Below are 141,222 nucleotides of genomic sequence, written 5' to 3' on the forward strand. Positions count from 1 at the left end.
AAACATTCCTGAATTTTTTTTCCTCAAGAAACATAATTTCTTTACGACTGAAGAAAGAAAGAAATGAACGTCTTGGATGACAAGGGGGTGAGTAAATTATTTGTAAATTTTTGTTCTGGAAGTGAACCTCTCCTTAGGGTTAGGGTTAGGGGTAGTTGTGATGTATGGACTGTTTTTGGACAGGATTGATATTTCAGGATCAACAAAATAAGTTTCTAATTAAAGGGAGTATGTGAATATTAGGTGAAGTTAAATTCTCATTTCTTCACTATTTACACATTTTTAAATGACATTCCCTTTGCGGTGAGTGTGTTTACTTTGCCCAAGAATGACACACTCTTAAAAACTGAGGTTCTTTATTGGCATCAGTGGTTCTATGAAGAATTTTTAACGCCCATGGAAATAATTCTTTAAATTATTAAAATCTTCTTAGTTTTCACACTAAGAAAAAGTATTCATCTAAGAACTCAGTGAAAGGGTTAGGGTTATTTTTAAGAGTGTATAAGAGACACAATATGTATTTAGTCATAGGAAAGATCTGTACCACCACCAGTTTACTTGCCATTACCAGATTTAAAGTGCTACAGTATCATTATCATACATGACCCAACACCACCCTCCAGAGGTGACAGTAGTAGTTGTAGGTCTCTATTTTAAAATCAGGATTTACAGTGCCACTTTTTTATGTTTGGTTTAAGTTATTGTTGCCCTGTTTTTACCTGTTTGTTATATATTTGTTTCTACTTAAAATTGTTTTCTTGAAATAAAATGTTTCCCATATCTTTACGTTTTAGAATTATAATGAAATGGGGGTGTGTTGATAACAATTAACAAATGATTTAAAATAACCACAGTACATTTATGCACTTTTTTTTTTAAATCATACACACACACACACACACACACACACACACTGTACATTGTTATATAGCCATTATATGTCTTCATTTCTTCTTATTCTCACATTATATTGATGTCAGATATATTATTTAACAAATAATACAAATGATTTAATCAATAATAATAATTTACAATTTAATAAATATACAGTGGAGATCAAAATTAGAATTTTAGAGTTTTTTAAAGCATATTTCATAAATTAATTGTATTCTGACGCACAGTATAAAAAACTTAAATGAGGTATTTGCAAAATAATTCTAATCAAAATTAGAGAATACTTACAGATACCAAGTAATTGGTGTTAATCTGTCATCTGGTGCTAATTTCCTTGATTATATGACAAACCCTATTTAACTGGCAGCATTCCTCCAATTTTCACTGAGATTGTAAGATGACTGAACTCTGCGACAGGAGGTTGTCCTGATGAAGGCCCTTTTGGCCATTGCAAGAGAAGTTGGTCCTTCAAAATCTGTGATTTCTCGATTACTGCAGCTTTATAATGACACTATTTCATTGAAGTCCCCCAAAAAGCCTGGTCATCCATGTTAGACAAATGCACAGGAAGACAAGATAATGCAGAGACTCTCCGTGAAAAATCGGTTCAACACTGCAGCTGGAATTGCTTGCCAGTTCGGTGCTGTAAAGGGTAAGGATCTGTTGCATGTATAGGAGAAGTCAGACTGGAAGTGTACTCTGCAGTGATGAAGCCTCTCACAGCAGAAAGAATCAAAAGGCTAAGATCACCTTTGCTGAGGAGCATGTTGCGTGGAGAGAGGAGAACTGGTCCAAAGTTCACTTTAATGAAAAGCAAGTTTAATTTATTTGGGTCACATAGGAAACATTTTGTTTAGCATCATTGGTTTGTTAGGATAGGACAATATTTGGCCGAGATACAATTATTTGAAAATCTGAGGGTGCCAAAAACAAACAAACAAAAAAAATCTAAATATTGAGAAAATCTCTTTTGAAGATGTCCAAATGAAGTTCTAAGCAATACATATTACTAATCAAAAATTAAGTTTTGATATATTTATGGTAGAAAATTTACAAAATATCTTTATGGAACATGATCTTTACTTAATCTCCTTTACTTATCCTTTACTTAATGGTCTTTACTTGATGTTTGGCATAAAAGAAAAATTGGTAATTTTGACCCATTCAATGTATTTTTGGGTATTGCTACAAATGTGCTACTTAAGACTGGTTTTGTGGTCCAGGGTCACAAATAATCAAATGGCCTGCCCAGAGTCTTAAACCTGATTGAAGATTTTCAATTTTCCATTGATTAAAAATTGTTTGACGAAGTTAAGGCTAGGAAAACCACTACACCAGCGCAGTGTAAGAAACTAGTGATGTGATGTGTCATTCAAGTGTGTTTGACATCTGTAACCCTGCAAAATTTTAATTGTAATCATCTTTTGTGCTACAGTTGATTCTGTTTTCTAAATGTAATCACTGCATTTTCCACAAAAAGTTATTTGTTGAAATGCCTTGGAAATTTGGTCAAACATGTTAGCTAGAGTCAATATTTAATTTTTTCAAATTTAATTAAAATTTATTTATTGGTTGATTGTTGTTGGGGTTTTTTGGGCCATTTTTCTGGACATTTTTTGGCCATTTTCAGACAGATAACACCCATTCGTGCTGTGATTTTAACCAGAATGTGCTGAATAATTTTGCATTTTTTTGCCGTCTTCGGTTATTTATGTATCCCAACTAGTTCCCCTGCAAGTTCAGCTCATCTGTTTCATTGGTCCAGTATGTGGGAGGAGCTCAGAGAGCACTTTGCAGAGGATGCAGGATATGACACCCCATTCAGACATCATACAGGAAACTTGATCGATGCGAAAAATCCATCATACAACATACATAGAATAGGCAATATATGTTTATAAAGTTTGTTCTTTCTCTTTCTTGCGTTTTGTCTTCTGCCACAATTGCGCCATCAGAGATGTCGCCCGCCTCCGCTCCTCTGCCCAGCACTGACTGACGTTGCTGCAGACGCTTCCCGGAATGAACAGCAGAATCATCATTCCGTTCCCAAACACCTTCAAGTGGATCCTGAAGAAACTGTAGGCTAGAGCTGGCCTTCGTCATGGCCAGATCAGCGAACACAAGCGCTAAGGACGGAGACTCAAGGGTATCTGCTCCCGCGGAAAGAGGCGAGATCAGGGAACTGTCTCTGGAGGAGGTGCTGAAGTCGTACGAGCAGCCCATCAATGAGGAGCAGGCTTGGGCAGTGTGTTTTCAGTGCTGCAGAGAGCTGAGAGCGCCGCGCCCGCACACGCAGCCTGGCCAGGAGTTTCTGATCCGAGATCCGTCGTCAGTAATCCTGCACAGGGACGGGACGGTCACGGCACATCTGGACAGCAGCGGTAAGGACTTGACATTCGTTTAGAGAAACTTCCTCAACAGGATAAAGGAGAAATCAGGTTCGAGGGTTTTCTTTCGTCCCTGCATGTTTAATTTTTAATGCTTTTCATTTGTATACTACGAACAATTCGATGCTAGATGCGTCCTCCATTGAAAATGCTGCATTTAAAAAAATTAAAACAATACAATGCAGTTATTTGATATTAGTCCAGCACCGAGACAGCACTTGCACAAATGCATTGATGATGATAGTGTTTGTTTTAATCCCCATCTACTTCAGTGAACAGTGGCGTTTTGTGAAATATTATTATTTATATTATTGATTCCTGAACAATCTTCATCTTTGATGCATTATGACTTGCTCTGTGTTTATTGATTGCATGCGTGTGTCTTGTTGTTTTGCTGAAGCGTTGTCTTCTAAAGACTGTGTTATGATACAATGTGTTGTAAACAGCGGCAAAACTTGGCTACTGTTTTACTCTAGTATCCGTCTGCATTGGCCTGATAAAGTGTGGCAGCAGAGGGCGCTGCGGTGTGTATTTGTAGGGTTAATCCTCACACTACACTCGTTTCAAAACACGCTGGCACGTGTGTGGAGTCAGTTTTGGAAGAGAGGCAGAGGTTTACAGAGAAAGGATGCTCGGCAACACTTTTTAAAGGTGTCCTTGTTACACATGTTACAAGTACTTGCTATTTTAATAACAATTAATTATGTGTAATTACATGCAAGTAACGCTAATCCAAAGCCTACCAAGCCTAACAATAGAGTAAGCAAGATCGGGAAAGGTCCTAGAGTCGGGATTCGAACACGGGACGCCCATAGGGCAAGAGCGCACTGTCCACAAGGCTATAGAAATGTTTCTACAGGAAACATTATATAAAAACATAAGGTTTAGATATTTGAACAGTTGTTTCAGCCACCACATGCAAAATGATCCATTCATTGTCAAAATCTTTCAGAAATACATGTACATTCAATAAATGTCTATGACAGTCAGCCAGTCAAATCAGCCAGTCAAGTTTGTAATATATTTATGAAACTTCCCTGAAGGGCATTTAGACATTTTACAGTTTTATAAGTTTTATAAACTTAACTGTTAAAAGGCTCAGTATACACAATAACATTCAGTTTGACAAAACTGATATTATTATATTAGTGTAGTAAATAACTGAACTATTTGACCACAACATTTTTGACATAATAACAAAAATGAAAATATATTTTTTTCATTATTAAAAAAAAAAAAAAAAAAAAAAAAAAAAAATGTAATAGAAAAATAAAAATCCAAACAAAACTAAATTTGAACTTGTAAAATTACAAGTAGTTATTTGTTTCTTTGAAACAATAGGCTATTTCTTTCTTTCTCTCTTTCTTTCTTTCTTTTGAAGTTCTTGTTTTTTGATAGTTAAAGTCACTATGAGTCAAAGGAATATTGCACTCTAAAAAATACTGGGTTAAATACAACCCAGCGCTGGGTGAAACATGGACAAACTTAGCGACTGGGTTGTTTTGACCGAGCAGTTGAATTAAATGTTTGACCCAACCTTCAGTATTATTTAACTCAGCTATTGTTTGGAAATAATTATATGGCTGTCTTAAAATGAACCCAAAACAGGTTGTAAATTAAAAATCAGACACATAATTACTAGAGCCATCAGCAAAAATCTAAGGGTGAACATTCATTGAAAAGTTATTAAAACAAATATTAGTTCATTATTATTTATTTAACTTATTAATAATGGTTCATTTATTTAACTACTACTAATACTAATAAATGTTAGTTTGGGTTCATTTTAAGCCAGCCATATAGTCATTTTAAGCAATAGTTGAGTTAAAAAAAAAATTCCCAGAAGGCTGAGTATAATATTTAACCCAACTGCTCGGTCAAAACAACCCATTTGATGGGTTTGTCCATATTTCACTCAGCGTTGGGTTGTTTTTAACACAGCATATTTAGAGTGTGCAGTTTTTATTATAAAAAAATTATGTGCATATTATTAATATTATTATTTTTATAATCCGAAACATTAACTTTCCCTTCACAATGACATCTCTGATGGTGTGTGAAGGCTGGACAATAATTCCTCCCCTCCAGCAACCTGTCCATCACATGAGATCACAATTAGCAAAGGACAATAATTCACCAATCCCATGAAATCCTGCTGCCCTACATTTTTCTCATTTGAGAAGTCATTTCACTCAGATATACATCACAGTAGTGGAAAAAAAGACTATTCATGCCGACTTTAATTAGCTCCTTGTGCCCTTGTGTTTTCCCTGTGTTTGTCCTACATTGTTTGATGTAACAGACTTTAGTTCTCCTCTTGATCATTTTTGATCCCGTTTTTGCCTTGCACGTTTCTGGAAACTTGTTTAAAAACTAAAGCTATGCTTGGGTTCTTTGTCTCCACGTTTGAGTCACATTTGCTAGGGGAATAGATTGCAGACAGAAGAGAGCGTACGTGATCCTCAGCAGACATCCGTTATGCCGATCAAACAAACCTGAATTGCTGAGTCGTAATTGGAGAAAATGTACAGTCAGTTGCTTCACAGATGAGAACCTGAGTACTAACAGGCCTTATCATCAATGAAAATATCTTTCTCACACAAAGTTAAGGAGTTAAGGAGACACTTGGACCAAATATGCAAAATGTGCATGAAATTTGCCCTCTCTAATACTGTTGAACTAAATGTATGAAGCACGCTGTTTGCTGAAATATCCCCAACACTGCACTGAAGTAAGAGCTGACAATTGACAATTGACAATCTGTCAATAAATGCTTGTTAAAGTTGCATTTATTACTATAATAATAGGATCCTGCTGCATTTTTTCTTCTTTCAGAATTGGCTGGCAGAAAGACAAAGTAAAAAAGAGGAGCATTTATTCAAAATGATAATATTGTAAACACTCTTTTGTCATGCAGCATAATGGCATAAGTATTAAAAATGTCTTATGAATTCAATAGCAAATGAAGAACCCAATATCTGAACCCTGTCTCAAGAGAGACAACCCAGAAATATTGATAAACTGAAACAGATTTGAGGGGAGAGATGTTAAAAATTGATCAAAAGTCTTTTAAGTTTGGCTGAAGTTTTGCTGCTAAAGGAGGCTCTGCAATTTTTCAAGGTTTCATTCTTCTGCACTGCGAAAGATTATTCAATACGTTTAAAAAAAATACAGAGTTTGGTACAATTATTTATATGTAATTGTTTTAGTCAGATTGTGTTCGTCTATAATTGCGAGTTAAAGATCCTACCACTTTTTTTTAAGGTAAATAATGTAGAAATCTGGATATTTTCAAAACGTGTTCACTAACTTGTTCTTGCCACTGTCTTTTTTTTTTTTTGTTACTATAGCCCTCTCTTCTCAGTGTATATGTAAACATACTCAGTGACTTGAATCTTTAGAATTTGTTCACTGATTGGTTAAGTGACGCATCTGTAGATGACATCACTGCAGGATGGTGGTCAGTGACTTTTTGTCTGTTATGGGTGAGTCACTGAATTACTCACTCAACAGATTACAAATTATTACTAGGCATAATAAACAAAGCTCCACCCAGTCACCCTATACTTCAAACGCTTTAATTTTATACTTATTTACTATCCAGATTATAGGAAGTCAAAAGCAGCTGACTCTCTCATATAAATAAGTGAAACATGTAAAACATAAATTCCATACTGACTATTTTTATGCTGTTTGTTTCATTCTACTTTTCCAGAGTGTTCCATGTTTGGAGATGCAGTATTTAGTTTCATCTCCTACCTCAAAGGAGAGATTTTAGAAGACTTGATTTTAATGTTGATTTTGTATTGTCCTTCTAGTCAGGAACAGATACTGCTGCTTTACAATGACCCAGGCTGTCATATGACATTTAAATGGATAGTCCATCCGAAAAGATTCTGCCATCATTTACTCACCTTCATACCATCCTAGATAGTGCATCCTAGACAAGTAACACACATTATTGTAATGTAATCAGATTACTTTTTTAAGTAACTAAGTAATGCAGTACTTTTTCATTTATACAAAAATGTCTGAGATACTTTTTGAAAATTAAGTAAGGCGTTTCTTTGTTTAACATTTTTTATCTATAGGAATCATAAATAAGTTCAGAGGTGTTGTGTTCGAGGTGTAAACATGATGCTTACTGTAGTTCTAGACTAAATGTAAACATGCATTTACTCATCTCACTTGCACAAAACAGATTCAGTATTCCTCAAAATGAATACAAACTCAATGAATGCAAACTTAGAATATGACACAGACCTGTAATTATGAAATATGTAAAATAATACAAATCTCCTTTATGAATTTAATCCCATTTTATTAACCAGTGTCTTTGTTGCTCACCTTTAATAATCTAACTAGCCATGATAATAATCAAAAATGACTTTAGATAAACATAACATTAGTGATTATTATTATTTTTTTTTTTAACTGCTGAAGCGTGTTGAACTTTCTTCTCCTGCATCCTGAAGACCAATTTCGAGTAGACGTCACAGTTACATCACTTGCGGCTGTGCGCGCTTAGTGGTTGCAGAAAAATGAATAGGGCAATCTTTTTTTATTATATAATAAATAAAAAAGATATAAAATAATTTATTTAGAGAAGCTAGAGTTAATTTTTTTTATTTTTCAAGAAAACAAGCAGTTAGAAAACAAATACAGTGCAAGTCTTAAAGGGTCAAGTTTTTTAAATGAAATTAAATTGAAGTTTATCAAGTGAACAATACACTATTAGGCCTATTTTGCCATGACACTCCTGCATAAATAACTCCACATCATCCCTGAACACAAAATGAAATTTGAAGGACACTCTGGAAGATTCTGATATTTCCAGGAGATTGTTGAGGGCCTTTTCCTTGTCCTCTTCATCCATTATAAAGAAAAGAGGTTTTTCCACTGGCCCACTGAGCAGATGTCTGTTGGAATGGAGCCATTTCACAGCTTCTGTCATGTGTCAGATTACTGGGAGTTCCTTCATTGCAGAATATTAAAGAAAAATGTGTTTTTAATATTTCTCATAAATGTATTATGTTAAGATATATATATGTGTGTCTGTATTATTTAAGACATACCTCACTGCTGCTAAGCATAGCTTGTTCTCTACTTGGAAGGGCGTCTTGTGGGTTTCTGCACTGTAATATACATATCTTGGTTAATTTAAATGAGTAAATTCAATTAAATTTATGCAAATGTAGTGGTGCGCTAGAGGAAATGTCCAGTATCTACCTTTCAGAGAAAACCCCAAATTTCTCCAGAAGAATAAGGGTCCACTATCTCTGTATGTTTGGACTGTCACACTGGAAGAAAAAAAAACTGAGAAATCTTAAAAGAAACAGCTACAATATTTTTTTTTTTTGAATTATAGAAAACTTTCACCTTTGTTTTAAGAAATACTCAAGTACTTTGCTTTCATTATTTTTAAGTTGCCTTCCCAGTAAGAACCTCTGAGCGTTTTCTCTGCTGTTCTTTAAAGTTTAATGGTCTTGAAATATTTCTACACCTCGCTGACCCCCCTGAATATAATGCAACTGCGTATTGAGAGGCCTGCAGGGCAGCTACATTGACTGTAAAAGCCTTCCCAGTGTAATATCAAGCCTGAATATTCAGTATGTTCAACCCAGAGGAGCCTCAACTCAGCTACATTTTCAATAGACTGTCAAAATCCCTTTAACTATTATTTATGCAATTCATAAAACAAAGCAAAAAAAAAACAACAAAAAAAAAACAGTCTGCTAAGGGAGAATTACGTTACTATGCAGAACTTGCACAATATTTAGCTTACATAGTTCACTGAAAGCAATTTGATATGTAGGTAAAATTTTGTAAAGCAAAAACCTTTGAAATCTGTGGTATTTCTTCTACAGGATCTGACACTAGTACAGTGCATTTACATCAGTTGGGTTATAAAGAAAAGAAAAGAAAGAAAAGCCTAGAAATATAAGTATAATTTTCTGCTGCTTATTTTGTATTTTTTTTCCCTAGATGACTGTAATGCAAACCATGTTTCTGCTGCTGATGGAAAGGTGAGACTGTAATGAGACTAATTTGGTATTATGGTACATTTTTGCACTCTTTATCCTCAAACACTCCCCATTTCTTCATAACGTGCGTGCAGCTGATTCAGTCCATGGGTGTGGCGATCTACCGCGCTTTGGACTGGGGGCTGGATGACAGCGAGGAGCGGGAACTGAGTCCTCAGCTCGAGCAGCTCATTGAGTTTATGGTTGGTGGTCAGGACAGTAACGGAACCAAACACTGCGGCAGCAATGCCGCTAAAGACGAGGGCTACAGCGGCCAAGATGAGGATGAAGAAGAGGAGGATGAAGGCACAGTGCATGGCTTTCATACTGTTCACCAGGTCATGGGGCTTTGTGCCCGCAGACTGGCAAATCCAGCGCTGGCACCAGAGCACTACCAGGCCGTGTGTCGAGCTCTTTTTCTGGAGACCCTTGAGCTGCAGACCTTCCTCAGCAGGATAAGAGATGCTAAAGAGGTGAAGAACCAACTTTATCGTTAATGAATGGATATTTAATAAACCTTGAAACAATGAATTATTAAAAGCGATGTATGGTAAATGAAAATACAACCAAGGCTTAAATACAGGTTCACTGTAACATTTTGTTTTGTGTGCAGTGAAAACATCAAAATTCAAGAGTTGTGGAGAAACCAGTGGATCATTTTATTTCATGTTCACTTTTGCCAGCATCTCACTAGAACAGCTCTTGAAATATATAAACATATATATTTTATTTGAAACATTAATGTTTTTGAATGGTTATTTTCCATGTTTAATTAGGGGTTCAAGCGTGTAGCGCTGAAACCTTATTGTAATAGTTATAATGGTCACGGATCAGCGTTCTCTATTTAAAACTGATTGCGCAGACCAAACCGTAAGACATAAAGACTTGGAACTTGCAGGGATAGTAGTAATTACACTTCTTATAATGTCACCAATGCTCACCCCAATTGGACTGACATGGGCGTTAAATCGAACTCCTAAACCGTCACTTGCAGGCTTGGAATCCTTGGCTTACGCCGGACAAAACACATGCCTCAGATCTGATCATGAGCCTTGACTAAACTTTTGGGTATTTTTGAAAAACCTACATTTGCGAACTAGTAGCGTGGCTTCAGGTTGATTGGGACACTTTTTAATATTGAAATGGCTTGGAAAAAGTGTCCCAATCAACCTGAAGTCACCCTAAGTCACCTGAAATTTTTACTGTTGCAAGGGATGCCAAACGTTCAAAAGGGGCAGGGCCACTTTAAGTAAAATGCCTATAACTCCTGAACAGAATAAGATATCCTCATCAAACATACAAATGTATGATGAAAAATGTATGTAAGAGCTCAATCTGAGGTCACATGAAAAAAATCAGTGGGCCTGTTTGACCTACGGCCCCAAAGGTCTGAGAGAATTTTATGTCATGTAAAACACCATATGACATAGTTTGTGCGAGAATTTAAGATTCTGTTCTGATAAGTATCTGATGTTTTCCTGTAGATGCTCAAGAAGATCAGGACTGAGGAACCACAGGAGGACAATTCCACCGCAGAGCTTGATGCTCTTCAACATGCTGACTGGGTAAAAGTGTGCTTATTAAAGCTGTAATGGTAGTTTAATTGACTTATTTGTCTTTGTGATGTGCAGCTGTATAAGCTAATGTAATGATGGAGACTGTGTGTGTGTCTTTGGTGACTTAGGCTCGGCTGTGGGTGCAGCTGATGAAGGAGTTGAGGCAGGGCGTGAAGCTCAAGAAGGTGGAGGAGCAGCCGTTTAACCCACTACCCACAGAATTCAGCCTCACACCCTTTGAGATGCTCATGCAAGACATTCGCTCGCGCAAATATAAACTACGCAAAGTTGTGGTGAGTGCATTCTAACTACACCCACTCATGCTGAAGGCACTGAAGTGGCACTGAGGTTGCTGTGGTAAGCACATTTTGAGTGGTTTATCTCCCACTTAATCTCATCCTAACCCGGTAAGTCGACTATATGTGTGAGATTATGGCTTTGGAAAGACTTTTCAGCAGATGCAGCATAATAGTGATTAGACATTGTCTTTATATTTGATAATAACTATAATATCATGACTCTGTGCCTCTTTGTCTTCTGCAGGTAGATGGAAATATTTCAACATGTGTGAAACGAAACGCTCATGAGCTGATCTTGGACTTTATCAGATCAAGACCCCCCCTTAAACCAGTTAGTTGCTCACATAACTAATGTGCAATAACACCATGTCCTAAGCAGACAAAGCACTATACATAAAATAAATACAATCACTACAATGCAACCATGTAGTGATTGTATTTATTTTATGTATAGTTGGAACCAGACGTTTCATACACCTTGCAGAATCTGTAAAATGTTAATTATTTTACCAAAATAAGAGGGATCATACGAATACATGTTATTTTTTATTTAGTACTGACCTGAATAAGATATTTCACGTAAGACATTTACATGCATCCGCAAGAGAAAATAATTGAGTTTTTAAAAATGACCCCATTAAAGAGTTTACATATGCTTAATTCTTAATACTGCGTTGTTACCAAAATAATCCACAGCTGTTTTTTTGTTTAGTGATAGTTGTTCATGAGTCCCTTGCTTGTCCTAAACAGTTAAACCGCTGCTTTTTGTGTATTTGAACCCTTTCCAGCAATGACTATATGATTTTGAGATTCATCTTTTCACACTGAGGACAACTGAGAGACTCATATGCAACTATTACAGAAGGTTCAAACACTCACTGATGCTCCAGAAGGAAAAATGATGCATTAAGCACCAGGGGGTGAAAACTTTTGAACAGAATGAAGATGTGTACATTTTTCTTATTTTGCTTAAATATAATTTTTTTTTAGATTTTTCTAGAACATGCCTTCATGCTTGGTGGTTCGAAAAATGCATTATTTTTAACATAATTTACATTATTAAAATACATTTTTCCCAGCCCGGCACAAATGGCTCGATTAGTTCCGGGTTTAATGAAGGCCCGCCTTCCGAAAAACAAAATGTGTTGTGATTGGTTAGCTGTCCCACTGCGTTGCGATTGGCGAACAGCTTAGACGGTGCTCCACTACTGCCACGCCCCTTGTCAGAGAAGCAAGTCCCATGTACAACTGTTAGTGCAAGCTAGATTAAAGTGATTCTTATGTTTTAAATCTGGATATTTTTCTTACAAAAATGCATGGATTCGCTACAGGAGTCCTTTACTAACCCCCCGGAGCCGTGTCAGCCACCTTTTATTATGGATGGATGCATATTAATGGACTTGTTTTGGATATTATCATGCTAATTTATTTAATTATTTACATGCTTAGTTTCATTGCCCGAAACCAGCTCCAGCATAAGGCTAAAAGCAGCCTAACATTAACATTATCAAAGAACATCATCACTGATTAGTCTAGCCTATTCTAGTGCAAGTTTATACATTTTAAAAACACTTGCGTTATAAGTGAAGCTATCTACACTGTATGATGAATGCAGAATACTCTTACCACACACTGCACACGTCTGCGGCGCGTTATGGCTCCAACGTGGCAACTGAGGAAGATCATGGCTTCGGCATGTGTTTCGACCCCCTGTACTGCACACATCTGCAGCGCGTTACTGCTCTGAAGCTGCCACTCAAGTCAATGCTTGTGTTTATACCCCGCGGCTAATCCCCCACCTCGTCCCTACTCACCCCCCAACAATTCGAATTTTCGGAGGAGGGATTTAATTTAATGATATTCTAATGGGCCGCGTTGTGACATCATTGCATGCATAAAACAAACGTTGTAGTCCAAAGGAGCCGTTCGTTGTAGTTTTTGAAAAGAAATATCTCCTTTTGGAGTGGACTTTGAGATTTGTAACTTTGTAGATTATTTTAATGCCCAAAGATACACATCACGCACTGATTAAAATTCAAAAAAGCGAAAAAGTATAATAACACCCCTTTAAAAAGTTTTCACCCCCGACTCTTAATGCGTCATTTTTCCTTCTGGATCATCAATGAGCATTTGAACCTTCTGTAATAGTTGCATATGAGTCTCTCAGTTGTCCTCAGTGTGAAAAGATGGATCTCAAAATCATACAGTCATTGCTGGAAAGGGTTCAAATACACAAAAATGCTGAAAAACCAAAGAATTTGTGGGACGTAAGGGATTTTTCAAACAAGCAAAACACAGCTGTGGATCATTCAGGTAACAACAGGATTAAGTATATGTAAGCATAAGTATAACATAGTATAAGTGTATGTAAACTTTTGAACAGGGTCATTTTTATAAATTCACCTTTCTCTTGTGAACTATGTGTAAATGTCTTTTATGTGAAATATCTTATTGAGGTGGGTTCTAAGTAAAAAAATAACATGCATTTTGAATGATCTCTGATTTTGCAGATTCTGCAAGGTGTATGTTAACTTCTGGTTTCAACTGTAAATTTACCAGTCAGAACCACAACAAGCAGCAGGATAGTTTGTTTGTCACTGAGTTTCTGTTTTTGCGGTGTTGCACCAACATCGTTTATCGTGAAATCTCATCCATCATTTCACTCCACATAACAATGACCACCTACTTTTTCAGCAGCCTTTTTTTTTTTTTAGAAAAAATAAAATCCCATTCATTTTGTCTATGAGCATTTAAAATGGAATTCTATTAAAGAATTCTGTTCCATATACTAAACCAGCCAGATCTGAGATGATCATAAAATTACGAACTTTGATTTGAAGCAGAACAAAACAGATTAAATCAAAACATAGTAGTAACATAACATCAAAACAAGTACAATATGACTAAACTATTGACAAAATGTCAGTAATGATGTGTTTTTTTTTTTTAATTTTCCCATGTATAATGTAGAAGTAGTGAAGAAATCGTGTAAGGACGCTGATTTGATTGTTATTTGAGTTCTTGTGCCATGAATTCTGTTACAGCGACTTCTCTGATTGGTTAATCAAAGTTAGAATGCTTAATAAGCATGACATATTGTCGTACTTCTTGCCAAATCTCGATGAACTTACTGGTTAATGCTGCAAATGCTGTTTGTAACCTACAGTGTAACTACATAGTAGGCAAAGATGCATTGAAAGCATTTTTGATTTCAGTTATGACAGTGTTGCGGTTGAAGGAAACTTTTCTTCAGTGCAGTACTAACTGTAACACTGTAGCTGCTGCTTTGCTTTGGTAAAATGATCCTAGATTCTCTGAGGAAGAGAAAGAAAGAGAGGTAAACTATTAGTGAACACAGTGTCTTTCAGAATGCATACTGTTTTGGTTTTAAGACTGTCCTTACGTCTGCAGGTTTCCGAACGCAGTCTGCCTCCTCCCCCTCAGCGGCAGCAGTCGCTGCACGATCGAGTCCTGGCCGAGATCAGACAAGATCACAAACTTAAACCTGTGGAGCCGTCCAGTTCAACGAGATGTATGTTAACCACCTGCTACATCGAAACCCTGTCACTGTGTTAAAAAACATATCTGTCCTCCATAACTTCTGTAGCTCTCTAGATGTGTGTTAGATTATTCACAGCAATGTTTTGTTGCTCTCCAGCATTTGGCTCGTTACCATGTCTGGCACACACATGCCAATGTGACATCAAATCAACTTCCTGCATTGACCTGTCAGTCACAGGAGCAGGGTCCCGTCCACCGTCTCGCATACGTGTTCTTCTAAAAGCTCCGACGCTGGCAGAAATGGAGGAGATGAATATATTTGAGGTGAGAGATTTCAGTGCAGTCAGCATTACTTTCTGTGATTTTGCTCTTGCAACAGTCTTGAAGAACATTTCCCAAAATAAAGTTGACTAGCACACCTTTTATGTTGTTGGTGAAGGATGAGGACTCTCCAGACGGTATGGATATCAGGCGGGTGGAGAGCTCTCCTACACCTCTGAAGAGAGATCGCTCCTTCTCCGAACACGACCTGGATGAGCTCAGAGGGGAAGTGATGTCGGAATCACCGCAGCTCACAGGTGTCGGTCCCCTGAGAGGAGAGAGACCTCGATCACACACGCTGACAGGCGTCGGACCACCACACATCTATCAAGGTCAGACCTGGACAAACACCTGTATGATATAATTGACCTAAATGTTGCTCAGAAAGATTAGCAAGATGTGCTTAAAGAAGAGTTAAATTACATTCAAGCTATTCTTTTGAATAAAAAATCACTAGCAGAAAATGTCAAAAAACATTGATATATATCAAATTATATTTTTCCGGCAAAAAAGCAAGCTTGGACATACATTTACAATAAATACAACTAATAACACTTAAAAACAATAAATTAAAAACATAGTAATGAAACAAGCAGTATTTAACAAAATATTACTTCAGGGCCCGTATTCACAAAACATCTTAACTTTCCGATTTAGAAGAAAATCTTAAAAATAATGGGTGTGTCTCAATCCTAAATTTAGGACTTCTACATTTTGCTCTAAGATTATTTCTCATTGCAGTTTAGTGTTAAAACTAGCTCCTAAATCTGTGGAATGGTAGGAGTAGTGAAATGGACTCCTAAGTCACTAAGACCAAACCACAAACTAGGCCTATCCTTCCTGCTGAAGAAAACAATAGAAACCATCCACTTTTAACCATTAAAATCATTAAAAAATGATTTCCTGTACTGTGTTTTGGGACATGTTCCAATAATATTTAGTGCTTTTAAGAAGCTAACAATAGAAGGTGACCAATTACCAGTAGAGACCAACAGGGTCCATTACAGTTACCATAAAAACCAGTAAAACCATTTGAAAAATTCTGTAATGGCTTCTATTGTTTTTTTTCAGCAGGTCTAAAATGTCTGTTGCCGGCAATCTGCCTCGGAATGTAAACATTTTAGAAACACGCTGCATTTATTTGCACTCATATGTTTTCCCACTCATCTTTTTGGTTTTGGAGGTTATCCCAACTACACTTTTTCCTTTGATTAGATCCTTGTTTTCATTAAAGGGGTTATCGGATGCCCATTTTCCACAAGTTGATATGATTCTTTAGGGTCTTAATGAAAAGTCTATAACATGTCATTAACATTTAGTAAAAAAAATTCTCTATGGTAGTGTAAAAATCACCTTTTTTACCTTGCATCAGCTCTGTAAAAATCATCCTGTTGTGGTCAATGTTGCTTTAAATGCTAACAAGCTGCTCGCCCCGCCCCTCTCTTCTCTTTGTGGAGTGACGAGCCTGTTTACTTCAGTCGCATTTAGCCGTGTTTAGCCATGAAACTTGCTAACTAGCACATTATTAGGAAAGGCCATTGCAAAGATTCATTAAAAAAAAAACCTTATACTCACTTCTGTTGTAAGTGAAGCTTGATCACTAATGATTCGCGTGGACATAGACACATTTATGTAGATCGGAAGGCATATTCCCTTCACAAACAAATGTAATCCACTGCATCTTTAGCGGCTCAGATGTCGGGAGTAAATGACGACCACTATGTTCATTATTACATCCAGCAACACAGCACCTCAATCGCTTAGGAGCCATTCTTGTCTAGGTCCCTGTTCCGGCATCAAAACAGTGGTGAACGGACTGTTACTGCTCATCAGGGCGGGTCTAAGGTAAGAGGGCCGTGTCAGTCAACGGGGAGCAATGGGAGTGGCCTCTGTCGGTGTGTCATCACACAGACAAGATGCTGAGAATGGCTTGATTTGAAAAAGGGGAAATTATTTTTACAGATTAAATAAAAACCACTGGGTGGATTTATCATTATAGCGTATTTGTGTACACACACTGCCAACACACATTAATGTTCAAACAACATGAAAAAGTGAACTTTGCATCCGATGACCCCTTTAACAAGTTGAGCAAGAAGTAACAGCTGTTCTTGCATCCAGTTTGGTTTTCTTTTACATATGCATGTCTTACTATCAGCTATGATTATTCTACTCTGCTAATTAAAAGGCTGTTTATATGCCTATCCGCTGAATTGTTTACAAGAAGCACACATGTAAGACGTTTAATTAGTGACTCTTAACCTGCATTTTCAAATCTTTATTTGAATGTGGCAACATTTTTATTTTTAAACCTTTATTTGAGTGTGGCAACATAATATTACACTCTACAATATTTCTATGAATAAATCTCTGACAGAGCCAATCACTGTGTGCATAATTAGTAAGCATGCTGACGTCATCCATAGCAACGAGGTCAACCCCACCCTTACTCTTAGCTTAAGACATCTCTATATTCCTTAGTAAAAGTTCATCTCAGCAGCTTTGTGAATATATTTTAGGAGAAAACTCGCTTTTTACTGCTAGAACTCTTAGTGGTAAGATAAAACGTTGTGTAAATACGGGCCCAGGTCAATGACATGCTGGGACATTTGTGTACACTGTTGTGTAATGAAAGGAGAGCAATTCTGTTTTTGAACCAGTTAATTGAAATGAATAATTTGCACAAACCAATTTGCTAAAATGAACTGGTAGCTGCAAAGGTATTATCAGAGTGAAGTAACATTGCTATACTTTGTAGCTAGTTACTCCTGTAACACTTTATAATAAGGTTCATTAGTTAACATTAGTTACCTACTTTATTTAACATGAACAATACTTCTACAGTATTTATTAATCTTAGTTGATGTTAATTTCAGCATTTACTAATGCATTAATTAAAATCAAAAGTTAAAGGGTTGTTTGTTAAAGGGTTCATCGGATGCAAAGCTCACTTTTACATGTTGTTTGAACATAAATGCGTGTTGGAAGTGTGTGTACACATACACTCTATTATGATGAAATATTTATGTAATTGTATTTTTGTAATCTTTATAAGAAATAGCCCCTTTCCATTCTCAGCTTCTTGTCGGTGTGACATCACGCTGACAAAGGCCGCTTCCACGATAGTTGATTGACATGACCGTCTTTACCTTAGACCCGCCCTGAGTAAACTGTAACAGTCTGACTCCGACCGCCATTGTGTCAACTCCGGTGCCGGGGAAGACAACAATGTCTCCGATTGAGTGATTGAGGTGTTCTGTTGTTGAATGTAATAATGATCATAACAATCATCATTTACTCCCGACTGAGCCACTGAAGACGCAGAAGATTAATGTTACTTTCGTTTTAGAAGGAAATGTGCCTGCCGATCTACATAAATGCGTCTATGTTTGCGTGAATTACTTGTGATGCAGCTTCACCTACATCAGAATTGATTAAAAGGGTTTTCATGAATCTTTGCAAATAGCCTTTCTTAATAATGTTCTAGTTAGCAAGTTTTGCGGCTAAAAGAGGCTAAATGTGGCTAAATGTGGCTAAAGCAAACAGACCGGCTCGTCACCCCACAGTAGAGAGGGGCGGCGTGAGCAGAGCTCATTAGCATTTAAAGGAACATGCAATAGAATGGCTCGCTCTGAACAGGGCTGATTTTGACAAGGTAAAAAGGGTGTTTTTACACTACCATTGAGAAATTTTAACCAAAGTATGTTATAGACTTCTCATTAAGACCCTAAAGAATCATATCAGCTTGTGGAAAATGGGTATCCGATGACCCCCTTAAGTAAGAAATAATGTACAACCAGCCGGTTGTTATCGCAGAATAAGGCCCAACAGGCTTATCAGCAGCCCAAAGTGAAGTGGAGGGCAGTTGTACAGGGGTTGGACAATGAAACTGAAACACCTGGTTTTAGACCACAATTAGTATGGTGTTTGGCCTCCTTTTGCAGCCAATACAGCATCATTTCATCTTGGGAATGACAAATATAAGTCCTGCACAGTAGCCAGAGGGATTTTGAGCCATTCCTTTTGCAGAACAGTGGCCAGGTCACTATGTGATGTTGGTGTAGGAAAACGCTCCTCCAAAACACCCCAAAGTGGCTCAATAATACTCAGATCTAGTGACTGTGCAGGCCATGGGAGTTGTTTAACTTCACTTTCATGCTCATCAAATCACTCTTGTCACCAGTCTTGCTGTGTGTATTGGTGCATTATCATCCTAATACACGGCACCACCTTCAGGGTACAATGTTTGAGCTATTGGGTGCACTGTATAAGACTGAAGGGCTTTGTTTTGCGATAACAACCTGCTGGATGCCCTGCTGACACCATCACAAAATGTGTAATGGTTTTACTGGTTATAATGGGATTTGTATTGATTTTAATGGAAACTGTAATGGACACTGTTGGTCTCTACTGGTAATTGGTTACTTTCGATTGTGGCTTGTTAAAACCAATAAATCCTAATGGAATATGTCCCAAAACACACTACAGAAAACCATTTTTTAATGGTTTTAATGGTTAAAATTTGATGGTTTGTAATGTTTGTAATGGTATTTGTTGTGGAAACCATTAGAATTTTCTGTGATGGTTTTATTGTTTTATCCCGCTTATTACACAGCTGCTTGCCACAAAAGTAAATTAGACACGAAACATTGATCTTAGATTAAATATTTAAACAAAGCTTCTGTGCAGAAAGCCGTTGCTAGCAAGCGGCAAGTTCAAACTAGACCGACATTTAAGGGATATGCTGCAGTCTTATAACACAGCATTTCACCACTTAAATAATTATGGCGATAAAAGATATTATTTTAAGACAAAAATCTTTAATAATTTTACCAGTTTGTAAGTTACTCGTATAATCTATTACGGTGTACAAAACATTCGTCTCAAAATGGCAGCAGCTGCATTTGTATGAAATGAGAGATTGAGTCCAGGATGACATAATTAAATAATAGTACTCATAATATTGAATTGAGTTTTAATATTTTATTATCTAGCCAAAAGCAAAGCTTCCATGAAAAAATGTTCCCAGCAAGCGAACAGCGCCAACTGCAGGCAGTTACCCATTTGAGCCTGTGTTATTACTTTTTACTGGTGGTTATCGGGGAATAACATACCTTGGAATGTGGTGACTGACCAATCAGAATCGAGTATTCCACAGAGCCATGTAATAACATTAGTTAATGCACTGTGAATGCACTATTTTTGAAGGGGTGACACACCGACATTAGCATCTTCTTTTCAGTTTTTGCTCTCAGGTGAGCTACTGTCAAGGCAGAGCAACAGTCTGAATAGAAGTATGACTTTTAAAGACAAGCTTAATTTGTGTCTGTGCTTGCTTGAGATGCGAAAGAAAAACGCAAAAGAAAGCATGTATAAAAACTGACCTGTGGTATCTTGACTTGTTAACCAGATTATCTCTTGCATATCGGGTAGCAAATATTGTCCAGCGTTTTTGGTCTTTGTGGCCAGACAGTTGGAGGTCCTCTTTGGGCACCAGTGATGTGTGAGTTTGTACACACCACTCCTTCAAAGTACCTCTTTGTTAGTGATATGGTCGTAATGTAGGATTTTCAGGATTCAGCATAGCTATCTCTGCTGGAAAATGTCAAGCTTCATGTTTATAGTCGCTGATGCCTTACAGGTCTCATTGGCGTATATGGAATTAGAATCACGGAGAAGATGAACAGTGTTTGCAGTGTTTGATCTTGAAGGAGATGGATGGTGATGACTGATGCAAAACTGAATGAGATGAGATCCAGGCAGACGAAGTCTTTCAGTATATCATGTTTGTTTCTGGGAGAACAATGCCAGCAAATTTATCCATTTTGTCGCAACATACGCCAGATATTTTTCTGCACCTAAATAACCTGAAGTCAAAGCCAGGTCATGTTGACATGACAATACGCAATAGATAAGACTGAGTAAAAATAAAGATGAGGCTGTGGTTACACCTTTTGAGCAGAAACAGGAGATCTTTAAATAACACGTTGCCAGCTCGTAGCAGTTTTTGGAAAAGAACACTTAGTACCAAGAAAAACGAGAAGACAACTTTAGCAAAACATCCTTACATACATCCTACAGAAACATTACTTAAGCATAACATGACTTAGGGTTAAGGGAGTCACTTGAGAAAACCTGGTCAGAAAGTAGTTTTGAAGGCTTGAGGTTTGAAGGTATTAAGTGGTTTTATAACATTAAGGGCCAGATTTACTAACAGTTTGCGTTAGTGCAAACCCTGTTCTTGTCAGGATTTACTAAACTCAGAGTGAAAAATTAGCGATGAGAAGGTGTGGACAGAGTTATTTGTAGGAGTTTTTCTTTTAAGGCGCAAAATTTATGGGAGGAGAATATTTACATGAATCATACAACATGATTCAATGAGGTTTGCGCTAGCCAGTTTACTGGTAATTGAACCGTAATTTAAAAAGCATTTCTTAAGCCAGATGCTAATTTGCACTGCTCTTGGTAGATTGTTTTGGTCATTATGTAATAGATCTGACTATACGTCTGTGTTCTTTAATTTGCTCATTGTCACTAGATCAGCCGCAGAATTTTCCACTCCCATTGTGTTTAGATGGGATTTTATGGGATTCATTTGCCCTGTTTAGTAAATCTGGCCCTATGTCAAAATAAAGAAAATTCAGTTTTCCAGTGTCAACACTAGATGGACCTCTTAATCAGGTTGGTCAAAGTGAATAATAAAAAATTATACATCAGCGTGTTTTTCCTGAATTAATAAATTGAGATGCCTGACTGTCTTTCTCTCTTCTCCACTGTTCTCTTTGTGTCCAGCCTCGTTTCGGATGCCCCCGTCTACCTGTCACTCCCTGAGCTCCGCTGGCAAACACAGTGATGGTGCTGCGGCATCTGATGGACTCACCAAACGTCAGTGGATGGTCAGTGATGCTGATATTTTGCCCCAGTTACTACTAAAGGCTATATAGTGTCAGCATCTGTGAAATGCTGTAGATTACCACAGATTTCTTTCATTTCTTAAAATGAAAAGGAAGTGTTTAATAAATTGTCTTCATACATTATCGTAAACATGTTTCCTGTTTGTTTGTACCATCTGAATAATCTGAGTAGTTTTCTTTGTCTCCCTCACACACAGGAGGAATTCAGTCATCCGGTGGACAGTCTGGCATTAACAGTGGATGAAGTCATTAATGTACGCCGGATACTCGTCAAGGCCGAGATGGAGAAATACATGCAGAACAAAGACCTTTATAATAATCTGAAGAAAGGCAAGGTGTGAATGTCTGTGTGGATCATATGATCAACACCAGTCTGACATGCTAATGAAAACAGTGTTCATTTTTGTCTTCTTCCTCTTTGCTTTGTAGATATGCTGCTGTTGTCGGGTGAAGTTCCCACTGTTTTCATGGCCGTCCACGTGCCTCCTGTGTAAAAGGTCTCTGTTTCAGTATCATAAATATTAACTGGAACATGGAATATTAACATCGTCTGATTTGCTGTTCTGAACATTTCGTGAATGTGTTTTTTTTCTCTTTTAGGTCTGTCTGTAGCTCTTGTAGTGCAAAGGTACTAAACATATATTTTCTTTAAATTTATGCAGCACTTTAGTAGTCATTTTTTTCACACTATAGAACATTGGCAAAATATTTCAATGTTCAGTTTCACCCATGTTATAAAGATATTACTTTATGACCCTGGCCAGCCACATACAGTCATGGCCAAAAATATTGGCACCCTTATTATTCTGTCAGAAAATGCAACCCTTCTCTCAGAAAATTGTTACAGTTGCAAATGTTTTGGTACTCACATGTTAATTTTTTTTGTTTGCATTGGAACAACACAAAAAAACAGAGAAAAAAAGAATCCACACAGAACCTAAAAAAATGCACTGGACAAAATTATTGGCATCCTTAACTTAATATTTGGTAGCACCCCCTTTGGAAAAAATCACTTCCTGTAACCATGAATGAGTTTCTTACACCTCTCAGCTGGAATTTTGGACCACTCTTCTTTTGCAAACTGCTCCAGGTCATTCAGATTTGAAGGATGCCTTCTCCCAACTGCTGTTTTGAGATCTCTCCACAGGTGCTCTATGGGATTCAGATCTGGACTCATTGCTGGCCATTTCTGAACTCTCCAGCGCTTTGTGTGTAACCATTTCTGAGTGCTTTTTGAAGTGTGTCTCAGGTCATTGTCCTGCTGGAAGACCCATGACCTCTGGTGGAGACGCAGCTTTCTGACACTGGCCACTACGTAGTGCCCCAAAATTCTTTGATTTTCATCAGATTTTATGATACTGTTCACACAGTCAAGGCATCCAGTGCCATAAGCAGCAAAGCAACCCCAAAACATCTTTGAACCTCCACCATGTTTGACTGTAGGGACTGTGTTCTTTTCTTTGAAGGCCTCATTTCTTTTTCTGTAAACAGTGCCATGATGTCCTTTACCAAAAAGCTCTAACTTTTGTCTCATCTGTCCACAGTACGTTCTCCCAGAAGAATTGTGGTTTTGTCACATAAGTTTTGGCAAACTCCGGTCTTGCTTTTTTATGCCTTTGTGTCAGCAGTGGTGTCCTCCTGGGTCTCCCTTTTCATTTAGATGGCGACGGATAGTTCGAGCTGACACTGTTGTACCCTGTGTCTGCAGATTAGCTGGAATCTGATTGGAAGTTAATTGGGGTTCTTTATCCACCATTCAAACAATCCTTCATTGTCATTTTTCATTAATTTTGCTCCTCCGTCCACGTCCAGTGAGGTTAGCTACAGTGCCATGGGCTGTAAACCTCTTGATGATATTGCGCACAGTGGACACAGGAACATTAAGATCTCTGGAGATGGACTTGTAGCATTGAGATTGTCCATGTTTTTCCACAGTTTTTTTTCTCTCAAATCCACAGACAACTCTTTACACTTCTTTCTTTTCTCCAGGCTCAGTGTGACACAACACAAAGGTTGAGTCAACTTTTCTCCATTTTAACTGGTTGCAAGTGTGATTACTATATTGCCCACACCTGTTACTTGCCACAGATGTGTCTAAATACAAATTACAGGAGCATCACATGCTTGAAAAGCAATAATTTCTTACAAATTTGACAAGGTGCCAGTAAGAGTTCTGTGTGAAATTTTATCAAGTTTGACTTTTCTTCTCTGTTTTATTGTGTTGTTGCAGTGCAAACAAAAACAATAAGCATGTGAATACCAAAACATTTGCAATTGAAACACTTTTCTGAGAGAAGTGTTGCATTTTCTGACATAATTGCAAGGGTGTTGATATTTTTGGCCATGACTGTATTATGAGGTATTTCTTCAGAGAGAAAGCCTGAATTAAGAACAAATTTCAAAAACATTACAAGCTTTACTGCAGGGCTGAAACGGATGAAAAATGGCCCAAAATCAGTCATGATATGTATGGGGTATACTGTGAACAGTAGGAACACATTTTTCTTTTTACATTACCACACAAAAACTGATGATTAAAAACATACTCATACAGTTACTAATTGTGGTGTCAGATGCAGCTGTGGCCATGAGTCAGCTACACACAATTTATTTAATGTGTTTCAGCGGTCCCTCTGTTCCAACTGTACACGGTCCGTCCTGTATTTAGTTACAGCTATTTTTCAAAATATTATCACAATATATTATCACTGTATATATAAGCCTTGTCTGCTGCACCTATTGATGCTCCATTATAGCTACATAACCCATATTTAATTTGTATGGTTCATATTTTGTTTTAGCTTGTATATTTGGATCATGGTTTTCAAAGATGGGACATGTTGCACAACCTTTCCATCTGCATTTTGCTACTAGCATGTAACAGATGAGTACAGCAGATTAGGATTGGACTCTCAAATGATACAGGAAGCCCTTTCTCCTCCAAAAGTTAATACGTCTATTTATGTTGCTAACTATTCGTAATTATGTATTATTACCCATCTGCTCTCCCACCATTTAAAGGGGTCATGAACTGCCTTTGTTTTTTTTTTTTTATTATTTTGTACTGTTCTCTGAGGTCCATTAATAATGTTTTCAAGATTTTTTACATCAAAAACATAATTTAGAAGCAATAGGCTGTGTTTTGTCCTGCTTTTATCTCCCCCTCAACAGAACGCTGTGTTTATAGGTGTGGCGAATTGTAGGCTCGGAAGTAAACAACCACTCCTATGATTGGCTAACAGTGTACATTCAATCCTCATGGATGGATGCCACTGTGATTTAGGTTTGAAACACATAAATTACTCAGTACATTTCAAACAATCTGTAAGAAGAGACAAAGCAATAGTGACCACGTAATGAAAACAGTTACCCTTTTGTTGCTACATCACTGTCGGATCCGACAGAGGCGGCACAGCATTGTCTTTTAGTTTCAATCTTTTTGAAAATCCTGTCAAATTGTGTCGCTCTGGTTACTCATGTAACCTGGGTTCCCTGAGATAAGGGAAAGAGCATTGCGTCGCTGATGCTATAGGTAATTGTAAATGAATCCATGGTAAAACGAAGTAAACAAAGGACCAGGTTCTTACTGACGTGGTCTGTAACTTCCTTCAAAATAAAGTTCATCCACTCTTTCCTAATGTTGGGATCAGAAGGAAGGCAATGCAAAGACTGTTTTTTTTTCGACAATTTGGCACTGCAGAGTGTCCTGTTGTTTTCAGAGCATCTTTATCGTTTGGTTTTTGCGTAGACCTGCACGTTCGCCTCTCTGGCAAACACTATGTGCAAATCGGTGGGTGGGACTAAACAAGCAGCGATGTCAGTCTTCTTCTGCGGAGGCGGTGCTTATCTATGCATTACATCATAGAGTAGAACGTTCCAAAAGATTTTGTTCTGGCAAACTGCCTTTAATATAAGCTGTTTTTAGACTAACAACAATATTTTGAGTTCTGAAACTCACAGGATGTTTTTATAGTACAATGACCTCTGTCAAAGATGAAGGGAATTTTCGTTTCTCAGTTCATGACCCCTTTAAGAACCAGCGCTTTAAGGCTTCTTGTTTACACTTTTTTCTAAATGAATGTTTATTACACCTTGATATTTTAACAATAGAAACAAACTCCGCAAGTGATTTTGCTTTATTTTGTGCCTTTAACAGATGAAAATTCCATACAAAAAGATGGCACACATTCCCGTGTACACTGTGGGATTTCACAGCAGTGCGAAGAGTCACAAGAGTGAAGTCTATAAGTGAGTAAATATATGCTGTGTGTCTAAGTTTAACGACTACAGTCACATTCCACACCGTCTGTGTGGGCCAGTGCCAGAAATTAACTTTGAAATGACACTGAACTAAACTTTGCACTGTTATTAAACTGAACTGAATCAACTGACCTGAGCTGAACAATGGCACTATTGTCTTTACAGAGCTGAGTTGAACTGAGCCTGTTTCATAACTGAACTTTGCAACATTCACACGGTTACTGAACTAAACTGAATTACTAAATTGAACTAAATTGAGCTGAACAGTGCTACTGTTGTCTGTAGAGCTGCACGGCTGAAATTTAATAAATTTCATAGTTGAAGAATTTTGCAGTGCAGTTATTTTTCCTGTTTTTAATGATTTTGATACTATCTATATTGTATGAGGTGCAATGAACATTTTTATTGAACCCAGAGTTTATACAGCCATTTGATTTTGCATGAGTGCTGGAGTCATTATGCAAAAGTGAAAGCAGCTTTAGAAAATGATAACTGAAGAAAAAAATCTGCTGGAATGACTAAAATCTGATGTTTGTCTGCAGGTCTTTGTGCTCTCTCTCCAGACACTCGGTCGAGGAAGAGTTTCCCCACCTGTACGCCGCAGGCTGCAACCTGAGAGATGTGTGCTCTGACTGCACAAAGTTTGTGGCTGATGTCATTTCCTCCAGTCGCAGGAGCTTGGACATCATCAACAACACACCGAAACGGAATAAAAGGACAACCTTGACACACCCACATCCCACATCACAACCACACGCTCTCAGTAGGATGAGTAAATGAATGTATCCACTTTACCACTAACATACTCTACGCAAACTCTACACAAACTCTACAAGCTTCCAGCTGGCAGGCAGCGGTTCTCCCTCTGAAATATTTGCCGGTGTTAGAGAGTAGAGATGTGGATCACGTGTGAATTACATTTCTGCCTTATCACCCCCTCCTGCACTATGTACATCTAACCACGACATGTATAGAGATGAAGGGATGCAATGCTTGAAGGCTAATGAAGAAAGACAATCCTTTTGCATAATTTCTTTGATTGTAGCTTGAATATAATGCTATATAACTGAGCCAGGACTGTCCGTGCTTATACAGTACATCTGTAAATGCATATTTCTCATATCTAATAGCAAATGTATTTTTTAAGCTTTGGGATTCGCTGTATTAAGCACCAGAGGGTGATGTAATTACCCAGGGACTGAGTCAGGCTGGTTTGTGATAGTGAAGGTCAGAATGAAGCTGATAATAGTATTGTATTCTCAGTAGACTAATGAAGTGGCCTTCTGATCCACATGTTTAACTCACTCTTATTTTGTAAGGTCTGCAAGTCTGCAATAAAACCAATGCCACAAAATGACTGCTCTCTCTTATATGTGTTTTTTCCACACACGGGCCACATGCATGTACTGCATTGGGTGATTATCATATTGCATATGAATATATGAATATATCAAAACTGCCCTGCATCTTTGAGCCACATTTTACCCCAAAATTAAAAAAAAAAAAAAAAGAATATGTGCACACATACACAAGTGATGAAAAGCTTCTGCCAAATGGTGACTGTAAAAACATAGGCTTTATTTAAAAGCTAAGGTGACCCATTTAGAGTATGAATAACACTTTAAAGCAAATGAGAAGAGTCAACAATGTTCACTGTGAGTCAATATTATTCAGAGCTGACACATATGTGTTATATTGATTTAACAAACATTTGACTTTAATACAATAAAGCTTAATTACAGATAAAATTAGAGTGATCATGATTGGTTTTTGCCTTTAGTGTGACTAGGGAAACCTATTTTAATTTTTTGCTACTTAAATATGTAATTAGATACAAATATCTATCAATCAGTCTATCTATCTATCTATCTATCTATCTATCTATCTTCGTTTTTATTGAACACTAGTGTTTTTAGATCATTTCACTGTTGGTGTCGTTTAATGAAAGAGATTAGATTTGTATCTTATTAATTATTAATGAGAGAAGCAGGGAATTACAAATATTCTTCGCGCTAAATAGCAAAAGTAAAATACACAAAGTAAATAAAGCAGTAAGTCTGTCAATAAGGCTGTGATAATTAGTGATTTTACCAGGCTTCGGCTTCGTTAACTTTGGTGAAATCAGTGCACAGCACAACCTCGAGTGGCTTTTTTTTCTGGGGAGGGAAGAAAACTAGTTTTAAATCCCCGCCCCGCTTATGAATAATTAAGTGCATACAAATCTTATGGTTATCTCCGCGGTCCGAGCCAAGGATGTTTTTAATTTTTTTGTTTCTTCGCGGAGTGATCACAAGTTCAAGCCTCTGAAGAAAAATACCGATGTTTAAACTTATTTAACAAACATAAAATCTGTTCCTCTTCCTTCCTCAGGGGAAATGTGCGTGTAAGTGGGTGTGTCGAGTGAGTTTAAACTTTATGATGAGTTAAAGTTTGATCATGGCCGTGTGGACCCGCGCGGAAAAACAGGGTCATCTGGACCTGCTGCTGAGTGATCGCTGGGTTCGGGTCTCCGCGGAACTCACACGGGACACTCTCACACTGACAGCGGAGGGCGAACCGAGCGGGCCCGCGGGGTATTCGGAGCACAACTCTCATTTAAGAAATGGCGTTTCTAATGGCAACGAACAGAACCGAGATGTTTTTCAGAGCCGCGCACATTACGACAGTCCGGGTCGGGTCAACGGGTCCGACTCGGAGTCCAGCGGTTATTGTGACCCGGCGGGGCCGGAGGGGGTTCGGAGGGTTCGGATAGTCAAACAGGAGTCCGGCGGTCTGGGGATCAGTATTAAAGGGGGACGGGAGAACCGTATGCCCATCCTCATATCAAAGATCTTCCCGGGTTTAGCGGCGGATCAGAGTCGAGCCCTGCGGGTCGGCGACGCGATCCTGTCCGTCAACGGCAGCGACCTCCGCGATGCCACGCACGACGCGGCGGTGCAGGCGCTGAAGAAGGCTGGGAAGGAGGTGACGCTGGAGGGTAAGCCGATCACTCGAGCCGCGGGGATTCAACAGGCCCGCACAGAGATCTGAACTTAACACTTAAACTAAACCGTGTTTATATTATCGATAACGACACGAAGTTCAGAAAGTGCACGTCCAGCACTATAATGTAATTTAGTTATTGTTTTTGTTGAGTTTAGACGGTTTTCAAGTAGATAACATAAGACATTTGCACTTCACATGGGCTGATCATTTAAATTAAATTAACATTTGAAAATAACTTACAGAGATTATTAAACGTACTTAAATTTGGATGGAAGTTTGATAGTACATGAATCTAGGGCTTTATTGATAACAAGAAGAGCATCTGTTTTGCTCCAATAGCAGATGTTCATTAATGTTTCTCCAAACGTCAAAAGTGAATGTGGGATACAGGGAGAGGGACGATGGGAGAGACAGATATTACTGTACTTTCTTGGCTAACAAGCCAGTGTGGCCCACTTTCTATGATCTAATCAATTCCCATTTTACACAATCAAATCGCACTCACCTTTCTCTCTTTTTTGATTGATTGCTGGAAGCGTTTGTTTTTAGTAGGCCTGAGTATTGACACATCAATTCCAAAAGAGGGTTTGCATTTACATCACAGTTAATGTAGACAGAACACGTTCTTCTGTTAATTTTTGCCGTCTAAACCACAGAAAAAACATGTGGAAGCTGCTAAATCGTATAGAGAAGGATTTAGTAAGCAGGAAAGGGCGTAATATTTTGACAAACTAAAGTTAATAGGTGGTAAAGATATGTACAAGCAGAATTAATTAAAGATAATAGCCTAATATTTCACTTACTGGAGCAGAAATGATTAGAACAAACACAAATGTTGTTAAGATTCTTGAACTGGAAATCCTGATTCAGTTTGGCCAACCACAAACGCCTGCTTTCCTCAGACAGTCTTTTGCATTCTTCTCCTTGATTTATTACTTTAGGCAGTCTATAGTACTCCAGATGTTTTTCCCGAAACAGCCCAAAACATCACAATAATTTCCGTTTGGTTCAGTGGCGTTGTTTACGTTCAGTGCCACCAATATGGCCGATTGATGACGTGTTGTGAAAACGCTCCATTCACAAGCTCCAGACTTGATTTCAGTATCAGTTAATTTAAATGGTGGCTGTCAAATTCATCACTAACAGGTGAAGTAAAAATAGGAGTTCATATGTAACATTTTTATTTAGCCAGATGTTGATCTCAACAGCTATTTTTTTCTGAGCTCACTCTTGACAAATCTGTGCTCATTGAATGGCTGCCCTGAGGTAACTTGGAGCTGCACGATTATGAAACAAATCGTAATTGTCGATTATTCCCTTGAAATTGTAATTGTGATTATTAATTACAATTATCACAATTTACATTTAATGATGTTTTGAATAGCATTATTTGAAACACTGCATGCCACCTTTTTATATATAGGTTTTTCTTTAAATATAAAAAAGTAAAAATGTAAAAATTAAAACAATGAATAAAAAAAACCTTAAGATAACTGGTAGGAAAACACCCCCACCCCCACATCTTAAGCAAGCAGAATAATGTAAGTGGATTTAAAAATATTTTTTTGGTAATGGTGCTTTTGAACGATTACATAATTGTGGCATCTGTAATTGTAATCACGATTAGGAATTCGATTAATTGTGAAGCCCTAAAGTAACTAACATTTCATGATGTTTTACTGACCTTTTTCTGACTGATTGAACTATATGCCAGCTGTTTCTTTCAAACTTTTTTCTGATGTTCATTCATGTTTATTTTGTGCTAGTAGTAAAGAAAAAGATGATCAGTTCACGTGCCGCTTGAACTGAGCCGGCTACAGTGACCTGTTATGCCTCATTAAATATCTCTATCCATCTTTACTGTTTGGATTTGGTGGTAAAAAAATTACGAGAATTTGAAAGCTGAAAAGTAACAAAGCACAAAACCTACTGCAATTATTGAATGGGAGGCACTGGAAATTATGCTGCTGTAATGTCACACCCTATATTCATAACACAATTTTGGTGAACAATGACAAATGATGCTGATGCAGTAACTGTTTGCTATGTAGTTTTCATGCTAGTGAGTGTGGTACTTATAGGCCCCATTATATACTCGTATTACTTATTGTCTCTGTGACGCTGGCCCCATGTTGTCAGTGGTGGTACACATGTCTCCCACACAGCAGGCGCGTTGTTCTGCAGCACTGCTAAATCTCCTGCGTCATGATCAGATACCTGGAGACTGACGGTCAGATATGTGGAGCAGTGTCTCATGAGATGGGCTCTCCTCACACATACGTTATCCTCCGTGGCACTGGCCTAATTAAAATGAGAACTGAAGCTCTTTGATGGTCCTGGTGGATCTACTGAGATCTTTAAATGGCTCAGAAGTGATCCCATGATGTGGCACAATAACAGTCCAGCAAATTCTGAAGTATTCCACTAGAGAACTGCACTGAGATGTGCATTATAAATCAGTGTGGTTTCTGGTGAGTGATTTTAATCAGAGATGAGTGCAAGTTCTCATGATGTTGTGTAAAGCAGCAAAGCGTGATTAAATCAGCCATGAACGGTGAAGCTGATAAGAACAGGATGCTGGTACAGACCACAATTCTTGTGAGAGTGAAATGAAAAGCAATTCATCTAGCAATTAATAATTATCAGCCTGCAGTATAGAGATAACATTTATGACGTGTTCAGTCTCAATGGAGTACGCTGGTGTGTAAGCTGGCCATGCTTTGCTTCTTGGGGTGAAATATTGGTAGTTTGAGAATAATTTTTCTAGAGTTTGATCATGCAATCTTTGGGTTATTGGTCTACTGTTTAAACTTTAATGCACTGGGAATGAATGATTGTGCTGACAGTGATTTTATGGATAATGTTGCTGTACTGTTGTTCACAACTAGGCCTTGCTGCTTCTTGATTTTGTTGTTTAAATTCTGAGTGGCAAAATTTGAGTGTAGCTTTAGAAGTTATTTATTATGCTACATTCCATGGAAATGTAGACCACTCAAAAATCCTCTCATCCTCCTCCTCCAGATTTTAGTTGAATTATCCATCTAATGCAAATATGGTGGTTTATGGATTATGGGTTGTATGGATTATAGCCATGACTTTAAGATTCTTCAGCATTCTGTCGCCACTTCCACTTGCATTATATGAACTCACAGAGGTGGATCCAACAAAAAAAGTGTTTAGCTAATGAAAGAATGTCACTGGCGTAAATGATGAGATTTTTTTGAGATTCTGAAGGTTCCAGTAATATTCATACTATGGAGCACGTCATGCAGCTTTAAAGCCCTTTCGCACCAAACCTGGTGAGAAAAAGTGAAACCAAAATTTGAGCTAGTATTATTTTTTACTGTTATTTTAAACATCGGATCAGCTATACTATTAAATATAATGCTGTTATTTATAACTGTGAGAGTATGAGCAACTTGTGAATGCAGGTATTTATTTTTGTCTTGTTAGCATCCAAGCAACCACAATTTACATTCATTTCCCCAAACTGAATTCCTCAGTCAGACCAAGTTTTTTTTTTTCCCCAGAAGTATCGTATGAGTGAGAAACAGTATAGTTGTTGTTTGTAAGGCTGACATACTTGGCTAAATGTTTCAGGTTTTTGAACAGTTCATGACTATGAAGAAAGACCTCTAAATATGATGTAAGAATGCAAGTGTTTGGTTTAGGTCATATATTTCTATGTGGCTTTTTGGTCTTCCTGTTAAATGTAAAGCTTTGTGCAAACTCGCAGTCCTACTTCACATAATCAAAATATTTAACTGGATCTAAAGCTCCTAGGCTTTGCCTCTTTTGGCTAATAACACACAGACACATAGACATACATATAAGGACCATTCCACAGTCAGAGTTGGAAACATCTTGAAAAAATGTTTTTCCACAAATTTTGTATGTATGCAAATTGTATAATATCCAAGGTACACATTTCTAGTAATTGTGCAGGTATTTCTCATATTGTATTTTCAGAAAGTTTTGGAATATTTGTCCTCTCCACAAATTTGTCACTACTGAAACATTAATATAGAATTTTAGAAGGTTTATATTTACCTATTAAGATTTTGCGTACATCTTCTATGTAAATATATTTTTTGCTATTTTATTAATTTTTCTTCAGAGGTAAATCAATAACAATGACTTTTTTTTTTTTTTTTTTTAACCAATTTTTCAAGTGTGATTTATAGACTTGTTTTATTTTGAATCCAGTTTTTCTTTGAAAAATGCTAGAAGTTAATCATACTGATTTCAAAGTTAAGGATTAATTAGTTTGAATATATATTGAGAAAAAACTATTTTTGACAAAACACCCTATTGTTTCGGTAGTGACAGTAATGTTTTGGACTGTTTAAAATAAAAAATATATTTTTTTTGAACTTCATTTTTTAAAAGAATCAAAGAGATTCTTTAAAAACAACAATGGAATAAAATACAAAAAAAAAAATTCAGTATTATTTTCATAAGTTGAAAAGTATCCACTAAATGATGATTTTATACATATTAAGCTTTAATATTTTTCTAATATTTTAAATATTATTGTGGGTTTCAATCGATAGTGGAAGGATCTTAGTAAATGTCCAAGATTTGAATACTTAAATCCTTTTTAAATGTTTTTTTTTGGTCATACGACAGCAGTTTGCACCAATGCTGTAGACTGGGCATATACCATATACGCCACTGGATAAAAAATAAAAAAGGTAATTGCGACTTTTTATCTCATAATTCTGACTTGTTTTCTTGCAATTTTGAGTTTACATCTCGCAAGTCTGACTTTCTTCTCAGAACTGTGAGATATAAACGCACAGTTGCGAGTTATAAAGTTACAATTGCGAGAAATAAAGTCAGAATTGCGAGATATAAACTTGCAGTTCTGACTTTTCCTCAGAATTGTAAGATACAAACTCAAAATTGCGAGTTATACAGTCCAGTTCTGAGGAGAAAAAAATATGTTCACAGAATTGCGAGTTTATATCTCACAATTCTGACTTAACTCGCAATAGCAAGTTTATATCATGCAATTGTGACTTTATTTCTCAGAATTGCGAGTTTATATCACGTAATTCTGACTTTATAACTTGCAACTGTGAGTTTATATCTCACAATTCTGAGAAAAAAAGTTATATATCTCAGAATTGTGAGATAAGTTGCAGTAACCTCTTTTAATTATTTTTTTTTTTTTATCCAATGGTGGAAACGGGCTTCCATAGATACTCATCAGTTAATGCAGTTTTTTTTGATGTTTCTCCTATTGAATTCTCAGTTAAGGCTGTTTGTGTTATGTGCAGTGAAGTACATCAGGGAGGTGTCTCCACTCTTTAAGAAGTCCTCGATGGGCGCAGATCTGCCTTGGGATGGGCGTCTTCAGTCTCCAAACCTCAGCAGCAGCGACGAGTCGCCCAAGAGCAGTGTGACCCGTGACAGAAAGGTCATCCCGCTCAAAATGAGCTTCATCAGCCGAAACCTCACCATGCCTGACCTGGAAAACAGGTGCGTGTGTGTTTGTGTGAGATTTCAGAAGTATCCAGAAGCAACGTTTTGCTGCCGATGTCATTCAAAGACAGCAGCTACATTTAGATTTGAATGAATTTGAACATAATGAGATATGAGATAAATTCAGTTGACGAACATTAAAGCATTAAGTTGATGATCATGATTTTACAGTAATGACAGTGTCTACTGATTACAATATAAAATGTTTATATTGTAATCAGTACAATATTTATTTGAACTTATTTGAACATTCTCATTACTTTTAAGAAACACTGATTTTTGTAGTGTGCTGTTTGTAATCTTGTAATCAAAGCTCTGGGATGATGAATGTTTTCAGTGGTGTTGTGTGTTTGTTTCAGGTTGTTGGAGCTTCACTCTCCGGACGGCCAGCACACTGTGGTGTTGCGGTGTAAAGACGGGGCCTCTGCTCACTCTTGGTTCACGGCCATTCACACAAATGTCGCTGCCCTATTGCCACAGACAATGGACCACATCAACTCTTTCTTAAGCAACCCCAGCGTCAACACACACTGCACGCTCAAACACATCGGCTGGCTGGCTGAGCAGGTATCACACACAGAATGAGCTCAATCATCACATGCAGTTCTGAAAACATGTGAAGTAAAAGTCACACATATGTTTATGTGTGACTCACATTAACATATGCACAATAGCTGATGCAGACTGTGTTAAACTTTCCAGTCAAAACTATGAATTAGTGATGGGTCGTTCTTGGACGATTCGTTCATTTTGAACAAATCTTCAATGTGACTCGGGAAGAACAAGTCGTCTCTGGGAGTGATTTGTTCAGTCGCGCATGCGTAGCATCCTATTAGGTTCTGTACTGGAATTAGTTCACCTGTTTCGAGTCTTCGGGTTTTTCGAGTCGTTCGTTTATCTTATGGGGCTGTCACGTGACGAACGAACGACTCAAACCCGAAAACTTGTCAGATAAGAGGTGAAGTGAGCTAATCATAGACTAAAGACCCAGGTAAACAATGAATTCATCTTTTCTGTTTCTTATAGCATTACAGTTTTGTTTGTAGTGTGATCAACGTTTGTGTAAGCAGTAGATGTGTTAGGGAAGTAACGTAACATTTTTATTATATTTTTATTATATTTTGCTAAAATGAAAAAAAAAGATTCGCTCATTTTGCTGAACGATACTAAGGTACGAGTCGGTAAAATGATCTGAACTTCCCATCACTAATATAGAAAATATTGATTTCCCAATTTTAATCAGTCTTTATTTCAATGAACTGATATGAACTCTTAGAGTTCTGTTGATGCATGAATAAAATTTCATTTAATTTAATTAATTTATTTATTTATCCCAATCCAATTTTCACAAAAACCTTTGCGCTTTATGGAAACAAAGTCTTCAGAATTATGATGAAAACGAATGAAAATTAAAGTGTTTTAATGTATATGCGTATGTGCTATGATTATATTTTTACCTGTTAGTGATGTCTTACTTATGTAATTATAAACTCTTATGAAAACATGATTTTATGACAGCCACCGTTTAAATGTTTAGATTTCAATAACAAATTGGAGTAAAAAGTTAATTATATCATTAGAATTTTTTTCTTTACACCTTATGTGCAATTAAAATGTTTATATACAAAACTCAATTTTTGAGTGTTGGTTATTATATCTAAAAGAAATAGCTATTGAATTTAATAGTACACATTATTTTAAAGCAGCTTTACAGAAAATCTTGATGGTAATGAATATAATATTTTAATATCTCCATATTTGAGCACAAAACCAGTCATAAGGGTAAATTAAAAAAAAAAATGCATTGTCTGAAAGCTGAATAAATAAAAAAAGCCTTTCATTTGTTATGATCGGACAACATTTGGCAGAATGAAAATCTGGAATCTGATGGTGCAAAAAGTCTAAATACTGAGAAAATCACTTTTAAAGTTGTCCAAATGAAGTTCTTAGCAATGCATATTACTAATCAAAAATTAAGTTTTGATATATTTACAGTAGGAATTTTACTAAATATCTTCATGGAACATGATCTTTACTTAATATCCTAATGATTTTTGGCATAAAAGAAAAATTTATAATTTTGACCCATACAATGTATTGTTGGCTATTACTACAAATATACCCCAGCGACTTAAGACTTAAGGTTTTGTGGTCCAGGGTCACATATAGTCACATTTAGCAGATTAGATACTGATATATTGGATGTTTATGTATTGGTGAAGTAATGTTTCCTGTGTAGTTTACAGCATTAGTTAAGAGAGATTTTTTTTTTTTTTTTTTTTTTTCTTTCCTGTGCATATGTAAACGATATGGATTATACATTTAACATCTGGTTGTTGTGTTTGTGTGCAGCTGGAGTTGGATGGTGGGCGGCATCAGTACAGACGAGTCGTCATGGCACTCACAGAGAAAGACATCTTGCTGTTCCAGGCAGTGCCGTGGACGTATGAGAGCTGGACCTCTCCTGTCCTGACCCATCCATTGCTCGCTACACGGTCAGACTCTTACTTTAAGCTTAAAGGAGAGGTCCGGTGTGATATTGACCTAAAGTGTATTGAATCATGATACCGAGTGTGAACTAACCTTGCATATCTCATCTCGGCTTGTCCACTCCAGTCCGAAATCTGGGGTCAGTTAGCCGATGCTAACAACAGGTTGTCGATGAGAGTAAATGGGGCATCGGGCTAGCCATGTAAATAAATCACTGTTTTACACCATTTACGAGGCACAAAGTAGCTCCACACTTCATTGGTAGACTTCCAAGGGCCCTGGCATTTAAAACGAGACATTGAGAACTCAGAATAACCACCGGTAGTTTATTTACAAGAAGACTTATACAAACAGTACCTGCAAGAAAATGACGGGCCGCCGCCATCTTCAATGTAGTCACGATAAGTTGAGTGTCGAGCAGGAACGAAACTACAACCTGATAAGTCACGTGAGTCCTCGCGTTTGTTTTGGACTGGAGTTAGTGCAGACAGTTGGCAATTGCAAGGATGTCGGACGATGAAGCTACTGAGTTTTATGAAGACGAGGATGAAACATTTGAGTTATCAGGTTGTAGTTTCGTTCCTGCTCGACACTCAACTTATCGTGACTACATTGAAGATGGCGGCGGCCCGTCATTTTCTTGCAGGTACTGTTTGTATAAGTCTTCTTGTAAATAAACTACCGGTGGTTATTCTGAGTTCTCAATGTCTCGTTTTTAAATGCCAGGGCCCTTGGAAGTCTACCAATGAAGTGTGGAGCTACTTTGTGCCTCGTAAATGGTGTAAAACAGTGATTTATTTACATGGCTAGCCCGATGCCCCATTTACTCTCATCGACAACCTGTTGTTAGCATCGGCTAACTGACCCCAGATTTCGGACTGGAGTGGACAAGCCGAGATGAGATATGCAAGGTTAGTTCACACTCGGTATCATGATTCAATACACTTTAGGTCAATATCACACCGGACCTCTCCTTTAATGTAGTGTAAAAGCAGCCTATTTTTAAAATTGTTCAGCCTCTGAATAAAATCAAACTGTTCTGTTTGCAGACTCGTTCACTCAGGCAGCGTCCGTAGCTCTCCAGCTCTTGGTGGAGATTTGGTGTTCGCCACACGTACAGGCACAGGTCGAGGCATTGAGTCTCATGTGTTTCGTGTGGAGACGCATTGGGATCTGTCCACATGGACACGTGCGCTGGTGCAGGGTGGACATTTGGCTGCTGAGCTCATCAAAGAGGTTTCCATAGGTGTGTATGTGTGTGTGTGTGAATATGCAAAGAAGAATCTACCCTTTGCAATAATCCACCTGTGTTAAAATCTTCACTGACCAGTCCTATTCTAGCAAACATGGCCATCCCTGTATTATCATTAGACAACTTGTATTGCTTTTCTTGTAATGAAAGTCAATACAAGTATTGTGTGTTTGCATGAAATGAAAATTTGCCATATCTTTTTTCTAAATGCATGTTATAGATCTTATTGTAAACAAGGCGTCGGCTTAACCTCGTCATTTTTAACCAAAGTGTCAAAACTCATGTTCTGGTAAAAATGACTTCCTCTGGTGATGCATGCAGGACATCTGCAATCATTTTATTCTGCTTAAATTTCACCCCTGCAAGCTTTAAACAGGGTTCACACGATGTGCTTAAAGTGATTGAAATACTTGAATTTGACTTTTTGAAATTTAAGGCCTGGAAAAGCTTTGAAAATATTCATATTCCTTGTAAATCATCCCTTTTTTTTTAACTTAATGTCAGAAAACAATCAAGCCAAGCCAGTAGTGTCATGTAAACATGGCTAAAAATGTGAAAAGAGGAACAGACAAACTGAATCAATTGAGTCATTTACAAGCAATTCACTACTGAAAACCAGATCAAATTAAAATAGCAATTTGTTTTTGAATTTCGACATCACTTGTAACGATCTTAAAAAGCACATAGTGATGGGTGAAGCGGAGCTTTTCTAAACTCCTAATCAGTTAAACCATTTAGTTGCAAAATGATTCACTGTTTCAAAGCGCTCCAATCGGATCGTGTATCGTGAATCTTTTGATTCAGATGGGGACTTCAGATTGTGTATTGCGAATCACTTGATTTACATTGGAACGGGTTTGTGAATCATTTCAAGAATTGAATAATTCAAATCAAATGATTTGCGATGCCCAATTTGAAGTTCTGATCTAAATCAAATAATTTGCGCTAAGCAAAGTTAAAAGTCAAATGATTCGCGATCCGATTTAAACTGGAACTTCAGAACTTTGGAGTGCGGATCGTGAATCATTTGTTTTAGATCAGGAGTGATTTGGCAAATCTTTTTTTTTTTTTTCAGATTTTTTTTTTTTTAAACAGTAAAAAAAGATCAAACCATTAAGGCAGTGCAGTTTTAAAAACAAAACAAAGAAAAAAGAAAGTATACACAAAATTAAAAGGTTTCTTTATATTAGTATATTTTTATTTATCTGTTTCTCTTTTTTTAGAATTTGAAGACATTGTTCGATAAGTGATTTCTCTGATTGAAGTCCATGAAAATAAAAAGTAGTGCTTAAAGTTATTAAAAGTCCTAGCACTTCATTTTACAGTATCTGTACAAACCCTGTTTAATTGAGGGTTAATTTAATTTAAATTAAACTTTACAGAACCTGTTTATAAACATAGTAGTGGCACAAGCTACTCAGAAATTCTCCTAAAATCTTTTTGATCTCTTTTCTAAACTTTAAATGAATTTAAAGAAAAATGCTAGGTTTAGTATAGGTTAAGCATCCTCATCAGTTTTAAGTTGTTGCATTTGTTGTACAATTTGAAATGGTTAATATGCTTTTTTAACACAAAAAATCTTGTTAAGAAGCATATTTTCACAACTCGTGGCTACTATGGAAATGGCTAGATGAGGGACACCACAAAATAACTTTTTGTGGTAATCAACATTATGCCATAAGTGTAAGTTGAACTCATTGAACCTGGAATATTCCTTTAAGAAATGCAGTGGATTAAACTTAGATTCGTTATTCCAAGATGGTAGCTAGACTTCAAAGTACCATATCATAATAATTGCAACGAAACGATTCAGCTATTAATCTCGCTCCTGTGTAATTTACAGATTTCCTTAAAGATAAACACTAGCTATAATGCTCTGCAACGTCATACTTTATTCCAGTTCTTGTAAGATTAATATCTGTTCAATTTGTAAGCATATAAACATTGTAAGTAGCGAAGAATCACATTGTTAATGGAAACATCCAGATTCATTCCTGTTGGATGTTGTGTACTTCTGTTCTGTGGCCTGAGGGGGCTTAGCAACTGTGGAAAGAAAAAAAAAAAGCTGGATTGAAAAGCATTTTTTCCCCTCTCTGTGGTGTGTAACAATAGCTGGCCTGAGGAAATGTTGGAAATATTCAGTGCTTTCCTTCCTGAGTTCCAGCCAGCAAAGAAAACACAAAATCACATGAATTCACCTTCTCATGGTTCATGTCTGTCCGTTTGTCTGCGCTCTTCAGGCTGTGTGTTGAACAGACAGGACGTGCGTCTGATCCTGCATTATGACAGAGGTTTCACTGTGAAGCGGGAATCTGGCGAATCTGTGCTCTTTCACTTCCCCTATGAGCGGCTCAAGATGTCTGCAGACGATGGAGTCAGGAACCTCTACCTGGACTTTGGTGCTCCAGAGGGCGAGATGGTATGACCAGTCAGACATACAGTATGAGATTTACCTGTGATGAAATGGGCACAAAATTCTGGAGGCCTTAATAAATGGAAGTCTGTTGGTCCTGACATTATAAAACTTTATTAAAACAGACTCTCACTTATTAAAGGATTAGTTCACTTCCAAAACAAAAATCCTATTAATATATCCACCCCATTGTCATCCAAGATGTTCATGTCTTTCTTTCTTCAGTCGAAAAGAAATTAAGGTTTTTGAGGAAAACATTCCATGAATTTTCTCCATATAGTGGACTTAAAATTAAAATTGCAGTTTCAAAGGCCTCTACACGATTTATCTAGCAAAATGATCGATCATTTAAAAAAAAAAAAAAAAAAGTGCCATAGGTGGAAGTAGTGACCCAGTGATTACAAAGCAAATGTGCAAAGAAAGTCAAAAAAGGTAAAACAACGATGTCAGATGATTTCGAAATTGTAGGGGAAAATTAGATGCAGTTTTGCCTTACTCTGCCTTTTTGAACCGGAGTACACACCTTTCCAACGTGAGGATGCATTACAGATCAAGCATTTGTATAAATTCAAGACTTTTTTTTTGTTTGTTTGGGTTTTTTTTTTTGAAAATGACTTAACGTTTCAGTAGATTAGGGCTAGGATTGTGTAGAGACATTTGAAGCTGCTTTAAAACTGCAATTTTAACCTTTAACCCGCTGATCCCCATTGAAGTCCACTATATGGACTGGATTATCCTGGAATGTTTTCCTCAAATACCATAATTTCTTTTCGAATGAAGAAAAAAAGACATGGACATCTTGGATGACATGGGGGTGAGTAAATTATCAGGAAATTTTATTCTGAAAGTGAACCAATCCTTTAAGGACCCAAGAATTTATGCATTTTTTTTTTTATTTATAGCTTTTTTGTTTGTCTGTGTAATTTCTAAAAAATATTCCAGTAATCCAGAGTGACTAGAAATGTCATGTGATCGTTATTCAAAAGGTTTAGGTTCCCTGTATAGTTTTGATAATAATGTCTGTTTCTTTCTTTCTGTCTTGCAGGTGTTTGAGCTTCACTCGGGGCCGAAGCCTGTGGTTTTTGTGCTTCATTCGTTTCTCTCAGCTAAACTGGCTCGTTTGGGACTGCTCACGTAGAATCAACAGCAAATGATGGAGGTTCATTTATTTCTTTGATTTGTTGACAGCTAGTATTTTTCTCAAGCAGTGTTTTCATAGTTCTACTTCTCTTCTAGCCAACACATTTGTTTTGGTTTTGTGTGTGTGTGTGTGTGTGTGTGTGTGTGTGTGTGTGTGTGTGTGTGTGTGTGTGTGTACTGTATGTGTGAGCATGAGTGTGTGACTTTCTAAAGCAGAAAACAATCCCATATTCCTCTAAACAGGAACACCAGTCGTGCCTTCTCATCTAGAGCCAACAAGCTTTTACAGAACATTTTCAGGCTTAAGGTCACCGTAAAGCTTTGCAGAATAACCCAAACAAACATATTATTCTTGTATTATCTATGTTGTTTGTTTTTCATGTAACTCACCTGTATTTATATGTATCGCATGGCAAAGACTGTTATATCTGTGTTATAACCTTGAATATTTGTCATTCGAATGTGGCGGTAACAGACTGCCATTCATGCAAATATGGAGAAAATGAAGCTTTAAATGCATTCCCTCGCAACTGACCAAAAATAACCTCCTTAAAGTTAAAACTCTATAAGGTGTTGAATAGGATTGATTTCATATTTTGAAAAAAAATATTATATAAAGTATAGGAACGTTTCATTAGTTTATCTGTACTCTACATGTTATAAGAAATATATTTAACACATTTATGACCACACCAGCTCTAGGCCTTGATTTTCTTTTTTTTTTTTTTTTTTTTTCAGCATTAGATGAGTGTTTAGTCCTTATTACAGGCTTCCCACTGTAATAAAAACCTGGAAATATCAGAGAATTTTAAAATTCTGATGTCCAGGCTTGGAAATGTGAAGGAAATAAATAAAAACTTATTGTAATTAAATAAATCGGGGGGGGAGGGGAAGTCCTATTTCTATAGTCAATATGCATTTTGTAGTTATATTTAGCTCTGAAGAACTTTTTTTTTTTTTTTGAGTACAATCATTATACAACAGCTTTTATTAATCCTTATCCAGTCAGGCAAGACTAGAAAAGTCATGGGGAATCATTGGTCAAAATGTGTACGGACCATCATGTTTTTAGGACTGATATGTGGCGTGTACATTATATGCCTATCAATGTAATATCAGTATAACGTCAGTTATGTATTTTTTATTAACATTTTATCTTTTTTATGTAATGCATGTGATGCAAATGGAGTTTAAGCACATGATCTCCTATATTAACCTATCACTTGAGTCACAGACACCATAGTTTGAGTTTTTCAGTAATGAAGACATTCCTCATATGTATATTGCATTAGGCAACATGCACAGTAGAAGTAGTAAGTTCTTGTAGAATATGAATATTAAAAAAATATGGAGGTATTGATGACTGTATGAACGGCAGTTTTTCGTAGTTTTCCATTGCTCAAGCTTAACAGAAGCAATATTTCTAAAATATAAAATCACTTCACACGTGAAATGCAAAATACAAATGTATCTGCACAAGGACCACACGTACAACCTCTTTGACGCTTTAAGTGCCCTTAAACTTTTATAGTCTGTTGTACATACTAATATCATACACAGAGGGGGAAAAAGAGTTTTTACTTACGTGGAAACCTTCCTCGTTTCATCTGAAGTGTCCATTTAATGAAAGATGTGATAATTTTGGCTGCATTTATTCATTATTCTTTCACTCTGAGGTTGTTGATCATAGTTGTGCCGTCACATTATTTCCATGTATGTTTTCAGGCCGCTTACTGGGGACCCACTGCGTTGTGCTTTGTCTTAACTATGAAACTGTGTTAAACACGCCTGCCCAGGTTTACAAATTGCACTTGTGTAAGTGATTTGTTTGGAGCTGTCGTCAGCCTCAAATTTAGCATGACCAATGCTTCAGACTATGAATGTACTTTATAAACCCATAGATACATGCCTCAATGTCATTATTTGTTCAGCTTTATTAGTTAGTAGCTTGATTTTTCTGTATTTTGATAAGAAAAGGTTTGAACCAAAGTTCACTTGTGGCAGCTTGCAGCACACAATCAAATAATAATAATAATAATAATAAAGCTTATTTGTTTGTACATGTATTATAACTCTCAAAGCCTGTAACCTGAAGCTATGCATTATGTCTTTATGTAAATGACATATATAAATAAAAACGAAATTGAAATGAGTGTTTTGTGTTTTGTTGTGGAACTAATGCGTAGAGCTTTTATTTCCGGACGACAGTACAGGAGTGAACACTGGAGGGTAGCAACTTCCGTTTCAATGTTCACTTACCTATCATATTATATGAACCTTCATTAAATTAATTCTTTTGTTGTTCTCGTTATTTAACGAGCATAGTATAAGTACTATTAATAGGACACTGCAGTGAAACCGCTGGTGCGTGAGATGAAATGACAACGTCAACACTGCAGGTGAGTTTACATTAGCTTTAGCATTAGCTCATCATCATCCTCATTTAATCATATTAGAAACTGAACAATAATAACAAATCAACTGTAGTGACTGATCGTTGATAGTTCACACACGTCAATAGTGTTTAACGTTGTAAACGTGATGCCACAAATCAGCGGAGACTGTTCAAAGGGTAACTGTTTGACATGAGCAAACATGTAAACAAACCTCACTTCAGTTCATATTCTTTTATAAGGTATTATTGAATAAACGGCAATTTCGCAGAGGTGTCAGTCGAAATATGTGTTTGAATTTGTCATGCTTTCATGGATTTATTTTTATGAATGGTTGATGGGTATATTTATTATCTGTTAGGCCTGTTTATCTGTCGGTCTACAATTAAATGACTGTAAATCAAATGTACACACAGATGCTGAAATGTGTAAGTAGTTACACGATATTTACTTGTAATTCACTGTGGAAATAACAGTATAACCAGAAAATATAAGGGATAGACAGAGCTTTTGGCTCACAGTGTTGACACACAGTGACACAAATATTGTCCACTGTTATAATAATAATTTGAAAACCGCCCAATAATACAATTTAAGTTAGATTGCTGAATTTAGATGAACTTACATTTTACAAAAACATTTTGAGCGCCATTTGCACGGCTATATATTTTGGAGGTGTCACTTGGTGCATATTAACACTTGGCTGTTATAATCTATATATGTACTACCAGTCAAAAGTTTTTGAACAGTAAGATTTTTAATGTTTTTTTCTGCTCACCAAGCCTGCATTTATTTGATCCAAAGTACAGCAAAAGCTGTAATATTGTGAAATATTTTTTACTATTTAAAATAACTAATTTCTTTTTAAATATATATTTTAAAATGTAATTTATTCCTGTGATCAAAGGTAAATTTTCAGCATCATTACTCCAGTCTTCAGTGTCACATGATCCTTCAGAAATCATTCTAATATTCTGATTGGCTGTTCAAGAAACATTTATTATTATTATTATTATTATTATCATCATCATCAATATTTACAAACAGTTGAGTACATTGTTTTAGGATTATTTGAAGAATAGAAAGATCCAAAGCATTTATCAGAAATCAGTATAGTCAGTCAGTATACTTTCTTTTTTTTTTTCATTATTTTTTTTATAATGTTACAAAATTTATAATTTATCTGTTTCAGATAAATGCTGTTTTTATGAACTTTCTATTCATTTTTTTTTAGCAGCAAATCAGAATATTAGATTGATTTCTAAAGGATCATGTGACTGGAGTAATGATGCTAAAAATTCAGCTTTAATATCACAGGAATAAATTACATTTTAAAATATATTCAAATAGAAAACACTTATTTTACGTAGTAAAAATATTTCAAAAGTGCACTTTTTTTTTTGCTGTACTTCGGATCACATAAATGCTGGCTTGGTGAGCAGAAGAGAATTCTTTAAAAACATGAAAAATCGTACTGTTCAAAAACTTTTGACTGGTAATAATTCTATATCAAATCAGACACATTTCTGAAACATCACCAGGGGATAGTTTTTATTTTGTAATTATTATTTTAATTAAAAAATAATTTTAGGAAAAAAGATGTGCCTAAATGGTGATGTCATTGTAATGCATTATTTTCTACAGAGGGTTAAAAATACATTTTTTTACTTATTATATGGAGCAAAACTACAGGCCAGAAGACCTTCAGCAACCATTATATACCACTGGATTTAATCCAAAAATTAACACTAAAAGCTGGGTGGGTATTACTCATCATTAGAGTGTTTTGAAACTACATGAATATCCTTGTTTCCAAGTTTAAAATAGACTTTTTTTCAGAATACATATATTCTGAAGGCAATAAGTGATTTGCTCAAGGAGGTATGTAAGGATGCATGTACTCTAATGGCAGATAGGCCTGTCAGTGTAGCTTTCAGGAAAAAATGTTCAGTTGCACCATTTCAGTGTCCAAAACTCAATTTTGTGGGCATCCAAAGAGGAACGTCTAAAAAACAATCAATTGTAAAACTAGGAATTTGTCTTGTTCACACCTTTTTATTCTTAAAATTAATACACAGGCTTTGACATCTTTTTAAGGTCTCAACATTTAAGATTTGTACACTTTAGTTTACTGAATGTCTGTAATTTCAACAAAATTTGTACTGTGTTTTTGGGAAAGGTCAACACCGACACCCTCTGGCTTTCAGCCAGTGAATATTTAATGGCTTAAACAAGCAGCCAAACATCTTTACATCTCACAACTGTTCAGGCCATTCATTATGAATATACCAAAAGGATAGTTTGTTAATAAATAGCTCTGTCATTTGTCCTGTTCAGAAAGCGATTGAGCTGGTCACTAAAGCCACAGAGGAGGACAAGGCCAAGAACTATGAGGAGGCGCTGAGACTCTACCAGCATGCTGTGGAGTATTTCCTGCACGCCATCAAATGTGAGTGAACTACATCTGAATGTTATTCAAAATGAACTCTAAATAATCATATTTACCTTCTAAAAATCTTATTGTACACAGGTCATCAGTAAAAAAAGGTCTTGTCTTTAGAAATTTTCATCATGTTGCTGAGGCTCTGCCTCTGAAAAGACTTTCTTGTTTGGCCTCATTATTGGTTAATGTTAAATGGCAAATAACCAAAGAAGCATTAGCATTGGGAAAGTGGATGCTGGCTTTGTATTGAGAGGGTTGTGTCCGAAAGCCATAAACTACTTCCCTTTCTGTAATTTGTGGGGGTTTCATTCATTTTTTTTAAGAAAAGTAATTACATTTATAAATGTAATAAATGTGTAAATTTAACATTTCTTATGAAAGATTTCAAGACACAGCTTTGATCCTTTTGTTTCTCAGATGAAGCACACAGTGACAAGGCAAAGGAAAGCATCCGTGGGAAGTGTATGCAGTATCTGGACAGAGCCGAGAAACTCAAGGAATACTTGAAAAATAAGGACAAACAGGGCAAGAAACCAGTGAAGGAAACGCAGAGCAATGACAAGTACGCCTTCATTTGTTATTTGTTCTGCTGGATGCTGTTGATGATTCACGTCCATCACTCACAGTGAAAACTGTGTGTGTGTGTTTGCAGAAGTGACAGTGACAGTGAGGGAGAAAATCCTGAAAAAAAGAAACTCCAGGAGCATCTGATGGGTGAGTCTGTGTGTCTTAAATCAGGGTTCCCACAGGTCCTTGAAATCCTTGAAAGTTTATGAATCTGAAAAAAATGTCAAGGCCCTGGAAAGTTTTTGAAAAAAATACATACATAGATACAGGTCCTTGAAAGTGCTTGAATGTGTTATTTTGCCAACACTTTGTGGCCTATGCATACTAGCTTGCTTGCTTTACGTTAGTTATGCACATTTATGTGTTATATTAACTTAATGTTAGATGAGCCTAAGCTCTTTTCACTAAAATTCATGCAAAAGTTATTATCAGATCATTTTCGAATACACTATAGGATGTACAGAATATTCTTCAGTTTTGTGCAAAACAGAAATACAACAAATAGAATATCAGACCTCTGTCATATGTGACCGTGGACCACAAAACCAGTCATGAGGGTCAATTTGTTCATTATGCATTTTAAAGTTTAATAAATAAGCTTTCCATTGATGTATGGTTTGTTAGGAGAGGACAACATTTGGCTGAGTTGCAACTGTTTAAAAATCTGGAATCTGATGGTGCAAAAAAAGTCAAAATACTGAGAAAATCACTTTTAAATTTGTCCAAATGAAGCAGCAATGCAAAGCATATTACTAATCAAAAATTAAGTTTTTATATATTTATGGTAGGAAATTTACAAAATGTCTTCATGGAACATGATCTTCACTTAAAGGAGAAGTCCACTTCCAGAACAAAGATTTACAGATAATGTAGTCACCCCCTTGTCATCCAAGATGTTCATGTCTTTCTTTCTTCAGCTGTAAATAAATTGTTTGTTTGAGGAAAACATTTCAGCATTTTTCTCCATATAATGAACTGATATGGTGGCGCGAGTTTGAATTTCCAAACTGCAGTTTAAATGCAGCTTCAAATGATCACAAATGCGGTTGTAAACAGTCCCAGCCATTTTGGAAGTTCAAAATCGGGGCACCATTATATGGAGAAAAATCCTGAAATGTTTTCCTCAAAAAACATAATTTATTTATGGATGAAGTAAGAAAGACATGAACATCTTGGATGAAAAGGGGGTGAGTACATTATCTGTAAATTTTTGTTCTGGAAGTGGACTAATCCTTAAATATCCTAATGATTTTTGGCATAACAGAAAAATCTATAATTTTGACCCATACAATGTATTTTTGGCTTTTGCTACAAATAGTGCTACCTAATACTGGTTTTGTGGTCCATATGGCCAAAAATAAATGCAAAAAAAATTATTATTTTTTTTGCATAGTTGTGTTTGCCACATTAAAACTTTAACAATATATCTTAAGGTAACACGATGTAACCTTGCTCGCACTTGAAATGTGTCCCCGCATTAAGTCCTTGAATTTGAAGGAACTGGACCTGGAAAGTCTTCGAAAGATCCTTAAATTTGAAGTTAACCAGTGTAAATGTGAGACCCTGTTAAATGTTTCATCGTGTTAATCCAAAGGAAAACACACCTGCAGACTTGTTCAGGATTGTGCTGATGAGGTGTTTGCTGATGTTTTCAGGTGCGATTGTGATGGAGAAACCCAATGTGAGGTGGAGTGACGTGGCCGGACTGGAGGGGGCAAAAGAGGCCCTGAAGGAAGCTGTCATTCTGCCCATCAAATTTCCACACCTGTTCACAGGTCAGTCTGTGCCCTGGAAATCAATGATGTGTCCATGCCATTATTAAAGTTCACACTCGTTCACTTATGGTTTGAGATGTTGTTGTTTAAAAATGTGCTAGCTCATCAGAAATGCTTCTTGAGCAGCAAGTCAGCATTGCTCTTTTTACTGTGTTTTTGGACAAATTTATGCAGCCTTGGTGAGCACAAGACTTTTTCCTTTCAAAAAAATTCCTTTCATGAAAACCTTTTAGATAGGAGTGTATGTTCGTATACCAAATGATGGCAAAAAGATTTTAGTAATCTAGTTGTAAAGGAACTAAATTATCTGTGAGTTAAAAAATATTGCCATTGATGTCCCCATTTATTGTAATGGATCAAGTAGCTGTTTATGTGAGTTATGTGAATTGATTGTGATGCAGGCAAGCGCACTCCATGGAGGGGCATTCTTTTGTTCGGGCCCCCCGGCACAGGAAAGTCTTATCTGGCCAAAGCTGTCGCCACCGAGGCCAATAACTCCACCTTCTTCTCCGTATCTTCCTCTGACCTCATGTCAAAGTGGCTCGGCGAGAGTGAAAAGTGAGACTCAGTCTTTGCCCACTTTGCTGTCTGTCTGCATGAGCTGCAGGACTCACTGAATGATTTGTTTTTAATTTATTTTACAGACTGGTGAAGAATCTGTTCGATCTGGCTCGCCAGCATAAGCCGTCCATCATCTTCATAGACGAGGTGGATTCTCTCTGTGGATCCAGAAATGAGAATGAAAGCGAAGCCGCTCGGAGGATCAAGACGGAGTTCCTGGTGCAGATGCAGGGTGAGAGAAACAGTTTATGAGCTGTGAAAAACCACATCCTGCTGAATTAATTAAGGTGACAAGGTCGAGAAGCTCTGTTGACGGGTTACTTAGCTGTTGTCTTTTCATACATGGGTCTTTAATGTTACTTGTTTATGTCCGGATCTATTTTAGAATATTTAAAATATTTATTATATTTAATATTTATTTAACACCGTTTAATCAAAATTTTTTCCCAGACTTGAAAATATCCAAATGATGTCATTAGTAACCCTTTGAAATAATCAATAATTATTTTTTGAAAATTTTCTTTAAAAAAGTGTGTGAAAAATAGTTTTATGGTCGGTCACAATTGTGAGCAGTGGGATAGTGTGTATACTGAATTAACATATTGCTGCAGTCATAACAATGATCTGAGCCCAGATATTTTAAATTGTTTGATCACATTCAAGGGTTACTGTTATAAAAAAAAACCCTTATACAACACTGATAGGAACACTGAGATAACATACAAAAAATACAGCCATCAGTATATTTCAAAATTGTAACATGAAACATGACATTTTTATGTTAGTGCCACCAGTATTACAATATCAGTACTGTAACCTATTTGTAACACTTGAACTTTTAATTTAGTGCTCTATTTTGTAATTGCAACATTTTTGTTTTCACCAACAACTGCAATTAGATTTATGTTGTAAACCTAAATTCACTGTTATTCCACCATCAACATGTTTACTTATTTCATGACCACACTCAAGAAAACTGATTATATGTGAATTCATGTATTAATACTAGACACCTTAAAGATAGTGTGTACCAAAAATCTTTGTTAACATACTTTACTAGCCTTTCGTTTTGGAGCTTTGATGCAGTCATCATCTTCTCAAGGTGCAAACAGGAATTAAACTGCTCTGGTCATGTGACAATTTTTCTATACTGTATTTGCAGGAAATGCACTAAAACATCAGTCAGTAAAGTTTTTAGAGCTTTGAAACTTTTTTTAAATTGGTGGGATTAAATAAGTTAATATTTAAGATAATTCAGCTATTTAAAATAACATTAAAATTCAATTTGATGGTAAAAATGACAAGGTTAGTTAAGGTTGTCTAATGGTAAAACCCAAAGAAAACTTGATATTAATATTCATCCACAAAGTATTCAAGGCATTTGTCGAAAATACTCTCTACCTTGAAAAAATATGTTTGACAAATATATTTAAAAACTGTTGTTTACTTAATAACAGTGTGCACATGTGTAACACAAGGAAAATATGTTAATACATTTTACTTGACTTGGTTATGCCACTTGACATTTTTAGAGTCATGCAATTAAAATCTGAAAATGGTCTAAAGGTTTTTGCAAAAATGTTAAAAACACACAGACACACACACACAACACAAAACAGACAAAATTAAATTAAAGATTAAATTTCAGTATTTGCACATGCATTTTAAACTTTGTTTGAAAAAAAAAAAAAGAAAAGGTAATTGTGTCCTTGTTACACATTACATTTACTTACTGAATAACTTGCTGATAACAGTAAGTTAACTGGGTAATAACTAAGTACTAACCTTGAACCTGCCCCAAACTTAAAGTCCCATGAAATCAAAATTAAAGTTTTTTGGCTTTTAGTATAAATATGTTAACCTTATGGTTATCTGTAAGGTAGTGTGCTCCAAAACAATGACAAAATTCGAGTTTACAAGATATACGCATTCAAAACTTACAGTCTGTCCCTTCTGCCAATATGAATCAACAATTTTGATGACATCGTGCTGCACTTCAGCTGCTCATCAAACTTTCTGTCCAATCAAATGCTATCTAGAATCCGTAGCATCCCGCCCCCTACACTATAAATAGACGTTGAAGCTGCAGCTGAGATTGGTCACATGTTCACCATGTTACTATTTTCTGTACTGTGAATGGCATGTAGTGCTCAATGTAGGCGATAGGGAACGCAAGGTTCTGGTCGAGCAGATATAAATGAAACGCTGTTGGCTATTCTGAAAAGGGGGTGGGGCTTACCGCCCTGTTTTCCTGTTTCAGTTGAAATTACGTCACCACATAGGATAACGCTGCGTTTTTCAAAGCACTTCAGGGAACCTTTAACCTTAACCCATGTAGTTACCTTGTACTGCCCAGTACTTTCTTTAGTAATTACACGGACTGTAAAATAAAGTGTAACCCATGAACCCTATTCTTATTTCTAACCCTAATAGTAAGTACATGTTGTTAAGTAATGTTAGTCAGTACTGAAATGTATAATTACACTGTAAAAGGACACATTAAAAAAGAGTGTAAACAAAAATGAATGGACTCACCTACAGACGTAGGATTTCATTCTGTTTTCTCACAAACTCCTCTGTGTCATGGTATTGTCTAATGGTTTGTGGGCGTCTCTTTTTGGCAGGTGTTGGTAATAACAATGATGGGATATTAGTTCTCGGTGCTACTAACATTCCCTGGGTGCTTGATGCTGCTATCCGCAGAAGGTCAGTCTGATAAATGCTTTAGAATACAAAAGTGCTTATGTTTTAAACTTGTGTCTTTAATCTGAATCTGTTGGTGGCTCTGTGCAGGTTTGAGAAGCGTATCTACATCCCGCTCCCAGAGGAGCCGGCGAGAACGGCCATGTTTCGCTTGCATTTGGGTAACACGCCTCACAGTCTGACCGAGGCAGACCTGCGTCAACTGGCCCGCAAAACGGATGGATACTCCGGAGCCGATATCAGCATCATAGTACGAGACGCTCTCATGCAGCCTGTCAGGAAAGTGCAGTCCGCTACGCATTTCAAAAAGGTAACAACAGTACATTGTTTTGCAAATATGGACAGTAGCAGTGAACTGTTTGCTTGGATAGACAGAAACAAAGTTGCAAGTTTAATGAGTCAAATGAAATTTTTTAACGTAAAAATCTTTCTACTTTCTAAACATTGAATTTTGCTCTCTCTGCTCATCAGGTGCGAGGCCCGTCTCGCAGTAACAGTTCTCTGATGGTGGATGACCTCCTGACCCCGTGTTCCCCCGGTGACCCTGATGCCATAGAGATGACCTGGATGGATGTTCCCGGTGACAAACTGCTGGAGCCCATAGTGTGCATGGTGAGATCCTGAGATCGGGTACTGCCTTTCACATTTAGCATGGCTCTGACCTCACATATCACTATCAGTTTGACTATCACAATAAACATTAGTCTACTTGGCTGGTTAGTAGTTCTGCTTATGGATATTTAGTTTACTGAATATAAAGTTGGGCGATAAATTTTCCTCAATAAAACGATAACAAGTTCAATAATTGTTCAGTATGATGTTTAAAGGCGCAACAAAAGAGCGCTAGTCATTTGAAGCACGTCACTCTGACCGTTTTTCTGTTCGGCTCAAAGTTCATACGTCAACATGATGTGAGCTCACTAGAGCAGATGCGTTCACTCGCTGATGAGTCTCAGTTGCACAGCCACTAAACGGCTCTGTGAGATCCAGTGTGAATAACTCGGTTTATAGCCAGATGATAACAGTGCTGACAAACAGGAGAAACACTGTGGGCAATGAGACAGTCAGAGACTTTTCAATCTACAAATTGACATAATTTACCATAGATTAACTGTAGTAACACTAACCATGGTATTGTGCCTGACACAATGAAGTGGGTATTCGTATCAAATGTTATTATATTATTAATGTAGACGTACTGAGGGAGTAATGAAATATAATTGCAGCATTTTTTGTGATTAAGCTATAGCGTTTATGCATTTATATATTATATTTATATGTAAATATATATATTTATATGTATTTAGACTACTGTTTACAAATACCTAGAAACCATATTAAAGTTTTACCATGATATTGAAATGCTATATTTGTGGTGTATGCAACTATATGTATATGTTTATATGTATGCAACAAAAAAAAAAACAAAACAAAAAAAAAAACAGAATAATAAAATTTCACCATATAAAAATGAGGTTGCTACAATTTTTACAGGCATTACTGATTTAGATAATGGACATAAATTTACATCTGCACCCTAACTCAAGCTACTATCAAATGTGTGTTTCTAAGCAACAAAAAACTAATAAGAACATGCAGAACTAAGAAATATTTTTTTCTATTGAAGGAGATGTTCACGTCCAAAACAAAGATTCACATATAATGTAGTCACCCCCTTGTCATCAAAGATGTTCATGTCTTTCTTTCTTCAGTCGTAAAAAATTGTTTTTTGAAGAAAGCATTTCAGCATTTTTCTGCATATAATGGACTGATATGGTGCCCTGAGTTGGAACTTCCAAAATGGAGTTTAAATGCAGCTTCAAATGATCCCAAATGCGGTTGTAAATGATCCCAGCCGAGGAAGAAGGGTCTTCTCTAGTGAAACGATAGGTTATTTTCATAAAAATAATACCATTTATATACTTTTTAATGTCAAACGCTCGTCTTGTCTTACTCTGCCTGGACTGTTTTTGTTCTGGTTCATGACAGTTAGTGTATGTCGAAAAACTCCCATCTCATGTTCTCCCTCAACTTCAAAATCATCCTATATCGGCGTTTGATCTTCTTTGCATGTTCACTTTGCAAAGACTGTGTCGGTACTTCTGCAGCAATGTAGGATGATTTTGAATTGATTTTTGAAGTTGAGGAAGAAAATACGATTGAGTTTTTCGACATACACTAACTGTCTTGAGCCAGAATACACAGAGTTCAGGGAGAGAAAGAGCATTTGAGATTAAAAAGTATATAAATTGTGTTATTTTTATGAAAATAACCAATTGTTTGCTAGATAAGTCCCTTCTTTCTCGGCTGGGATCATTTACAACCACATTTGGGATCGTTTGAAGCTGCATTTAAGCTGCGTTTTTAAAGTTCAGAATCGGGGCACCATACCAGTCCATTATATGGAGAAAAATGCTGAAATGTTTTCCTCAAAAAACATAATGTCTTTATGACTGAATTCTTTGTCACAATATATGTGAACCTTTGTTTTAGAAGTGGACTTCTCCTTTAAGATATTTATTTACTGTAAAAGTGTAAAAATTTCAAAAACCTTGTCTTGTTCTTACCATGAAGACTTTAAAACCCATCTTAAAAGAGTTTAATTAACCGTCTGGTTTCTACAACTTTCACTTTGGAGCAAAAATCTGCCTTTAAACTCTGATGTGAAAAAACTGACACTTATTATGTTAACCATCAATATTGACTGACTTATCGCCCAGCCCTAACTGAATATGAACTGAATGTATTTTAGTTTCCCAGCCTACTGATAAAAACAGCTTGATAATATGCATCTGACAGTCAGTAAAGTCTGTGTTTGCTGCATGATGCCATGTGTGGTGATTTTGTTTTTTATGTTTATTTTTTTTGGAAGCTGAAGTATTCAGTTATTAGTAGTTCAGAGCTAATAATGATTATTACATATTCAAATGATTTCTGAAGGATTACATTTACATTTTACAATATTAAATAGATTATAGGTTGTAGTGTATGAAGATATAGAAACTAGTTATAGTTAAAGGAAAGTGTATGCACTATTGTTTAACTGTGTGTGTGTTTTGTGTGTGTTAGTCTGACATGCTGCGCTCTCTGGCGACCACACGCCCCACCGTAAACACAGAAGATCTGCTGAAGGTGAAGAAGTTCACAGAGGATTTTGGACAGGAGGGCTGAACCACGACACACCATTCAATCCAAACATCCATTCGTATGTAGCTGTCCCAACTCAACCAGGACTATCTACTCTAAACTAACCCGCAGCCTGACCGGCAGGAGCATGTGATCGAATCTAACATCTCTAATCGCCCAACACTACAGAACATCACATTCATCAGATTGGAAAGACGAAAGCGCAAGAGAGAGCACGAAGCTTGCTGTAAATTGTTTTCTGTTTACATAATCAGCTTGGTTGAAGTTTTCATTCATTTTCTGAAGTTTTTCTTGTCTCTCTGCCCTTGATTCTGAACTATCAACAGTACAGATCTCACACCAATGAGTATTTATGTTAATTTATTATTAGTTCTTTGGATTGTTTTGAGCGCAGATCACTTTGAGCTTTATCAGTATGTTTTTTTTTGTCCAGTTTAGTATTGCAGCACTTTACTGTATGAACATGGTCTGTGTGAATCTGTCAAAGACACGACTGGGTCATATTTAGCCTCAGAATTAAACGGGGAAAAATATCAATTGTATTTGGAAAGAAAATGAAGCCTATTTGATCAATTATTCACGCAGATGATTTTTTTTTCTCTACAGTAATTGAGATTTGCTTAATGTAATTTCACAACGCAATTAGGTATGTGGCTGAAGAAAAGTCTAGTTTACAACTATTCTGCTTTTTTTTGTAGTGTGACTGTGTTTTCAGTGTATTTTCCGTTTGACCCAAAGGCTGAAATCTGACCTGGCTGTTTGTTTGACAGACTCACCCATCAACATTTCACTTATTTAAAAAAAAAAAACTCCTGATAAAGCAGATGTGTTGTAATAATGAAGTGTGTTACAGACCATTAGCTGTCATTCATTCTGAAGAATAACATTGACCTGATCTGAAAATAATTACTTTTAAAAAAAAATTGTGCATTGTTTGTGCAACTGTTGTACTTCAGCCTGTCCAGTCGGCTTCAAATGGATAAACCTGCCTTCTGATAATTGTTCTGTAACATTAACAATTTAATCAAAGGATAATTTTCTCTGAACATGCTGTGTATGTTTCCAGGAAAAAAGCTGACTTTCTATTTGATTTGAGAAGGGGAAAACTCAGTGTTTCTTTACAATGGAGAATGTTGTGAAGAAAATGAAGAATTAAGCACAATGTACCTATCCAAATATTAATCTTATGTGCCAACCAATTCAAATATCTCACAAAATCAGCTCAATATCTTACTGATATTTTTTCTTTTTGACTTGGAAGCATAACTGAGGGATCATCAGTCGTTCCCTCATTACTTTCTTCTGAGGAGAACAACATTTCCCATTTAGATCCTCCTTAAAGGAGAAGTTCACTTCAAAACAAAGATTCACATACAATGTACTCACGCCCTTGTCATCCAAGATGTTCATGTCTTTCTTTCTTCAGTCGTTAAGAAATTATGTTTTTGAAAGTGGACTTCTCCTTTAAGCAACATCTTAACTAAAACAAACCTGACAAGAATCATAACAATTGTGCTATAACTATCAAATCCCTGCATATAACTGAAGATGACGTTCCGATTGCCTTCTGTTCATCATTTGGTCAAATAAACAAAAAACAATTGCCGACAACCCATTAATACTTCAAGTAATTTTGATGCTCTTAATTAATCAGCTACAGATACAATCTTACAACTAAGGCAGCATACTAAGCAGATCAAGCCCATAATCAACAGCAAAGGTGACGTTTTAATAAAAAAATAAATCACATTACATTACAATGTATTCAGATCAGAAAACATTTTTTAATCTTTATACAAAAAAGCAGCAGCACTGTTCAAGTATAACTAGTCTAACTATATTTATTTGCATTATTTACAATGTATCTCATGTCTTTAAGTCTAAACTTTAATGTAATTTATTCAGTATGTTACAGAATAAGAACAAAAATGTCCATTTGGAAAGCTCTCGGTGACGAGCGTCACTGATCAGTTTATCAGGCAGCATAATGTTATACTTTGCTTCTTTTGGACGGGTTTTCTGTCACAGAGCCGCCCCGTTTGTTTCTGTGATGTGGAAATGTGGGCATCAGCTCTGGTTCACATGCTGCAGAGTGAGACACCAGAGAAACGGTCAACAAATCTGCCAAAAACAGCATCTAATATAGAAAAACTAAGAAACTAAATAAGCCTGTACTTACGCAAAGGCTTTTCCTTGAAGTAGGAACTTTCTAAACAATCTTTAGCTGAGGCTCTGTAAGACACAAAACATGTAATAGCATTATTACGCTGCACCAGTGCACATTTTACAAAAGTTTTTTATCTTTGTGAATTTGTCATAAAAGGGTATTTCATCTCTTGACTTCATCTGTTTGTCAAGTAGATTTGAGCCATTTAACTTCACATTTACAATACATCAAAAACCAAATATATAATATGGCACGCCAAAATTATAGCCCATTTTCCTATACAGTTGAGGTCAAAAGTTTACATACATCGTTTACATGATTTTGAGATCCATCTTTTCACATTAAGGACAACTGGGGGACTCATATGCAACTATTACAGAAGGTTTAAACGCTCACTGATGCCACAGAAGAAACAATGCATTTGGGGTCGGAGAGTGAAAACTTTTTTAATTTGAAGATCAGAGTACATGTAACTTATTTTGCCTTCTGGGAAACATGTATCTTCTGTAGCTTCTGAAGGGCAGTACTAAAAAAATATGATATTTAGGCCAAATAAGAAAAATGCACATATCTTCATTCTCAAAAGTTTTCACTCCCCACAGTATTAAGAATCAAGTGTATGTAAACTTTTGAACAGGGTCATTTTTATAAATTCAACTATTACTTTCTCTTGTGGACTATATGTGAATGTTTTTTAAGTGAAATACCTTATTCAGGACAGTACTAAATAAAAAAAATGACATACATTTTGTATGATCCCTCCTATTTTGGTAACATAATTCACATTTTGCAGATTCTGCAAAGTGTATGTAAACTTTTGACCTCAACTGTACATACATGCTCTTTGTTTTACCTCCGCTGTGGGTTGTACATAAACAGCAGGTTGAGCAGTCTCAAACCAGCCTCTGATAACCAGGTAAACTTGTTCTTTAAGTTGTTGTAGGGCTGCTTCCTCAGACTGTACTGCCCGACCAACGGCAGGCGTGAGAAGCCCTAAAATTCAGAAGGAACTCCTTGAGTGGTTAATATTCATGGTGGTTTCAGACACTGTCTTAAATTTAAAGACAGAATACAAGAAAACACTCTTCACTCGGTACCGGCCAGATGCTCTCGTTAGGTGTTCCCAACAGCTGCACGATCAAATCCACCTGCTGGATCTCCGAAGATCCAGGCAGAAGAGGTTTATGGGCAAGAAGCTCAGCAAAGATGCAGCCAACGGCCCTGCAAGAGGAGAACATATACATTTGTTCAACAAGCATTGAGATGCATAATGAGATGCACAACGAACTGACGGATAGTAGACTATAAACAGAGTAGTATATATAAGCAGAGCTGGGTACATGAAATCCAAATTGCAATCTGTTACTGATTCCAAAATACATCGTAGTCAAAAAATTGTAGTCAGTAACGTAATTCATCACATTACACATTTTAATGTAATCAGATTACTTTTGGATTACTTTTGACTCGTTTATCACATTGACTTAAACAGGATAATACTGTACCATAATGCTGTAAAAATACAAAGAGTGAGAAAATACATTCCTTTCATTGTAATTAACAACATGAAGTGTGTTAATCATTATATTACATAAAGGTTTCCCAAACTGGGGTTTGTAAAAGAACTGCAAGGGGGTTTGTGAGTTTAAACAAGTAATTAAAGGGAAACAAGTAATTAAATCATAACAATGTAAAATAAATACCTTTAAAATAGCAATCAAAATAATACACTCACAAGAAAAGATTTCATATTATATATTAAGCTGAACTGTGAACATGCAAATGTGATAATTATTAAAATATTTATCTTAAAATCTCAGGGGTACTTAAAGGGGTCACTGATTATGATTTCACTTTTTTAACTTTAGTTAGTGTTTGTAATGTTGCTGTTTCAGCATAAGCAACATCTGCAAAGTTATGATGCTCAAAGTTCAATGCAAAGGGAGAAATGGTCTTTTACAGAATTGCTAATTGACCAACCCTTTAAAGTTATTATATTTTTATAATATATTATATTAGGTGGAAGAGGTTCAGATGACAAAAAGTTTAAAATTGTCTGCCAATAAGAAATAATGTGAATTTGTGCATTTTAATGAATTTAAAAGACAAAAGCCTTTTAATAATACATAATACATGTTTAAATAACCTACTGAGTGATAATTCAAATAAAAATGACTGTGTATCAGTAGTTAATGCAACGCTGAAACGTTGAAATGATTTTTGTAAATCCACTGATCAAATGCTGTGTCGCCACCTGAATAATGACTGCTCTTCGTGTGAATTTCCACAAAACTGGACTTTCTGAGTGTCTGTAAGTGGTTGACTATTTCAGAAAGGAAAATTTAAAAGATGGTCATCATGAAAAAGATGAATAAAAATCATGTAATCAATAAAAAAGTAACTGTAGTCTAATTATGAGTATTTTAAAATGTAACTTACTCTAATTACAAGTACTTAATTTTTGGAATCTGGTTACGTAATCCAGATTACATGTAATCAGTTACTACTCATCTCTCTATTATATAAATTGTAACATCTTAAATGCAGTTTCAAGCATAATTCCCAGTTGTACACTTAAGTCTTGTGAATCTTAACCTTACTGTTAATGTAAGAGCAAGTGCTGCCATTTGTAACTTGAATGTGCAAGGTGTCCAGTGTCAGCCGTATCAGTTATTTAGCTGTATACAGTATTGGGAAGGTTACTTTGGAAATGTAACAGGTTACAGATTACAAATTACTTGATTTAAAATGTAATAAGTAGTGTAACTTTTCAATTACTTTATAAAAGAACTTTTAATTACTTTTTGATTACTTTTCTAAATTTGTTTCACAATCCTTTATCACTTGAATTAAGATTATAATAAGTAAGGGATAACATACATCTTTATTTTCCGATAACAACTGGCTGGATGTACATTATCTCACTGATTACACAGCTGCTTGACAGATTATTTAGATGTTTCGTGGCAAAATAATTAGACACAAAACAATGATCTGAGTTGAAATATTTGAATGCAAAGCTTCCATGAAGAAATCAGCTGCTAGCAAACGGCAAGTTCAAACTAGACATTTTAGAGATACAGTGCAGTCATACCAGTTTTCTTACACAACATTTCACCACATAAACAATTAAGCAAGTAGTACTAGTTTGTTAGTTATCTTAAATCCATTACAGTGTACAAAAAAATAAATGGCTCCAGCTCTGAAACAACAGAGCAAGTCCACGATACCAGGATGACAGAATTAAGAAATTGTCCACATAATATTCAATTAAGCTCATAAGATCATAACATAAATAACATCATAACAAGAAATAGTTTAATAGCTATGATACTGGGTTTGAAATCAAATGTCTGCATAGTTATATCAGAAAACACTAGCATCTAACAATGCCTTGGAAAAAACAATCTTAAAATATAGCTGCAAGCAGCGATGACGGGCCCTCGCCGCCAGTGCATCCGCAACCCTGGTGCCATCAGAAAATTGGTGCCCACCGGGCACATGCATTAACAGTATCCCTGTACCAGTTTGGATTGAAGTGTCACAGCAATAAAACGTTAAAAGCAAAACGCTTTTAAATCATTCTGATAGACTGAGAATGAGCTGAAAAAGATTCCTTATCCTACAAGGTCTTCTTGTGTTCATCCTTGGTATTACAGTCTTCATCTGCTAGTTTACAAGTGTGATATTTTAAATGTTTCTGCAGTCTCTGAAAACATGATAAACATATTTCCTAAGAATGACTTGTTTTTCATATGTGAAAGGTTGTGAAGAGTTAGGATAATGCATTTTAAATGCTCTCTCTCTCTCTCTGTCACACACACACAGCCACTCAACTACCTCAGTCACACTTACACACACACATACACAGACTTAAGCCCATCCCCCACACAGAGTTAGAGTGAGAGAGTTAGAGTGAGAGCAGATGTTGAATAGTTTTTTAATTTTCTATTTTTTGTAGACTATATTATATCGATGGAAGTAAGCATTTATTTCTCAGACTGACTAGTTCTATGTATGTAAAAATTTTTGAAGTGTTTGGATGCTGCATTTTAAAATTACGGTCATGTTTTTTTTACTGCTACTTTAATAAATCACCATAAATCAACCGTTCAAGATATCCCAAATCCACTCACAATTTAACATCTTCACTATGTTGACTTCATGTTGACAAAGTTTGGTGTAAATTCATTGGTTTTTGTAGGAGTAGTATTCATTCATTCACAGCTATATTTTTCCAAAAATCCACATTCAAATCAAAATAGCAGACTTCCTGTTGGTCGCAGCTAATGGGTGTAAATTAGAAAGTTGTCCGGCTTGATGAGTACAATATACATACCGAGTTTGGTGTCTGTAGTTTAAAGTAACCCCCCCCCACTTTTGACAAAAGGTGGCGCTATAGAGCGCCTCCTCCACGCCCACTTATGAGCTTTTGCCAGTGTCTAACTATCATTAATACTGATGTGAGTCTTGAGTTTCATGAAAATCCAACCTTATTAAGTGCCCCAAAAACACAGGAAACAAATGTTAAAGTTTGACACGTTGCCATGACAACAGTATTTAATGTATCAACGACCCCTTTACAGATTCTCATCGGCCGTGTTTTGACATTATTCTGATGAAGTTTGAAGCAAATCGGGTAAAAATAACCATGTGATATCAAAGCATTTTTAAAAGAGACACACTTCCTGTTGCCAGTTGGTGGCGCTATAACTTTGACTCCTAATAGTCACATCTATCTGATCGGCATCATACAACAAACAAACTGCTGAAGTTTCATCAGAATCAGACAATGTGTGCAACAGTTATTAGCCATTTCCTGTTTCTCATTTCTCGCCATAATTTCAACGCCTCGCCACGGCCAAACCGTTCGAGATATCAAAAATCCCCTCACAATTTTTCATCCCCAATGTCTTCAGATCAGATTGACCAGGTTTGGTGGCAATTGGGTAAAAAACCTAGGACTAGTATATCAAATTCCAGAGCATGCGTTTTTGACAAAACCCAGAATAACCAACTTCCTGTTGGGATTAGCTAATGCCATAGAGAGCGAAAGTTGTTCAGATTGATGAGTTCTAAATGTGTACTCAGTTTCATTTGTGTAAGTGCAAGTTTGTGTGAGATATGACCCTTCAAATTCCAGGGGGCGCTGTAGAGTCCCCTTGCCACGCCCGTGTACCAGTCTCTGTCAGGCCCTAATGGCCGCAGATTCCAAGGTGTGTGCCAATTTTCAAGAGTTTTTGAGCATGTTAAGGGCCTCAAAACCTCCCAAAACCTTGACAAAAAATAATAATAAGAATAATAATAAAAAATCCTAAGGAAAACAATAGGGCCTTCGCCCTTTTAGGGCTCGGGCCCTAAAAATAAAGTTTATGCATAAACCCAAATAGGAAATAAAACAGTTATCGAATAAGCATGTGTCATATTCTGTGTCCTAAACTCCTGAAACATCGGTGTCTCATTTTAGAGCAGTCAATGCAATTTATGAAAGAAGTCAATTAAATCTGTAAGTGGGTGGGTGTGTGGAAAAATTCAGATGTAATTCCCTTTGTAATCACTGGCATTTTTCAAAAGTAACTAATTTAATCACACATTTTTTCTCAGTAACTGTAACTAATTGCAATTATATTTATTTTGTAATTAAATTACGTAATTCTGTTACATGTAACTAGTTACTCCCCAACACTGGCTGTATCTATAGCGACTTTTATTTTATTTATCTACAGCAGCAAATGAAAATCTTCCTTACATTTTGTAAAATAAGCTGCACTTCTTTTTTACTCAGTTATTTTCATAAAGCACAATATTTCACACAAATATTTAAGTTTTCTGACAGCATCAAGAGTAAAACAGTTTTTTCCTATGCTGCTTGATTGTTTCCATTTTGGTTTTAATACGTTTCTAGTCAAGCTTACGTCTTAAGTCTCTCCCTTTCCTTTCTGTTTTTCCACTCTGTCTTGAATAATATCTAAAAAGGTAATCTGATTACATAACAAATGTTCTCACCACATGTCCAGGGCAGTGGTCTGCGTCTTGGTCCCTAGGAGGAGCTCTGGGGCTCGATACCTGTGAAGAAAACATTGTCAGTGATGGAAAGAGGGATCTGAAGGATTAGCAGGATGATAGAGAGACCGATCAGCATGAAGTGCATCTGTTTACCATAGTGTGACTACTCGAGGAGTCATGGGCTGTAACGGGATACCGTAAACACGCGCCAGACCGAAGTCAGCTGTGGAAAAACCATGGGACATCCATCACTGACAGAACACATACAGCAGATCATTATGTTTCACAATGTGTGGGTGAATCTTGAAAAACTGTCAAGAACTTATTATAGGTATCAAGAAGAAACAAATAAGAAACTATACAAAAATACTACACATAATGACAATCAAGCCTGTTTCACACTGTGGCATTGTTTATTTAATTACATTTTCTCAGCAAATTCTCACCATTCTCATGATTTCATAATAATCGCCTATGTTTTCACTTATGAAAGGATAAATATTTGTATTCACTCACCTATCTTAACACAGCCCTTGTCTGTCATCAGTAGATTGGAAACCTTCAAATCCCTTTTGGAAACCAAAAATCGCCAGTATCAATATGACAATTAAGAAAACTCATTATTAGAAGTTCAATGTTATTTATGTTTAACCGTCGGTCTCAAAAACATGGGAAGGAAAATTATTTTGCAATTTTACTGTGCGGCTAAAGACATTAAAATATTTTAGTAAACAGAACAAGCCTGAATGAACACACTCTGACCTGTGAAGAATGAAGTTGTGATGTAAATACGCCAGTCCTTTAAGCAGCTGAAGAACTATACATTTCACCTGTACAAAACAAAGGGCAAAAAGTATTAATATATACATGTATTACAAGCATGGACAATTTGTTGGAGATCTGAAAAATGATGTAGTGTAGAGTTCAAGCAGGTTTTCAATTAAAAGATGGACAGGAAATGATGTGGACTGCAGTGCTGCTATCACTTTAAGTGCACAATGCATGGAATATAAAGACAGTAGGCCATATTTATCAAAAGTTACACTAGATACTTTTCTACACTGTATATGAGAATCTAGTCTTGTCAAAATATTCTGGGTAGCGGTTATGGGCATTTTAAGTTCCTGGTTTGGTTGCAAAATCTTTAAAGTAGAAGTCCACTTCCAGAACAAAGATTTACAGATAATGTACTCACCCCCTTGTCATCCAAGATGTTCATGTCTTTCTTTCCTCAGTTGTAAAGAAATTATGTTTTTAGAAATTGTATTTTTTAATTCAAATAAAAATCTTCCTCAGCTGGGATTGTTTACAAACGCATGTGGGATCGTTTGAAGCTGCATTTAAACTGCATTTTGGAAGTTCAAAATCGGGCACCATATCAGTCCATTATATGGAGAAAAATCCTGAAACGTTTTCCTCAAAAAATTTATTTACAACTGAAGAAAGAAAGACATGAACATCTTGGATGACAAGGGGGTGAGTATATTATCCGTAAATTTTTTGTTCTGGAAGCCAACTTCTTCTTTAATGTGTACTTTCTGTTATGGTAGGTATTACAACAACCAGTAGGATTATTTAAAACAGTGGAAGACTGTGAAAGCCCCACATCTGAATCTGAGGGAACAGATGCTAACGATAGGTGAGTCTATTCTGATTTATGGCACAGCATTTGAGACTGAAGATAAGGGCATTCATCAAACAGACCTGAGCTTCAGAGAAAGGTGACTGCATGTTTTCCAGCAGACTGGCCAGATCCTGCTCACAGTAACTCATCACCAGAAAGAGGCTGATGTTAAAACAACAAAAAAGGTGTTATGAAATAAGACACGTTACACAAATACACTGAATAGAAACCTGTGTTTATATCTGTAAATGTACAGTAGACGTTTTCTTTAGTCACCTCTCCAAATGGCTTCCAACCACCACTTCTTTCAGCTCCACAATGTTTGGGTGTCTCAATCTGAGCAGCAAGTTAATTTCCCTCAAACTACTGATGGGAATTCCTAAACACAGATACACAAAATAAACACCATTTAAGATTTCCGTTTCTACAGATGTGAAATGTAGTTCTGGTGTTTACAACAAATGTTGTCATTGTGATTATATTAACTGGGGCTGTCAAGCTCCAACAAGGAAAAAACACCATGAAAGAAATCCATTAGACTTGTATGCTATATTCCAAAGTCTTTAGTTATACGATAGTTTTGTGTATGGACACCCATTCAATATACTGAAGAACTTGCCTTTAGTCCTGACTATCAAACTTTTTATTCACACTTCCACATTAAACCCTCTTCTCAATGTTATTAACTCCTGATTTTTGTTAGGACAAAAAAGTTTAAAGCTGGCAGTGATCAAAACCTTTACCCATAAAGCTTGATCCTGGACAATTAGTTAATTATCTCAAAGCTGCATCTCCCTTCCATTACTGTTAGATCTTAGTACTGCCTTTAACACCACAGACCACAACATTTTGTCTTGAGAATTATATCGGCACAGATCCCACTTATCTGATCGATAAGCTATTTTCATTGTATTTTCATTGCGTGCGTTTCTCCTGAAAACATGAGATGCTAGAATATAACGTCATTTTATTTTCTCCACGCTGGCTATCTTTCAAATCAAGTGTCACCTTTAAGAAATTACTTACAAAGCCCTGAATGGCCTAGCTTCGTAGTACTTACACAATCTTGATATAATCCTTTGCATGATATAATCCATCGTAATCACTACAGGTGCAAAATACCAGCTTGCTGATAGCACGCTAAGTGCCGCCTTGGTCAGTTTCCCTTCCTTCACTAAATGTTGACGTCTACAATCAAAACCTGACCCACATGACTGTTGTAACTCAATGATTAATTTTCTACACCCCTCTTCTGACTTCCATGTCTAACCTTGTGAAAAACAAACTCCTGCCATTCCCAAACTGTCACTATTTCTTCCTAATGTGTAAATCTGGGACAAAATTCAAAGGGAGTTTAATTTGTACAGACTAAACAATATAGTGTATAGCCAGAGTTTTTCGTTTTTTGTCAGCGTCACCTCTGGCCTGCTCAGTGAGGGATTAAAAGACTGAAATACTATGTACCTCCCTGACAAAAATACTTCAACCTCTGATCTTATACCAAAAAAAAAAAAGTTATTTTCTTTCACAGTAAAGAGAGATATCATGTAGTAATCCACTCTGTAAAGCTGCTTTGAAACTTGTCAAAAGCGCAACACAAATAAACCTTTTAATAAATAAACAGAAACTTAAATGGTTCTTGTATAGTCTAAAGTCAAAACTTTAGTATATGCAAGAACCATTTAAGTTTCTGTGCAGCCTCTTCTTTTCCTTATTTGGACAAAATGACATTGAGATGGATGCAACTTTATGTTTAAAAAAGGAAAAAGTAAACTTTTCAATGAATGGCAATGGTTACTTGTGGTAAAGAGCAGTAAACCTTACACTATACATCTCCTTTTGTGTTCCCATGTTTGAAACAACATTAATGTGAATTTTTTTTAACCATTTCCATTTGAAGATCCAACTGACCATCTTTCTCTTTATCCATTCGCACTTTCTTCAGGGCAACAATTTCATTTGTCCTTGTATCACGTGCTCGGTCTGTAAAACCACAAATCATTGAATCAAGTAATCCATGTTAGACAGCACAAATGTTTGATTATAATGCTATTTATGGATGACATATTACAGATATAATGATCAGTGTTGGGGAAAGTTACTTTTAAAGGTAATTCATTATAATATTGAGTTACTCCCTAAAAAAGTGACTAATTACGTTATTTAGTAACTTTTTATGGAAAGTAATGTGCTCTGTGCTGGGCTTGCTTATTTATTTTTAATATAAAAAAGTTATACTTTTGGCAAGTGTAAAAGCCTTTTCACACCAAAGGTGAAAAGAAAGAAAGAAAGAAAAAAGAAAGAAAGAAAGAAAAAACAAGCCTTAGGCTAAAGGAAAAAAAAAAAAAAAAAAAAAAAAAAAAAAGTAACTAGCATTACTTGTAAATTAAAAAGTAATGTTACTTTACTTGTTACTTAAAAAGTAATCCGATTACGTAACTCGCGTTACTTGCCCCAACACTGATGATATTTTAATAAATATGTTTTAAATATTTTAATACATATATTCTAATCAATATAATTGACCGTAATTCAGTGAGACTCACACACGATGCCATATGTTCCCTCTCCAATCCGATTCATCTTCTCAAACTCCTTCACACTCCTGCATTTCCCTAACTAAGTTACACACATCATACACAAACATCATACACCGCCATAAATGCTCATATATCTCTTGTTTTATAATTAAAAAACGGTTTATAAGACAGCAGGTCTCACCCGTTCTCTGTGCGGTATTACAAACGTCTTGTCGGTTTTTAAAGATTTCAGCTTTAACGGCTCTAGATCTGTTTCTGCTGTGCTTTCCATCTCCAATCGCTCCACATTCGACCGCACTAATGATTAATGAAGCGCATAAAACACTTTAATCTTGCGTTACTGTACGTTTCATGTAAAGAGAGAATAAATCTAGAGACAAGAGGAAGATAAACTCCGTGAAAGCTTACAGTTGCTCCCTTGAGGTCCGTCCTATGGACAACAGTCGGCGTTCAATGAGTTTCTCTTCTCACACAAAATCAGGCGAAGCTATTATAATGGTAAATGCAAAACCGATAATTGACGCTAATATAGGAAATATATGGCAGTGCATTAACACTAAAAGAGACGGAATGAAAAAGTGACGAAGACTAAGTATTTTTAATTGATTTATTTGTGATTTAAAGTGATACATTCATTTGCTTTTTTATTTATGCTCTCCCATTGTGGTTTTATTATTAGAATAATAACGAGAAAAGAATGGTTATTTGGTTAAACTGTATAAAACGTGCAGAGCGTAGCAAACGGTTTGCACTTATGTCACGGTTTAGTCAGTTACCCGGATGCACAGCTACATTAGAGATACTCGGATGTAAACAACAGCATTAATTGCACGGTTAATGTACTACTGAATACATTTTCCTGATAATTTATGCTGTCTAAACTATGCACAAAACGTGGAAGCTGCTAAATCATATAGAGAAGGATTTAGTAAGCAGGAAAGGGCACAATATTTTGATAAACTAAAGCTAATAGGTGGTAAAGATATGCACAAGCAGCATTATTTAAGATATTATCCTTATAATTTAACCTACCTGCATGCAATATACAGGAAATTATGTCACTTTCTCTCACTAATAAAATCTGAAGCACTGAAAAGTCTATGTGGTCTCTCTGAGAAAATATTTTAATCTAAAAATTTCTTACACCAAGAGTTATTTTATAAAGTGTCAAAACATTTAACGCAATATCAAAAGGAAAACATAATTTTTCATTGATCAAACTTTGTGTTATTTATAGGTCTTTTAATCATGATTTCATTAGTGCCATGTGCTTTTAGCATTTATGCTAGCCAGTGGAGTTTTTGGCAAAAAATAAATGAAATGGTCAATTCTGTTACCATAAAACTCTGTTACCAGGGCAGAGTAACAATCCTGACAATGCAGTAACAGAACTGACAGTCCACAGAATTGACAGGACAGTTCTGTCAATTCTGTTACTGAAAATGTCGACTCTGTTTATGAAGTTTTTTTTTTTTTTTACAAAAAACAATAAAATTCTTGTTTAAAATCTCATAAACATTATTGATTTATTTTTGCACTCCTATAATATTTCAACAACATTTCGTTATTGTTTTTATTTACTGTATTATTATTACTGGATATTGTATATAATACATTTTTAGATGAACAACGTTTGCTCCAAGTGGACAGTTATGAGAAGACACGGGTATTCATTCATTTTTAAGGATTGCATAAGTGTTATATTATCTCAGTTTGGAGTGTTGAAATGTAAGGACTGTTTGTCTAATGAAACAAGAAGGATTTGTCCTGTTATGATTTACTGTTATTACTACACATTGCCTAATTTGTCCGTAACGGAGCTGACAAACAACACTATAAAAACATGCGTTTTTTCATTAAACGTAAAAAAAGGAATTAACTTGTGTTTGGCAAGCACTGAATTATTAAAATTAAATATAATTATGTTATTTCAAAATCTTCGCCATGTATTACTAGTTCATTCTCTGATAAAGATGGTCATTTTCATGATTCTGGTCTAGATATTATCCAGCCTTTAAAAAACACACTCAAACAACACTGTCACGTGGCACTTGTTACTTTTTACATTAGGGGATGCGCCAATGAATCGCTTGTCAGTGGAGGGTTCGGCTTTTTGAACCTCACAGCACACCTGACCGAAAGGTAACTTTATGGAGAAACAATCATTAACTCTGTAACATTTACCCCCATGACTTGATAAAGTAACATTTTCATTGCATACCTCAGTAAATCAGGCTGTGCCCGTGATAAAACGACCTCGACCGACAAACACCGGACCTCCCATGGGCCGCGGCTCTTTATTAGCATCCGCTATTTTCAGACACAGTGGCGTTTCTAAGAGGTTTTCTCGAGATGGAGCTGTGATGATGATCAGCGGCACAACAGAATTATTAACCGATAAAGGTCGTGGAGATTTTGAAGAAGAAGAAGAAGAAGATGATGATGATGAATCATTCCTGACAGACTGCTCCTCTACTGTGAAAGTAAAAAAGTAAACATGTAAACATTAAACGCCTGTCAAACGATTGATCACATCCAAAAGTTTTTGTTTACTCTGTATGTATATATATATAAACAAAAACTTTTATTTTGGTTACAATTAACTTTTATTAATTGTGATTAATCGCTTGACAGCACTTTATATAGGTTATATATGGTAACTGATTCAATGGCAATATTTTACATTACATTTCACCTTACATTATCATAATGTTAAACAAATGCACTGAAATTAAACTATAATAAGGTATTTTTACTTTCATCTGTTTTCATGTGTTGTTTATCTTTTCTCCAATCACAGTAAGTGCAGTCTCCTTTCAATTGGATTACCGGGAAGTTTACGTCAGAAGAAAAACACAATAGATTAACCTAATTAATCCGACACAGCACGACAGACAGACAGTCTGACAAACTTCCATAGGCTACAGTAGTTTAAATGAAGTTCATATTCATATTCGTCTGATATTAATATTTGAATGGAAGTGTTAAATGGTATTTACTGTTACCTCTGGTTTCTTAGAAACATAAAGCTGATAAAGTAATTATAATTTTACCTGGGAGAACCTGCTTTCTCGGTGCAGAGCCCATTCCCCATCACGCACTGAAATGAATCTCTCCGTAACGAATCTGTTGCTCCATGTGAATAATTCTCCTAATGAGCTGACGGTGGGCGAACGACCGCCCTGTTCTCAGTCTTGATCCAAAGTCAGTATCGCACACGCTGCAAATTCCCTGTCTAACCACGAGAAGTCACATCACCAAGTCTCTGACGTGAACTGTTTTTAGGCTTAGGAACAGAGAACAGGCTCTTATTCTTGCGCAGGCATTTGGCTCCGTTAAAGGTTATCTAATGTGCATTTTCCCCCGAAACATGGGCTAATTATTGGGTCTCCTGCAGTACGCAATACTTGTTCAACGGCACCACACAACAGTCTGACCAGTGTAGTCCGATTCCCGAAAGAGTGACTCTTATGAGCCGGTTCTTTTTAATGAATAACACTAACGCAACCAGTGACTCGGTTCTTTGTAGTGAATCAAACACAAATAGCTCACTGTTTATATGTACTATTTCACTATCACGTGCTGTTATAACTACTACTAATGAATTGTGATGCCTTAACTTAAGCGATGAATAACTTTATGCGAATGTGCCTGATGCATTTTCCATAGAAAGCATACAGTATATCCGCACAGCTTCACTGAGAAACAGAAATCAATAAACACACTGTTAGTTACATTTAGGCTACACAATACAACAAAAACAAGCTCATTAAATGCAGCTCTTTGACCACCAGGTGGCAGAAAAGATTTGACTACTGTCAAAAAAGATTAAGCCATACTGTCATGTGGATACCATCACTCACAACATGCACAAAAACACCCATTTTGGAGCAAACTGCTGTCTATATGTCTTTATATATTTGATTGTGCTCTTATTTTATTTTTTATAAAATTCTAGTGGATTATATACTTGAATTTCAGTTCAAATGCATCAAATTTGAAATCCGAGGTCACCTTAACCACCAGATCCAGTCCGTATCCAGATCAGATGGTCACTGCAGTCCCCCGGATCCAGTCCGTACCCAGCCCAGACGGTGGATCAGCAGCTAGAGACGACCTCTACAGCACTGAATGTCAGCGGAGACCACATCGATTAGATGAGCCCCAGAGACGGATCCCCAGTGAACACCTCGTCACCTAGACGGCTGTCGGCACAGGACCATGGGATCTGGTGAGTCCTCTGTGTCTGGCCAGAGGAGAACTGGCCCCCCGACTGAGCCTGGTTTCTCCCAAGGTTTTTTTCTCCATTTGTCACCAATGGAGTTTTGGTTCCTTGCCGCTGTCGCCTCTGGCTTGCTTAGTCGGGGACACTTTATCTTCACTTTATCTTCACACAATATTGTATTTTATTTTGTTGTATTTGATTACCTGAAAATTGAGTGTTTACTGTTGCCCTTTGCATTGTTGATGTACTATTTCCTATTTAATATTGTACAGCCGCCTTGTCACAATTCTGTATTGTTAAAGGCGGTATATAAATAAAGGTGATTTGATTTGATTTTGATCAAATGTAACAACCACAAGCAAATTCTTAAAGCACGCCTCTGGACTGGATAATAATTTTATAAAATATTGTGGGAGCATATTCAGATATTTCCAAAAATATTTGAATGAAAATGCACATGCAAATACAATCACTAAACTTGCAATAATTAAATAATACACTAAATAATACAAAAAAAAAAAAAAAAATTCCAGACTAAATTTCCATACCATTAAACAAACAAACAAACAAACAGTTATATGTCACAGCTGTTTCGTTTTAATTTTGCAGAAATTATGAAGCTGTGCTACATCATCTGATTGTATTTCATTCTAAGGATATTCATTTCACTCTTTGTGTGAGTGTCTGCATTTTGATTTTCACTTTTTTACATTTTACGTTTGATGTGAAATGGCCTTCAGACTTCTAAACACAAATGAATTGCAAGGGACAAAGAACCTTACAGAATGTTTTCCTATCTTATCAGTCTTACAGACTGCAATCTTTCAACTAATGTATTTCACTCTCTTTTTAATGTCTTCCTTGAAAACTGGCAAAGTTCAGTATATGCTTCACATATTCAGGTAGATGGCAGGAGGTGGTGGGAGATCACTCTAATTTTGTGTTTTGTGAACCAGTGAAGAAGAAAACTAAATATTACAAATGGAAATGAGGAAATAAAGAGGGCACACTCTAATTTTACATCTTCAGCATTACAATATCCAAATATTTTAGTAAAGACAAGACCTTCTGCAAGTGGAAACCAACTGATCAACACAAGTCATATTGAAAACGGTAAGCATGTGGTGCAGAATACTGCCACCTGCTGCTGTGGGAAGTTATTTCCATTCTTGCAGGCACAGAATTCATGTGCTAGTTGGCCATTGGTTATCTAGTTTTTTTTGCGCAACAAGAAAGTATTCTTGTAACTTCATAAAATTACGGTTGAACCACTGATGCCACATGGACTATTTTAATGATGTCCTTCCTACCTTTTTGGGCCTTGAACATGTTAGTTGCGTTGCTGTCTGTGCAGGGTCAGAAAGCTCTTGGATTTCATAAAAAATATCTTAATTTGTGTTTTGAAGATGAACGAAGGTCTTACAGGTTTAGAAATACGAGGGTGAGTAATTAAAGACAAAATTTTCTTTTTTTGGTGAACTTTCCCTTTAACTTTTTTTTTTTTGTTTTGTTTGTTTGTTTGTTTTTTGCCCAGATGCAGGCGATGTGAAGCAGCAACACAGTCACACTGCTAGGTCATTGATGTTGGCTTGGTGTGTCATGGTCTTAAGTTTATGAGGAGCATTTTTGGGTTGCTCCTGATGTATCTCAAAAGCATAATGTCCAAAAGATATAGGACCAAAAGCAGGTACACACCATGCATAGGTGGGTGGATTTTGTGACATCCAAGCTTTTAGCTCCACATCCTTACCACCAGAAGGCCCCCTCTCCTAAATATTGATTATTTTCTTGTTTTCAGTCCCTCCCAAACCTTTCTTTAGCAACTATCCTGAGCTGAAACAGCAAATGAAACTTAAAATGCATGGATATTTTTGAATGCGGAGAGAGAGATGGATATTTGAACCCTCCTGAAACAGCAGAGATGTAAAAAGTACTCAAAATTTTTACTCAAGTGAAAGTACAGATAGTCAGTGAAAATTAAAATTAAAGGTACAAGTACCTGGCCAAAAACATACTTGAGTAAAAAAAAAAAAAAAAAATACAACTTTAAATTGTACTCAAGTATTAAAAATTATCTGCCTGTCCCCTTGCATTATATGGACTAAAAATCTTTGCTTGTGTTCGTCTAAAAAAAGAAAGTCATAAACACAAACATCTGGGATGACATGAGGGCCAATAAATGATGAGAATTTTTTCATTTTTGGGTGAACTATCCCTTTGGAGAGCAAGATGTGATGCAGAGGTTAGAAACATTTTCCAGACAGAATACAAAACTGTTTAATTAATGAAGACAGTCATAAAATTAAAACATGCAACATTAACATTTTGAAAGGCCAATTTTTGTGTTGCATTTAAAGTTATTTGCTCAGAAAATATTTTTAAATAATTATTTGTGAGTAATTATATTAATTAATAAGTAAATCATGTAATCATGTAAGATTAATAATATTCATTGACAGTCCTAAGTCCTACTCAGTGTATCATATTATTACATATTTTATAAATACAACTTATCCACTACCTGGTTAGAGCGTCACTAACAATATTCATTCAAACACTTTTTTTTTTGGACATTTGTTACATTTAATTTTTAAAAATTAATACAAAAATAGATTAAAAAAATAATTCTTACAAAAATATTAATTATATTTAAATTCTCTTTCTCAATTTTGTGCATTCAGCCAATAAAAAGAATAGTGAATAAACGTTTTTTGGGGGAAACGCAACTTTGCTACCTCAATATTGCTTTTGAAGCCAAACATTTACCTGATGAAAATCATAACTGAAGTAGAAATGTGTGTGCTTATTGTGTGAAAACAATGATCATTGGTTCTCACATCAGGCATGCACGTGTGAGCTTCCGTTTACCATATTTAATGTGCATAAGATGAAATTAAAATGTAATACTTTTCAAAATTAAATAAAATTGTAAGGAGTAAAAAGTATAGTTTTTTTTCCTTCAGAAATACAAGTAAACAAGTAAAAGTACAAGCAGTCAGTTCAAATTGTACTTGAATAAAGCACAAATCCCCCAAATAATACTTAAGTACAGTAATCAAGTAAAATTACTCAAGTATTTTACACCCCTGTGAAACAGGACAGAGTTTGAGCATAAATCACCTGTATCTGCTACAGACCTCATTAACCAGCAGCACATGTCACGTTTCTCTCTCAGGGACTGTTTAATAAAGCCATAACCAATTCCCTGACTGTCACAAAATCAGCTCATTGCCAATGAGGACTGCTAATTTATTTATTTATTGTAAGTACCATTATACCACTCAGGAATCTGCAACATGGAAAAGCTACTTATCATTCTCACGAGTGCTATTATATAAAACTCAGGACAAAACTACGGTGGTCAAAGCCGTTTGCATTTCATTATTTGTTGGCATGACAACTGAGATGACACATGGGGTTATAGAGGAGAGACGAGGTCTTTATAAACGCGGTTGTTTGCACGCAGAGATTTTTGTAAAGTGGTGCCATCATTTACTGAAGCATCCTTCTCATACTGTATGAAATGCAAAGAGTTTTGTTTTCAAATAAGAGAAGCATTGAGTGTGCTTGGTAATGGCGCAGAGAGTAAATCATTTTTCTTCGGTTTTAGCTGTCATATTCATCACCCGCTGTATGTGTGCTTTTCCTGTCTGTGTTATAATCTCAAACTGTCCTATTTCTACTGTACGTTTCCATTTAGTTGCTTAGCAACAATGCACTGCCAGAGAAAAGTCTGAAAGGAATTACTGCCTCATTTTAAAAAAGACATTTAGTATCTAAATTAAATATATAATATTAACCTTCTAAGTCACAAAAACTTGCCATTATGACACCCCCCCAAAAAACCCATTTAGATAAATTAAATAAATTTAAAACTTTAAATCTATTGCATCAATTGAAATCTACTGCAATTTAGAATTGTGGAAAGTTTCCTCAGAAGCATTTGAGATTTATACATAATTGAAAGCTAAAATAAATAAGCTTTTCATTGATGTATGGTATAGGATAGGACAAAATTTGGCTGTGATTTGAAAATCTGGAATCTGAGAGTTCAAAAAAATCTAAATATTGAGAAATTCACCTTTACAGTTGTCCAAATGAAGTTCTTAGCAATGCATTTACTAATCAAAAAATATTTTTTTATATATTTACGGTAGGAAATTTGCTAAATATCTTCATGGAACATGATCTTTACTTAATATCCCAATGATTTTTGGCATAAAAAAAAAATCGATAATCAAAAAAAAAAAAAAAAACAAAACAAAAAAAAAATCATTACTATAACTTTACTGTGGCTTATTGTATAATTTAGATATTACTCTATTTTACACTACAGCTTATTGTTTTTGCATGCAAAAAGAAAAAAAAAACAGTTTCCAAAGCTTGTAGATTTTTTTTTTTTTTTTTAACTGGTGTGTAATTTGAACACTAGCACTAAACTGCTAACATTAACTCCAACCAAAATTTGTGTACAGCACATGCATAACTATGCATTTCTCCATAAACAGTTTATTCAACAAATCTTGATTTGTGAGTAGAGCTACAAGCAACAAAACAGTTCAGTGCAGACTGAACAACCCAAGAAAGACCCGAGGTACAGAGCCTTTGATTCATATGTCATATTCACATACTTAATATGTGCATAATATGTGACCCTGGACCACAAAACTAGTCTGAAGTAGAACGGGTATATGTGTAGCAATAGGATGTAGGATATTAAGTAAAGATGTTCCATGAAGATATTTTGCAAATGTCCTATCGTAAATATATAAAAAGTTATTTTCTTATTAGTAAATGCATTGGTAAGAACTTCATTTGGACAACTTTGAAGGTGATTTTCTCAATATTTATAATTTTTTTTTTTTTTAAATCACAGCCAAATATTGTCCTATCCTAACAAAGCTTATTTATTTCAGCTATCAATTATATATAAATCTCAGTTTAAAAAAAAAAAAAAATGGACCCTTATGGTTTTGTGGTCCAGGGTCACATATTTGCAAAACTATATACAAAATACCTGGTTGTAAACCAAGTCACAATGTTATTCTGGCAGCATCAGCTCTAATGTAGATTTTTGGTCAGGCTGCACACATATAAGTAAAAGATAAACTCACTTCAGTGTTCATTACACACATACATACATATACATCATAATGCCTGTGCAGTTCAATGGGATTTGTATATATATATATTTTTTTTTTTCAGATTTAGAGTGACATGATGTGGTGTAAATGTGAGATATTTTTAAAAAGCTGTTCACAATGTGCTGTTTTCTGGAGTTTTCCCCATGCATTCCCATACTGGAAGAGAAGATCAGTGTCCTGAAGTGTTTTATATCCCCACAAGAAATGTATGTATGAGAATGCATGTGTGGATGTTTTTGTGTGATGTGTTTATGTGTCCCCAGCCCCTTTCTACCCACCCACCAACCCACACACTCACATCACATAACATTACATTGCAAGATACAGATGCTTTAGTTTGCAAAATGTCTGAACATTATATGTCATTATACATCATTACATATGTGCATTCTGTGAACAAATATTTTTAATAAACACTAAAACATACAGTGTTATTGGCTGTTGACTCCTGGCAAGTGATTTCTGTGCTTTCAAGTCTCCTGTATCATGTCGTGACCTCTTTCTTCTTACATAATAAATAGTTAAACTTTAAAAAATATATATATTTAAAATATATATAAAATAAAAAAAAATAAAAGTTAAACTTTAATATTTCATGTCTGTTTAATAATTTATTTGATGAATAGCTGTGTAATAAATGACTCCGCGTTGGCGTAGGCGACCGGATCACCCTGTCGGGTTTATTTTGTGTGGTTATGACCGGCGGATTCTACATTATCCCTTACATAATATGTTGGCAAGTGAGAGAGAGAGAGAGTGAGAGAAGCTGGAGTGAGTGAATGTTTCTCTCCTCACTCTGTGCTTTCGTCTGCTGCGGTTATCATGGACATGCAGTCTTCATATCAGCAGGTAAAATATCTCTTCCTCTGTGTTGATTCAGGTTATATTTTTAGATCCTACTGATTGTTTTGCTGTGTGTATACTGGCTTTTTTCAGTCTGCATTCTGTGTTGTGTTGATGTCAAATAGTTTTCATTAGCAGTTATTCAAATCTAGTCTACTTACCATATTAGGTGTAATTGTCTGTAATTGCAAACAGTGCAAGTAAACAATTTGGCTTAAACAAATGCATCTTTTTTTGTTTGTTTATTTGTTTACTGGAAGACAAGGCAAAACTATGTATTTTTGTTGTTTTTGTACATCATTGCCAACCGAATAAATTTGGTGGTTCTGGAGCTCAGATGGACAGGAAGTTCGAAGGAGTGAGGTGTCATTTTGATGGTGTGATGAAAGTATACAAAATGAAAATGTGCTCATACTAGAACATTTGCACACCAATATTTATAACAGACCTGTACTATTAAGGGAAGTAATGCAACAAATGCATGTTATAAGTCAAAAATTAAAAGTGTAGAATCTTTGGTGAACACACAGAGGGCATCACAAATAAACCCTTTATTTTCATCAGGGGTCTTTGAGACAGTTGATGCATATATTCCCTTTTCTATTAATTAATGTGGCTTCTTTGATCCTCCTCCACATTCACTGCCTCATTTCACCCCTTCACTCCATTTTCAAAGCGTTCTCTCTGTCGCCCACACAGCACATTGTTGTACCTGCCAATTCGCAGCACCCACACACACTCTCGCCCACTAACACCCAGCCACACTAATGCAGTGGTGCCCCGAGCCCACACGCACACATTAGCACCAAACCACAATAACGCACAGGAGCAAAGATGCCTTGAGCACTGATGAGCTTCTCCTGAACTTTCGCTCAAGCATGCATATATTTAAGTGATGTCAAACAAGTGCTATTGTACTCAATATGTGACCCTGGACCACAAAACCAGTCGTAAGTAGCACGGGTACATTTGTAGCAATATCCAACAATACACTGTATGGGTCAAAATTATAAATTTTTCTTTTATGCCAAAAATCATTAGGATATTAAGTAAAGATCGTGTTCCATAAAGATATTTTGTAAATTTCCTACTGTAAAATATCAGAACTTTTTGATTAGTAATATGCATTGCTATAATAACTTCATTTGGACAACTTTAAAGGTGATTTTCTCAGTATTTAGATTTTTTGCACCCTCAGATTTTCAAATATTGTCCTATCCTAACAAACCATACATCAACAGAAAGCTTATTTATTCAGCTTTCAGATGTTAATGATAGATGCACAACTGTAGGAGTTAGATGCTGTTCAATTGTTTCAAGCTGGATAAGTTGCCACTATTCTTCCAGTTTATACACTCTTAGAAGAAAAGGTTCCATATAGAACCTTAAAAGGTTCTATCAGGCGCTTCATATTTGGAATCCCTATAAAAGGTTCTATATAGAACCGTTTTTAAAGGAACAAAAACAAAAATTTACAAACAATGTACTCACCTCCTTGTCATCCAAGATGTTCATGTCTTTCTTTCTTCAGTCATAGAGAAATTATGTTTTTTGAGGAAAACATTTCAGGATTTTTCTCCATATAATGGACTGATATGGTGCCCCGAGTTTGAACTTCCAAAATGCAGTTTAAATGTGACTTCAAATGATCCCAAATGCGGTTGTAAACGACCACAGCCGAGGAAGAAGGGTCTTATCTAGCGAAACGATTGGTTGTTTTCATTTAAAAAAAAAATACAATTTATATACTTTTTAATGTCAAACACTCGTCTTGCTCTGCCTGAACTCTGTTTTTTTCCGGTTCATGACAGTTAGGGTATGTCGAAAAACTCCCATCTCATGTTCTCCCTCAACTTCAAAATCGTCCTATATCACTGTTTTACCTTTTTTGTTAAAGGTGTTTGATCTTCTTTGCTTGTTTACTTTGCAAAGACTGTGTCGGTACTTCTGCAGCGATGTAGGATGATTTTGAAATGATTTTTGACATTGAGGGAGAAAATACGATCAGAGTTTTTCGACATACACTAACTGTCTTGAGCCAGAATACACAGAGTTCAGGAAAAGCAAGACAAGACATCATCTTGGGATCGTCTACAACCGCATTTGGGATCCAAAACTGCATTTTGGAAGTTCAAACTGGGGGCACCATATCAGTCCATTATATGAAGAAAAATCCTGAAATGTTTTCCTCAAAAAACATAATTTCTTTACGACTGAAGAAAGAAAGACATGAATATCTTGGATGACAAGGGGGTGAGTACATTATCTGTAAGGGTTCTGTTAAAAGAAGGAAAAAAGTTCTATGTAGAACCCTTTAGGGGTTCCCATCATGGGATCATTTTATGGATTTAATTTTTGTTTTATTTAATTAAATTTGATGACTTAAACAGCTCATATAGATACTTAATATATTAAGTATTTATATGGGCTGTTTAAGCCATAAAAATTGCAGCACCTGATAAAACCCTTTAAGGTTCTATATGGAACCTTTTCTTCTAAGAGTGCATGATGGGAACCCCTAAAGGGTTCTATATAGAACTTTTTAGGGGTCCCAAATATGAACCTGATAGAACCTTTTCTTCTAAGAGTGTAGGCCAGGGGTGCCCAACCCTGGTCCTGGAGATCGACTTTCCTATAGAGTTTAGTTCCAGCCCTAATCAAACACACCTGTCTGTTATTATCAAGTGCTCCTTGAGATCCTAATTAGCTGGTTCAGGTGTGTTTGGTCAGGGTTAAAGCTGAACTCTGCAGGAAAGTCGATCTCCAGGACCAGGGTTGAGCACCCCTGGTGTAGGCAGTCATGTCTGTCTTCTCCTATAATCTCAGACTGACTTTAATGATGGTGAGATTACGTCTCCATCTCCATAAAATATCCAACAAAACGTAAACAAATCTCAACAAGATCTAGGATTTGGTTGTGCAGTGGCTCACAGTGGATCCAGACCTGGCATTGCAGCTGTGGTGGCAGACCTGACCTGGCTATTGGAGCTCGATCTGTTGGACCTGGCCCTGGATCTGGGCCTTGGAATTTAGTAGACTCAGCCCTGAATTGGGGAGCAGTTGCCTTTGTGCGGTCGTGGGTCTGGACATTGGTCTTGGAGCAGTGGCGGACACAGACCGTAGAATAATTGCAAAGCTGTGGAAAAGCACCAACAGTCGTGGAGCAGAAGGCGTGAAACAGAACAGGACCATGAGGAGGTGACAGGGCATGGAGCATGGACAGATGAGACAGTCTGGAGATCAGAGTCTGATGAAACAGACATAGAAGCATGATCTGGTGAGACTTGCAGGGGAGCAGGGGCAGACGTGACAGGCAGATGGTCACAGGCTGGCATAGGAATAGCAGACTCAAGGGACTCAGCAAATGATCACAGGAAATATAGTGAAACCTGTTCCCTGAGACACTGGGGTCCTATGCAGAGATGCCATGAGCCTGTCTACACCACAGCATCTTCCAAAAAGATCACCACAATGAAAAGTCTTCACTGACATATTACTTAACAATTAGTTAATAGTCCTGTGCCTCAACACAAAGTCATAACATAGTGATACGTTTGCAAATCATTAGCTAATGATTAATTAACCCTCTAAATGTCACCGTCCCACCTGTGGGACGCTCGGCGCTCTTTTTTTCGTTGTCCTTTTTCTCTATAAAATATTTTAGTAATCATCATAAATTATATATCATTTGAAAGCTTAGAAGCCCAAGAATCATCCATGGAAATTGTACTGTAAAATCTTTTGGCGGTCTCCTCCCCCTTAGTGGCGGTATCAAGTGTCGTTACAAAATGCATTATGGTCTTTTAGAATCCAAACTTTTTATAATCTTGACAAAAAACGTCATTGGAATGGCCTGAGTCTTAGGATTTCATATTTGGTGGTTATTTTGTGATAAAAGTAAAATTGACAGAAATTTAGACTTTTGTGACAGAAAAATACATTTTAAATTCTACAGTTTGTATGGCACCCGGTGGCTGTTTGTGGTGTAACGCCCTAAACAAACTTTCCCAGGAACCTCAATTTTTTTAGTATCAACTTCAAATTTGGAACATAACTTATTTAGACATAAGGCTTCAATTTGATATCAAATTTAGAGTAAAACCTGTTACGTAAAATATGTATTTTATATAAAATAAAATAAAAATGGTACATTGCATTGTATTTTTAGTAAATTTAAACTTCTGTAACTTATTAATAATTTTTTTTTTTTTTTAAAATTCCACTTCTGCCATAATCCGCTGACCGTCTTCTTTAAAAAAAGACCAACCTTAGATCTGTATTCCAAAGTGTTCATAAATTACAACAATTTAAGTTTGGATAGTGCACTTTCATGCCTATTTTAAAAAATGGGTGGTGACAGTTAAAGGGTTAAAGCAGACAACAGGAAGTTGAAGTACATAGATTTGACCATTGTGGTAATTAACATATGAATTTACGTCATTAGTTAATATAAATGGTTTAATAAATTAAGAAATAATTAATATATGGTTTAGTTCTTCATGAGTTACACATTAACTCACGATTATCTGTGCATTAGTTAAGCATGGATTAATGCATATTAGTGCACCCATATTGAAAAGTGTTACCTATTTATGTACTACTGGCACTTTTGATGTAATGCTCACATTCAGTGTAGACCGGATGAAAATTTTCCAAATCTACGATAAGCATAACATCTGCAGGCTATGGAAGTGATATGGTAAAGTAAGTGCGGAGGTGTTGTTGTGGAGGCGGTCAGATGCAAATGTCTGCCACAGTGTGATGTCAAGCTGTGGAGAAAGAAGACAATTAGGTGTTTTGGCAGCTTGCTTGCTTTTTCAGCACTAAGATATTTTCTATTGCGTTCTAAATCTTACAGAATATATATATATTTTTTAAACAGAACTATGAATTCTTATGTCAAAAATCAAGACTCCTTTAAAAGAACCATTAAGGAACCAGAAACATTAATTCAAAAATGTATTAAGATTTCCATCCTTAAACTTTATGCTGCCATATGTGTTAGTAAAAAAGGTGCTGTTATGACTTATTCGTACAATGCTATTTCATAATCAGTTCAGAGCTCAGATTTCCTGGGCCCCGCTGGCAGTCCTGGAAGCTTCCCTTCGGCGTGTATGGAGCATCTTGCACCTGCAAAAGACTGATGAATGTTGCAGGCTCACCAAACTTATGTGGCTGCTTACCTAGATTATACTGTTTATTTCATTCTTTCTTCTCCTCAATAGTTTGCCCCCTAACTGATGTGACAAAGAAGTGGCAGGACGAAAAATTGGTGTTCACTGGGATTCTGAAAGAGACACTGAAAACAGAGACGGGTCTACATGCCTCATAATTTTAACAGACCTTTCATCCTTCAGACAGACACATTACAAACTGGACTTGGGGCTTTCCTTTCACAGACAATACAAGGTAAGGAGCATTCTGTGATTTTCATTAACCACAAATTGTCCCCTGCAGCGATGTCGTAACAATAGAAAGATGCAGTGACCGTTAAGTGGGCTGTCCTGTCCTGGAGCCAAGATGTTACCTGTTGGGTAACTGGGCAGTGAGAGGAAATGGCAATGCTGATGGCTTATGCAGAATGTTTCAGAGTAACTGAAAACCATATTCAAGTAAAAGCAGTGCTACTTTAGAGCAAAAATGACTCCATTACCAGTTATAAGTCACCAACTATAATACCACTTAAATTAAAGTCTTAAGAATATCTGATATTAATGGTAATTATTAATGAGCAGTGTTGGAGGTAATGCATTAAAAGTAATGCGAGTTACGTAATCAGATTACTTTTTAAAAATATGAATTACTTTTTTCATTTACAAGAGAATATCTGTGTTACTTTTAGAAATAAGTAATTCCAGTTACTTTGATTTACCGTGTATTGACTGACAGCTCTCCTGTCCCCATGTTGAGAGAAATCAGGAGCAAGTACAGTGGCGTTGTGTGTATTGTGTAAACATGATGATTGCTATAGTTCTAGAGTAAATTTAAACATGCATTTACTCATCTCACTTGCACAGAAACAGATTCAGTATTCCTCGAAATGAATAAAAACTGAAATGCACGCACCGCTGCAATACGTAAACGTTTACACAAAAATTACTTATTTAATCCCATTTCATTAACTGTTCTTTTTGTTGCTGACCTTTGATTCTCCAGTTCGAGCATATCAATATGCAAAATAAATAAAAAAAAATAAATAAATAAATTGCAATCCAGAATGGCATCACAGAAAGGGTTGTTTGAGCTGTGCCCTCTACTGTACAGACGTGAATTTACATTTCTTTAGTCTGAGGCTTCGAATCGATTCACTTTTGTTGTGCAAGGGCTTTTACATTTGCCAAAAACAGAACGTTTTTACATTAAAAACAAGCCCAGGCCAGATAAGGAATAAGTAGTGCAAAAGTGACACAACGTTACATTACTTTCCGTAAAAAGTAAATATGTAACTTTTTAGTTACTTTTTTAAAGAGAGTAACGCAATATAGTAATGCATTACTTTTAAAAGTAACTTCCATCTTATTTTTAGTGAAAGAGCTGGTGTGAACTTGTGTTCAAGGCAGTGGCTTCATTTAGCCTATTTAGCTGTGCAAAACAGGTCATTGTTCTGCTGAATGTTATAAACTAACATTTGTATTCAAATAAAATTACATTTATTAATGTACTAATAAACACAACAAATTGTAGTGCAATTGTTTTACCGTTTATTGCATTTTATGCGTGTCACACATCAGACGTGAATCGCTGTGCTGCGGCTAATGAACTGAAGTCTGCGAAAATCTGAAGTCTGAAGTCTTTCTTTACAAGAAAATGGATTTTAACACCAGAATATATATAGAATATATTGAAATAAATTAGGTTAAATATTTCAAACGGGTTACCAATGGGTATGTTAAGGGTTAGGAGTCGGTTAAGACAATAATTAAGTGTATACAATTAAACTACATATTTCTTTAAAAAATAATAATATACAGAATTGAATAGCAAGTGCTATTAAATAGTATGAGACGCTAATACATACATATATCCAATAAATAAATAAAATAAAATAACACACACAAAAAAAATATATATATATATATAGGGTCCTAGAAATGCGGTCCTGAAACTGCAGCCTCCGGTTGTGCAGGAACACCCTTCTCAAATCTTCAGTATAGATGTTGCACCTGTTTCTGCAAACACTCATGCTAGAAGCATTTTTTAAGTATTATTATTGTTGTTGTTATTTTTCCCAGTGGAATAGGGAAACAGGATGTGTGTCCCTTCCTTTTTTATTTTGTCAGTCTAAATAAGTTGTGTCTGCTTTCATCTTGCTCTCATTCTCTGCTTTGCTGCTCAAAGTGTTTTTGATGTGCTGCTGTGGGTTACTGTGAACACGAGGAGCTGCTTCAAAGAATCATGGAGGGGTGGCATGGATTATTCATGGACTCCTACACCGCTACACAAATACAAGACATCAACAAACATTAGACACACACTTTTTTTCCTTTGGAATAAAAAAAAACAAAACAATTGCTTGATATTCCAGACATGTGCTCATACCTGTCTGCTAAAGTAATAATAAGATTAGAAGCGGTGTAAAAAATCTGCTCTTTCATAAATTTAAGCCAATTTTACAGAGGCAGAGAAAATAGCATTTTTATGATCTTGCTTCCCTTTTGTACATCAAACAGATTTTCATTTTAATGAAAACCATATAATGCTGATTTTTTGTTGTTGTTGTTTTTTTTTTTGTATAAAAACAAAATATTTGAGAATATGAGATGAGTTTACTAGAGTCAAAGTAGAAAGCTGCAAGCTAGAATAAAGAAAAGAAAATGCTTACACACTGTGTATAATGGATAAGTCACTCTTCAGAGCTAACACTGGGCTTCTTTTGATGTAAAACTTCATTTCCTAGTCACAACCCGACTCTATCAAACTTTAATGAAATATCCTCATCCCAGCGACAGATTAATCCCTTCACGGATGAGAATATTCCCACACTGACGTCAGAGCTATAGAGATGTTTGACTGGATGTGATCCTTATTACACATGCTGAAATGAAGTGCAGAGAATGCTGTTTAATAATTGAAAGATTTTAATTCTGTTAATGACTTTAATTTATTAAAATGCCACAATATACAGAATGAATGACAGGGTTAGGCATAATTCAGAATGATAAAAATTCGAAACATGAGTTGGAAACTGAATTCCACTGAGCCATGCATTTCATAAATTAGTGTATTTTGTTCTAACGATGATAGGAATAACATGCAACAGCTCCAGTAACAAAAGTAAAAAAGCAATATTCCATGTTCCAAGAATTCACTGGTGTTTTGCATGATTCTCTTCGCCACAAGATGGAGCTATTCAGTTTATTTATGCTAAAGCTGTAATACAAATTTTATACTGAAATATAAGAAATCTAAAACAAACAATTTAAGCCATAAAAAAGTTTCATCAGTTGTAATTATATGCATGTATTTTATAAGAATTACAACATCTGAAATATGTAGGCTGTTTTGGTGCACTGCGCTGTATGATTGTATGATTAATTTTATGGCAGCTGGGTACGTAACCCAGCTGCCTTACAATTTTAAGTTGATTCAGCTCAAATATCTAAGTTGTCATTTAGTATAATTTAACATTTCAAGTTAAATAAACTTTTTTTGAGTTGACTGAACTTAAAATTTTAAGGCAGCCAGGTTACAAATTATTTTAAGTTGATCAAATTGTTTTTTACAGTGTATGCACATTTATTAAATTGGTGTTATTAAAGAAATAAATGTATTATTAAACACTTTAAGCACAACGGCTCTGTATGTCGGCGTTCTGCCCAAAAGGCTATTAGCACCGACAAGCACTTACCTACTTTTGTCATACTGGTGTAAAAATGAAAGTATTAAAATGAATTTACCATTGTGTATTAGCCACAATGTAGACAAACAAACCAAAATAATTCCTTGAATTAATTTCCAGTTTGAAAGTTTGTAAAACACTAATTTACAGTTGTGACAAATGTGTTGATTATTCATTAGTTCTGATGGTCACTCTAATTAAACGTTGTTTCTGTTTTCCCACCGCTCAGGTGACAGAGTGATCTGACATCAGGAAAGTGTCATGAGTACCGAAAAAGAGCGCAGCATTCTCCGTGATGCCAATGAGGAGAAGGAGGTGAAGGATGAGAAGACTGCTGTCAAGGAGGAGCTGTCTGCGGAGCAGGAGCTGGAGGAGCTGAGGGCTCAAGTGCTGCAGCTCCTGCTGGAGCTGGAAGAAGCACGAGACATGGCTCAGAAACATGAGGAAAGCTTTCTGGAGCTGCAAGGTGAGACTCCCTGAAAAACAGCATTTTCACACCAGTGACCTGACAGTTAAAGAGGACATGTCATACCTTTTATTTATTTATTTATTTATTTATTTATTTATGTTTTCCCCTGAGGTCCACTTATAATGTTAGCTTTATTATTATTTTTTTGCATAATTATATTTTTAAATGTATTTTTACGTATTAAAAAACAAACAAACAAAAAATACACATATTTCATTAACTAGTATAATAATATATCAACCTGTTGAACTAATAATATCTATTTTGTATATTTTTGACACATTGACAGACAGCAAAAGCAGGTGGTGATTATTTTAAAAAAAAGTAAATAAATAAATTACATGATAATCAAAAGTCATCATAAGCTGAGGAGGGAAATACTAATACAGGTGCATCTCAATAAATTAGAATGTTGTGGAAAAGTTCATTTATTTCAGTAACTCAACTCAAATTGTGAAATTCCTGTATTAAATAAATCCAGTGCACACAGACTTAAGTAGTTTAAATCTTTGCTTCTTTTAATTGTGATGATTTTGGCTCACATTTAACAAAAACCCACCAATTCACTATTTCAACAAATTAGAATTCTTCATAAGACCAATAAAAAAACATTTTTAGTGAATTGTTGGCCTTCTGGAAAGTATGTTTATTTACTGTATATGTAGTCAATACTTGGTAGGGGCTCCTTTTGCTTTAATTACTGCCTCAATTCGGTGGAGGTGATCAGTCTGTGGCACTGCTGAGGTGGTTTGGAAGCCCAGCTTTCTTTGACAGTGGCCTTCAGCTCATCTGCATTTTTTGGTCTCTTGTTCCTCATTTTCCTCTTGACAATAGGTCTGGTGAGTTTGCTGGCCAGTCAAGCACACCAACACCATGGTCATTTAACCAACTTTTGGTGCTTTTGGCAGTGTGGGCAGGTGCCAAATCCTGCTGGAAAATGAAATCAGCATCTTTAAAAAGCTGGTCAGCAGAAGGAAGCATGAAGTGCTCTAAAATTTCTTGGTAAATGGGTCCAGTGACTTTGGTTTTCAAAAAACACAGTGGACCAACACCAGCAGATGACATCGCACCCTAAATCATCACAGACTGTGGAAACTTAACACTGGACTTCAAGCAACTTGGGCTATGAGGTTCTCCACCCTTCCTCCAGACTCTAGGACCTTGGTTTCCAAATGAAATACAAAACTTTTTCTCATCTGAAAAGAGGACTTTGGACCACTGGGCAACAGTCCATTTCTTCTTCTCCTTAGCCCAGGTAAGACACCTCTGACGTTGTCTGTGGTTCAAGAATACGACAACTGTAGCCAAATTCCCTGACACGTCTATGTGTGGTGGCTCTTGATGCCTTGACCCCAGCCTCAGTCCATTCCTTGTGAAGTTCACCCAAATTCTTGAATCGATTTTGCTTGACAAGCCTCTCAAGGCTGCGGTTCTCTCGGTTGGTTGTGCATCTTTTTCTTTCCACTCAACTTTCTGTTAACATGCTTGGATACGGCACTCTGTGAACAGCCAGCTTTTTTGGCAATGAATGTTTGTGTCTTACCCTCCTTGTGAAGGGTGTCAATGATTGTCTTCTGGACAACTGTCAGATCAGCAGTCTTCCCCATGATTGTGTAGCCTAGTGAACCAAACTGAGAGACCATTTTGAAGGCTCAGGAAAACCTTTGCAGGTGTTTTGAGTTGATTAGCTGATTGGCATGTCACCATATTCTAATTGAGATTTGTGAATTGGTGGGTTTTGTTAAATGTGAGGCAAAATCATCACAATTAAAAGAACCAAAGACTTAAACTACTTCAGTCTGTGTGCACTGAATTTATTTAATACACGAGTTTGACAATTTGAGTTGTCATCAACTGCTGAATTCAAATCTGCTTTCGCGCTTTGGCTGGCGCAGAGCCAGATCAGATGTGGTGAGCGCTTGTCATATTATCGAAACTACTTAGTGTTTTCAATCATATAATGCTTATTTTAGGTTTCAGACATGTAAATACACATAAGTACTGGCAAAACGATAAATTTATAGTTTGTAAAATACACGCCGATGTCTATGGAAGCAACAGTAATGATCCTTACAAATTAATCTGACAACATTTTATTGATATCCAGATACAGATGGTGATACGTTCTAAAAAACTCACCCTGGTGGCTCAGCTAGAATATTTTAAACTCATGTGTGAAAGGGCTAAACATTATTTAACAAAATTAGATGTAAGATAAAACCTGATGTACATAAGTGATGATAAAAACTATGAAGAAACATCGACAAAACATTAAAAGAGAAATCTCACACAGCGAATCCTGGGAATGCCAATTTACCTTTTTTCACTGTAAACTCGACAATAAATTGTTCTTTTTCATCTCCAAAAACCATACATTGTTAAATGTATGGTTTTACATACTTACAATAAAAAATTACATTATATGTAAGGTTAGATCTATTACAGTTATTTACTGTAGTGTGGAAACTTACTGTTAACTGTTTAAACAAGTTTTTTTTGGTAGCATTATTACAGTCTTTTACTATAAAAATCTAAATGATTTTTACAGTGCGGAAATACATTTTGAATTATGCAATTTAATACAAATACTTTCTGCAATTATTATTAATTGCAGAAAGTCATGAAACACTAGATGGCACATCATCATGACACAGCTGATTGGTTTATTTTCAAATCAGCAGCCAATGAGCTTGCATTCAAATACCTTGCTGTAGCAATTACAGCACACTTTAGAAACGCACCTTCCCCAGATCCACCTGTATAGATCTCCTACAGGGTAAATCATGTATGTTATATATGGGAGTTATTTCATATACACTGAAAAAAAAAGGTGAAATTCATGGCAGAACAGGATGTCATATGTTTACTATTAATTAGAATAACTGTTAAAGAACATTTTTTTAAAAACTAGCAGAAGCGGCTGTCAAACAAAAATTGTAAAATATTCTAATTTTTATTTATTTATTTTCTTAAATATTTAACAAAAAAGCTGTTACTTTACAGGTGTTTTTTTTTTTTTTGACAGGTGTGGAATTACGCGTTTGCTTTAGTTGGGTTCTTGACCCTTGACATTTCAATGTTAGTTTTTCTGTGTTTGCTGAAACTGTGTGTGTTTTATAGCACATTTGTTATTTAATAACAATAAATAAATAAGATATGAGAAAATATCTGATCAGATGAAGTAGGTTACTTATTGATGATGATTCAATCATCATGCAGTGACCTGATTCATTGATCACATCATCAGTTTAAAGACTTCAGTTCATAAATTCTACATTATCATAGCTCTAAAATACATCATCAGTGTGTAAAACCCTGTCTTATTTTGAACTTTTGAGTCATTATCGAGATTTATTTTAGAAAGCAGCATGTAGACTCACGGACGTCAAGAATCAGTGTATGAAACCCAACAATGGTGACAATCAACAAGATACTCTGATCAACTCTGAACCACAGTCACAAAAAAAAGCTTTTTGTTTGTCATCATTGTTGAGATTCGTGCGCTGATTCTTGATGTTTGTGTGAGTCAAACTGCCACAGCTCAACACTCTTTCTAATGAACTGATCAGAGTATTTGACTGTTACGCAATAAACAAATAAAGCTAAATGAACAGCTGATGTACTCACATATTAGACTCCTGATTAAATCATTTCGGTCATGACAACTCTCGGAAAAGACTGCAAAATCTTTATTAATATAAAAATAGAAAAGCATGAGTTTGGTCTTGGCGGACTGGATCTGTTATGCTGCTGCTGCGGAGAAATTAGACTTGCGTCGGCTAAATGCTCAGATCATAAAATAAAAGAACATGCTGCTGCTGCTGTTGCTAGAGGAAGAGGAAGATCCCCACAAGGAGATCTAGGCAGGTGGTGCTGGGGAGGTGGTGGGCTAGCAAGAAGATATGCATGGCACGCAGACGTGGCATATGCAGAATACATTCGGTTAATTATTGTATTAATTACAGATTTTTTTTGTAATTTTACATATTTGTATGTAATTAAAAAAAAAAAAAAACAAGAAAAATACTGTCAAATTACTGTAATTTGTCATTTATGTCATAATACTTAAAATAACAGCCAAGTAGTTAAGAGATAAATTAGAGTTAGAGATAATTTTTCAGAGTTTTGACCACATTTTTTAAAAAAGAAAATCAGTTATTTTGTGGATTTTTGTTTTTATTATTATTATTATTTTTTTACTACAGTGTATGTTATATGTGCGGCAGTAGTATTTCTTTCATGCTCGCTCACAGCAGCATGTCTGTGGATGTATTGGCAGTAGCAAGTCTAGGTACCGCCAAGACCAAACACATTAACACATTAACATTGCCACGTATATTACCATGCTAAACTCTCTGAGAGTTGTCATGACAGAACTAAATGCTTTTATATTGCAATCAATAGTTAAAAGCCAAACCATTAACTTTAAATAATGAAATACAGTATATATTATAGAATACATGTATATTTAGTTCATGATATAACTTATATTGTAATTTTTATTCTATGCTCTGAAACCATTCTAAGATGGCAGTGCTATTAAAAAAACAGGAGCAGCTGAATGCACAGTCTATGTATGAACATCTATGTTTGTCCATAGTAATTGTACTGAAATGTGCATTAGCTAATAGTGACTGCTAAATGAACAGTACTTAACAGTAACCTTGTTGCACAATGTCATAAAAAAAGAGTTTCTTTACTGAACATTATTTGTCAGAGATGTCGTCGAATGTGGTCTGTCCTTGTATTTAGCTCCATGAGTTGTTTTGCTCAATGACAGGCCCAGTAAAATAGTTCCTATATATAGCATTTATAGCTCTTTAATGAGTCACCTGCTGTATAGCAGACAGACTCCTGGGACTCTGTAATGATCTGGCTGTGCTGTGACTGTGGGCTGTTTGTGTGTAACATGACAGGCATGTGAGAGGACAGCTGCGCGCTGAGGGAAGGTTCCAGACGGGCTGTCCTGACCAGCTCTAGGGCAGCAGATGCTTTTATCCAAACCGATCATTCCTGGATCATCTCCAGTGACCCGCTCTGCTGTTCCTGTTCATTTATGATCACAGACATAGCATTAGATCAGTTTCACCCGCTTGAGTGGCCACCATTTCATACTTAAGAGCTTTCAAGTTGTGCACTTCGTGACTGAATTATCAGGTCTCAAATAGAAGATATAGTATAAAGTCCCAGAAATTAGACACCCATTAGGTTCTCTGAAACAGTGCTCGAAATGGGGGCGGGGATGGGGGGTGGGGGGGTGGGGGGTATGGGTGTATTATAATCAGACACAGCCTCACCAAAATCCAAAGCTAAGTTTGGAGTTGCTAAAGTGATTAATGTACTGTGTCTTAAACATTTTCTTGCACATAAATACCAGTCCTCTGTAGGGACTCAGGGACAGTGTTGGGGAAAGTTACTTTTAAAAGTAATGCATCCAGGCGAGATGTAAATGAGTGTCTTTTTGTCATTACTTGAAAAATACAATATGTGTTCTGTACAATATGTGGAAAAATTTTAAAGATTTTTCTTAACATAGGGTTGGATTTCGGTTTCTCACACAATACAGATACATTAGGACTGCATAAGTCAGATAATATATGACATTAATTAAAGAAATTGAATGTAAGCTTTTCAACATTCACCTTATTTGGCAGTATTTTTTTTCTGTGGTGTGTGATTTTTTTTTTTTTTTTAAATGTTCTTACATGTGTCTTTATAGAGAAACACAAAGCATTCTGGCTGAATGCACTGCATTGCATTGCACTGAATTAAAAAACACATGTGACCATTCCTTCTCCAAAAAAAAAAAAATGTCATGATCAGATCAGATTTTTTGGTCATAGTGTCTAAGTTGTTTGTGTGACACATTGTAAAAACATAACATTTCTGAGCTTCTAATAGGCATAACTAGCATGTATCAATTATATTGTGTCAAATATACCAAGTTTTATCACGGCTATCAGTGTAACTGTCTCAACATCTCCCTTACCACAACACTGATTTAAAAGCTTGCCATAACATTACATAATTGTAATTTTATGGATTAATAATGAACTTCTTTCAATAGTTCAACCCTTTTTTAAAGGGGTCATCAGATGCAAAGTTCACTTTTACATGTTGTTTTAACATTAATGTGTGTTGACAGTGTGTGTACACAAACACTCTATAATGATAAAAATCCATGCAGTGGTTTTTATTTAATCTGTAAAAATAATATCCCCTTTTTCAAATCAAGCCAATCTCAGCATCTTGTCTGTGTGACGACACACCGACAGAGGCCGCTCCCATGATAGATTGATTGACACAGTCGTCTTACCCGCCCTTCAATTTGGGGAAAATGGGCATCCAATGACCCCTTTAAGTGAATAGGTTAGAAATCTACTCGTTACATGATAATGTTTTTTCATTTACTATTCTTTTATACAGCCACTTTACCTTATTAAAGACCCTGTCTGTGCACAAATAAAATAAAGAAATTGCTAAATGATTTTTAAGAATGAATTAATTATATTTTAATAAATGTTGCAACTGATCCACAACAGTACGTGTTCAAGTGTAAATTGTATGTATATTATCATATGTACACATGTTGCAGCAATGTGGGTGTGTCGCTGACAGATGTGGCTTTATTGGTTACAATGTCTTTACTGAATACATTTTTTTGCCTTTCTAATACAAACAATCTCTGAGAAAAGGAAATGCAAAAAGTGTTGCAAGCGTCTCCACTCTCTCCCCTATTTTTGTGAACCCTGTAGTAGATCTATACAGGTGGAGCTGGGGAAGGAGGAGGATTTCTGAGTTAGTATAACTATCACTGTATATCACTGTATCACATCACTATCACATGTTCTTCTTTGTTCCTGTTCAGGTCTTCTTGAGGAGGAACGTTTAGCTAGTGCTCATCAGGCTGAGGCCTTCACAAGACAGATCCAGCGTCTGCAAGGTAACAAAGACTTAATACACAAACCTAACAGGATATGAGACTGATATGCAGTTTTATATGTGTATGGTTATCATTGCATTAGATGACAAAGTAACAAAGCATATGCTATTTATTTGTGAGGAGTAAATTCATGCATTTCTTATGATCTCCCGACCCCTGTAGCACAGCTTCGTTCTGTCCAGGAGGAGATGGACAGTCTGGAGGAGGAGAAAGAGAGCGAGGTTCTGGAAGCGCAGGAGGAGCTGCGAACCGCGCAGGAGGAGGTGCTGCTGCTACAGCAGGCGGCAGAAGAGGCCGCGGCTGAAAGAGAGAACGACATCGCCAGTCTGCAGGAGGAACTGTGCCGCTTACGGGCGGAAATCTCTCGACTGGAGAACACGGGACAGGAGTACGAGCTGGAGATCGTCACACTCCGAGCAGAAATAGAGATGAAGAGTAAGAGCCGTCTACAGCAGAGGAAGGAGGGTGAGAACAAAAGCACACTCCTAAAAATAAAGGTGCTTTAAAAAGTTCATCTCAGCAATGTAGAACCCAATTGGTTCTACAAAGAACAGGGCATAGTTCTAAGCAAAGCCACAGCAGAACAGTCGTGCATTTCTGAGCAACACACAGCGGTGTTTCATTACTGAATGACAGTCATTTATTGAATGAATTAGCCGTTTGAACAAATTGGTTGAATCAGTGACTCACTCTTTAAGACAGTGACTTGCCATCACCTACTATTGGTTTTGTTTCATATTTAAAAGTATCATTGCATTTTTCCAGCATTTCAGATTTATATGTTAAAAAAGGTAAAACATTCATTTTATAACGTTATTTATGCATTTGCAATTTTACTGTTTAAATGCGTTTATTGAACCTCTTATCTTCATTAAACAGTCTGAGTAAATACATCAAAATTACACTTTTAATACAGCTTCAGTGTTTCCTTTGCAGTCAAGTTTGTTCATACTGATTTTCTGAACAACCATACAGAGTCTTTTATCAATTATTTTTTTATTATTTTTTTTATTTTGTCAATTATTCTATCTGAATGTATTGATAAATTAAAATGTAAGAATTTGACAAAAATGATGACACGTACATTCAGTAAGGTTAGGAAAATATTGCTCTTCATAATGTTAAAAAGTGTCCTAGATATCTATTAAAGACAAATATCACAAATATGCTGATTAAAGTTAGACCTCATAGAGCACTGATGAGACGATTGCTTCAGAATGGATTACATTTGCACCAAACAAACAAACAAACAAACAAACAAACAAACAAACAAACAAACAAAAAAAGGCTTCCCCCTTACATAACATGCAATTCACATTCAGGCACTTTTACATTAATGAAATAATGTACACTGCTAAAGATTTTGGATGTCTTAACTCAAGTGTAATGACTTAAGTGTAATAACTCAAAGTGTAATATTGATTTGCTGCATTGTACATTCTTTACTCAATTCACAATGCCAATATATTTTATTTTTAAAAACCTGGTCCTAAAACCTAAAATAGAGGATTAATTGATATGCTGTAATTTTCTAATATGTAACTGAGTTCATTTCAGACTGTATTGATTCAAATTTCACAATCAATTCAATTAATTGTAAATTTGCTGTCTGCTGTCAGATATGTTGGTGTTTTTATTTAGACGATGTCTGAAACATGGACTAATGTCCCTGTTGACATCATTTTAAAATCAATGCATGATGGATTCACTCAATTTCTAAAGCTGTTTAGCGTCCTGCGGTGATGACCATAAATCACACTAGTTTTAATAAAGGGTGGAGCCCTCAAGCATTTCGGAAACGTTAACAGCACGCGATGTCCAGCGGGAAGAGCTCCTGCAGAATAGCTGATGGTGTGGGTAATTGTCAATGTTATGAGAAGATGCAGTAAACATTGAAGCTTTTGAAAGTGTGGATGACTGCATGCATCACACGGGTTATAATGATAGTTCCAGTCAATGAAAGGCCAAGAAAGGGGTGAGGAAGAGTCCAGCGCATTGGGCGCAATATAAATCTCGAGAGATGGCTATGCATAGGGAAAGTTTTACATTTACTTTTATTCACTTGCAATATAATTTAAAGCTTTGGGAATGTGTTGTATTAGTTAGTCAGATCAGTTCAATAATATTTTTTTTTCATACAGCTTCCTATTTTCTTGCATTACTTGATTAGGTGATGTGGGTCTGTTGATGGAGGAATGTAACAGTCTGAAGGAACAATGTCATGCACTGCAAGATGAAAACTCAAGACTGAATCACAGACTGCAGATGCTGCAGAAGAGGAGGTGAGCAACTTCACATCTCGATACTTGATTGTCTCCAGGTGTGACATTTTAAGACATTGTGCAAAAATAAGATATGAATGCTTTAAAAAAATCAAAAAATGTAACCATTCCAACATTCCAGATCCCAATTATTCTATAATTACAAAAATCGGAATAGACACTAGTCATCATGTGTTCTAAAATTGGTTTTATATTCCCTGACTGGATGAAATCTAAAATAAGTCAAAAATTAAAAACAAACAAACAAACAAACAAAAGTGTTCCTGCCGATTATACACTATGTGATTTTTTTTTGTGAAATGTCAACTCTGACTGGCTCTGACTTTTAGCAACAAGTGTTGACTCATTCGGACTGATTTTTGGAGCAAAAATCTTTGCAAACTTATGTAGTGCATTCCAGTCTTAATGATTTTTGATTTACTCACTTCTGATTAAAAAGTAACATTTAGCACATTTTCACAAACTATTTTTTAAAAAAAAAATATATATATTTCCTGTATTAATATCTTTACTATCGAAACTGGAAGTTGAGGCCAAACTTAAAAAAAAAAAAATTGGATATAGGTTCAAATAGGTTCAAATAGGTTTGAAGTTCACATCATAGCTTGGCAAAACCATATATATTTACTTCCAATAAGCAGGTTGTTAGACAAACAAAAAAAAAAATAAATAAATAAAATCTTATAACACCTGCCACTATCATCTTATTAAATCTGTTTTATTTAAATATATGCTAAAAAAAGTTCTACCTTAGTAGCACAAAAGCATATAATCAACCTCAAAGTTAAAGAATTGAAGAGTTCAGATGCAAAACCCTCTAAAAGCCACCTTGGTCAAAAATGAGATAATGACACTAAATGAAAGTTCTCGACACATAACATACGTCCATCAAATACTTTTACTTCAAATTCGCTAAATATTAGCCTCAGCCCAATCAGAAGTACCAGTAGGTAGAAACCTATACATAGGAGTCTGATAAAAATGCTTATTTTAAAGAAAAAAGTCAGATGGATTTAAAGGCTTTTGCATCTGAACTCTTCAATTACACTAAAAGCCACAACATTTTGGACTTGAATTTAATAGGGTTTTTTTCATGTTTAACTCCTGAATTTCTGCATCTTATTTTGGCTGTGATGTTCAGTTCAGGCAGTTCCTGCATCACTCTTAAAGAAGAGCAGGAAGAGACAGAAGAGGGAAAACACACGCAGTGTGGCACAGAGACAGAAACAGAAAGCTCTTATTTGAGCTCCAACTGCAGGCTGGTGGACGCTGGTATCCAGAAGAACATATCGTTTGATGGCAAACCCGTCACCCCTACCAGCTGGACAGGAGGTTTTTCAGAGATCCTCTCTCTGAGAGATCAACTCAAGCAGACAGAAGAGAAGGCCACACATGTGCAGCAGGAGGTAAACCACTCTGATAGTCATCTTTCCAATATTGAAGTTTTCTTAAGAAAGTGTTCTCTAAATTTTGCTTAACTATGTCTGTTAGTGTGATGGACTAAAGAATGAACTACAAAATCTGCGGGAAATGTATGAGACCAGTCAGAAGGAGCGAGCCGAGCTGGAGCTGGAGTTACTGCGCTGCAGGGAAGAGCTGGAGAAAGCTGCTGACGTCAAAGAGGTACTGATCATATTAAAGTAGGCGTGAATATGACATACACACACAAGTTTGGGATCACTAAGATTTTTTTTTTTTAAGGGTTTTTTTTTTTTTTTTTTTTTTTTTTAAAGAAATCTCTTATGCTAAATGCTGCATTTATTAGATCAAAAATACATAATTGAATATTTAGTATTTAAAATAGCAGTTTTCTATTTTAATATACTTTAAATTTTATTTCTTCTGTGATCAAAGCTGAATTGCCAGCATCATTACTCCTTCAATGTCACATGATCCTTCAGTTTTGGAACCTGTAATACTTTTTTTCAGGATTCTTTGATGAATAAAAAGTGAAACAAAACAGCTGTAACGTGGGGTTTTGAGGTTTGTTTTATGTTTTATTTTTTATTTTATTTTATTTTATTTGATCTTTTATTTTATAATTTGATTCATGCTGTTAGTGTCTTGCTTCCCTTGCCCTCATGTATTCCTGCTATTGGTTCCTCTGTTCAAGGTGTCATGTTCTGATTGGTTGTCTAAGTCATGTGTCTTGTTCCCATTGGTTGGTTTGTGTCATGTGACTCTGATTGTTTGGTATGAGTAGCCCTCATGTCGCCTTTGTTCCTTGTTGTGTATTGATTTTGTGACCTGCTTTTGGTGAGTGCTTATGCCAAGTCTATGTTTATTGTTTGATAACCTTGGATTTTAATAAAGCTGCACTTGGTTTCAACTACAACTCGCCGGTTCAGAGGGCTTCCTCTTTACAACAGCATTTATTTAACATAGAAGTCTTTTGTAACAATGTAAGTATTAGTATCACTTAATATCAGTTTAAAACGTCCTTGGTGAATGAAAGTCTTCATTTCTTTCAAACAAAACAAAACAAGACAAAACAAAACAAAAAAAGGAAAAAAAAGAAAAGAATGGTAGTGTGTATTGTTAGAAAAGGTTTCTATTTTGAAAAAATGCTGTCTTTTGAACTTTTTATTCATCAAAGAATCCTTAAAAAAAGTATCACAGGATCACACATACTCTAAAAAATATTATTCAGCAAAAGCAAAATAGTTTCCAACATTGATAATAAATCATCATATTATAATAATTTCTGAAGGATCATGTGACTCTGAAGACTGGTGTAATGATGCAGAAAATTTAGCTTAGATCACAGGAATAAATAGTTTCAAACTATATTAGCATGGAAAATCCTAACTTTACACTGCAATAATATTTGACAATATTGGTGTTTTTTTTTTTCTGTATTTTCGATCTGCATTTTTGATCAGTGTTGATAAGCATAAGAAGCTTATTTAAAAACCAAACACAAAAAAACAAACAAAAAAAAAACAAAACAAAAAAACAAAAAACAAAAAACAAAACAAACACAGTTAAAAATCTTACAGATCCCAAACTTTTGAATGGCAGTGTAAATTTTGTGATATAAATTTCAATTATACATGAATATGCAAATAAATAATCATTTTGTTTTGTTTTGTATATATATAAATTTTTATTATGTAAATATAAATGTACAATCTGGAATATTATTGCTAGACACATTCTTTTAATTTCCATATTGAGTTGCGTATTAATTTAAACAGAACTCATGCTTTATATGATACTTTTGTATAAAAAAGGGTCAGCTTTCCAAATTAAAGACAGTCTCATTTCTCTGCTTTCCAGATATCGGGCAGGTCAAATAGTTTTTTGGTTGTGTGGCAGAGAGTGAGTGAAATCATTAGCAATGTATCAGCAAGTGATGATTTTAATGAAACGTTAGTAGCGTGATATGACAGGTGCAAAGGACACAGACAGGGCATGTTCATTTAGACATGATTATGTGGCCCACCAAATGACAGCAGAAGAAGTACATTATTCCTATTCATCACTCATCAATATAGGTTGATGATTTCACCTGTTTTCGCTCCTATTCTGGATTTCATTTCACATTTCACAACACTACACACCAAACATTAAACATAAAGGTTAAGGACACCGTTGCCCTTTGGCTTCCATATTTAGTGTGTCCCTTTTTGCTTTAATGACAGCAGCGCTCGTGCTGGCATGGACAAAACCTGATGATCATATTACAGCATGATCTGATAATGTTTCAAAGAGCATCTAGTTTTTTTTTTTTTTTTCAATGGGCAAACGAATCCTTTTTTTTGACCTTGACATAATGCAGAATCATAAATATTGAGCTAGATTGGAGAATATTTAGCTATTACTTACGGTATACTATATTAACTATTCTGAATGAATAAGTAAAAGTACACATATTCAATATTTAATATATTTTAATATGCAGTAGTGCACCATTCAGTTAGTCATTAATTTTGGTCTCATTCACCATGCCATTTATTTGCAAAGTCATGCTATCATCTCTTTTTTTTCTTTCTAGGAATGATGCTAATGAAAACCACTGATTTGTTGCTGGCGATCTGAACTATATCGTGGAGTGCAAAAGGTACCATTAATCATCAAAACATTATTATTGATTTGGTCTTTATGATGTTCTTTGTTATCTGTTGTAAAATCAAATCTGAAATTTTATGCTTTCTAATGACTTGACTAAATTATACAATGTCATATTGTTATTTATTTATGTTTTTGGACAGTACATTATAACAAATAATATTGATATGACTGCTGGAAATACCTTATTATAACTAGTCAGTCTGATTGCCTTTTTCTTACCTGTGTTCTCACCACAAAGTGTGATCAACACTCATCGCAGACTCTACAGCAACATCTGAAGTTTAATGGTGTTTTTCTCTTTTTGCAATAATAACTACCTTCTAAGACAAAAAAGGTCCTGCTTATATTTTTCCTATAATATGTACTTCATATTAGTTTAGCAAATGTTTTAATGATGTTTTTGTTTTATTCACCATTTAGCTACTGATTGTCTTGTGCTGTTGGCTTGTTGTAAGTAGTTTATATTGACCAATTCTTCCTAATGAGATGAAGTATAAAAATATGTTAATTGCACCAGGCCGAAAAAATACTCTAAAGGAGGTTTAAATTAAATAGAGAATCTAAAAAATATTAACTTAAATATTTATTATAGTTATTTTATACTTTATAAATTATTTTGTGAATTTACACAATGCTGTTGGTTTGCAATAACTATATATCTATCTTTTTGTATATTTTTATGCATGTTACAGCATGAGGCAACACTATATTGGCATATATTCATACACTGATGAGAAGCATCAGCAATTCAACAATATGTCCATACAGGATTTCTGTTTGCGTGCCCCCTGAATATAATTTGTCAACAACGTAATTTTGTCAACATTTAGTGTGTAAACTCTTAAGGGTCACTGAGTAAATGTAACCTCATATTTACTAACCAGTTCAACCACCTACATAAACCACTTCAGTTAATCTGTATAATGAGATGTCAGGCCACAGGATTTTACTGAAGCTGAGCTAAGGCTGTTTGAGTTTTCTGAGCCGCCTCCTGGTTTACTCGCATGCTTTGGATCATAGTCACATGACCCAAATTCTATGGATGTCATAATAACTGTGAAATAATGATTAGAAATGACTTTGTATCTCTTTCTATTCATGTAAACTTTAACAAATCTTTTCTAAAATCTGAAATCTCTTTTCATCATGTTGCAACAGAATGACTTTATTTTGAGCAGGTGATCAAAATATCAAAATTTAAGCTGAACGTTTTGGAATGCCTTATCAAAGGCTTTTTTATCAAGAAAGTTCACATTTTTACTTTTCTTGTCATTGTTTAACTATACAGTTTTAGAATTTAGACTGTAAAATATATAGAATTTACATTGGTTATGAAATTATAAAATGTGTGTAAAAACTGAAAATCTATGTCAAGCTTCTATTTATTATGTATTATGCCTGAGCCGATAGTCAGATGACATTGTAAGTGATGTGTGGTCACTTATAGGCCATTTAAGATCCCTGAATCAGCGTAGATTAACTGAGATTATCGAAGTATAGCAACAAATGGAATTATTATTATTATTATTATTATTATTATCATTATTATGCTGTGACAGTAGTACCAAAAACTGTTGTATTTAAATTTGTAAAATGTATAGATTTATTTGTATATAGACGAACCATCAGGTTTAAAGGTGTTTAATGTACTGAATTAGCAAAGAACTGAATTCCACTGTATCCCTACATTTGATAAAGACAAATTGAGTTCCAACCTTCCAATACATTTGTGAGTTTTTCTTTAAATATGGGCGCTTTTTGCCCTGTGGACACTTTTAAAAATAAACTTTCTTTAAACACGCGTTTCATGATTGCATTATTTCATTTGTCCATTATCAGTGTGTATATATATATATATATATATATATATATATATATATATATATATATATATATATATATGCATAAATACACATGAATATATGTATAGCTGTAATGAGGACTCGTAGGAAGCATATAAGATCCAAGTGCAAGCTTTAATAACCAGATCGTAGTCAACAGGCAGGGTAAATATCCAACAAACAGTGTGACAAAGACAAAACAATAGCGTAATCCACAAAACAGGCACAGTCCAATAACCAGAGAGAGCAGTCCGAAAATTAACAAATAAACAAGGCGGGGAACAATGGCAAAACTAGACAGAACTATGGCGTGAAACAAAAAGCAAAACTATGATAATAAAACAAAACCGTGGCAATGACAAAACAGAGCAATGAAAACAGGGAAAAACACTTGGTAGAGTCCGCAAGAGCAAAACAATACTTCGCAGCTTCCTGTTTGGTGTAGGCCGCCTTGTCACAATTGCCGCCTTGTCACAATTGCCGCCTTGTCACAATTCTGTATTGTTAAAGGCGGTATATAAATAAAGGTGACTTGACTTGATTTGACTTTTATGGCCACCAAACAGTCACGACAACAGTCCAGGAGGGTGGGGGAACAGAGGCAAAACAGGGGGTGGGACGGAGGGCCAGGTCCATGTAGAGGAGGTGGGCCTGGATCGTGGAGCAGGGACAGAAAGTGAAGCACTGGAGGACCTGGACCATGGAGCAGTGGCAGACAGTGAAGCACTGGAGGACCTGGGCCATGGAGCAGTGGCAGACAGTGAAGCACTGGAGGACCTGGACCATGGAGCTGTGGCAGACAGTGGAAACTTGGAGGACCTTGGCCATGGAGCTGTGGCAGACAGAGGAACACTGGAGGTCCTGGGCCGTGGAGCAATAGCAGACAGTGGAACCTTGGAGGACCTGGGCCGTGGAGCAATGGCAGACAGTGGAACACTGGAGGACATGGGCCGTGGAGCAGTAGCAGACCATGAAACACTGGAGGGCCTGGGCCGTGGAGCAATGGCAGAGTAGGAAGCCATGGTGGAGTAGGCAGAGCAGGTAGAGCAGGGAGCCATGGTGGAGTAGGCAGAGCAGGTAGAGCAGGGAGCCATGGCGAGGCAGGCAGAGCAGGCAGAACAGGAAGCCATGGCGAGGTAGGCAGAGCAGGCAGAACTGGAAGCCATGGCAAGGCAGGCAGAGCGGGCATAACAGGGAGCCATTGCGGGGCAGGCGGGGCAGGCAGAGCAGGTAGAGCAGACAGGAGCAGAGATATCCACAGTGGAACTAGTGACATCCATAGCAGAGCGGTGTGTTCATGGAAGATTTTCTTGGCCGTGGCATGACAGGTAGAGAGTTTATGGGAGGACGCCGCCCCCATGGGAGGATCTACAGCACATGCTGACACCTCTGGAGGCATGGGCGCAGATTCTTGGGCAGACGTGGCAGTGAGTTCATAAATGGACGCCACCTCCTTAGGAGGTTCTACAGCGTGAGCTGACACCTCAGGAGATGTAGGCGCGAACTCGTGGACAGATGAAGCCTTAGAAGCAGACTTGTGGTCAAATGAGGCCTCTGGGGCAGACTCGCAGTCAGGCGAGGCCTCTGGAGCAGACTTGTGGACAGACGAGGCCTCTGGAGCACAGTGTGCAGCCCACACACTGAAAATGGCAACGGCCATTACAGGCAACACAGTAGATAGTGGGATGTCTGTTGGCCTAGAGGGTGTGGATGCTGTGGTCTTGTGGCTTGGGAATGTGGGTTCTGCGTGGCTTGGGAGCGTGGGCTCTGCGTGGCTTGGGAGTGTGGGCTCTGCGTGGCTTGGGAGCATGGGCTCTGCGTGGCTTGGGAGCATGGGCTCTGCATAGCTTGGGAGCGTGGGCTCTGCGTGGCTTGGGAGCTCAGAGGGGACCTGGTAAGGTTCTGGCAGGACAGCCGTTTCTTGACTTGATTCATGGAGGTCTGCCATGACTTGACTTGACTCAGGGAGGTCTGCCGTAACTTGACTTGACTCAGGGAGGCCTGCCGTGACTTGACTTTACTCGTGAAGAACAGCTGTGACCTGACTTGGCTCAGGGAGATCAGCTGTGGCTTGACTTGGCTCATGAAGGTCAACTGTGGCTTGACTTGGCTCATGAAGGTCAGCTGTGGCTTGACTTGGCTTGTGAAGATCGGTAGTGACTTTGCTTGACTCAGGAACCACGGCTGTGACTTTGCTTGACTTGAGGGCTACAGCTATAGCTTTACTTGACACAGGAGCAATAGCTGTAACTTGACTGGACTTCGGAAGAGCAGCTCCGACCTGACTTGACACAGGAAACACAGCTTTAACTTGACTTGACGCTGGAACAACAGCTGCAGCTTGACTTGACACTGGAACAGCAGCTGTAGCTTGACTTGACTCTGGAACAACAGCCGTGACCTGACTGGACTCGGAAACTTGACTTGACTCAGGAAACGCAGCTGCAACTTGACTTGACTTGGAAACTTGACTTGACTCAGGGGACGCAGCTGCAACTTGACTTGACTTGGAAACTTGACTTGACTCAGGAACAACAGCTGTAACGTGACTTGACTCAGGAACAACAGCTGTAACGTGACTTGACTCATGGGGAACAGCTGTGACTTGGCTTGACTCGTGGGGCACAGCTGTGACTTGGCTTGACTCGTGGGGCACAGCTGTGACTTGGCTTGACTTGTGGGGCACAGCTGTGACTTGGCTTGACTCGTGGGGCACAGCTGTGACTTGGCTTGACTCGTGGGGCACAGCTGTGACTTGGCTTGACTCGTGGGGCACAGCTGTGACTTGGCTTGACTTGTGGGGCACAGCTGTGACTTGGCTTGACTTGTGGGGCACAGCTGTATCTTGGCTTGACTCATGGAGAACAGCTGTATCTTGACTTGGCTCATGGAGAACAGCTGTGTCTTGGCTCGACTCATGGAGAACAACAGCTGTATCTTGGCTTGACAACAGCTGTGTCTTGGCTTGACTCATGGAGAACAGCTGTATCTTGGCTTGACTCATGGAGAACAGCTGTGTCTTGGCTCGGCTCATGGAGAACAGCTGTGTCTTGGCTCGACTCATGGAGAACAACAGCTGTATCTTGGCTTGACAACAGCTGTGTCTTGGCTTGATTCATGGAGAACAACAGCTGTATCTTGGCTTGATTCATGGAGAACAACAGCTGTGTCTTGGCTTGACTCATGGAGAACAGCTGTATCTTGGCTTGACTCATGGAGAACAACAGCTGTATCTTGGCTTGATTCATGGAGAACAATAGCTGTGTCTTGGCTTGACTCATGGAGAACAGCTGTGTCTTGGCTCGACTCATGGAGAACAACAGCTGTATCTTGGCTTGACAACAGCTGTGTCTTGGCTTGACTCATGGAGAACAACAGCTGTATCTTGGCTTGACTCATGGAGAACAACAGCTGTATCTTGGCTTGACTCATGGAGAACCACAGCTGTATCTTGGCTTGACTCATGGAGAACCACAGCTGTATCTTGGCTTGATTCATGGAAAACAACAGCTGTGTCTTGGCTTGACTCATGGAGAACAGCTGTATCTTGGCTTGACTCATGGAGAACAACAGCTGTGTCTTGGCTTGACTCATGGAGAACAACAGCTGTATCTTGGCTTGATTCATGGAGAACAATAGCTGTGTCTTGGCTTGACTCATGGAGAACAGCTGTATCTTCACTTGACACAGAAAGTGTAGCCCTGACTTGACACCGGAGGATCAGGCATCACTTGATTTGATTTGGGTGAGATGATTCTGACTTGATGAGGCTCAGACGGGGCAGCCATCTTGTGAACAGGCTTGGGGATGGCGGCCATCTTGTGAACAGGCTTGGGGATGGCGGCCATCTTGTGAACAGGCTTGGGGATGGAGGCCATCTTGTGGACTGGCTCTGGGATGGCGGCCATCTTGTGAACAGGCTTGGGGATGGCGGCCATCTTGTGAACAGGCTTGGGGATGGAGGCCATCTTGTGGACTGGCTCTGGGATGGCGGCCATCTTGTGAACAGGCTTGGGGATGGAGGCCATCTTGTGAACAGGCTTGGGGATGGAGGCCATCTTGTGGACTGGCTCTGGGATGGCCGCCATCTTGTGGACTGGCTTGGAGATAGCAGCCATCTTGTGAGCTGGTTGTAGGAGGGCGGCCATGACAGGTGCAGACTCTGGACAGGCAGGCATGGCGTGAGCAGGCCCTGGAGCGGCAGGCATGGCGTGAGCAGACTGTGGCTTGGTGGATGTGACTTGAGCAGGCTTTGGTTTGGCAGACTTGACTTTAACAGACTTTGGCTTGGCATGAGGGGGCTCTGGCATGATGGTGACAATACCGGACATGAAGGTTGGGGTGTGAAAATGCTCTGGGGTGATAGGTACTGTAGGATTGCAGAGCTCTTCATCTGCAATTCCGACAGTAAACGCAGAGCCACTTAAAAGCAAGGCAAAGTCAATATATCACAGTGACCAGTGAATCTTTCCTCCAGGTAGGCAGGAACGAATAGGTTCATCTAATCCATGCCAAAAAATGTCCTTAAGCGCCACATCGTTGAAAGTCACCAAATGGCACAGTTCACAAAAATCAGTGACATACTTCTCAAGAGGTTGGTTACCTTGGCGGAGGCAGATAAGTCGTGATGCTGGATCCATTGTTGATCTGTGTCCAAAAGCTGCTGGATCTTTGGGGCGGCGAAGTATTCTGTAATGAGGACTCGTAGGAAGCGTATAAGATCCAAGTGCGAGCTTTAATAACCAGATCGTAGTCAACAGGCAGGGTAAATATCCAACAAACAGTGTGACGAAGACAAAACAATAGCGTAATCCACAAAACAGGCACAGTCCAATAACCAGAGAGAGCAGTCCGAAAAGTAACAAATAAACAAGGCAAGGAACAATGGCAAAACTAGACAGAACTATGGCTTGAAACAAAAAGCAAAACTATGATAATAAAACAAAACCGTGGCAATGACAAAACAGAGCAATGAAAACAGGGAAAAAAACGCTTGGTAGAGTCCGCAAGAGCAAAACAATACTTCACAGCTTCCTGTTTGGTGTAGGCCTCCTTTTATGGCCACCAAACAGGAAGTTACCAACGAGGCAGCAGAGGGAGCAGCAACAGTCAGTCAGTGGGTGAGGGCTCCCTCTGCTGGCGTGGCGTTACAATAGCTCAGAGGTTGCGCTAGACTTTAACATTGTCCGGACAGGGTCATAAAAATTCTGTCATGATCTATCATTACCTGCCATTTTAATTTTCATGTTTTAATTAGAATAACACATTTAATTGCTTTTGTTTCTGTTCACATTTTCATTTGTAATCATGAACCTACAGGACGACAGCGCAGTGTTTAAAAACAACAAAATACCCTAGGGCTGGGTAAACAAGACAAAACAAAACGATTTTGGTGTATGCTGTCTTCACTTGATGAATTAACAGTACATAGTGCGTCTTCCTTAGACAAAGCCTAGCAATAGGCTAGGCTTTGTGTTATTTTTGATATGAAACAAAGTCTCAGATTTCAAATTCTGTCCATTTCATTAGGAGATTCAAGCAATAAATACCTTTTCGGCGCTCTTTAATGTGGCGTGATAGATCGTTGTAGCTGCTGTGTACTCGCCTGTGCGTAATTAAACGCATAGGAGAAGATTTGTGACAGTTTCGTTTTTGTTCTGGATCCAGCGCTCTGCTGCCAGACTGGAGCGCACTCGCCACCAACTGGACAGAGGTGGGAATTACAGCTACAATTTTACAATAGATAACCCTCAGTGTATTCTGTCAAAATGACGGACGGCCTTCAGATTTTTCCATCACTGTTAAAAAAAAATTCAGTCAATGACGGACAATTTTCAGTTAACGCGACCTATAGCTCTATGGGTTCTATGGGTGTTCTATGGGTGTGTGCTGAAATATGTAGACCTCACAGCTCTTTAAAGCCTCAAATACCTCTGTTTGTACTCTTCCAAGAGCATCAGTCTGTTGCACAATGGTGCAGGGCTTTTCTCCTGAAGTTTTCTTTAAATAGCGATCTGGAAGATCTGGAAGTTAGCTGTCATACCCTGAAATAAAAATGACAGTGGTTGTAGAAAAGCGGCTAAAAGAAGAAGGACAGTAGAATAAGTCTGCAGTGTCTCATGAACTCTAAATTCTGTGATGTTTACTAAACATTTCATTGCTTCACATTCAAGAATCTAAAAACTGGGTATCACTATTTTAACTGTAGAGAACAGCATGTGAAATATTTTACAGTCAGCATGTTCCAGCAGCTAATAAAGATCTCTAACCCTAATAACATTTCATAGACCTTCTAAAACAAACTTACAGAAAATTTTCTAAAAACACCTCATTGTGCATAAAAAGTATATGTTTGCCATACTGATACTTCTAAAATGTAACTTTTATTATATATTTTTAAACCTTTTTAGATTTATTGAGATATTTAGCAAAACAGCACCAAAATTGTTAGAAAGTGGGGGATCACATTCATTAATGTGTTCAAGGTTCAAGCGAAATATGAGTTGGACTTCCTGGACGACACTACACACTTCACTACGCTGGTCTATTTATATACTTGGAATTCAGTGTCATAAATTGTCATGCTAAATTAAAGCCAAACATTCATGCTGCCAGGTATGTTGACTCAGGCTCTTGTTTTACACTTCTGCTAGTATCAAGTTGAACATTAGGTCAGGCAGAAGAAGCCTAATTGTGGAGATCAGCCTCATCAAGTTGGAAAACCACCCTAAACCTGCTCAAACCAGAAAAAAAGTTGAAGTGTTTTTTTTTTTTTCCTCCAGCAAGGAAGAGCTAATTTTGAACTATCTCTAAATCACAGTTGCAGGAATAAGTTTTTAAACCCTCTCAAAATATCTGGAATTTTGCATTCTTTGTTTATAAAATGTGGTCTGATCTTCATTTAAGTTACAGTTACAGACAAATACTGCTAGATTGCTACTAATAAATTAATAAATACACAAAGAGTTGCACTTTTCAGAATTTCACTGAAGACACTGAGTGATCATTGACAAGGCAGGCTGGACAAAGTGAGTGAACCTCTCCAAAAATGTATTGAAATCAATTAAGGCGAAATAGGTCACACAGGTGCCTTGCCTGAAAATAAAGTTACAGATACTGACAAATCTTTCTTCTCAAGAAGGACTGGCTAATGTGAACCATGCCTTGATTTCAAAAGCTTAAAAACACTTTATTAAAATGCCCAAAGCTGGAAAAGGCGATAGCATTACTAAGGGTCTGGGTGTCATCATTCATAGACTCTCTCTACAAATGTAGACAATTCAGAGTTGTTAATTCTCTCTCTAGGGGTGAAAATCTTGCCAAGATCACTGTAAAAAAAACAAACAAAAAAACACAACAGCAGCAAAGTATACCCCCAGAAAACACTACAAACTACAAAATTGTTTGTTCATGTGTCCACTGTTAGAAAAAAAAAAAAAAAAAAAAAAAAAAAAACAGTCAAAAAAATGATGTTTTTGAAAAGACATGTAGGAAACCAGACTTCCAAAAATAAATATTGAGTCATGTCTCATATGTTTGGCTAAGACCACTTGGAGGCTCCACAAAGCTACCGGGAAAATGTTCTGACAGTTGACAAAAACAAGAGCACCAAAACCTCATACGAAGTATGAAATGTGCATCATGTTTTAATGTTGTTTTACTGCTATAGTTTATCAAGAGATTATACAGCAGAATGCTAAGACAGCAGTTCAACAGATTTGTGAGGAAGGATGGTCCAAAACTCGTGAAAAGTGTAGTCAGCTACATGTTTGCTGGAGGTTTTTCTGCTAAAAAAGAATCTACAAAGTACAGAATTTACTAACTTTGTCCATTCTGTCTTGTCAGTGATCACTCAATGTTGTCAATGATATTTTGATAAATACACCTGTTGTGTGTTCTTACTTGTCTTTTGTCTGTTTGTTAATTTGCAATCAGTCAGTAAAGTCATAATTGTGCTGACCCACCAAAATAAACCTGGGGTGAAGTTTCATCTGTTAATCAGGTATGACTGCTACAAAAGGGACATGTCTGACAGTGACATGTTTGTTTTACCATTATTACATAATAATAATAATCATAAAAATAATAGTGCTTGGTCTTCAGTGTTAATTGAAAGTCACTTTAATGACTAGTAATAGGAAGGCATAGTTTATAAAGCATTTATTTATTTATTTATTTATTTTTTGGTAAAGGCTCAACCCAAGCTCAATACTTTAAGAATAGTTTAACTGATATTTATAATAATTGTTAGATCGCTGTCTCCTTGACTAAACAACAATGGAAAAAATATATAAAAACCAACTGTAATATAATATAAATGACTAATCAATTAATGATTCATTAAATTGAATATATAAATGACTGTAAAGATTATTATAATTGATTATATGATTAAATGGAATAATAAAATAATGAAATGATTGATTATGAATTAATAAATGAATGAAGAATAAATTAAGAATATATAAAAAGAAAGCAAAACACAACGCAAATGTTTGGTTGCTCTCGAGGCAAAACACACAGTTTGCATTTGAGGATCGTCTGATCCTTCATAATAGATGCACACATTTGATTGTCTCTTACAAGTTAATATTTTATTGTTTATAAAATCTAGGGTATAAAACAGATATTTTAATTCCCATGTGAAACGCAGGTTAATCATTTAATGTGTCACTGATGTGTCAGTAAGTCAGAAAGATACATTCGTCTAAAATGGCCATGCTGAGTCACTTTGTCTGGTCATTTGTCTGGTCAAGAGGGGACAGCCCAAAATAAACAGTGGTGAACACAATCTTTGCCAAACACTATCACAACTCAAGACATTTAGAATCAGAGAACATTCTAGAAAATGTCAAGGTGAAGCAACAAATCTTGACATGTACAAAATCTGCTACATGTATGATTTTTTATAATAAAACATATAATTGATTTCCTTAAAACACTTGTTTTTTGTAATGTTTTACATGTGAATAATTTTCAAATTGTTTGTCATAAATCAACATCTTAGAAAAATGTTATGGGGTTTCAAATCAAAATATCACTTTCTTTATGAAACAGGGCATCAATTTCATAAATGTCTATTGAAAAGCATGTTTATTATACATTTTGGGAGACACAAGAAGTGAACAGGGAAAGAAATTATATTTCAATATTGCTATGAAATATTAGATATTATGAAAATCTTGCTGATTATTACTCCCATTATTACACTTATTTTTTCATTATATGCTGCCCAAAAACACATTAATATGCAGTTTATACAGTTTGTACATACAGATACACTGTTTATAAAGGGAAAAACTGTTCATAGCCATTTTACACACATTTGCATAAAGAAAAGTGGTATATCAAATCATTTTATTATATGTTTCATAACATAGTTGAGAATCATCTTTATATAAAGTTTAGTATTAAAAAAATTGATTTATGATTAAAACAACAACAATAACAACAAAAAAAGTGTTTGCCATTTTACGTCTATTCATGTCTTTTTATTTATTTATTAATAAACAAATAAAAAACAAACAAACAAAAAACAGGACTTTTTAAACATGAATAAAATATAAATTATATATTTATAAAAATATATATATTATTTTTTTCTTGTGCTCTAAACAACGTAATAACATGGGGAAAAAAAACTAAAATCACAAAACTTTTTTTCCCTCTTTTAGTCAGGAGATCGAACTTTTCATATATAATAACGTGTAACAAACTATACGACATGGACGCTATAATGTGAAGTGTTGCCCCGGCGTCACCGTCTATTTTTGCCGTGACTTTGTCATGCAGAGCTGGTGACCGCACAGTTTACAAATGAGAGGACATGCAGCCGCCCACTTACCCCGATAGTCCAGAAATAAGTGTGTCTCAATTGGCCAATCACAAACTGTTTCATTCATTTCGACCAATCCGATCTATCATGGTTATCCTTCAGAATTAGAAAACTGTTCGTCATACTCCAGTATACAGCATGACATCAGTGTGATGTAATCCCTGGGGTCCTGGGAGCATTTAAACCCCCTTCATTCACCCTCTCCTCATTTCAAACAGAGTTTCCCTCCTGCGAACTGCGGAGCAGCACAGTGACTTTTTCCATTTTTCAAAAAGTGATATTCTTCAAACTCAACGTGTCCATTAAGAAGCCGCGACTACATTCGTCAAGGAGCTGAGAATTAAAACCGTGGACTGGCCGCCTTGTAAACCGTAAATCGGATAATCTATCATCGTCCTGACAGAAGATCACTTTTCACAAGTATCCGTGAAAGCCTGTCCGTTTTTTTTCCCAAGTTTTGATCTGTGTAACAGCGAACGCGCCTCTGACACTCTCCCGCAAAAGTGACGAGCTGTGAATTTCCAACATTAGCGGTATAAAAGCAAGAGTCCATCATGAGCAATTATACACATTTAGAGGACCTGCCGCCACAATACTACCAGGGCACAGACTTTGGGGAAGAGGAAGAGGAGGAGATGCCAGCAACAGAGAAAGACCTGGCCGAGGACGCGCCGTGGAAGAAGATCCAGCAGAACACCTTCACCAGGTGGTGCAATGAACATCTCAAATGCGTCAATAAGACCGTCACCGACCTCCAGAAAGACCTGGGCGATGGGCTCAAACTCATCTCGCTCCTGGAAGTCCTCAGTCAGAAGAAAATGTACAGAAAGCATCATGTCAGACCGAACTTCAGACAAATGAAACTGGAGAATGTGTCGGTGGCGCTGGAGTTTCTGGAGAGGGAGCGAATCAAACTAGTGTCAATTGGTAAGATCTGCTTTAACTGGTTAAACAGGAATACTACTGACACTAAATCATTTATATACGTATCTATAATATAGTATAGGCCCTATAACAGCCCTATAACTTTGGCGACATTTTACATTAACTTTAATTAATAGTCTAACATTAATTACATAATTACTGATCTTACAATTAAGAGATGATTAATGTGCATTCAAATAATCAAAAGTGGACTGTAAAAATCTAGAAACCTTTATATGAACTGATTTTTTTTCCCCACAAATATTATAAATATGACAGCATAAATGAGCATTATTATACCAGTGAAAGTTGTTTTTAGGTCAGCTTATCAACAACTTATTATTGTCCCTTTTTACATTTGAAAGTACATCAACAACCAGTTTATTAAAGTTAATCATTGTTAGTCAAGTGGAGCTATCACACGCTAATGTGTTTTGTATCTACACTGTTGTCAAGTCAAGTCACATTTATTTATATAGCACTTTTAACAATACAGATTGTGACAAAGTGGCTATAATACAAATATTAAATAGGAAATAGTGCATCAATAATGCAAAAGGGCAACAGTAAACACTCAGTTTTCAGATTAAAGGCGGTTCATCATTGAATTTAATGATGTCATCATCCAGTTCAGTTCAAATAGTATACAATATCTCTTGAAAATTAAGTGTCCCCAACTAAGCAAGCCAGAGGCGACAGTGGCAAGGAACCAAAACCGTGACAGAATGGAGAAAAAACCTTGGGAGAAACTGTTGTACCTCAGTAAGCGTGACTGCCAAACCTCTGTGTCACAAACAGGCCTGCTTATAAAACCTTATCAGCAGTCAAATGCTAACTACTTTACCTCACTCTCTTAAAGTTGAGCTGTCTCTGGGAGTAGTATTTCAGCACCATGTACAAGTAGTTCACATTGGATTTCTATGTGTCTGTGAAATGGAAAATAGTTCAGAAGGGCTACAGCTTGTTTGTTGAGTAAAGCTGAAAAGTTATATCAGATCTGTCCAGACATACGATAATAGCTCATTGGAGCATTAATAAATACTGACTAAATTGTCATGCAGTGACCTCACTGTAATTTCAGTTCAGTGATTCATGTTTAGAACTGCTTGTACAGAACAGCACTCTGTGTAAGTGTTTAGGGGAGTGTGTGAAGGTGTTTAGGGGAGACTTGACTTCTTAACAACCCACGTCTGGATGTCAGTGTTAATTCTAAGATGCAAAAGTAAACTGAGACAGAACTATGAATACAAATACCTATTGCTAAGTTTTAATAGTAGGCTATGAAAGTAACAGCAGAAAAATGAGTGGCTACTGATGCCCTTGTAAGGACTGTCCTCTTTCCCTTTTGCTTTGTGTATGTTTTTGCTAAACTAAAAATGCTGCCACGGCACCAGTATTTTTATTTTATTTTTATTTTTTTAAATGTAAATCTGCTGAATATTTGTTGACATACCGTACTTTACATACATAGTATTTGGAATCTTCCCATATGATGGGAAAGGTAACCCATGCAGGTGATTCATAGAGAACAAATTAATTAAACCCATTGACAGTATACAAAGTCACATCATTTTATCAAAGTCCATCTGCTAAATCAGTTTTCTTTTGATTGTCTTTGACCTGTGCAGACAGCAAAGCCATTGTAGATGGGAACCTGAAGCTGATTCTGGGTCTCATCTGGACACTCATTCTCCATTACTCCATCTCCATGCCCATGTGGGATGATGAGGACGATGAAGAGGTTAAGAAGCTCACTCCCAAACAACGGCTGCTGGGTTGGATTCAGAACAAGGTACCAGAGCTGCCTATTAACAACTTTAACAAGGACTGGAGAGATGGCAAGGCCCTTGGTGCCCTTGTGGACAACTGTGCCCCTGGTAAGTTCATATTCTGCCACAATAACATTTGTATGGCTTGACTTTGGGCAGCTGTGTTGAGAAAATGTAACAGTTTTTCAAGATTGTACCGAGATTTTGACTCTCAGTCTCGCTACTTTCGTAATACTTTGACCATATTTAAGTGTTCACTTGTGTGTTGATTTCCTGACATAAGGGCAAGAACACAAGATAATTATTTTTAACAAATAGAATTTATAGTGTTAATGCCAATATAAAATGACTAAAGTATATAAATTATGTAGCAAATTCAATAAATAGTAAATTAGCATATACAATCGTAATAAAAGTCTGAATGCAGGTGACTTAAATGTGTATCCTTCCCTTTATATGCGTATCCTTTTAGAGAGCTCAGTCCATTTTTTGTCATTAGCTAGAAAAATTATGATACAGCAATCATAAAAAAAAGAAAAAAACTTGTATTATAACAACGGATAAATCATGACCTACTTCCTATGCACTCTTTACTGACATGGAGGCTTACTGAGGAGAGTGTTTACTTCGGTGTGGCTGATATGAAACAGTCCCTGTGAGACAGTCATGACCATACAGGGTGCTGCTGGCTTTTGACAACTCACAAGCATAACTGTTATCATTGTATATTTAGGTTACATTGTAAGTCTCTTGAGACAGTTTTTATAAACAGTTTCTAAACAACAGATCAGGTTTATGGCAGGCCTGATGTCATAACTGATTACTTTTTGTAGTCATACTCATAAAAAGTTAAAGAAAAACTCATATCATTTTAACTCTTTGTGTAGGTCTGTGCCCTGACTGGCAAACATGGGACCCCAACAAGCCTGTTGCAAATGCTCGTGAGGCAATGCAGCAGGCCGATGACTGGCTTGGTGTACCACAGGTGAACATCCACTCAACATAAACACCACATGTTCAGCTGATAACATTTTTTTACTCTACTTCAGCCACAAGGAAGGCAGTGTCTAGGCATGGGTTTGTGTAAGATGTTAGTGGTTTCAGTGGTTTCAGCAATTTGACACACTGTGCTGCTCCATTATCCTCATGGCATAAGTGTGAGATGCCATGCATGGTGTAGGGTATGTGTCATAAATTCTTGGGGCTGAATTCCCTGCTGACTGTTGAGGGTATGTGGGAGGGGTCTGGCTCCTGGTAAATCCTGTCCTTGACTTGTTGAAGGCTGCTTCAAACCTCAGCACTCTGAGGATAAATATAGTATCTGAAGAGATTGCCACTACCTTGTGATGGTGGAACAAACGTGATGGTGAAAAGAAAATGCTGAAAGGGTGGGGCTTTTTTCATAAACAAGCCTCATGACGAGTTCACTAGTTGCTTTTTCAATGGAAATTTAGCATAGTGTTTTTCTGAGCTTGTACACAACTTGAAAGCAATGGTTACTGAATAAGGACCACTATACATGCAGCATCTAATGAATCGTTGATCTATAGGTGATAGCTCCAGAGGAAATTGTGGATCCAGATGTGGATGAGCATTCAGTGATGACGTACCTCTCACAGTTTCCCAAAGCTAAACTAAAGCCTGGAGCCCCTATCAAGCCAAAGCAGCTGTACCCCAAAAAGGCCAAGGCCTATGGACCAGGTGAGCAAAGTACAGTAAGGCTTATACAGCAATTGCAGTCGTCTTAAAACTTCACAAAAAGTGCTCTGTCAACACAAAAGCTCAACACATACAAATTAAGGTGGTTGAATGTTAAAATACTGTATGACCTGTTTATGCTTTATTTTGTTACTTTGCGTACAGTCAAGCATTGTGTATGAAAGTTTTATTTGTATTTTTATGAAAACAGGTATTGAGCCTCAGGGGAACATGGTTTTGAAGCCAGCTGTTTTTACTGTTGAAACGCTGGAGGCTGGTCTTGGAGAAGTGATTGTGTATATAGAGGACCCAGAGGGTCACACTGAGGAGGTGAGACATGACAGATGTTTTTCTCTAATGTTCTGTGATTGTTGCACCAATGTAAAACAAATCATCAATGATATTTTAAACTACAATACAACTTTTAATTGTGTTAGGCTAAAGTTGTCCCAAACAATGACAAGAAAAGAACATTCTCTGTCACCTATGTGCCCAAAGTTGAGGGGCCCCACAAGGTATGCATTAGTACAAGAACATGGTTGACTTTGCAGTGTCCATTTGAGGATGAACCAGTTTTTTTATTGCTTGTTTATTTATTCTCTATGTATCACAGGTGAAAGTGCTCTTTGCTGGTCAGGACATTGATAAGAGCCCCTTCATGGTGAACGTGGCAAAGGCACTGGGTGATCCCAAAAAAGTTCAGGCTCGAGGTCCAGGACTGGAGCCAGTGGGCAATGTGGCCCATAAACCTACTTATTTTGACATCTACACTGCAGGTGGGCAGAATGCACAGATTAGTTTTGGAAGAGGTTTTGCTACAGTATATGACAGTGCGCTCAAGGTCTCACCATTTTCAGGTGCTGGGGCTGGAGATGTTAGTGTGGTCATTGTTGACCCTGAGAATAAAAACAACACTGTGGAAGTTCTTCTGGAAAACAAGGGTGATAACATCTTCCGTTGCACCTACAAACCTCTGCAAGAAGGGCCGCACACCATCCATGTGAGCTTTGCTGGGCAGCCAATACCCAACAGCCCCTTTAAAGTGCACATCTCTGAGGGTAAATGTCTGATAATTTTCCTTTCATATATATCTCACTGTCTTTACGCTGAATTCTTCAAATGTCTTGCCATATTATGAATGTTATATTAGAACAGTACATGGGCAACAATCAAAAACAGTCAAAGAATCTCCCCACACCCCAAAAACAATTGTTTATTTTGTAGCACACCCTAAACCTTCTGCTGGGGCTCCGAAGCAGGTACTCCCTCTTAAAAAGAAAGGTGCGGTGCCGCTCGACTTTGGTCCATGTCTCTTTGTGCAGTCAACGTTATCAAAGCTTAGCTTCTTGCTTGTTCGCAGCAGCTTGATTCCTGCCATGCATCAAAACACCCGCTTTGAGGCATGATAGGAAAGAGGCAAAAGTTAGAGTGTAAGTGTGTTTGTATTGGAGGAATGTCAAAGAATGTCTAGATGAACTTATACAACACAAAGTTGTTGTTATGACTGTGCTAAGAGGCACAGGATATTTGCCTGAGTATCATGTAAGAAAAGCAGCTCTTTAATATATTTTTATACATCCTGTTTTAATAGGGTGTAGCAGTGTCGGTTTGGGTGTTTATCAGATGACCATTCCAGTATTCAGTGACCAATAATCTGGCATTATAATGCTGCTGTTGTATTTTATGGATGTCCTGTATACTGCATATTTTCACTTATGATAAATGACTTGCTCCTATGAGGATCTGTGACAACAAAACAAAGTAGCACTGCAGTTTTGCAGTTCCTCATCAGAGCAACTCATCAGAAGCACAGCATCTCGCTTGATCTTACTAACATTGCTTCAGTCTGTGCATTTGAAAACATTTGGACATTTCATAATCTGTTTATTTTGTTTCTTTTTCCCCATCAGCCAGCAATGCAAATGCCTGCCGTGCCACTGGAAGGGGACTGCAGCCTAAGGGTGTTCGGGTGAAGGAGGTGGCAGATTTCACAGTTTTTACCAAAGGAGCAGGAACTGGTGAGCTGAAGGTCTCCGTAAAAGGGCCAGGTGGGTCATTTTTAAATTTGCTGTCTTTCAGGGGTGTAATTCTTAGTCTGTTTGCTATTTAATGCACCTATGTTTAGGAAATGCTGATAACTGAATGTGTATGTTTTCAGGAGGAGTAGATGTGCCTGTGAAAGTGCGTGATGTTGGTGATGGCGTGTTCAAGTGTGATTATTGTCCTGTTAAGCCTGGAAAATATCATGTAAACATCACATGGGGAGACCAACCTATTCCACGCAGGTGGGAGCTAGTAGTTAACTAATATAATACACGCCTTTCTTTATGTCAAAGTTTTCCAGCATTATATTTTGTCCAGACTCAGCACTGTTTAAAATGGTTTTACTTTAGCCCGTTTGAAGTGGAGGTCAGCAAGGAAGCTGGACCACAGAAGGTGCGGGCTTGGGGTCCTGGCTTGAAGACTGGAATGGTTGGCAAGTCAGCTGACTTTGTTGTTGAGGCTATTGGCACAGAAGTAGGAACTCTAGGTAGGTAATTCTAGATGAGGAGGAACATAATTAAGATTTTCTTTATGCACAGAACTCATTTTTACATGCCATCTTTTTTTTTAAAGGGTTTTCTATTGAGGGCCCCTCTCAAGCAAAGATAGAGTGTGATGATAAAGGTGACGGTTCCTGTGATGTACGTTACTGGCCCACCGAACCCGGAGATTATGCCGTTCATGTTATCTGTGATGATGAAGATATCAAAGACAGCCCCTTTATGGCCCACATACTTCCAGCAGCTAATGATGTCTTCCCTGAGAAGGTGGGTTAATGTATGGAAATAATAATAAACAAAGACAGTCATCTGTTGTTTTCTTGACCTTTGCTGTCAGTGTTATTGATCTAAATGTTCTCATGTGCAGGTCAAAGCATTTGGGCCAGGCCTGGAGCCCACTGGAGTTATTGTCAATAAACCAACACAATTCACTGTTGACGCTCGACAAGCTGGCAAAGGCAGTCTGAAGATCTATGCTCAGGTGTGTCCATGTGTAATATTCTCAGTGTTTTCATTTGGCAGCCATGCTGACTAAAGTTAAACATCAGTCTTGTAAGTAGAATCAGCGTCAGAGGGAAACAGAAGACAAAGACTCATAACACATGCAACATATGTGCACATATAAATAATTTTGTTTCTGCAAACTGGCTAAATGGTGACCTGTTGGGCTTCTCTTCTAGGATGCTGATGGCTGTGTGATTGACATTCAGATCACTGAAAAGGGAGATGGCACTTTTGTTTGTATGTATGTTCCTACTAAGCCAGTGAAGCACACCATCATAATTACCTGGGGGGAGGTCAATGTACCCAAGAGTCCCTTTAGAGTGAGTATTCCCTGTGTAGTATTTTAGTTTGTGTTATGCTCTGATGGAACAACACCATTAGATGAGTCATTGTTTGAGATTTAACCTTGCTGTTTGCACTTAATTACATAAAACTCTCTTTTAAAGGTTCTTGTTGGTGAAGGCTGTCACCCCGACAAAGTTAAGGTCTTTGGGCCTGGAGTTGAGAAAACTGGCCTGAAGGCGAATGAGCCCACCTACTTCACTGTTGACTGCAGTGAAGCTGGCCAAGGTTTGCAAAACAAGTTAATTTTTTTTCTTTATATGACACAGTAAAGGAGTGTTAGTGTTGCTAACCATTCTGACTATATTGTAGGTGATATCAGCATTGGGATCAAATGTGCCCCAGGTGTGGTGGGTCCAGCAGAAGCAGATATTGATTTTGACATCATTAAAAATGATAATGACACCTTCACTGTCAAGTATACGCCCCCTGGCCCTGGCCGTTACACCATCATGGTGCTCTTTGCAGAGCAGGTAAAGCAGCCTTCTTGCTTCTTGCGCAAACCCAGTTCTACACTAATGCTAAGTGAACGTCTCAAACTCTTCTTTGCTTAACACAGGAAATCCCCATTAGCCCATTCAAAGTCAAGGTGGATCCATCTCATGATGCTGGTAAAGTCAGAGCTGAAGGTCCTGGACTGAACAAGACAGGTGGGTGTAAGCCGCAACATTAACACCTTAAGCCCCAGAGAAATGAACTTTAACTGACACAGCTCTGTTTACAGGCGTTCAGGTTGATATTCCAACCCATTTCACCATCTTCACGAAGGGAGCAGGAAAGGCAAAACCAGAGGTGCAGTTCAAAAGTGCTGCCAAAGGAAACGCTGTTAAAGATTTTGAGATCATTGATAATCATGACTACTCGTACACCGTGAAGTACACTGCCCTTCATCAGGTCAGGGGTCATTACCATCTATTCCATTTTGTTTTTACTTTGAAGATGAATATTATTACAATGGGAAATGTTATGTCTCACCCAATGCCTAATCTTCTACAAAATAGGGTGAGATGGCTATCATGGTCACACACGGTGGAGATCCCGTTCCTAAAAGCCCTTTTGTAATCACAGTCGCCCCTCCACTAGATCTCGGCAAAGTCAAAGTTCAAGGCCTTAATGAAAGTAAGCACTTTAAATAATGTTTAAACTACTTTAAATAAACTAGGAATGCAAACTGCTGTAACACTTACTAAACTGCTGTTTGTGTTGCAGAAGTGGAAGTTGGAAAGGACCAGGAGTTTATTGTAAACACGAAAGGGGCAGGTGGACAGGGTAAGGTAAATGTGAGCATAACCTCACCCTCTGGTAGACCGATACCTTGTAAATTGGAATCAGACAAGACCAATGAGGCCACCTGTGTGAAATACATCCCACCCGAGGAGGGCCTTTACAAGGTGGACATCAGCTACGATGGGAACCCCGTTCCAGGAAGTCCCTTCGCTGTAGAGGGGCTCATGCCTGCCGATCCCTCCAAGGTAAGATGATAGCTTATTGTGATAATAGGTTTCTTGAAAATATTGCATGTGCGCAATAATTTCAAGTTGCTGGATTTCCCACTAGGTTCGTGCCTATGGACCAGGACTCAAGGGTGGTATTGTGGGTCAGCCTGCGCAGTTTACTATAGACACCAAAGGGGCAGGTGCTGGTGGTCTGGGTCTAACACTGGAAGGTCCCTGTGAGGCTAAGATCGAGTGCCAAGACAATGGTGATGGAACCTGTTCTGTTGTCTACCTGCCCACAGAGGCTGGTGACTACAACATCAACATCCTATTTGGGGAAGCTCATATCCCTGGCTCTCCTTTTAAAGCTGTTGTCAAGCCAGCTTTGGATGCTGGCAAAGTTATAGTAAGTGGACCTGGACTGGAGAGGGCTAAAGCTGGTGAGCTGGCCAGTTTCACAGTGGACTGCAGTAGAGCCGGAGAGGCTGAACTCACCATTGAGATTGTGTCAGATTCAGGGGCTCAAGCTGAAGTTTGTATTCAAAATAACAATGATGGAACATTCTCTGTCACCTACACGCCCCTCTTTCATGGCGTACACACCATCACCATTAAATATGGAGGTCAGCAGGTGCCCAAGAGCCCCATACGTGTTCAAGTGGAGCCATCTGTGGACACAAGTGGGATTAAAGTGTATGGACCAGGAGTCGAGCCCAGAGGTAGTGTTTAAAAACTTTAACCATAACTTTCTATAATTACCTTTTTAACCGCAACTCAGTTATATCTTACTTTACTGTTTTTTTTCCACTCAAGGGGTCCTCAAGGAGGTGACAACACACTTCATTGTGGATGCCAGGGCCCAGACTAAGACCAAAGGAAATCATATTAAGATTCGCATCATCAATCCATCAGGCGCAAACACGGATGCATATATCACTGATAAGGGTGACGGCACATACAGAGTGGAATACACTGCTTTTGAAGATGGTACGTCATGGAAACAGTGATCAGATGGGTTTAAAGAAAAAAAAATATGTTGAAAGTTTTTTGAAGGCCTGTTTGGAACATTTTATACATAAATATAAGTGAATGCAAATGTTCACATTAGATGGTGGAGGAAACCTGTCAGAAAGAGATAAGTACAGCATGTTTTAAGAAGCTTTCAGAGCTTAGAAGGGGAACTGAATGAGAGCATATGACAGATGCAGGGAGAGGTTATAAATAGGAAATGCATTGTAAAAAGAGATGATTAAATAGTTGTATGCCTGACTAGGGCCCGCCGCACAGTTGTACAGAAATACAGCTTGTATTAATACCAACGACAGCTGCAGTTCACAGTTAAAAAAGAGCAGATAGCAAAAGCTATATGCTGTCGAACTCTGAATGTTCTAATTTCATAGATGCTATTATAAACTAAATATTACAACTATATAGAAACATGTAAGACAGCTATATTCTAAGAAGTAGGAATGGTATAAACCAGAATGCTTCAAATTAAAGTCATTCTTTGCTTTGTGTAGGTTTGCACCTGATCGAGGTCTTTTATGATGACGTTGCTGTTCCTAAGAGCCCCTTTAAGGTGTCAGTTGTGGAAGGTTGTGACCCAACACGTGTTCGAGCTTATGGCCCAGGCCTGGAAGGTGGGCTAGTTAACAAACCCAACTGCTTCACAGTGGAGACAAGGTATGGAGTCTTTACTGTATGTGTATATAATCATTAGTGGAAAAGTCATATTTGCTTTAAAGCTGTATTAGATTTGAGTTATTTTAATCTCTTTGCACATTCATGCTTATCATTTTAAGGGGCGCTGGGACGGGTGGTTTGGGCTTGACCATTGAAGGAGCATCAGAAGCCAAAATGTTCTGTAAGGACAACAAAGACGGTAGTTGCAGCGTTGAATACATGCCTTTCACTGCTGGAGACTATGATATTAATATCACCTACGGAGGCCAGCCTATACCAGGTAAAATATAAACTACCAAAATGACTAACTACCTATACAATATTTCTCTTTTATCTATACATAACCTGTTTTCTATCAACTGTTGAGCTCTTTAGCTGCTTTATTGCTGCTGTTTTTTTATATTCTGGTTTAGAGCTGTGTTTTTCTTCTGCTGTTCTCAGGCAGTCCATTCCGGGTGCAGGTTAAGGATGTGGTGGATGTCAGTAAGGTGAAGTGCTCAGGTCCTGGACTTGCTAACAGAGTTATTGCACATGTTCCACAAACCTTCACTGTGGACACCAGCAAAGCAGGAGTGGCTCCTCTAGAGGTGCAATTGTATGGACCAAAAGGTACATAACATAAAACCCTTTTAGTCCAGTGGGAATATACTCTGAGCCAAAGACAGTAATTAAACTGTACTGGAGATGCCTTGTATAAAACCTATATGCTCCACACTTGCTTCTGACTACTGATTTTTTCTGCTATTAGGAACTCTGGAGCCTGTAGTTGTTAAAAACAACCGGGATGGAACACATACTGTCAACTACACCCCTGCACAGGAGGGGCCACATACTGTGTCTGTCAAATACGCCAACCAAGAGGTACCTAACAGGTAAGAGCTTAAAGCCATACATTTTTGTGTTTAACTGTGTTTTACTGTCACATCATGACAGTAATGAAAACATAGTCATTTCATATCTCTTTCATTTTGTGGTTGTAAACAGTCCATTCAAAGTCAATTCAGCCCCTGGACACGATGCCAGTAAGGTGCGTGCTAGCGGACCCGGTTTGGACACTAAAGGAGTGGCTGCCAGTCTACCAGTGGAGTTTACCATTGATGCTCGTGATGCAGGAAAAGGCCTTCTGACAGTTCAAATCCTTGTAAGGATCTCCTCTTATATGGAAAACCCCAAAACAAGGCATATATGACCAAAGCAGTGCATTTAAACATTGTGTTGCATTTAGGATCCAGAGGGAAAGCCGAAAAAAGCCAGCATTCAAGACAACAGAGATGGAACCTACACTGTATCTTATGTGCCAGACATGACTGGCCGCTACACTATAACCATTAAGTATGGTGGAGATAACATCCCATACTCACCTTACAATGTCCAAGCCTTTCCCACTGGTGATGCCAGCAAGTGTCTGCTCACAGGTATTGTTTCCATTTTGGGGCTTTGAAAGTTTGTTTGATTTCTTTTTGCAGCTCTGGTTTACTGAATTTTGTTCGCTTGCTTTTTATTTTCAGTGTCTATTGGAGGACATGGTGTTGGTAAGAAAAAAAAAAAAAAAAGATAATGTTCTGAATGGTGGAAGTTTTAATAATTATGCTTTCTACCATTATACATATTCTACTATTACGCCAGGTACGTTGAATTGTTTGGTTTTAACAATGTTGTTTTTTGAGCAGAAAGCCTTGGGCCCAATATTAAGATGGCAGAAGAGACATTCATCACTGTGGATGCCAAAGCTGCTGGAAAAGGGAAGGTGACATGTACGGTTCTGACCCCTAATGGCATGGAGCTGGATATGGATGTTACAGAAAATCCAGATGGCACCTTCGACATATATTATACTGCACCCGAGCCGGGAAAATATGTCATCACAATCCGCTTTGGAGGGCAACACATTCCTAAAAGCCCATTTCAAGTCATGGTGAGTGATATTACTAAACAGGTGTGTCGGACTGTGTATCACTGCTATGATAACGGCATGATAGATAGAGCTACCGATATTGATACCAGGGACATTACAGCAGTAAGAGATTTGAATGAGGTGGCTAAAATGTTCAGTGTTGAAGTGACAGAATGACAACAGCACACTGTCTGAAACATTGTGCATTGTGTATCGTTTGTTGATTGTCTTTCATATGTTATCTCAGGCTACAGATCAGCCCGTTGTACCAAGAGACGACACAAAGCCCATGTTTCAGCCGTTGAACTTAGTTATCCCATTCACCGTCCAGCAAGGAGAGCTCAGCGGTAACATCTTTAATCATATTTATTTAGAGACATAATGTTACTAGTCGTATGTACTGGTTTCTGAAGTATACCATGTTTGTTTTGTTTGCAGGGGAAGTGCGTATGCCCTCTGGTAAGACAGCTCGTCCTTTCATCAGGGACAACAAAGATGGAACGGTCACTGTGCAATTTCAGCCTACAGAGAGAGGCCTGCATGAAATGGATATAAAGTATGATGGCAACCACATCCCAGGTTAGACTCTATTTTTGCATTATGTATAAAGTGGCCCAAAACCATTTGGACACTCAAGCCATAGTTAAATTAACTTTTATGTAATAATATTAAACTAATTAGCATCTGCAAACACTCAATGCTAGCAGAGAGTTTCACTTGGATAATCTAATGACATGAAATTCCTACTTTTTATATCTTAAGTGTTCAAATACGCATTGAGACCACTGCAGTTTTCATTCAAGCTCCATGGAATGACACCTTGTCACAGAATCATGACTTGAATGCAATTATGTTCACAGGAAGTCCTTTGCAGTTCTATGTAGATGTAATGAACAGTGGAATGGTGACAGCCTATGGACCTGGTCTGTGTCACGGGACAGTCAATAAACCAGCCACTTTTACTGTTGTTACCAAGAATGCTGGACAAGGTACATAAAGGTGTTCTTTTGCAGTAAATGTAAATTTATTTTTATAAAATGTGCGCTAAATAATAGTCAATTTTATTTGCCCTTCACAGGTGGTTTGTCCCTTGCTGTAGAGGGTCCATCTAAAGCAGAAATCAGCTGTAAGGACAATAAAGATGGCACCTGCACTGTGTCCTACTTGCCCACTGCACCGGGTGATTACAACATCATCGTCAAGTTTGATAACAACCATATTCCTGGCAGCCCCTTCACAGCAAAGATTACTGGTATGACAAGCAACAAATCACATTGTGTTTTTTAAAAAACTGACCGGGCAAAAATAGCTCTTGCCCATGGTGACTTATCATCCTCACTGTTAATGTGTCATGTAGGTGACGATTCACTCCGAAGGTCTCAGCTAAACGTTGGCACGGCAGCAGATGTGTCACTGAAGATCACAGAAACAGACCTGAGCTATCTGACAGCCAGCATTAAAGCTCCATCAGGAAAGGAGGAGCCATGCCTGCTGAAGAGATTGCCCAACCGGCACATTGGTAAGCACGTGAAAGGCCATAAAATTCATTCTGCATTACATTCCAATACATTGCCGTTGATTAATCTCTGGTCCCCTTGCCTCACCAGGTCTCTCGTTTACCCCAAAAGAAGTGGGGGAGCATGAGGTCAGTGTGAGGAAGAGTGGGAAACATGTGAACAACAGCCCTTTTAAGATTATGGTAGGGCCATCTGAAATCGGGGAGGCAAGCAGGGTCAAGGCTTTTGGTAAAGGTCTTGTTGAAGCACACACCTTTGAAGTGGCTGAGTTCTTCGTGGACACTAGAAATGCCGGTGTGTTATTGCAGTTCTTTTGCTCGTACAGTTGCTTTAGCAATTGAGTCCTGATGCAGTACCACTAATTAAAGTGATTTTTACACTACTTGGTTTTAAAGGATATGGAGGACTTGGATTGTCAATCGAGGGTCCAAGTAAAGTGGATATCAATTGTGAGGATATGGAAGATGGAACATGTAAAGTAACATATTGCCCCACTGAACCAGGCAACTACATCATCAACATCAAGTTTACAGACAAACACATACCAGGTTACTTTTTCAGTGTTTCTTTACAATGATTTACTCATGTAGACTGTTTGTCAACATTGGTGGAGATTTGTAACATTTCGTTTGCTAATTCCACTCCGTAGGAAGCCCTTTTACAGTGAAGGTAACAGGAGAAGGAAGAATGAAGGAGAGTATTACAAGAAAAAGGCAAGCTGCCTCTGTTGCCTCAGTAGGCAGTGCATGTGACCTAAACCTCAAAATCCCAGGTAAGTACAATTATTAGTATATAGGATTTTTTAAAATGCATTGAAATGGAATACAATAAACTGTTACAGAGTTAGCCAGGGTGTCTGAAAACCTTTTAAACATCTAAAGTTTTAAAAAATCTCACAGGAAATTGGTTTCAGATGGTGTCAGCACAGGAGCGCTTAACCCGTACCTTCACGCGCAGTAGCCACACTTACACGCGTACAGAACGCACAGAAATCAGCAAGACCCACGGAGGTGAGACTAAGCGGGAGGTACATGTAGAAGAGAGTACACAGGTTGGCGGTGACCCTTTCAGAGATGTCTTTGAGTCCTTCCTGGGAAGAGAACGACTGGGTAGCTTTGGTGCAATAAGGCAAGAGGGTAAGGATAAATTCTAATTAAGCTCCCTCCCTCCCAAAAACACCCCTAAGCTTTTGTTTTACTGATTACCTTTATTGGTTTTCCCATTTCCAGGTGACACAGGGATTCAGGGAATGACAGCCCAGGTGACCAGCCCTGGAGGAAATGTAGTCGATGCAGAGATTGTTGACAGTGGAAACAGTACCTACAGAGTCCGCTTCGTACCTACTGAAATGGGTTCTCACACGGTCAACGTTAAATACAGGGGTGAGCATGTTCCTGGAAGCCCCTTCCAATTCACAGTTGGGCCCCTTGGGGAAGGAGGCTCTCACAAGGTCCGGGCTGGAGGCACAGGCCTAGAGAGAGCTGTCGCAAAAGTTCCTGGTATGTTTCAAACTAATTTTGTTTTCTTCTATTTTTTTGTAATGATAAATATTGTCATAGATTTTCTCCTGATTTTCTGTGTTTTTCCTTTCATTAGCTGAATTCAGCATTTGGACAAGAGAGGCTGGTGCAGGCGGTCTGTCCATTGCTGTTGAGGGTCCAAGTAAGGCTGAAATCTCCTTTGAAGACAGAAAAGATGGATCCTGTGGTGTTGTTTACCTTGTGCAGGAGCCAGGTGAGGTTTACAACGGAACACGCTAATGATTTGAGTTACACTTATATAGCAAAATCACTTGAAATCATCACATTCCCAATCTCCATTTTTTTTCTCAGGTGACTATGAAGTTTCCATTAAATTCAATAATGAGCATATCCCAGATAGCCCCTTCATTGTTCCTGTTGCCACACTGTCTGATGATGCACGCCGACTTACTGTTACAAGTCTTCAGGTAAGCTCCACAGCTAAGCACAACCGCTCTAGGCCTTACAGAACAAACAGGAATGCTTAGATCATATAACATATGATGGTAGTAACTAGAGCAACAGTAAAATACAAGCTTGCAAGAGCAGCTCTTTTTGCTTGTTGAGTCATGGCTGAGTTATCTTTGTCCATGAGCTGTAATTGGACTCCATGTCTGTCCAGGGCCACTTTGTTGAGCAGGGATTAAGTGTTCTCTCTATTTATCTACCTATTGGTCTGTCTGTTGGTATAAATGTATTGCTGTGCAGTGTGAGAGATCTTACCATTACTCCTCTTTCTATGTGCAGGAGAAGGATTTGAAGGTTAATCAGGAAGCCACATTTGCGGTTCAGAGGAATGGGGCAAGAGGTGTCATAGATGCTAAAGTTCATGCCCCGTCTGGTGTAATAGAGGAGTGTTATGTCACTGAACTGGATAGTGGTAAGTTGCAGAATTGTTGATTTTTGTTTAAGATCACTGGTTATTCGCTGCCATGCAACAAGTTTTAACAGAAATGCACCTTTCACTGAATAGGAGACACTTCATTATTCTAAAATGATCATTCCCTCTTTTTCATAGATAAGAATGTAATTTGCTTCATTCCACGTGAGAACGGTGTTCATTCCATTGACGTGAAGTTCAATGGAAGCCATATACCAGGTAGCCCATTCAAAGTACGTGTTGGAGAAGCAGAAAGTGTTGGAGATCCAGGAATGGTGACTGCCTTTGGTCCAGGACTTGAGGGTGGACGCACAGGTACTGGTCCACCGCAATGCATAAAGTTGCTGTATCTTTTCTTGCTCAGGCAGTTCTACATCACCAGCTGATCTAACTGTGTTCTTACTGTTCTGTAGGGGTCCCCTCTGAGTTTGTCGTAAACACATGCAAGGCTGGTTCAGGTGCCTTATCTGTTACTATTGACGGTCCCTCAAAGGTCAAAATGGACTGCACTGAGTGCCTAGAAGGTTACAAAGTCTCTTATACACCTATGGCACCAGGAAACTATCTTATTTGCATCAAATATGGCGGGCCACAGCATATCGTCGGCAGTCCCTTCAAAGCAAAGGTTACAGGTAGGATGAAGTTGATTAAACAACTTGATTTGATGTAAAGGGATGTCTCCTGATTCTTGCTTTAGGTTGGTAATCAATATTATGCCCAAATGCTGTAAATTGAACCAGTGGCTCAATGTGTGTGACCGTGGATGTTAACACGTCTGTCTGTTGCTGTAGGTATGCGTCTCTCTGGGGGCCACAGTCTACATGAAACTTCATCAGTCATTGTGGAGACGGTTACCAAAACCTCAAAGATGGCAGGAGCTTTCAGCTCTCTGTCCAGCTCCAAGTCAACTTCAGATGCCAGTAAGGTTGTTTGTCATGGTGCCGGCCTCTCCAAAGCCTTTGTGGGTCAGAAGAACACTTTTTCTGTTGACTGTAGTAAAGCAGGTAAAATAAAGGCAATAATAATTTAGCACTAACAAAATATAGAATTATACATGATATTTATTTCACTTTACTTTCAGGTACAAACATGCTAATGGTTGGTGTTCATGGTCCCAGAACTCCATGTGAAGATGTGGCTGTTAAACATATGGGAAACAAGCTTTACAATGTAACCTACACAGTGAAGGAGAAAGGAAACTATGTTGTTATAGTTAAATGGGGGGATGAAACTGTACCAGGAAGTCCCTTCCATGTGAGTGTTCCCTAAACAGCCTATACATATAGATTTCATAATCAAGAAAAAAAAAATTACTGAAGTGAACAACACTTGCTAAATTTAGGAGGAAAAAATCTGAAAATAATATATATATATTAACTTTCTCGCTGAGGAAAGCTTTATGACAGAGGCTGATCTTAGAAGGTGCTGCCTTTTATTTAATGTTAACCTGTTTGACGCAAATGCATTTTAATACTGTTTTGGATGCCACAATGTATCATTTATCATTAAAAGAGAGAAGAGTTCTCATTAATAAAAAAGGAATAAAAGAATAGTTCAAATCAATATGTCTATGTATGTCTCTTTTGTATAATCACCAAAAGAGAAAATGTATTTTACAGAGGGAGATTTATTGTTCTCAAAGGCACTTTTGTTGGTCAGGGGACATAACAGCAATATGACTTTGTGTTCTGATTTTCAACAGTGTATAGATGTATCCAGTGCTTTTATATGCTTTATAGAATGTTATTTTGTTATCTTAACCTTCTTATCTTATCTTTAATATGCATTTGAAAACTTAAATAAAAAATAAAACTAAGTGTGTTGATTTGTCTGTTCACAAAAACAAAACAAAACAAAACAGAAAAAAACAAAAACAAAAACAAAAAAACGTTATTAATGTATTCATATTAATGTATAATATCATGTATGGCTCCCAGTCTTTGAAATGACCTTCTTGGCAACTTTTGGGACACAAAAACACTAAATCTAGACCAAGGAGCCCCAAATTTTTACCTCACTAAAATAAAATGCTCATACTTAAATATTTCTAGCTCATGAACCTTTGTTGTTTTAACATCCGCAATGAACAAGCATCATACACAAATTTTGTTTTTTGAAACTTTCCTAAAAGGCACAAAAATACACAAGAACCACAATAGGTTTCATTCAAACAATACAATTCTTTTCATAATCAATAACACATTTACAAGTTATGTAATTTTTCATTCATATATATATATATATATATATACATATATGAACAAATGTCAATTCCACCACATCTTAATATACAGCTGTTTTTTAAAAATAGCTTAACTTATGCCACTCAAGATTTGTCTAAGATCATTTTAGTAACTAGTTCTATCAGTTTTTCCACAATGTACAATAATTATACATTTGTCAATGAGATAAATTAACTGCCCTAAGGAACAAATGCTGAACTGTATACGTGTCACACTCTTAAATTAAATATTGCTTTGTGTAAGAGCTTATTCGATAATAAATAACTTGAATTTTTATATCAAGTAGAGCATGATCTCATAAATTGTGGATACATTTTTAATGTGTGATGAGAACTTTTTAAATATTTTTTTAAAAATGTGTGTGGTGATGGAAATGACAACGAATTAACGTGAATGTAGGGAAACAGTAGAGATATTTATTCGAAAAATTCTTAAACTCATCACACTCATTAAACTCAATTCACAAAGTCATTACACATAACCACACCTGTTTTTAGTGTAGTGCTGAGTTTGATGAACAGTTTCAACATTGTGAGATAAATATGAGGCTATATAATTGTGAGAGGTCAGGGCCAACTTTTATTTTGTCCCTACAGGCCTGAGACCTTTCTTTTGTTGTCAGTTGGCATCTTAAAAATAGATAAAAATGAAATCAATTAATATAAAAGTAATATAATTTAGAAATAAAAAATAATATCATAATATAAATATAAAAAGTACTGTAATATAAAAAGTATTACACAAATCTACTCTCACAATCCATATCAATTGTACTTTGTTACCATAAATGTCATTTCCACCACAGAGGGCAGTGTGGTGGAAATTTTTTTGTGAAAAAAATTGAAGATAGCTTCAATGATTAGCTTTGAATTAATACTTAACATTTCATGTATGCAAAGTACTCTTATTTAACTTAACATTTTTAGCTTTTTGAAAACACCCTTGAAGGCACAGCATGTTTGGAAATGACGTAGAAAATCAAGCAATATTTACCTTGATTTTTCTTCATTTGCTGTTAATGAAAATTTAAATTCCCTCCATGTCCAACTTGTGCTCTGATGTCACTGAACATTTCCATAGAAACCACCTAAACAATCTTTCACACAAACTTTTTAAAGGAACATTACGGTGTTGTGGAAATTACACAAATTCTGTGTGACAGCTATAGTTTGTATAAAAAAGTAATATTGATAGTGGTCTCACATTAAATACTATAACGTATTTTCATTCTTTTACTAGTGCTTAATTCAAGTACATTAATAGTTACCAGATAAGTCATATTTTTAAACTGTATTTTCATTGCTGAAGTTTAAAAGTCTGGGTGTGAAACAAGGAGAAAACACCTATAAGGAGGTTGAAAAGTATGAAAAAATCATAATGGAAAGGTACAAAAAAGTTTTTGAGGTGGTTTTATTTTGTTAGTTTGACAAAGAGGAATTTGTCCAAAATTATATGCATTTTTAAAAATATGACCAAAGAACATAAAAGTGCCCATAGTCCAAGAATAACCCATAAATATAGATAGATAAATAGATAGATAGATAGATAGATAGATAGAGTCAACATACCCGTTCTTGTCCTAGGAAAATTTGGATGAACTTTTTGATTCACTTCAAATGTTAATTACTGTATATATATTTGACTATTGTGAGCAGTGTTGGGGAAAGTTACTTTTAAAAGTAATGCATTACAATATTGAGTTACTCCCTAAAAAAGTAACTAATTACATTACTTAGTTACTTTTTATGTAAATTAATGCGTTACTTTACTTTTGTGTTACTTTTTAAATCTGGCCAGGGCTTGCTTGTTTGTTTTAATATAAAAAATTCAATTTTTGGCAAATATAAAAACCGTTTCACACCAAAAGCCTCAGGTTTTGAGAAAAGTCATTCAGAAATTCAGGTCTGTAAAACAACTCAACTCAAGAAAAAAATGTCAGCTCTTCAGCAATTAAAAAAAAAAAAAAAAAAAAAAAAAAAAAAAAAAAGGAAAACAAATGTTAGATTATCTTGAGTAATTTTGCTTATTAGTATGGTTGAGCAGGTTTGCATCATATTCTGAGTTGAATTTCACTGTTTTTATTCATTTTTAGGAACACTGAATCTTTTTTTCCTAAGTGAGATGAATTAATGGATGTTCACATTTATTCTAGAACTAACATATTACTCCAGATTTCTCTCAAGATGGGAACAGGAGAACTTTTAATCAATAAATGGAGGGAAAAGTAAGTAGCGTTACTTATTTGAAAAAGTAACTCATATTTTCTTGTCAACCAAAAAAAAAAAAAAAAATGCGTTATTTCATTGGTTACTTGGAAAAAAGTATATTACGTAACTTGCGTTACTTATATATTACCCCTAATACGGTTTGTGAGGGTGTATAAATTTACAAATCTATAGAGAATACTACAGAGACTCTTTACGTGATAAAAATGGATGGCTCTTAAAAGAGCCTTTGTCGCAGAAGAAAATTTATTTGGAGCTGGTGTATTTGGTCACGGCTTTTGTGCCCTCCGACACGGCGTGTTTGGCCAGCTCACCGGGCAGCAGCAGACGCACGGCGGTCTGGATCTCTCTAGATGTGATGGTGGAGCGCTTGTTGTAGTGAGCGAGACGAGACGATTCACCGGCGATGCGCTCGAAGATGTCGTTGACGAAAGAATTCATGATTCCCATCGCTTTAGAAGAGATACCAGTATCAGGATGAACCTGCTTCATCACTTTGTAGATGTAGATAGCATAGCTCTCCTTCCTAGACCTCTTGCGCTTCTTTCCTCCTTTGCCGGCGGTTTTGGTAACGCCTTTCTTTGAGCCCTTTTTGGGAGCAGATTTCGCTGGTTCAGGCATGTTATTCTATTTTAACAAACACAGAATTCAATACTTCGCGAACCATGCTGTGGTCATTTATTCAGCCCTCATGCTAATTTAAAAGGGCTGAATCAGCTGCTCCGATTGGTTTAATCGTGAAACGAACGTTAAAAACGTATTTCATTGGTCATAATGGCGACAGGTTTGCGGACACATCAGCCAATCGAATGCCTCGATTAATCCCTTAATCCCTCCTATCGCCCCACCCATGAGTTAACTTCCCCCATAGGTTTCAGGTTCTTCATGTAACTTTCCAGCGCAAAATTACAATCTACGTTAACTTTTGCATTAATAGCAGAATTTTACACATATTAGATGGATTTTTCTAGGAATAAGACTTTAATGTATTATGATTATGTTACTAATCAAACGGATTCCCTAAAACATTTTTTTTATTGCTTGAAGACTATTCGAAGTCCCTTACAAGTTTGTTTTTTTAAGGAGTTGTGACTGATTTGAGTTTAGTACAAAAACATTAAAATTTTTACGGTATGTTTTATTATGTAATTACAAAAACTAAAACCAAACCATACTGAAAAACACTCTTAAGAGAAAGTAGGTAGCTCTTAAAAGAGCCTTTATTTTCATATTTGAGTTGAAGTCGTTTAACCGCCAAAACCGTACAGGGTGCGTCCCTGTCGTTTCAGAGCGTACACGACGTCCATGGCGGTAACGGTCTTTCTCTTGGCGTGCTCGGTGTAGGTAACGGCGTCGCGGATCACGTTCTCCAGAAACACCTTCAACCCACCGCGGGTCTCCTCGTAAATTAGACCAGAGATACGCTTGACACCGCCACGGCGAGCGAGACGACGGATGGCGGGCTTGGTAATTCCTTGGATGTTATCACGCAAAACTTTACGATGACGCTTAGCGCCTCCTTTTCCGAGTCCTTTACCGCCTTTTCCTCTTCCAGACATTGTTGTAATAAATGGAACTAACACTCACTAAAGCCAAACTAAATCACCAGAGGCTGAAAGACGAGCTTTACAGCTGCTCAGAGGACCCAGTTGAAACATGTAAAGGCGGTGCCGTGCAACGTCACAATGATGTCACAATGAGTCCAGCAGACTGGAATGGAGACCTGCTTTCAGTGTTAAACCCGTATCACAATCTTTTAACATGAAAGATACTATTTGTTATTACTCAGATTTTATCCATATTTTTTTTTTAAATATTTTTTATCTATTAACAAAAATGTATGGGTTAAATTCCTACTTTTTCACATTTTCTGACTCAATGCTCACATCTTTTTGACTATAGTAATAAAAATGTGTCAGGTTTTTGGAAATATACGAATTGACTATTATTATTATTATATTTTTCTCTTTATTGTAAGCTAGCTACTCCTATATGTGTTTTATTTTTCCTCTTCGCATGTATACTATTCTTTCTATCTTATTTTCTTTGTTATTGCACTCCTGAAGGCCTGCTTCCACATTGCCAATGCATACTTACCAATTTTGTTGCTAGATTTAGCAACTTTTCAGACTACCCTAGCAATGTTTTCTTCAAAAAGCACCTAGCAACAAATTTAGCTTTATTTTTATTTTTTTATTTTAATTTATTTGGCAACTTTTAGTAACTGTGACTCACATGATAAAAAGGCACACATTTTCCCTATAAATTAGACAAAAAGAGGAAATCAAAGGCGTCTAGGAGTACACATACTCACATGAATTAAGTTGCTAGTTATTATTGAACATTGTTCAACAATAAGAGTTAATTTATGCTAACATTTTCCTATTCGTTTGTACCTGCACTTGTTGATAAGTTGATAAGCCTCACAGTTCATCTATCTATCAGTTCATCTATCTATCTATCTATCTATCTATCTGTTTTTTCTAACAATATACACTACTCTTCAAAAGTTTAGGGTCAGTACATTTTTATTATTTCTTTTTTTGTTTTAAATAAATTAATAATTTTGTTCAGCAAGGTTTTGTTAAATTGATAGCAAAGACTTATATTGTTAGAAAAGATTTACATTTTGGATAAATTCTTTTATTTTTATCTTTATATTCATCAAATAATCCTGAAAAAAAAAAAAAGTTCATCTTTCAACATGAATGATTTCTGAAGGATAATGTGAGACTTAAGACTGGAGTAATGGCTGATGAAAATTCAGCTTTGCATTAAAGGTATAAATAATATTTTAAAATATATTAAAATAGTAACCATTATTTAATATTGTAAGAACATTTCAAAATTTTTTCTGTACTTTTGATCAAATAAATGCAGCCTTGATGAACAGCATAAGAGATGTCTTTAAACATTCATTCAAGTCTTACTGATTCCAAACTTTTGAACGGCAGTGTATGCTTGTGCTCATATATGTCTGTAAATCAGAAATATAAAAGAAAGTATCAAGTAGACAAACTATTTTTTTGAAAATGTGGGTGGCTCTTAAAAGAGCTGTTGGTTCCCCTTCAGGAACTCGAGCCGCGTCCGAAAACGCTATGGGACGCTTTCAGCAGCGCTCTGTGTCTGTGTTGTTTGTGCTCGTTTTGGTTGCTAGTTTGCACCACTTTTATTTTCTGAGCACAATGTCTGAGAAGAAAAAAGAAAAGTCCAAGCATATAGACAAACCATGTTTTAGAGTTAGTGTGTTCCTCCCTGCCCTCGTTACATCACGAGCGGGGATACACACGCTCTATGCGTGGTTTGTCTGGGAGCAGGGCGCCCGCACTGCGATCGTCTTCCGATGCACACGCTCCGCTCCCGGAAGGCTCTCTTTGAGGAGGGAGCCTTCACCAGCGTTCCCTGCGGGTCCGGTCCCGCTTCCACCGAGGCGGAGCGATTACTGCACTCGTGGGGATCGCAGTTGGATCTGCTGGAGGGTATGGAGACGGGTGACCCCCTATCTCCTGCCTCACCCAGCAGATCTGCAGCCCGTTCCGCGGGTTCGGAAGCCCGCACTGCGGTTTCTTCCCCCCGGGGAACAGGCTCGACGGTCCGACTATCATCCTCCGAGGGGGGTGATGTCGAGATCGCCGAAGAAACGCCCCAGTCTGTGCAGTATGAGGAGCTGCTGGAGGTTGTGACTCGTGCGGTGGAGAAGTTAAAATTAGATTGGCCCGCCGAGTCACAGGCCGAGCCGCAGAAAAGCAGATTAGATGAGAGATTTCTGCAGTCTCGGCCACCTTCAGCCCGCCGGAGCCTTCCTTTCTTTCCCGATCCTCACGATGTCAGTGTTGCAGGCATACCAGGCTGACCTGCTGAAAGAGCTGGATGAGGGAGAAGAGATCAAAGATGCTGACATCGCGGAGATTAGGAGAACCGCTGATCTTGCTCTCCGCGCCACTAAGGAGACCGCTTGTGCTATTGGGCGGTCTATGGCAGCCCTAGTGGCCGCGGAGAGACATCTTTGGTTGACCCTGTCCGATATGAAAGAAAAGGACAGGTCTTCTTTCTGGACGCCCCGCTTTCGCCTTCTGGCCTGTTCAGCGACTCTGTCAACTCGGTCGTCGACAGGTACCAGGAGGCTCGTAAACAAGCGGCGGCGTTCCAGTGGTTCCTCCCTCTCCGCCATCCAGCTCGCGAGGCTGCTGGGCGGGAGCAGCCTCGGCCGTCTACCAGCTCCTCGTACAGAGATGCACAGAAGCAGAGCGTGGCCACTCGCACTCCTCCCCATCGAGAGTGGGTGGTCGTACGCTCTAAGTCGGGGACTTCCAAGGCGAGGCCCGACCTGAGGGTCGTGCTGCAGTCGAAGAAGTCCTCGACAAAGCAGTTCAGGACCGCTGAGGGCAGCCCCAGGGGGGGAAAGGCGGGGTGCACCGCATTCTTCGGTGTCCGCCTCCCTCAGGAGACCGCTCTGCTAACCCTGCTGGTGCTTCAGGGCGCAGCGGCCTCCAGCGAGCATACACCTCGGTTTCTTCCGCCCGGAAACGTAGCGGGGCCGGGGAGCTCGCCACCCCCGAGGGGGTCTCAGGAGCCGCCAGTTCAGGTGCTTCCTGCCGGGGAACCGTTACAGGACACCGTTCTAGCGGCTCAACAAACACCAGAGACCAGTCTCGAGAGACTGGTTCCCTTAGTAGATCATTTGGCAGCGTGGAAACTACTGCCCAATGTGTCTGCTTGGGTCCTGCACACTGTAGAAAGAGGGTATCGGATACAGTTCGGCGCACCTCCGCCGCCGTTCATCGGGGTCTCCCCCACCTTGGTGGGCCCCGAGCAGGGTCTGGTAATGGAGCAAGAAGTAGCTTCTCTTCTGAGGAAGGAGGCCATCGAGGTGGTCTCTCCTCACGACAGGGAGTCCGGGTTCTACAGCCGGTATTTCATTGTTCCGAAGAAGGATGGGGGCCTACGTCCCATTTTAGATCTTCGTGTTCTGAACCGCTCAGTCATGAAGCTGAAGTTCAGGATGCTTACTCTCAAGCAAGTAGTGTCACAGATCAGGTCCGAGGACTGGTTTGTGACGATAGATCTAAAAAACGCGTACTTCCATGTCTCCATCCTTCCTCAACACAGGAAGTTCCTGAGGTTTGCTTTCAGGGGCGAAGCATACCAATATCGGGTTCTTCCGTTCGGCCTAGCACTCTCCCCCGGCACTTTCACCAAGTGTGTGGATGCAGCTCTGGCTCCGTTGCGACTCCAGGGCATCCGCATACTAAATCGATGACTGGTTAATTCTAGCCCAGTCGGAACAGTTAGCGGCTCAGCATCGAGATGTTGTGCTCGCTCACATGAAAGAGTTGGGGCTGAGACTGAACGCCAAGAAAAGTGTGCTGTCTCCATTACAGAGAACCACTTATCTAGGTGTGGTGTGGGATTCGACCACGATGCAGGCACGTTTGTCTCCTGCTTGGATAGAGTCGATCCTCGCTGCGGTCAGGAGAGTCAAAGAAGGCCGGTCACTCACTGTCAAGCAGTTTCAACAACTGCTGGGTCTGATGGCAGCTGCGTCCAACGTGATACCTTTTGGCCTGCTGTACATGAGACCCCTACAGTGGTGGCTCAAAACCAGGGGGTTCTCCCCAAGGTGAAACCCGCTTCGCATGATCAAGGTCATGCGGCGATGCCTACGTGCCTTGGACATGTGGAGGAATCCCTGGCTCCTGTCTCAGGGCCCGGTGCTGGGAGCTCCTTGTCGCCGCGTAACGCTAGCAACAGATGCTTCCCTCACCGGTTGGGGTGCGGTCATGAGTGGCCACACCGCCCGCGGTCTGTGGAGAAGTCACCAACTCACATGGCACATAAATTGCCTGGAGATGCTGGCCGTGTTTCAAGCGCAGAAGCACTTTCTCCCGGACCTGAGAGACTGTCATGTGTTGGTTCGCACCGACAACACAGCGGTGGTCTCTTACATCAACCACCTCCCTGGTCTGCATTCGCGCCCCTTGTACAAGCTGGCTCACCAGATCCTTGTGTGGTCCCGGGGCAAACTCCTCTCGCTGAGAGCGGTTTACTTGCCGGGGTATCTCAATGTGGGAGCAGACATCCTGTCGAGACAGGGGCCGAGGCCCGGGGAATGGATGCTTCACCCCGAGGTGGTGAAGCAGATATGGAGAGTTTTTGGTCCAGCCCAAGTGGATCTTTTTGCCACGAGGGAGAACACGCAATGTCCCCTCTGGTACTCTCTAGTTCATCGAGCTCCCCTGGGGCTGGATGCCATGGTACAGACGTGGCCGAGGCTTCGTCTGTACGCGTTTCCCCCGATCGCTCTGCTCCCGGGAGTTCTAGAGAGAGTGCGCCGGGACGGGGTGTCCCTTCTTCTAGTAGCCCCGTACTGGCCGGGCCGAGTTTGGTTCTCGGACATGATTTCTCTCCTCAACGGCTCTCCATGGGAGATTCCCGTCACTGTGTTCCACCCTCGCCCGGAGCTGTGGAAGCTTTGGGTGTGGACCGAGGTTGTTGAGACCATCCTCCAATCTAGAGCTCCCTCTACAAGGAAACTTTACGCCTTGAAGTGGAAGCTTTTCACTTCTTGGTGCGGACGCCACCAGCAGGACCCAGTTAACTGCCCAGTTGGTACAGTGCTGGAGTTCCTGCAGGACAGGCTTTCCGCAGGGTTATCCCACTCCACCCTGAAGGTCTACGTGGCGGCCATTGCGGCCTACCACGCCCCTCTCAGTGGTCTCTCTGTGGGTAAAGACCCCCTTGTCTCACGTTTCCTCCGCAGTGCGCTGAGGCTTAGGCCTCCTGTACGTTCTCGTGTTCCCTCATGGGACTTGTCGCTGGTGCTAGAGGCTCTCTGTAGGCCTCCTTTCGAGCCAATTGAAGAGATTTCTGATCGTCACCTTACGATTAAGACAGTTTTGCTTATCGCGATTACTTCTCTAAAGAGAGTTGGGGATCTTCAGGCCCTTTCAGTGGCCCCTTCTTTTCTGGACTTTGCGCCAGGTCTGGCAAAAGCTTTTTTGCACCCTCGTCCGGGGTATATCCCGAAAGTCCCCTCCTCAGCACCACGGCCAGTCGTACTACAGGCCTTTTGTCCTCCTCCCTTCCGGGAGCCCGACCAGCAGAAGCTAAACTGTATGTGTCCAGTTCGAGCGCTAGACACATACGTCCACAGAGCCGCCATGTGGAGAAAATCTGATCAACTTTTTGTTTGCTATGGTCCGGCTAAGCGAGGCTTTCCGGCCACCATACAAACTTTGAGCCGTTGGATTGTGGATGCTATTTCTTGCGCATATGAGTCCTCTGATCTCCCTCCTCCTTTAGGGGTCAAGGCTCACTCAACCCGGAGTGTTTCTGCCTCCAAGGCCTTTCTTGAAGGTGTTTCTATGCAAGACATCTGTAATGCTGCGGGATGGTCCACGCCCCTTACTTTTGTCAGGTTTTATGACCTGGATTTGCGAGCCGCTCCTGGCTCTTCTGTCCTTCGTCCTAGCTCTCTCTAGGCAGGGACTTGGATTCTGGTGGCGTGGGCATCTCGTTCCCATAGCGTTTTCGGACGCGGCTCGAGTTCCTGAAGGGGAACGTCTCAGGTTACGTATGTAACCCTGGTTCCCCGAGGGAACAAGACGCCGCGTCTCGAGGCCTTCATCCTGCATCTCTGCGAGCGCTGCTTCTCTCTTGAAGCTGACGCCGGTTTCCCACGCACGTGTATTTATAGCTTCC

The 141,222-nt window shown here is 37.5% G+C and overlaps 7 protein-coding genes across 13 annotated transcripts; 5 read left to right on the forward strand and 2 right to left on the reverse strand.

Annotated features, from left to right (window-relative positions):
• Positions 1-2,700: 2,700 nt before the first annotated feature.
• spire2 (spire-type actin nucleation factor 2) lies at positions 2,701-27,499 on the forward strand. 2 transcript variants are annotated; one of them, XR_007825833.1, is made up of 15 exons: positions 2,701-3,275; positions 9,267-9,307; positions 9,400-9,777; positions 10,789-10,869; positions 10,989-11,153; positions 11,404-11,490; positions 14,571-14,691; positions 14,818-14,984; positions 15,100-15,313; positions 21,774-21,877; positions 22,093-22,225; positions 22,325-22,392; positions 22,496-22,523; positions 26,052-26,143; positions 26,698-26,712. XR_007825833.1 is itself a non-coding variant. In XM_051100390.1 (15 exons), exons 1-15 carry the CDS (start codon positions 2,996-2,998, stop codon positions 26,933-26,935), a joined length of 2,202 nt encoding a protein of 733 aa, XP_050956347.1. In that variant the 5' UTR covers positions 2,701-2,995; the 3' UTR covers positions 26,936-27,499. The 2 variants fall into 2 exon arrangements, 1 of the variants encoding a protein (XP_050956347.1); XM_051100390.1 differs by having other exon boundaries at positions 22,093-22,230; positions 26,698-27,499.
• Positions 27,500-28,381: 882 nt separating this feature from the next.
• On the forward strand, positions 28,382-42,918 carry sntb2 (syntrophin, beta 2). The gene is made up of 7 exons (XM_051100000.1): positions 28,382-29,132; positions 34,423-34,624; positions 34,987-35,194; positions 36,980-37,122; positions 38,167-38,363; positions 40,610-40,788; positions 41,828-42,918. The coding sequence occupies exons 1-7, from the start codon at positions 28,592-28,594 to the stop codon at positions 41,918-41,920; spliced, it is 1,563 nt and encodes a 520-aa protein (XP_050955957.1). The 5' UTR covers positions 28,382-28,591; the 3' UTR covers positions 41,921-42,918.
• Positions 42,919-44,125: 1,207 nt separating this feature from the next.
• vps4a (vacuolar protein sorting 4 homolog A) lies at positions 44,126-57,122 on the forward strand. Its single transcript, XM_051099629.1, has 11 exons — positions 44,126-44,321; positions 46,653-46,764; positions 47,176-47,320; positions 47,411-47,472; positions 48,981-49,100; positions 49,502-49,658; positions 49,745-49,893; positions 52,286-52,367; positions 52,455-52,674; positions 52,836-52,976; positions 55,434-57,122. Exons 1-11 carry the CDS (start codon positions 44,301-44,303, stop codon positions 55,533-55,535), a joined length of 1,311 nt encoding a protein of 436 aa, XP_050955586.1. The 5' UTR covers positions 44,126-44,300; the 3' UTR covers positions 55,536-57,122.
• Positions 57,123-57,219: 97 nt separating this feature from the next.
• On the reverse strand, positions 57,220-71,291 carry cdk10 (cyclin-dependent kinase 10). Of its 4 annotated transcripts, XM_051099630.1 has the most exons (16): positions 70,902-71,291; positions 70,070-70,323; positions 68,257-68,335; positions 68,030-68,145; positions 67,855-67,927; positions 67,220-67,291; positions 65,585-65,687; positions 65,389-65,470; positions 64,447-64,514; positions 64,201-64,253; positions 63,838-63,907; positions 63,685-63,744; positions 58,776-58,899; positions 58,532-58,671; positions 57,691-57,743; positions 57,220-57,596 (listed from the first exon to the last, which is right to left on the reverse strand). In XM_051099630.1, exons 4-16 carry the CDS (start codon positions 68,117-68,119, stop codon positions 57,502-57,504), a joined length of 1,083 nt encoding a protein of 360 aa, XP_050955587.1. In that variant the 5' UTR covers positions 68,120-68,145; positions 68,257-68,335; positions 70,070-70,323; positions 70,902-71,291; the 3' UTR covers positions 57,220-57,501. The 4 variants fall into 4 exon arrangements, with proteins under 4 accessions (XP_050955587.1, XP_050955588.1, XP_050955590.1 ...); XM_051099631.1 differs by lacking the exon at positions 68,257-68,335; XM_051099633.1 differs by lacking the exons at positions 68,030-68,145; positions 68,257-68,335.
• A 480-nt stretch (positions 71,292-71,771) lies between these two features.
• On the forward strand, positions 71,772-102,381 carry ccdc136b (coiled-coil domain containing 136b). Of its 2 annotated transcripts, none has more exons than XM_051100319.1 (10): positions 71,772-72,079; positions 83,286-83,469; positions 87,129-87,365; positions 94,237-94,311; positions 94,474-94,776; positions 96,482-96,593; positions 97,735-97,999; positions 98,085-98,216; positions 100,591-100,656; positions 100,906-102,381. In XM_051100319.1, the coding sequence occupies exons 3-9, from the start codon at positions 87,161-87,163 to the stop codon at positions 100,594-100,596; spliced, it is 1,098 nt and encodes a 365-aa protein (XP_050956276.1). In that variant the 5' UTR covers positions 71,772-72,079; positions 83,286-83,469; positions 87,129-87,160; the 3' UTR covers positions 100,597-100,656; positions 100,906-102,381. The 2 variants fall into 2 exon arrangements, with proteins under 2 accessions (XP_050956276.1, XP_050956275.1); XM_051100318.1 differs by lacking the exon at positions 71,772-72,079 and adding an exon at positions 77,949-78,066.
• A 10,159-nt stretch (positions 102,382-112,540) lies between these two features.
• On the forward strand, positions 112,541-130,869 carry flnca (filamin C, gamma a (actin binding protein 280)). 2 transcript variants are annotated; one of them, XM_051099635.1, is made up of 48 exons: positions 112,541-113,270; positions 114,896-115,144; positions 115,924-116,021; positions 116,587-116,737; positions 116,946-117,064; positions 117,172-117,249; positions 117,348-117,510; positions 117,592-117,792; positions 117,959-118,015; positions 118,645-118,782; positions 118,893-119,019; positions 119,128-119,264; positions 119,351-119,544; positions 119,645-119,758; positions 119,958-120,101; positions 120,228-120,351; positions 120,436-120,596; positions 120,683-120,773; positions 120,848-121,017; positions 121,125-121,242; positions 121,333-121,595; positions 121,681-122,278; positions 122,373-122,546; positions 123,080-123,242; positions 123,362-123,522; positions 123,684-123,851; positions 123,991-124,114; positions 124,227-124,383; positions 124,468-124,657; positions 124,751-124,774; positions 124,913-125,157; positions 125,384-125,483; positions 125,575-125,715; positions 125,997-126,125; positions 126,215-126,388; positions 126,494-126,655; positions 126,744-126,947; positions 127,049-127,201; positions 127,303-127,425; positions 127,553-127,789; positions 127,883-128,152; positions 128,250-128,387; positions 128,486-128,601; positions 128,921-129,053; positions 129,192-129,368; positions 129,467-129,685; positions 129,845-130,057; positions 130,135-130,869. In XM_051099635.1, the coding sequence occupies exons 1-48, from the start codon at positions 112,898-112,900 to the stop codon at positions 130,320-130,322; spliced, it is 8,151 nt and encodes a 2,716-aa protein (XP_050955592.1). In that variant the 5' UTR covers positions 112,541-112,897; the 3' UTR covers positions 130,323-130,869. The 2 variants fall into 2 exon arrangements, with proteins under 2 accessions (XP_050955592.1, XP_050955593.1); XM_051099636.1 differs by lacking the exon at positions 117,959-118,015.
• Positions 130,870-133,752: 2,883 nt separating this feature from the next.
• LOC127156851 (histone H2B) lies at positions 133,753-134,150 on the reverse strand. Its single transcript, XM_051099958.1, has one exon. The coding sequence runs from the start codon at positions 134,140-134,142 to the stop codon at positions 133,768-133,770; it is 375 nt and encodes a 124-aa protein (XP_050955915.1). The 5' UTR covers positions 134,143-134,150; the 3' UTR covers positions 133,753-133,767.
• Between the last annotated feature and the right edge of the window lie 7,072 nt (positions 134,151-141,222).

Source organism: Labeo rohita, chromosome 25 (genome assembly GCF_022985175.1).
Source record: "Labeo rohita strain BAU-BD-2019 chromosome 25, IGBB_LRoh.1.0, whole genome shotgun sequence".
NCBI lineage: Eukaryota > Metazoa > Chordata > Actinopteri > Cypriniformes > Cyprinidae > Labeo > Labeo rohita.

Bases quoted from the DNA above. Each gene is read 5' to 3' on its own strand.
- spire2 (XM_051100390.1), top strand. From the start codon at position 2,996: ATGGCCAGATCAGCGAACACAAGCGCTAAGGACGGAGACTCAAGGGTA. The intron at 9,308-9,399 runs GTGAGACTGTAA...ACGTGCGTGCAG, and splicing joins TTTCTGCTGCTGATGGAAAG to CTGATTCAGTCCATGGGTGT. The intron at 26,144-26,697 runs GTGAGTAAATAT...GTTTGTCTGCAG, and splicing joins CACAAGAGTGAAGTCTATAA to GTCTTTGTGCTCTCTCTCCA.
- sntb2 (XM_051100000.1), top strand. From the start codon at position 28,592: ATGGCCGTGTGGACCCGCGCGGAAAAACAGGGTCATCTGGACCTGCTG. The intron at 34,625-34,986 runs GTGCGTGTGTGT...TGTTTGTTTCAG, and splicing joins ATGCCTGACCTGGAAAACAG to GTTGTTGGAGCTTCACTCTC. The intron at 35,195-36,979 runs GTATCACACACA...GTTTGTGTGCAG, and splicing joins TCGGCTGGCTGGCTGAGCAG to CTGGAGTTGGATGGTGGGCG.
- vps4a (XM_051099629.1), top strand. From the start codon at position 44,301: ATGACAACGTCAACACTGCAG. The intron at 49,101-49,501 runs GTCAGTCTGTGC...ATTGTGATGCAG, and splicing joins ATTTCCACACCTGTTCACAG to GCAAGCGCACTCCATGGAGG. The intron at 52,368-52,454 runs GTCAGTCTGATA...GGCTCTGTGCAG, and splicing joins GATGCTGCTATCCGCAGAAG to GTTTGAGAAGCGTATCTACA.
- cdk10 (XM_051099631.1), bottom strand. From the start codon at position 68,119: ATGGAAAGCACAGCAGAAACAGATCTAGAGCCGTTAAAGCTGAAATCT. The intron at 67,928-68,029 runs GTGAGACCTGCT...TGTGTAACTTAG, and splicing joins TAATACCGCACAGAGAACGG to TTAGGGAAATGCAGGAGTGT. The intron at 67,292-67,854 runs GTGAGTCTCACT...GTGGTTTTACAG, and splicing joins GGGAACATATGGCATCGTGT to ACCGAGCACGTGATACAAGG.
- ccdc136b (XM_051100319.1), top strand. From the start codon at position 87,161: ATGAGTACCGAAAAAGAGCGCAGCATTCTCCGTGATGCCAATGAGGAG. The intron at 87,366-94,236 runs GTGAGACTCCCT...GTTCCTGTTCAG, and splicing joins AAGCTTTCTGGAGCTGCAAG to GTCTTCTTGAGGAGGAACGT. The intron at 96,594-97,734 runs GTGAGCAACTTC...TGTGATGTTCAG, and splicing joins CAGATGCTGCAGAAGAGGAG to TTCAGGCAGTTCCTGCATCA.
- flnca (XM_051099635.1), top strand. From the start codon at position 112,898: ATGAGCAATTATACACATTTAGAGGACCTGCCGCCACAATACTACCAG. The intron at 115,145-115,923 runs GTAAGTTCATAT...CTCTTTGTGTAG, and splicing joins TGTGGACAACTGTGCCCCTG to GTCTGTGCCCTGACTGGCAA. The intron at 119,759-119,957 runs GTGTGTCCATGT...CTTCTCTTCTAG, and splicing joins GTCTGAAGATCTATGCTCAG to GATGCTGATGGCTGTGTGAT.
- LOC127156851 (XM_051099958.1), bottom strand. From the start codon at position 134,142: ATGCCTGAACCAGCGAAATCTGCTCCCAAAAAGGGCTCAAAGAAAGGC.